Genomic DNA, 142672 nt, shown 5'->3' with positions numbered 1-142672 from the left:
GCAATCTGGGATAGTTCTTAAAAGTGCTGTATATGGGTGAGTAGCAAGTCTCCCTAGAGGTTCGTCTGCTTCTGAGATGATGGACAGGTGGTTTAATACCTCTGAGTCTAGAATGTATTTACCTCATGTTTTATGGTTTTAATGTGTTTACTGGTATTTTTAGTGCTTGTGTGTATTTGGCCATAATGAAAACTACATTCCAGTCTTGAAGGAAATGGTGTACCTTGGAAGAAGATGATCTCCTTTGATATGTTTGTTAACTGTTTCCCATGACATCCTCATAACAGAGCTGAGGAAGTGTGGGATAGGTGAGTGGACAGTGAGGTGGGTTGAGAACTGGCTGACTGGCAGAGCACAGAGGGTCGTTGTTGGTGGTGCAGTCTGGCTGGAGACCTGTAACCAGTGGTGTCCCCCAGGGGTCGGTTCTGGGTCCAGTCTTGTTCAACATCTTCATCAGTGACCTTGATGAGGGGATAGTGGCCACCCTCAGCAAGTTTGCCGATGATACAAAGTTGGGAGGATTGGCTGACATGCCTGAAGGCCGTGCTGCCATTCAGTGAGACCTGGACAGGTTGGAGAGCTGGGCAGTAAGAAACTGGATGAGGTTCAACAAAAGCAAGTGTAGAGACTTACACCTAGGGAGGAATAATTGCATGCACCAATACAGGCTGGGGGATGAGCTGCTGGAGAGGAGCTCTGCAGAGAGGGACCTGGGTGTCCTGGTGGACAACAGGTTGGCCATGAGCCAGCAGTGTGCCCTCATGGCCAAAAAGGCCAATGGCTTACTGGGGTGCATTAAAAAGAGCGTGGCCAGCAGGTCGAGGGAGGTGATCCTCCCCCTCTACTCTGCCCTGGTGAGGCCTCATCTGGAGTACTGTGTCCAGTTCTGGGCTCCCCAGTACAAAAAGGACAGGGATCTCTTGGAAAGAGTCCAGCAGAGGGCCATAAAACTGGTGAAGGGCCTGGAGCATCTCTCTTATGAGGAAAGGCTGAGTGAACTGGGTCTGTTCAGCCTTGAGAAAAGACGACTGAGAGGGGATCTAATCCAGGTTTATAAATATCTGAGGTGTGGGGGCCACAGTGGTGAGGCCAGTCTCTTTTCAGTGGTATGTGGAGACGGGACAAGGGGAAACGGACACAAGCTGCAGCATAGGAAGTTCCTCACGAATGTGCACAAGAACTTCTTTACAGTGAGGTGACGGAGTACTGGAACAGGCTGCCCAGGGAGGTGGTGGAGTCTCCTTCTCTGGAGATGTTCAAGACCTGCCTGGATGCCTACCTGTGTGACCTGGTGTAGGGAACCTGCTTTGGCAGGGGGGTTGGACTCGATGATCTCTGGAGGTCCCTTCCAACCCCTACAATTCTGTGATTCTGTGATTTTCTTGACCACTGTACTAGTGAGCCTCTCACACAGTAGCTGCAGCTTCTATGGTGTGGTGCTAAACGTAGATATGATATCCAGTCATATTGCTGTATAATGGCAAGCTGCTGGAAGTTGGGTTAATCACTAGAAGCCATGGAGAAATGTTGTTCTGCTGAAGAATATTCAGATTAACTGTTGGAAACAGGAATGATGCTTCAAATATTCTTTGGCAGTGAAAGTGATGCTTTACCTACTTAGCTACTGACTTCAGTACTGTGTTGAAAATAAAGTGGATGACACTTTATCTTCTTTTTTAACACCAGAAATAGAAAGGTAATTGATGGCAACTTCTTTTTGACAAAAGCTATCGTTTCATTATGTGCATGGACTACTCTAATTCTTAATCAAGCATCGAGGGAAGGACAGTATGGTGATTTTGCTATAAGGATAATTTTCTGTACTTTAATATGTATGTAGTTGTTCGGTTAGCTATTTACTATGAGCAATTGTTCACATCTGTTTAAAGCATTTGATAAATGTTGTAGGATTATGTAGAATGATAGAAGAGAGTTTTGGGACTGGTGCTCTTTAACATATTGATTAATGATATCAGTGGGGGAATTGAATGCACCCTCAGCAAGTTTGCTGATGACACCAAGCTGAGTGGTGTAGTTGACGTGGTAGAAGGAAAGGATGCCATTCAGAGGGACCTCAACAGGCTAGAAAGGTGGGCCCAGGTGAACCTGATGAGGTTCAACACGGCAAAATGCAGTTTTGCACTTGGGCTGGAGGAATCCCAGGCATCCATACAGACTGGAAAGAGCAGTCCTTGGGAGCAGCCCTGCGGAGAAGGACCTGGGGGTGTTGATAGATGGAAAACTTAACGTGAGCCAGCAGTGTGCTCTTGCAGCTCAGAAGGCAAATGGTGTCCTGGGCTCCATCAAAAGAGGGGTGGCCAGCAGGGACAGGGAGGTGATTGTCCCTCTCTACTCTGCTGTTGTGAGGCCCCATCTGGAATACTGGTCTGGAGCCCCTTGTGCAAGGAAGGCAGCTGTTGGAGAGTGTTCAGAGGAGGTCCAAGAAGATGATCAGGGGACTGGAGCACTGCCCCTACGAAGACAGGCCTGAGGGAGCTGGGTTGATTCAGCTTGGAGAAAAGAAGGCTGTGGGGTGACCTCATTGCAGCCTTTCAGTACTGAAAGGGAGCCTACAAACAGGAGGGGAATCAACTCTTTGAAAGGATAGATAACAGCAGAACACGGGGAAATGGTTTGAAGTTGAGGGAGGGAAGTTTTAGGTTGGATGTCGGGGGGAAGTTCTTTACTGTGAGTGTGGTGAGGTGCTGGAACAGCTGCCCAGAGAGGTGGCGGATGCCCCATACCCGGAGATGTTCAAGGCCAGGTTGGATGGGGACCTAGGCAGCTTTGTTTATGTTAAATGTGGAGGTTGGCGACCCTGCAGAGATTGATCCTTGAGGTCCCTTCCAACCCTGACCATTCTGTGGTTCTGTATGCAGGAACTATCCTGGCAGGAATGAGTACTTCGTTCTGAGCCCAGTTTTATTAAGAGGACAAACAAACTCCTAAAGCTACTTGAATTATGTCTGTAATACGTGTTGTTGAAATGCCAAGGGTTGTTTGGAAGAAGTGGTTATTTTACTAGCTTTTCCATGCAACCCTAGCAGAAGTGAAGCTGGGTTATGTGGACAGAAGTGTGGCGGGTAATATTAACTTGTTACTCCATTGAATCATACAATTGTTTGTGTTGGAAGAGACTGTTAAAGGTTATCTAGTCCTACTCCGCTGCAAACAAGGACGCCTACACTTGATCAGGGCCTGTCCAGTCTGACCTTGAATGTCTCCAGGGTTGGGATTTTCACCACCTCTCTGGGCAACCTCTTCCAGTGTCTCACCACCCTTGTTTTCTTGTTGTTGTTGTTTTACAGCAATCAAGTCTTCACACTTCTCATTTTTGAAATCATTTCCCCTTGTCCTGTCCTAACAGACTGTGCCAAAGAGTGTCCCTTTCTTTCTTACAGCCCCCTTCAGATTCTGACAGGCCACAGTCAGGTCTCCCTGGAGCTTTCTTTTCTCCAGGCTGAATAGCTGCAGCTCTCTCAACCTGTCTTCGTAGGGAAGGTGTTTCATCCCTTGGGTCATTGTTGTGGTCTTCCTCAGGAAGTGCTCTTAACAGGGTTGCATCTCTCCTGTACATCTGGATGCAGTACCTCCAGGTGAGGTTACACCAGCACAGAGTGGGAGGACAGGATCATCTTCTTGGACCCTCTGACCCAGGATACAGTGAGCTTTGAAGGCATGTTGCTGCCTCACATCCAGCTTCCATCCCTCAGCACCCTCAAGTCCTTCTTGGCAGTGCTGTGCTCCATTCTTACATTCTCCAGCTTGTACTGATGGTGAGAGTTGACACAACTCAGGTTGAAGACGCTGCTGTTGCATTTACTGAACTTCAGGAGGTTCATCTGGGCCTTCTGTTCAAACCTGCCTAGGTCACTCTGGATTGTGTGCTATCCCTCAGGTATGTCAAGCTGCAGATAGACAGCAGGCTGATCTGGGGAGGAGGCAGTCAGGACCCCCTTCTACACAGCTCTTAAAATGTCCTGAAAAATGGAAAATGTTACATGGTAATTTCCTTGTTTCTCTGTTAAAGAGCTTCCATGTAGGAGAGTGAAGTAGATAAAATTAACTATCAGAAACCTGGGCTGAAGCACAGCAGAAGCAGTTCAGGTACCTTCTTTAACCTTCTTTAATCAAGTAGTTGAAACACCATATTGTCTTGTTACTTTTTTCCATGCCCTGGTCTTATTTCCTGGTTAAATCTAGTACAGAAGCTGTTCTGGCAAAATTTGCAAATCACCAGAGTTCTGCAAATGATCAGCTGCAGTCAGGGACTCCCCTTCCTGTGTACCCATCTTGCAGGATTACCTCAAGGTAGGCAGGCTCCTTGAACCTTGCGGGGATGTTGGGGCCATCAGGGTCATAAATAAGCTGGGGCCTCACCAGCAGGTCAGTTACTGCACTGCCTGCTCAGCAGAGGGGCAGATCCTCTGCCTGCCAGCTGTGCTATACAACCAGAGCTGTTCCCTGAGCCTTTGTGTGTACAGCTTGCTGATCTTGATGTCCTAGGCTTGTCCTTGCGGCAGATGAGGACAGCAGTATTAGCAAGACTATATCATCTGCATGTAATTGTAACAGGGAAGAAGTTTACAAAAATAAGGAGCCATACGTTTGTGCAGAAAATGCAGTAATCCCCACCAAACAAAGCATTTGGCCCAGGAGGACCCATGGTATCCTGGCTTGTATCAGGGATGGTGTGGTGAGCAGGACTATGGAAATCATCCTGCCTTTATACTTGGCCTTGGTGAGGCCTCATCTCAAGTACTGTGTTCAGTTTTGGGCACCTCAATGCAGAAAAGACATTTCTCTGAGACATTTCTCATTCAGAGATGCTGGAGCAGGTCCAAAGAAGGGCAACAAGACTTGTGAAGATGGGCTTGGAGAATAAGGCCTATGGCGAGAGAAAGAAGGAACTGGGGTTGTCCGGTCTGGGGAAAAGTCTGAGGGGAGATCTTACTGCTCTTATCCAGTATTGGAAAGGTGCTTACAGCAAGAGTGGAGTTGGTCCTTTCTCACTGGTGACAGGACGAGGGGAAATGGCCCCAAGTTGCACCAGGGTAAGTTCAGGTTGGATATCAGCAAACACTTCTTTACAGAAAGGGTTGTTAAGCACTGGAGTAGGCTCCACAGGGAGGTGGTTGAACCATCCCTGGATGTGTTTAAAAACAGTTTGGACATGGTGCTCAGCAGAGGGTTGTTAGGGTAGTATGGTTAAGTGGTGGCTGAACTTGATTATCTTCAAGATTTGTTCCAACCTGAGTGATTCTGCGCACATGAATATGAGCACTGTGTTTGTTTCAGAGCAGGTGGAGACAAAACTACTTCCTCCATGGTAATCACTTGTGAGTTGAAAGCAACCATTAAAAATAAATCTACCAATGAATCTGGGTACTGGCTGAATCTAAGACAAAATTAGTTGAAAATTCATTAGTTTAGAAAAATGGGAAAATGGCTGCATTTTTTAATTCTGCAAATTGAGTCAGGTGGGTGTCAACCTGTGAATGTGGGAAATACAAACGTTTTGCATAAAGGCACAGCTTTGCCTACAGTGCTATTAGGAGTTTTGTGGAACTTCCATGAGGTGTCCAACAGCACACAATATACTAGTTAAATTTTCTTCTCCTCAGACTAATGCAATAAAACTGTAACTTACTGTTACAGTTTTGGACTAAATTGGCCAGAGTTGACTTTGTTCCTTGGCAGCAAAGGGCTTCTGCATCCTCATACAAAAGCTGTACACTGTAGCTCTTCAGACCACGTATTACTTACGACTGTGAGGGACAGCAGACAATGTGTTCTCTTCTACCACAGATTATTTACACTGGGATTACTATCACTATGAATTTGAATATTGAAGAAAATTGTTCATATTTTTGGCATTGAGAGTTGTTTACAGCCCTTGGTATGGCAGAGAAATTGTACACTTTAGGATCTGTAGAGATTTTTCAAGTCCTGTTTGCCTGAAGGTTTACGTATCGTTATTTCTATCTTGAAAACTTACAGGAGGAGAAAGGAACCACAACGCTGCTTTTAGATAGAGCGTGGCTAAGGCCATTTTTCTGTTGTGTTTTTCTCCCTTTTAAAAGCAGCTGTTTAGTAACTGTTGGGTGCAGCTACTCAAAAAGAAAAATCTCAGCTCTCCAGATACTCTACAGTTTTCAATCCTATGTCCTTTATTTACAGATCTGGGACAGATGATGTTTCTTTTTCAGAACCTTGGACCCAACAGATTTTTTTTTTTTGTAATTAAAGGTTTCAACAGAACAAATAGGGAGAGTGTGTTCAGTGTCCAACTGACAAAGGGCAGGAGTTGTGATAGCTTGGAGGCTTTTAAAATTAGGAAGTGCAGAGAAAAAGAAAGCTAGGTCAATGTGTTTCTCCTTTTCAAAGCATGCACTATACTGGAGAAGCCTGCAAAGTCTTTTTCTTAAATAACAGATATCAGATGGGGAAGGGGGGGAATGAGCATAGAGAAAATGAATAGAGGAATCTATCCACATTATTTCAAAAATTCTTGCTGCATCACAGTCCAGTTCTATATTGTGCTGATAACAGGTAAGGCTTCAGAAGTGAGCAGGAAATCTCAATATCTGTTAGCATGTTGTTATTTTTTTTTCTGAAGTTTGCATATTCTTGTGGAAGTGAAGTGTCATATTGTTAAGTAATCAGGTATGACCAGGAGACAATTTAGATGGCATTCAGGTTGGGGAAGCGTATCAGCAATCTTCATTAAGAAAATTTTCACCTATTTTTATTTTTTCCTGATGAGTTTCATCTCTGCACACTGTATGTACTGGGATCACAGCACATCCTTACTTTGTACTGTTGTAAGTACATTGCTGTTCAGAGCTCTACCACATTTAGTAGCCACACTCTACTGATTTACTGATTAATTTGAAAGTGCCTATTGAAAGAAATTGCAATTATGTGAATGCAGAATGCAGAGAGGCAGCTGGAACGTAAACGCCTGGTCTGCTCCAAATGTGGCTGCTTTAGAATGTTTTAGTTTTAAATAGTTTCCTGTTGTTCCTCCACAGCTTGTTTGTTTATTTTTGTGAGAGTTTTCTTTCTAAGTATGTTGCTATTCTTTATCAGAAAGATTTGACACAAAAGAGCATTGAGAAAACTACTGAGTTTAATCTCGTGACTCCAATTACAGCAGAAACACCAGAAGTACCCAATAGCTGTGTGTTATGTAGAGGTCAGCGTTCCGTATCTCTGCAGTAGTTCTGGCACCCTTCTTAGTCAGAGATTCTCACAGAAGCAGTCACATCCTCACTTGGGCTGAGGCATAGACCAGGGAGCATGGGCAGAAGCTCAGGGCAGGAATTGCCTGCCTCCAACATCTTCCACCGAGACAAGTGGTCAGCTAAACACTGGGACCTGAAGCTGCAGTAGTTATGACAAGACTGATTAAAAAATGAACGGATTTATGAGGCTGCACCAGCAGGATTTGAGTGCGGTGCTGCCTTCCTGCTGTACTGCTCAGATGTTGCCCTAAAGAAATGTGATGTTAATTTGCTTGGTAGCGGCTTCCCAGCAAGCCTAGTTGCACAGAGGCTGAGAAGTATTGTTCCTACAGTGGTATCCCTTTTGCGAAGGGGCAGGAGATGATGTGGTTACCGTTTCCCTTCCAGAGCTGTATATATGTTTTTCCCAGGAGGTTATTATTAAGTGTTACTAAACTGTGGCTGCAGAGGTTTTTTCCGATTGTTCAAGAACGGGGCAAAAGTTCAGACTGCAGTTTGTGCAGGGATGTTTTAGTATCATCCAGAACTGTGCTTTGTATGTCTTTCTGCCTAACAATTGCTGGGTTATTTGACCTTGCGGAGCCTCTTGGAGATGCTGATTACTGGGATTGGGCAGATGGAGATGGAGTCTGTACAGGCAAGAGGTAACGGCCAGGAGGAGAATCAGAAGAGAAAAAGAGGAAATTAACAGCCTGAAATACAACTCAGGGAGACAGGAAACTGCTGCAAATTGCCCCTGAAGCAGAAAATACTTAGTTCTGATAGATATTTGTTTGATTTTGTGAATCTCTTCTGCAAGTCATTCTATAGTCTGTCATCTGTTCAATGCTTACCTATTCCAATTATGTTTACTCTCAGAAAAGTAGTGTTTTCACTGCAAAATGTATTTCCTTTCACCTTTTTGTTGTAAACTTCTTTGTTACTGATCTTTAAAAAGTAGAAGCAGGCACTAAGCTTCTAAGTTTCCTTTAAACAACAGCAACAAGGGGAAAAACGAGCTCCTCAACCTTTCAGTGTTGTTTTCTGTTAGCAGAAGCACAGTAATGCTCCTCGGGAACTTCTCTGGGGACACTGTGTTGCTGTGAAGCTGTTCCGTGTGAAATCCTGACTCTTCAAAAATCACTGACAAAGCCCAGTCTGACTTTACACCCCGGAGACACAAAGAACACACAGCAAGTACTGAATTCTTCCATGCTGTTTTAAACAGATAGGTTCCAGCTGCTTATGTTAAGGAGAAGTTACTTACGCTGACTGAAGCCCTTGAGGTAAATAAGATGTAGGTGTAAGGAAGATACCACAGCTCTGGGAATGTGCTGCTCAGCACTTCTGGAGGTTGCAGGTTTCTCAGATGTTTTGAACATCTGCCATGGAAAGAAGCCTTCCCACCTTCAAGCTTGCATCCTCTGCTTGTTTCTGCTCTCACATCACTGCCAGCTGTGTGCTGGCTCAAGCTTCTCTTGCCCTGCACTGAGCTAGACCAGGAGAAGAAATCTGGCTTTCAACTATCCCGGATGATATACAAATGCATGAAGGTGGTCACTGAGCTGCAGCCAAATTCCACTGAGAACGACAGAGGACTCTGCTTCAAGAGCTTATTGTGTGCTCAGGTGACCATGTTCCCATGCTAAGCATGCGAAATCCCACTCCTTTCTCATGGTGACACAGAGCCTCTCCCCTGTGCTGCTGTAGACCCAGGGCATCTGTGTGAGGGGACAACCCAGCACTGCAGCAAAGCCCAGCTGCCTTTGTACCCTCTTCTACCTTAACTGCACTAACAGGGAAGAGAAATTTCATACAGAGCAGCAGCTTGTAACTCAAGGCAGATTCTTTCATGCTGTCACAGCATTAAACTGCTGAGAGGGAGTCTTTGCTTAGCTTCTAAAACAAAATGAGCTAAAGAATTAGGAGGTTTCAAACAGGTAATGAAGTATCTATTGTATTGGAGTTGTGGACTTTGTCCTCTACTGACCTACGCCACTCCATCTGTGTTGTTAAGAATTAAGTTTATCTTGTAAGAACAGCCGTAAGTTTGTCTAATTTCTTCATGAGAGTGGGTTTTAGAAAACAAGGTACTATCCCGAAAAACAAGTTCTGTTGCATATTGTTCAAAATGCCTTGCTTATACTTCCAATTCCTCAATTTATGAAAAAGCACAGACTCTAAATTACCTTAATAAAAACTGAAATAAGAAAATAATAATGAAAACTTAACAGTTTATGCTGTTCATGCCTCAACTTGTATCTGTTTGTAATGCTACTTCGTTTATTATATTTCAGATTCAGTACTGTGCTCAAAGCTTCAGCTTCCTTGGCCATTTTATTTCCTTGAGTAACCAAAGGAGCTCTCATTTCTGCCCCAAGCTAGCAGCACAAACAAAGAAAGCCATCACAATTATCTGAGATGTTGTCCCTTTCATTTTTAGCACCGCTTCAGAAATACTAAAGGAAAGAGCAACCACATAGTCCTGCGGTTTGTTACTCGAAGGCAGTATGCAATTTTATCCCAAGTGGAATGCTTCTGCACTCAAAGGTTTTGTTCAGGTTAAGTTTCCTCTGTCCTTAGAGTATCTTATGGCTGTGGGTTCTCTTGCTTTGAGCTCTGCTTCTATTAAGGAAAAGATGTGGGGGGATGAGAGATCTGTCACAGTCCTCCTACTTTGGCACTTTGAAAATTCAGCTAAATTTCTCGAGGTTCAGCGGATTCATGATAATTACGCTAAATAATACTTCCCGGGATGAAAGGCAACCATCTCCTAGGATCAGAGGCCTGACTTAGAAGGTAGGAGAAATTGCCACCTTCTGGGGGAGACAGACCAAGATGATCAAGATGGCAAAGATGTGCAAGCACCACTTTGCCCTGATTTAGTCTCCAGTTCTTATTTTTCACAGACTGGCTGACTGCAGATTGCTGTTTCCCATGCAACTTAAAAATCATCAGATGTAAATTCCCACAAGTATGAACAAATGTAAAAAGGAGCACATACACTGTCAGTACAAAGAGACTATTTAAAACCCAAAATATCCTATGCTGAAAAGAGCCCTTTTTCATTTGCCATAGAGGAAAGGAAAGCTGGATTTCTGAGAACTATCACATATGGTAGGAAAGGAAAGTTTGCATTGCTTTCTCCATCAGTATGTTATTTCTGGACTGCTAACGGCAAGCTGACTGGGGATACAGAAAAAGAAAGTTTAGCTGCCAGTGTGTGAAATCTACTAGCTGATCTCAAGGACTGAATAGAAAGAAAAACTTATTTGCAAAATAAAAAGCCACTTCTAAATCAGCAGGTTTAGTTCAACCTAGAAAGCCACCCTGGACATGCATCACTAAAAGTCACCTGGATGCAATAAATGAAACATTTCCATTTAACCAGCAAAGAATGTTCCAAAAACATTCCAACTTTAAACAATGCACTGTAAGTAGAACTAGTTACAAACTATTTCAAGATGGACTGCAGCATACAAATGGTGGAGGCTTCCTGCAGCGCTTCTCAGCTTAGTCAGACAACAAGCCAGTTACATAGTGAAGGCAAATTGTCCAGTAGAGCTGGCAATAGCCCTGCAAAAATATCTTATGCTATGTATATACCACAGCTGGGCTTGAGATCTCAACTTAAAAGTAGCCATCAGGTCAAATAGGAGCAATTCAGACAGCTGCCCACCTGCAACAAAAAATATTCCTAAGTTGTAAGGCAGTTTCTCAAACTACCTACAATTGTGTGATGTACACTACAGAAATTCAACACCAAATGAATATATTTTAAGCAGATTATAGGCTTAACTCTTTGTAAGTCAATCAAGAACAAATCTGTGGAGACTCACAGATACCTGCCCTCGTTGCAAGGAACAGCAGAGGGGAAGAGACAAAATAAGAGACCAATGCCTAAAAGCTTCAAAAGAAGAGAAACTCTGTGCATGACAAAGTGCTGTTGGTTTTCCCATAGCACTGTAATTTGGGGCTCTCGAGCTTCATTTGCTCTGCAAGCTGCTGCTTCTTTACACAGAACATTCGCGCTCTCCATCTGACTATTCTGGTGCTCTTTTCAGCAGCACGCTCACAGCACCTTTCCTCTCACTGAGTGCTCATCCCAACGAGCATAGAGGAGTGCAGCCTCTCAGTTAAACAGGGTGATGAGTGACCAAAGCGTTCCAAAGTTATTTGGGTGGGGAGAAGAGGGAGACGCGCACAGACGAATTCAACAAAGTTTCACTTCTCTGAATGGAACCAATGTAGAAATCAGTTTTCTTTCTTTTTATCTAACTCCCTACGAAGCAGTCATACCAAGCCAGAGGCTGTTGTGCCTCACACTGCACAGGGCTGCCTGCAGCACCAGCACGATCATCTGCTACTGCATGGGGACCAGAGTCCCATCTCAAGGCCCAGCTGAACTGTGCTCACACGAACATCAAGGTGTTCAGCCAGAACTAACCCAAAACCATGATGAGTGTCTTGTTATTTTGAATAGGTTTATAGGGGACACTGCTCCCAGAGCAGAGTTCTTCTCGGGATGCAGCGTAGGAAACGTATGGGACCTCAGCCCATTTGCAGGAAATAACTGTCAGGTCTGCAGTCCTCCAGTTGATCATCACAGGAACGAAAACCAAAATAGTGATCTTCAGAAAAGGAAAAACATTGCAGAGAAGAAAAGGGTCTCCAAAGGAAGATACAGATTGCATCTGGGAATCATTGTGTTTTGATTTTCTTTCAATGCCTGCATGGAATCAAGCTCCTATCTGTAGTACTTGTAATCAACGAGCAAGTTGCCCGTGCACAATCAAAGACCTGCCAGGAATAGCAAACTTCTGTTCTCAAAGCATGCAAACCTTTCCCATGCAGAAACACCTGCATAGTGATCGAACCAACTGCCATAGCCTCAAAGGATTTATAAGTGTTCGCTTGGTGCTGGACGGCCATCATCAGACACAGACCTACAGCCTGTTAGATGTGCCCAGTATCATTCACCAAGAAAACAGAATTGGGCCATGGAAGTAGGTTGCTTCCATTGTGGAACCTAATCCCTATAGTAGTTTTTTTATTTAAGATCCAAGAGCTACTGAAAAAAACCCACACATCTTGACCAATACAAACTTAGTTTCAATCTAAATAAAATTTAAAAAAGAAACAGAAACTCAGAAAACAAAATCTTCTAATGAGGCATTTGTTAAAAATTTTTCTCCATAGGGAAAGAGAAAATCTGCTCACTTAATAGTAGAGATCGGGTGAATTTTCTTAATAGTTTACTTAAATAATCACTTTAATTGTCATTTTCTTTCAAGTTTCAGAATAGCTGTAGGCTCTGATCTATAGAATTTATTAAGAACAAAAGCAGCAGGATCCCACAGCAGTGATTTCGGAATCTTTAGGTATTATTATTTCTCAAGAAATTAGAAGAACAAAGAATTTCAGAGTAAACATTCAATTTAAAGTAATAAATTAAAAGCTACTAAATGAAACCCAGTCAACATTAATCATTTGTTAAGTGGAATCTGAGAGGTACAAAGCAGCCTTTTTTTAATCCCATGTTCATTTTCCAAATTCATTTTGACTATTCATTAGTGAGATCACACTGCAAAGGAAGAAATGTGAACCAGGCCGTTGTGCCAGTTTGCTAATCCTGCATTTACAGCTTGTTCAAACTACCAAGAAGGTGCTCACAAAGAAAGAGCAGCATGAAATGAGGGAAATGTATATTTAAAGAGAGGCAGCTAGGTTGTTAGACATTTGTGGAAAAACCTTAATCAGAAATGCAGAAGTACTCTGTAGGAAGGAACAGTCACTGGAGAGAAGCAGGCCTTTCTGGTGCTTTTCCATAGAAAAACTCTTAAGGGGGCAAAAGTCTGTGCCTTTTGGCATTTCACTGATGGAGACTGGATAAATCTTAAAAGCAGATGCTGGGAGTTCAATTTTGTTCACATTTACAGCTTTGAGTCTAAATTGCAAACCAAAAGCCAGCTAATAAAGTGACAATTCTTTCCCTTTCCTGCCATTTGGAGAACAAAATGTCTGTCGTTTTGGGTTGAGTGTTCTGAAGAAATAAGATTTGTCAATCCAATGTGATTTTTTGCTCATCTCACGAGTCCCTCATGAAAGAAACAGAAACCAACCAAACACATGAAACAGCTGTGTTTGCATTTAAACAAACATCAATTGATTAAAGTAATGAGTAACTAAAACACGCTTCAGAAAGCTCATATTTGTAGACCACTAGAATTTAACTACTTAATCATTTATGTACTATCTTCTATTACGAGGGGAATGAACTCTTTGGTGCATCATTTGGACATCTGAAGATAATGGACTGAAATAGAAAAAGATAGCAGGTGAGTGCAACGCTTTGAAAAATTGTCTTTACAGTAAATCTACCTTCAGCCCAAGTTACCAGCTGTCATAGTTCAGTGCTGCTTTTGCTCTTTCACTCTTTCAAGATAGATAAAAGAAAGGAAAAATTATTGTAGAAATAACCTGGCAGCTCTGCCTCCGGTTTGTCACATTACTTCTCCTACAAGCATACTGATATGTTCTACACACACACACACACACACACGTATCAAGCAGATGTCAGTTTTTATAGCATACTGTCTTTAAAGAGACATGCTAAATGCTAAGCAACATCTCAGACAAGATGAACAGTTACTGCTGGGAGGGCCAAGACAGCTTGGGAAGGAACCATAGCACCTGCTATTGATAGAATATTATCCTATAGCTGGGCTCCACTGTAGGAAATTATGAGATAAAAGGAAAGGGAGAACACTCTCAACCCTGAGTGACAGAGCTTTGAGGGAATTTGATGTATTAATGATATATTCCATAGAACAAGACAATAATTTTATACCATATCCTCTAACAAGTGTCATTCTTGGGAGGACAGACATATTTTACTGATCACTTGTTCCATTCAACTCTTCCAATAGCATGCATTGTGACAATCATGAAAACAACTGGCCAACTAAAAAGAAAAAATGTGACTTTGGGGGCTATTTGGTTTTTAATTCATCTACTTTTCTGAATATCTTAACCTGAGGAAGTTAGTAGGAAACACGATTCTGTTGATATACCTTACATTTCATACCAAAATTAATTTACATTCCCACAATAATCGAGCAATTTCTTTCTGACTTTCTTCAGTGGAAATTGTAATTTATGTAAAAGGATCCTTTAAACGCTCCATCAATACAATTCAGAGTCCTACTCTGTAGCAAAGAACCTACTCCTTTTCAGTGCTTTCTCTTGTCTGCAGTTTAAGCACTAATTCCCAATTGTTTGCTGACATGAGAAATCAGGGAAAACCTCTAAATTACACCAATGCACCCAGACACCTGAGAGCTAATTGGCAGCTAAGTCCAAAACATCTCTCATTAATCAATAGCATGCTTCTGGACTGTTCATTTATTTATTGAATAAGTTTATTTAGAAAACAAAGCAGGCAATCTAAACCAGATGTTGTACACAGAGCATTGATAATTTGTTTGGGTTTATCTTTGGGTTAATTTTTTAAAATTTCCCTGAAGGAAATATTATCATTTAAAAGGGTTAAAAGAAACCCTAATCAAACGTAGTATGCAATTATGGTAGTTTAGCACACTAAATATTCTTGCAAATCAAGCCTTGGTGGTAGGAAAGAAGGCAGAAATTTCATGTCAAAGAAGTAGTGGGTATTCTTACTGAGCTTTGGCTTTCAAAGGACACAAGTTGAAGAGATACCAAAAGATTAAGTCTATTAAGTTTAATGACATTCTTCATTTTCCCAAAGACCCGACCTCCCAGCTTTACAAAAAAATTAAATTAAATTAAATTAAAAGTAGAGGAGCTTCCTTGGACAGGAATTCAGCTAGTCGAGCACACATCCATCTATAACATTAAGATAATCCCAGTGGAGCCCATGAGGTCAACCTCACGTAAAAGTTCAGCAGACATTACCCTTCTGCTGAAAAAAGGCATCACCTGAAGAAACATGTACATAATCTTTCTAGCTTCAGGACTGCGGTCTATAAGAACATCTCATGGTAATTAAGAAGGTAATTATATTTTTACGTTGTATTTCCTAAGGCTGCATGGCTTAAAAGAATGTACAGCTTTGAAGTAAAAGTGCTATCAATAGGCACTTTTCCACATTTTCCATCATAAATATACCCTTCTGTTTCTATGCATATGGAACATTTCATGACGTGATAGCATCTAAAGGCAGTTACCCTACTCAATAAAAGTCAGATTACCTCATGTTCCTGGGCTGCACTGTCTCCTAATGACACCGGTGTTATCAAACGCATTTGTGCAGCACAAGCGCTTATCTGCTGCAGTAGTTCCTGAACAAGGAAACCCCAAACGTCCAACTGAAAGAGAGGGCTCGTATTCGTGTGTCTAGCACCCACCAGCTCAAACATGAGCTTGCCACCAAAAAGATAAGGACTCTTGCTGCATGGCAGAGAAATCATATATGGTTTGATATCGCCTTCCTGCACCATCAGGGAAGCTGGCACGTGTCATTAGGCAGTGACATTGGAGAACAGCTTAATATTTTGTAGTTTTTAGTTTCTCATGCATGATTCTAAAATAGATACTTTGCCATGTGAAATAACTTGACTTACAGTAAATAAAAGCTGAAGAACATGCTAAACTTTGCCTAACTCCCAAGAGCACATTCCCCAAATCAAAATAAGTTGATTTTTACCCCTTAACAGTTGATTCAGACATGTCTGGTCTTTGAACCGGTCACAAGTAAGAGCATTTCTCTCCTGCTCTCAGCACCTAAACCGATGACAGAGCTGACAGAGCAAAACTGTTGTGGATTGGATGGTTTACAGAAGTGGATCTTTCATGCTTAGTAATCCCCACAGTTGTGCAGAGAAAAGCCAGTCTGACTAACCACAAAAAACAACTCTTGAGTAATGCACTGTCTTCTGGTAGCACTCTCATTACTTCCAGTTTATAATGACTTTCAGCTTAACCTTTACATTTTCATGTACCACTTATTTATTTTAAGTATCCTGACAAAGAACAAACCACCCAGGAGACAAAGGAAGCAAGCTGTGGTCTCAGTCCCACTGGAACACATCCCCACAAGGACCTGTATGGCCACGGAAGCCATCCTGACTTCCTCCAAGGCATACCTTGCCACATGTACCGCATTCGTGGCCACATATGTGGCCTCATTCAGCTGAATCATCGTCTATACTGTCTCAAAATGAAGCTTTCAGCCTAGATAACAAGTATTTTTAGAAAAGAACTACAAAATAGCTGAGATGCAGAAAGCTTGAAATATATCTCTTGCTCTGAGTGCTTTTATTTCTGATCTACAGCAAACTGTATGACTGGAAGAAAAATAGACTATTTATCCTTTTAATAACATATCTATGCTGAGGATTTTATCCCATGTTCAACTCCCAAAGAGGAAAGATTATCAGATATTAGCAACACACGCATCTCTTTTTGTACCAACAAACCGCTGCTCAGTTGGATTAAACACAAAGGGAGCTTCCTGGGCTCTGGAGCTAATTGAAACAGGAAAAGCATTTCCTTCCTCTCATTCCTGCAAGCTGACTTCCTTCATGAGATCGCATGTATTTCATACAAAAGCAGAGGCAGCTTTCCTGCAATACAACACACCGTCCCCACTGAAAACACAGTGTGAAAAGTAGGGGAAAAAAAGGTAAAATATGTAAATTCATCCAGCTTGCAGCTTAAGAGAGCAGTGAAACCCATTAAGCTCTGGTAGCTAGCAAAAAAAATAATAATTTTCAAGCCTTTTCTGGCATCTTACAATACAAATCAGCCTTGGGATCTTGCTAACAGAGGCACGAAGAGCTAAGGAGTTCGGTGTGAGGAAGACAGAGTCAGCATCAGGGTTAGCAGAGTTCATGTTATTCCCCTTGGGTCTGACTTCAGCAAGTTTGGCAGTCTGAAAGCAGGGAGAGATGTCTGAGGGCAACCGAAGAAGTAAGAAGAAAGCACTGTGTTAAAACCGGCTTCGAGTTTTATTTCTTTTTCCAAGACTTCTATCTAAGGCTGGCCCAGAAGGAAATGCATCTTGCTGGAGAACTTGAGTGTTTGCAATTAGAAAAAGGAAAACATGGAGATTTAAAATCAAAATATAAAGTAGAGGTCTTAATGGCACTGTAGTCAAGCACTAAGACGATACATTTCGTTTTTATTTCCTAAAGGATTCTGCTTGAGATGGAGGTTTTGTGCTGGGGGTTGAGGTTTCCTTCTGGGCATAGCAGAACCAGGAAGAAAGGGCATTTATCCTCAGTACTGCACATCTCTGCTGCTGCTAGCTTCACTCCTTTGAAATCTAGTTTGAATTAGAAGCAACCTAAAACTTTGATGCAAAGCACGTAATTGTCCTGCCCACAAGACAAGTTTTTTGGTTGTTTTTTTTTTCCACTTTGAAGATGAATGGCAATAAGGAGCGGGAAGTCACAAATAATTTCCATGGGAAACATATGACTCCACAGTACCCCATCACTACTCAGACACCTCCTGCTGTGTCTTCTGATTACTCTGTAGAAGGATGTGAAACCTCAGAAGTACTGGTTCTTGTATATTTGTACACATCAGGAGCACAATGAACATGATTGCTCCCAGCAGCAGATCTCAGAGCATGCTTCTTGCTAGAATCACAATGCACTGAATGCAGATTTTGATCTATAGCTTAAGGTCCATTTTGAAGAAACTTGCCCTTCTGAAGTCTTTTTTTTTTTTTTTTTTTCACATTTAGAGCTTCACATTACATGTATGCTTCTACAAGGATGTGCTGTTATGCATCATGCACATACAATGGATTTGGTACTGATAATTTTATCTAGGATGTGAAAGATACAGGGAAGCAATTTTTCTGTTGGATTGTTTCAACCAAATAGCAAAAGCTGATGCTGCATAGCCTGTTTTTCCCTTGAACATATAACAGAATGAACCATACAAAGTTGGTAAAAAAAAACAATTCTCCCTAGCCAAGCCCAGGTATTTTCAGGACTCAAAAAGAGCAATTGTATTTCTAAAGATATAGTAAAAAAAGAAACAACATTGAATGAAAATTAACTTTCCTTCACCAAAGGGTAGAAACATGCAGGTGACATGAGAAGATGTGTTCTCAGTCACAGCTGTATGGATAGCATACAAGCTTTCACATCCATTGCTGGATTTTTTCCAGTGCTAGTTTAGCTTTCTCCATGCACCTCTCAATATGCCTGCACGGCTTTGCTCAGCATCTCTTGGCAGTTCACAGTCATTTCTCAGCTGCTGCCTCTCATCCTTGCATTTCTGGCAAGTGCCTCTCTGATATGACCGATAGCTTTCAGCCCCATATCAATTCCTGCAAAACTCACTTTCTAATTAAAATGTTATTTAATAATCCATTCTTATCCTATCAGTTATTGAAACTAACACTATACACATATTTATTATTCATAAAATATTTATGTTAAAATAAAAAAACAACTCTGAAAGAATACAAATAGGAGCTACAGAGATTCACTGCAGACCACAAGCAAGGCTAAAGAAGCACATTAGCTCTTTTCAAGACAAAAATAAAGGTCATGTGAGCGATGTGCCAACTTTCCATAGATAACCAATAGACAACAATTTGACTTCCTAATTGCATTTCTGCTTTTCCAAGGACACAGGAAAGAGAAGATTTTCGAGGAAATGAAACTCCTCATGATTGCATTTGCTACATGTTTTGAGAAACGTGACTTTTTACTTCTAAGTACAGAAGTGATAGCAAACATTCTAACAAGTGATCCTTGTTAAGGTAGGAAGCATCACATGAAGTCTCTGGATCCCACAGACATAATGTTTCAGAGTCGACAGCCCCCTGTACTAAATGTCATGGCAAACTCTCCTGAAGTTGAACACTGGAGTAGGCTGTTCAGCAGCTAGAGCATTTGTACCATTCAAAGTTTATGGACAAGCAGAGTAATCTGTTCTCCAGTACTCATTTCTTCCGTATCAGTGGCAGCATGAAAGACAGTTACATATGTTCCATGGTTGAGGTTTACTGGATTAAATTAAGCATAGGCATGGTATGGCACTTAAAAATTTCTGGTAACAGATGCACTGTGAGAGGGCTGTGACGTAAAAAGGGAGCCCAAAAGGCCACTCGGTGGCCCTAGCCATCAGACTCAAGGGAAGAACAAGCCGAAGTGAGGACATCACCCTAAGGTGCCCCACAGGTCTGAATGGCAGGGCAGCAGCACTCTGCTCTCAGGGCGTTGGTTATCACAGAGAACCTGGCAGTTACTTGTGCCCGCTCCTGTATCCCAGCTGGTCAGTAGGACCTAGGTCACTTTGGAAAACATCTTACATGCACATTTCTCACTTGTAGACTCCCAGTTTCAATTGCATTTCTGCTTAACACACGAAGTAAAATCAACAGCAAGCGCTATCGCAGGCCAAGGAAGAAATAATCATTAGCACTGGAGTATCACCAAGTTTAGAAAGATAAAATCCTTTTGTTGATTGGTCCCCACCCATCCTTGTATGTTAAGCATAACTAAGAAGAGAAACTTGAACCTTCCAAAAAATGTAAGCCTCCTAACAAATGGATTAAGATTTTACCTCAAAGCAATACGTGGTTTCTTACCTAATGAGCTATGTTGCCATTTTGGGCAATAGCTGTTTTGTAAACTGATGATCAGAACTCAAACTTGGGATTTAGTGCAATTCAGAATACACACTTGTAGTTATGAACTTGTCTTAGAGGAGATTCTGTCCAACTCCTGGCTGTTTGAACAGATCTTCGGTTTGTGTCAGTAGAGAATCAGTATTTGCAGCTGGAGAGATGGCCTGTTATTCTGTGACCAGCTGCAACCGTCATTCTGATTATGCTTTCTTATCAAGAAAAGCAATATTTTTTAGCTCCTCCTCATTCTGAACAGCAGTAATCAACACAGGGAATCCATGCAGGTTTGTGTAAAGCGCATCCAAACTTTGTATCTTCTTACTCACTAAAAAACTTTTAAGAATCTGAAATAGGTGGTGGGTAGTAAAGATTATATTGTTTCATCTTTTAAAGGGTGGAGGCCCTTGTTCATCTCTCTTTGTTTTCATTAATAGTATTGTGTGGGCAAACAGATTTCAAAGCCTGATCTCAGAAGGCATTTAGTTTTCCAGGCCAGTTTTCCAGGAGCCACTCACATGTACAGCTCAATCAGCACGATGCGTTGGGTAGAAGGATGAATTACAGCATGTAAGTAATATCTCCATTCAGCAAATCAAAGCGTGTTGGCAAAGAACTTTCCTTCTTGGTGAAAAATCAGAAAGAAAACTTTCACTCTCAGGGAATCTCACGAGCACCTTCCTAAAGGAATGTCAGCTAGGGACAAGGCATTTAAAATTGTCACCTCTACCAGTGCCCAGGATTATCATGGATTTCTGTTTACCAGAACTGCTTGTTTGCATTGCTGTTTGGAACTACTCCATATCATTTCAGAACTTAAGCCATTTCTTAGGGAATTAACCCACCATTTCCAGCCCCGTCCCAGCAGGTACAGGTAACAATGCTCAGTGAGTCCATCAGCTGCTTGGAGACGATCATGGGGAGAGGTTTGGAGCAGCATGGCAAGTTTCCAGCAGTGGTGAGAGGGAAGGAAGCTCTGCTGTGCCTGCCAGCTAACCCAGCGACAGCGTGCAGAAAGCTGAACGTTGCCTTACATAGAGCCTGACAGCCTGAGCTCTTCTGGCTTTCAGATCCTCATCAGGCTCTACTCGCATACAACAGTATCAGCTCTGAGGGAATCCAGTGGAAAGAAAGCTTCCATTTTAAGGTACCAATCCATACTGTGTTAAGCTTGTAGTCATAGGTCAGCTTTTGTAATAATATGCAGCCCCTGCAGATTTCTTATAATATACATCTTCTCATAAACACCTTTTTTTCCCTCTTACAATGACTGATAATTGGCTTTATTCATCAGGCTCCTGCTTTGCCAGAAATAGCGTGGAGAAAAACTCACAGAATGTGACTCACGTTCTGTATTTTCCTGCCAAAACGTTTCATCTTGCCCATGCACAGCTGAGTGAACACAGAAGCTCCAGAACATCCAGTGGTGATTCTCCTGCTGCTATCTATGCAATGGACAATGGGTCTGTTCTTGGAGGGCTTTGTTTTCTTCACTTGTTGGTTTGTTGCTAACCCAGGGCTGTGATGCCACAGGGCATTAATTCTTACCATTCCATCTGCACACATCACAACCTCCCCCCCCCCCCTCCCCAGCCCAAAATACAAATCACTAGGCTGAGATGACCACAAGAAAATTCTGTTGTGAATTGGAGAGAAAAAAGAAAGCAACAAAAAAACCCACTGAACTGCTTCAACTAAAATAAACAGATTTTCCTCTTGACTTAAAGAAATGTTTTGGGTTTGACATTTAAAAGCATTTCAAATGTTCTACTTTGCAGTTACTTATGTTTAGACAATGATGTTTTATAAGTCACATTTTGGAGAAGGCTCAGTACTTTGGCTTTCCCAACATACATTGTAGTGTGCACGTTCTTTCGTTATTTTTTGTTGGTTCTGCCAAGAGCAATCAGGTTTTTGATGCTGATCAAGATCCATTCTTTTTCTTGCTTCAATAATTCCTTTTTCCCCGTCTCACTCACTGAACCACTATCTAGTTTTACTGCCCAGCTGGAAAACTCACAGTTCAAGATCGCATATTGACATTGCAAAGGCATTTAGGTACTGACTCCCACAGAAACAGAAGAAGCCACATGAATTCTCACTAACTGTCCCACAAACTGTACTGATCACACTCTGTTTTCCCAGTAGCCACTGCTATCAGGTCAAATTCTTTCCTGCTCGTTTCCTGCCCCTCCCAGCAAAAGAAATACCAAGAAATTTTTCTTCAGAGGAACACAGATCCTCTGAAGGATCTGATTCAATTACACAGATGCTGGAGGTTGCTCCACACTTTCCCAGCAACCTAAATGCCCCACAGAAAACAAATCTGCTGAGCAGTCCCTGGTAGGGTTGCTTCTACAGAAAGCTCCATAGACAATTCTTGGGCCCACGGCTACCTCACAACTCAATGGGCCATAGCAGTTTCCAGAGAATGCTTAATACACAAGCTTTTCTTCTCTCTGCAAGCACTAAGGTGGATGCATGCAGGAGCATCTAATGCACCGCACTCTATTTTCTGTTTGAAAACTGAGAGGGGACTGTGAAAGCTCAGCTTAGAGGCCAGGTGGGCCGCTGGTGCAGGGAGCTCCAAATAGCAGCCCACAGGAGAGCACCACATCAGGACTTCCTGGCAAAGCTGGTGGAGGAGATGCTCCTGCACGTGATGTCAGCCCAAAGAGATGACAGGGAAAGGGGATAAGAGCAAGGCGTTCTTGTGTGAATAAGGAAAGGGGATTTACAAACTGCTGAACCATCCACCACGTGAGTTTTGTTTCCTTTTTAATTCTAATCACAATTTTTATTGCACAGGCAGCAGCAACATTGCTTGTTGCTCGTGATGCTGGGTTTCTGCTACACAGAATGAACCCTCAACAGCTACCTACAGTGATACTTACAGTAACACACACCCGACTGTAATTAAACAACAAAAGTATCCTTCGACACACATCCTGCATTTCAAGATAGCCAAATCCTACTTTTTTGATTGTGTTTCTGCCTCCTCATTTCAAGTTTCCAGTCTTACAGATGACATCTAATTATTGAATTGTGCAGTTGCTCTCCTACCTGTGAACAAAGTGACATAAAGCTATATGGTGCAACACAAATGAGGTCTCTGTGCTTGTGTGTTGTATTTCATGGGAGTGGAGTATCTTTAGCTCAAATATAGTTTTCTTACAAGAACTGAAGTATCAGAAAGAGTGTCAAAGATAATTATGTTCAATAAGAATACCTTTAGTGACAACTGAATCCTCTCATTATTTTGCATAGCCTCACGTGCTCTCATACTTCTGACGGGTGATACATTAATGGAGTTACCATACAATCACAGATAAACTAAAATGGGAAAGCTGCAGCTAAGAAACATGTGACAGCAAACCTTAAAATACTCTGGAACAGGTCTGAACTATTTGCTGGCTAGGAAACTGCTGAATCATTCCCATTGAGTCATACCGAAAATAGCATTTGCTTTGGCAAAGCACTTGTAAGCTACTAACATTCCCTATTGTTTAATGTCTCCTGAACAGCTGCTGATCAGTAAGGACAAGAAAGCATTCTCCTATCTTTGCTATCTTCTTGAGAAGAGAAGAATGGCAAGCATGTCACCTCCTATAGTAATTTTTCCTTTTACAACATTAGCTTTTAAACAGGGAAAAGGTCTCCTAAATATTTTCAAACCATTCTGAGTTTTCTGAGCTTGAGACACCTCAGAACAAATCTCGCTTACCTTTTCATACACGCAGAGGTAGCAAATACTGCTCACCTCTTAGTTACAGTTCTCTCTGGTGAGGCTAATACTTTCTATGCAGAGCGTATTATTTCTTAGACTCAAAGGAAAAAAGAACTCAGTATCAATTAAAGATTGAATTAATATGAGGGAAGTGATGCTCTCCGAGGCCTTTGAAAAGGTGATTGCTTAATGCCTTTAACGAGAGGTGAGAGGTTTTTAAAAGTCGAGTTCAAAAGTTCCAGCTGGAGTTAATTATGTTCTCTAATAGGCTTTGTAATGACTGTTCCCCTACCGCTGGCGTCCCACAGGCGGAGGGAAAGACAAGAACTGCCCTGTGAGTTTATCTCTGGATTTGTAGTGACCTTCTCCCTTATTCCTTCTGCCCTGGCATGATGGAGCCCCAGGCTGAAGTCCTGGGTTTATCAGCATAAAGAGTGCTGTGTGGGCTGCTGGCATGAACTTGGCAAAGTCCATTTAAGACAGGCTGATGTTCCTCTTCCACAGCCCGAGATTCATTTCCTCTTCGTCCTCTGGCCCCCACGGTGGTGTGCTTGATGCCAGCAGGGATGCTGCTGGCCTCACCTGGGTGCCTTAGTCTTGCTGGAGGGAAAGGTTGTGCAGAGCAGCTCCTTCATTAGAGCTGCAAGGGGACAAGCATCAAGAAATTGTAAGGAAGGAAGATGGCTGCAGTTTTCTCTGCTCAGTCTGGGAGCACCACTCCCTGCATGCGTCCTGACCTGACCTCCGTACAGTGGCTGACCAGCACTGAACCCTCCAAGTGTGCTCACACCAGGGCATCATCTGCTTCTGCTGAGCCTGTGCTGATTCTCTGAAAACAGTGCAATCAGACATGAGGATTGATAGTGAGATAAGTATTCTACTGACCATTCAAAATCTGACCATTTAAAACACACCGGTGTCTTCTAATAGAACAGAAAGTATACCACCCCTTAACCATTTGCCTTGTAAGTAAGAGTCTGAGTATCACACAATGAAAAGTTCCCACGAATTTCATGTTACTGAAATGGAAAGTAAAATGTCTGTGGTGACACAGCAATGTGAAAATGAAGCTCTTGCATCTTTTGCCTGTAACTTAAAGATAATTGTTTAATTTTTCTGGCACATGAAATCCACCTTAGTAAAATAGGAAAGTTTTCCAGGCAGGAAGCGTGGGCAGCCCCATGTCTCAGTCTCCAGGGAGGGTCGTTTACTCAGAAAGCAGGGAATGGTGCTTCTGGTGTTTCCTTTACAAAGCTTCAGACTGTGGTAGGTTGGACACCTGGGGGCTGTTGAAGAGACTTGCTGAGTTAGTTTGCTGTTTTAGCAGTGCTGCCCAGCACAGGCCATCTGCAGCGCCCACAGCGCACAAGAGATTATAGTTACTATACTTGCCTTGTTAGCTTTTCCACTTGCACTACATAGGTCTCAGAACTTCCGCACAGTTGCATTTAGGCAATTCTTCTTGGCCTCTTTTTTCCCCAGAAATTCAGACCTTTTTAGATTTTAACAACAAATGACTGAGACTATCGAAGTCTACAAATAGCGTTTCCCTGCAGCCACCAAGCCCAAGAGAAGTAACCTGTGTTAACCAACCCTCAGTCAGCACCATGAGGATCACTCTAGATGAGTTCAGAAGCAAGAAAGCAAGAGTAAAGCCTGTGGAGAGGGAGCAGGGAAGGATGGTGCTCCCCAAAACCTTAGTTAGAAGTACCTTCTCTGTTTCTAACCAGGGGTTGTGCTTAAGGCTTCCAGAATGCATTCATTTTCCCCATTCCATTGCTTTATGATTTTAACTAGACTTCTGGCACACTTATCCAGCATGATGTAAGACAAGAGTTGCTGACTCATCCTCAAGTACATCCAATAATGCCTTGTATCGCTTCCTCTGAGAGGCCTTGCAAAACTGTTAGTTCTGTTTTTGTTTTTTTTTTTGAGCAGTGTTACTCATAGATAAGAGCAGTTAGCTGCATAAGGACACACTGTAAGAAACGTATGCAGTCCACCTGAACTGAATAATTTGTATCTACGTTATTCCTTAAATGTTTAGTTGGTAACACTGTGAGGCATCAATATATCACCATTACATTGTTTGTAATTTGACTAATAAGAAGCAGGATAACACACTGATGTCTTGCAAGGTTAGTGAGAATGATTAGAAATGCATTTTTTTGTTAACAGGCCTTTTAATGAAGAGAATTAGAAGACCAAAATGGTCACCAAGAAATCTTTGTCTGAAGATGTCTTTATTAATTCAGTACAACATTTGCTTGCTGTTTTTTCCAGAGATGAAGGTCACTGGAATTTATAATAGCAGTGCACGGCTTCAAGAAATGTTCACACATTCAGAAGCTACAAAAACAAAATTTGCAGCTGCTCTCAACATCTTGTTTGGCACTAGGCCCCACATACAGTCTGCACCTTGAAACTCAGTCCATGAAAGCTCCTGATAACCCTGATAACATGCTGCTGGGAGGGTAGCTCCTCCAGATCCCTCTTTTCTGATGTCAAATTTGTTTGTGAATACAATATTACCCTCAGCCAGTAAGTGATACGTTGAAAATGCACGTAGCCAGAAGACACAGGCAGTGTTCTGTGGTTTGGAGCTGTGTGGATGTGGAGGTGCATGGCCAGTGGAAAGAAGAACGTGGATCTGTATTTCAATTTCTTTATCACATTTAAAAGCATTTACACTTGCCAGAAAATGCAGTGTTTATTCATATCATCTTCTGGTGCTTCAGTTTCCAAGCTCTGTTACTTACCTGACCTATGTCCTCAGCATCTGAATGGGGAATGTCAACCAGACAGCAGGTGGAACGTCAGAAAGAAATATGAAACCAGTTTGAAGTTACAGCTTTCTGCTGAAGAGCCAATTATTGGCCCGGGTCTCTTCCGTTTAGATAAGAAAAACATTTAGATTTTACCTCAGCTAAACAGATGAAACGAAACCTTACATTCCTTTATAACCCTGAATTTGAATCGGTTCCCTAAGTTAACGCCCAAGCAATTTAAGTCAAGTTATCATTTCATTACTGAAAACAATCTCAGCGAGCAAAGCAGAACTGGATAAGAACTCGTTATCAGTGGAGAGAGAAGAAACCTATGTATTCCTCTTCAAACAAGTCTTGCTCTTATCAGCTTGATCAGGCTGCACTTGCTGTGATTCCAAAGGGACTGGTTCCTCTGTTCTCTGAAATCCTCGGTTCAGAAAATGTATTCCTCCATCTGTCCACATAGCCCCACTGAATTAAAGAAACAGTGGGAGCACAAATTTCTTTTTTGCCTCTTAGGACAAAACAAGAACAATTGACTGGGAATCAGGGCAAGGATCTAAAGGTGCTGAGATGTGATTCATTCTTCTGTAGATGCAGTGGTTCTGCATTGAGATTTGTGCTATCTGCCAAGTTCAGGCACTAATGAAAGCACAGAAAATAGCTGAAAACAAAGGAGCTAAACATGACTACTTCTAAGACAATTGAAAATCTCTGGAAAGGCCATCATGGCACAGAAAAGGAATAAAAGCGCAGTGAAGGTCGTGAACTCTGTGTGACAAAAAACAGCAATTTCTTTTTTGTAAGACCATTTTTCGGACTGCAACTCTGCACAAAATGAAGAGAAATTGTAACCTAAAACCAAAAAAATTAATACATTTCCTGATCATATTAATATAAAGATTCTACATTATTTCAGATGAGGAAGGAACTTTTCAGAAGACATTTAGGAGGCTTTTTTTCTACCAAACTTCTTTCCTGGGAGGAGTATTTATTTTTTTTCTTGTTGTTTTCATATTTCCTTCCATGGAGATATGTTACTTGTGGTGCTATTCTGTGTGTTTCTCTCCAGACACCGGCTGTGTTCCCACTGCCTCACGATATGCAGGGGCCATGGGGGAGTTTGTTCCCAGTGCCATCCCCTCAGTCCTCCAAAATCCTGAGCTTAAGCTACCAGAATTTGCAGTGGGTTTTTGCAGAGCAGTTCTGCCAGCTCAATCACAACCTCTTGAAAGAAAATGTTGCGTGAAGCTGCCCTGCTCTTAGGCCTTCAGCAAGGAAATTCTGCAGTCCAGCGTGGCTGTTTAAGGTTTCTCTGGTCCCCAGCTGTGTCACAGTTTGCTCCTTTTGGGCATGACTGAGCAATGCCAAGTCACCATAAGCTGACATGGAACAAGTACTTTGCAGCCAAGCAAACAAAAATATCCGTGCTCATCAAGTTTCAGTTGACTTATTTTTATTTCTCTGAAACTTTCGTCAAAACCATCCCAAATAACGGGTTATCTTGTTTTGTTATCTTTAGAATAAAAGTGGACTGCAGCACACTTCATACTGTAAACAGTGACTTTGGCTGGCCTTACTCCAGCAGCAGCTGAACAAATATTTCTAATATGGACAACTCCTCTTTCTCAGATGGACAGACCGCGTATTTTTATAACTCCCTGTCAGTTCTCATGTCTAATGTGGTCAGCCTGCGGGGGAAGCTCCCAGAAAGGAAAGAATTCAAACACCACAGCTACCTTTTCAGTAGCCTTAACCAGAATGTACCTTCCTAGGAGCATCCCCAGAGGACCCATTCTGAACTCTCCAAGTTAAGGTCAATAGGCTGCCGGCAGCTAAGGGAGCTTCAAGAAGCAGACTGTACAGGAGATGAACACACACGTCAGCAGGCTCTGCATAGGGTTATTGAGGCACGTGAGCCTTTTGGAAAACAGCTTGGGTAAGACTGCTTAATAAAATAGGTTTGTTTGCACTGTTGTACCAAAATAATGTGAGGGAAAATCTAATACTCGTAATTGTCATGCTGAATAATTATAGTTGAACATTTCAGAATTACCTGCTGAAATAATATGAACATTAATAAAGAGGCATTGTTTTGATTCCTTTGTTCAAGATAAAATATCTGAAATAGTTGAACTGTATTAAAAGTGCTAACATAAGGAATGTATGTTATCCTTGCTTTAGGTGTCCTAGTTAAAGGGATCCTTAGATGAAAAGGCGTTGAGGCCGTGTTACTTTCTAAACATAAAGAGGATTTTCACACTTAGTATTTTGTTCTTTCAGTAACGTGTTTAAGAATTCTGCCTTCTGAATTCAGCTGGATCACTTGACAGACCTGCTGAATTGCTGTTCTGTGAGAGCTGACTGGCGTGGAGCTTTGACTGAGCATCCACCAAAAACGCTTTAATTCTCATAGAAGCTGCCTGAAGATTTTAACAACCCTGCAGAGCAGCTCGTGACACTGAATTCAGAGATTGCTCATAAACAGAAAGCCAACATTCAGTCATTAAACAAAAAGATACACCTTCTGATGGGTGAGCTATCCACTGAAGAGGTCTGAAGGAGGGCAATTAACTGGCAATTGCTTGGTGATAGAAGTCTGTGTGCACTTGTCTACTATCTCAGTTGTGCTCCAATGGAAATACTGAAGTGAACCAACTGTTACACATACACTATGTGTAATGGGAGAAGAGCTGAGCTGGAAAAACAGTACATGCACCTGAAAGATAGTCGGTAAAAAAAGAACACAGCTCCCAGAGTTGTAAGCACAGTGTGAGCTGTCTTGTTAATGTCTTATCTTCTCAAGCAAAATTACTTATTCTTCCCATTCCCCTTTACATACTCAGATATTGTTAAACACACCACCTCTCAGTATTTAAATGACCACAATTATTTCACTCCCATCTTGCTTTGTAGAGCTCTAATTGCAACTTCTGCACTCCCCTGGTTCCTCCTCAGTTAGCACTGCTGCTAATAAAGAAATGAAGGAAAAATGGGCTGCTGTACTCCAGTCTTTCAGATCCAAAGAGCCTCTATGGTTCACTTCACAAATAAAATGCATCTGTTCTCACTGCTCTTTTCATGTTATGGAGCTGACTTATATTTAGCCTCGTTACTATAAACATGCAATTCATTTCTACAAAAACAGACAGGTGTTCTCTGTCCAGTATTTGAGCAGTCTGTTGTTGCAGCCTAACTGTAATGTTTTGCACTTGCCTGCACTGATTTCATCGCAGTTCTCTTTCAGTTCACTTTATCCATTTGTTAGGATGTGCTGTTGACAACAGCCTAATTAAAGCCATATCACACAGCCCATTAAAAGCATATTGTGTTTTTAAACATTTTCTAAGGATGTGGGACTTACACAGTCACACTCCTCTACCACTTCCTAACAAACATCTCTTGGACCAATCGGATAATTTCAATTACATGGGATGAAAGATACCCAAACCCGTTAGCAGTTTTGTGAGAATCAGTGGCTGAGGAGGGAGTGGGTATGGGACATTTCCCTTCCCAGAGAGGCACAAGCACAGGACTCTGCCCTGTTTGTGTTGGCTGCTGGCTAATCAGCCCACAAGCACTTGTGTGTCCGTTGCAGGCACAACGCTCCCAAATGAGGGATGAGTGTGTGCCCTGCTTGGCCCTGCTGATAGCACGGGGCCCAGGGGAGCACCGTGAGAGCTGGGGGAAGAGCAGGGATTGCACAACACGGGCTAACAGCTACAGCTACTGCCTAGGACAAGCAGACATAGAAAGCCACGTTTTGTTAGTTTGACTGCTCAAGGAAAACTCGTTTCCAGGCTCTGACATGGTCTCATGGGGATGCTGATATGCTATAAATTGTACTGTGGACCAACAGCTTGCTGTGTTTTCTGAACCAAACCATGCATCTTTAAAAAGCATTTTGCTGTTATTTGGAGAGATTGCTTATTTTGTCTAAAGGAGTGATGCATAGTTTTCTGCAGAAGCCCTACCGACATCTACTGTACATTCCCCTTCCTTCATCTGCCCAAGGAGTAAAATTGATTATCTAAATGTAAGTCAAGTAACTTTCTGAACATTTACAAAGGAGTAAGAACTCAAACTCTGTGTGAAAACAGATTGCTCCATCACTCTCTACCCAGAATAAGAGTGGAAGGCACGTGGTTGCATGCTTATGACCAAACGCAATAAAAGTTTAACTAGAAAGAAATATTGACCCACACAAGGACAGGACGAGCCAAAGTATTTGAAAAAGCATTACTGAATAGTTTGCACTTTGTCCACACACTTTGCAAGTCTTTAAGCAAACATCTTTGTCCAGTTTTTTCTGCTCCTTGGCATTACAAAATTTAAAGCAGAAGCTCAAGGCAGAGCCTTACTCTGGGAGCAAAATCCTCTTACTTAAACCTACAGTGCTTACCACAGCACCAGCACAGAGGAAAAAGAACATGAATACAGGGGGTAAGAGAGTACTAAGGACCAGCACACTAACACGAACCACTAGATTTTCCAGGATTAAGTGCCAGAGAAATGTACGGACAAATACAGGTGCTGCAGAACATGAAAAGCAGCTGACTTTAAAGCAGATAGAAAAACAGTATCATGTCCACAGAACCAGTTTCAGAAAAGTTGTCTGTTTCAATCCATTAGTTGCATTTTTCCTCAGAAGAAATAAGTCTTTACTTTCAAGTACTTCAGGTTTTCCTGTAATCTTGTGCTGTTTCAGACTTGCTATGAGCCGATGACTTGGCACTGACTCAGTAATACCTGCTAGTTTTTAATGCTGAACAGCAGTATAAGTTATTTGAAATGAACTGAAATTGGCTGTGCATTTCTGTTACAAATTGCTCGGTTTCTTTAGGAAGATTTATCTGCAAATGGTGATCTTTTGCAGACCAAGTTTAAAAACTACACATTGCAACACTAGCAAAGCAGGGCTCTGAAAGAATCCTCTGCTCAGTACGAAGGGAACATAACACTACATGAAAATATGTGGTCTTTGAGAACAACAGGAAATGAACACTTGGCCAATTTAAGCAAGTGAGTTAGCTCATTTAAACTGCAGGGATGGAATCCACTCTGATTGTCATACTGTATTAAGGTTTAATTTTCAGTCTCTGAAACATCAGTGCTAGGTTTGAAAAAACTATTTTAAAAATAAAACCAATTAAATATTCCAAGGCAAAATAATGAAGTATGCAGTATGCAATATACTTGGCCTTCCATGGGCATGGCTTGCAGCTCCACTACCTAGTGAGCAAAGCAGCATCCAAACAAGCGGAGCAGCACGTATCTTCAATCATCCTACCTTTGGCTGCTGAGCACTCGTTTCCACAGAGCCTTGAAAAACTCCATTTTTCCAAAGCAAACATCTAAAACATGAAAAACACTGACACCATCAGATGAAAAATCAAGGGCTTTTTTCAGCCAAGATGTTACTAATCCACAAAATATATTAAACAATACCATTAGAATTCCTGTGTCATACCTGCAGGGTACTCCTGCAACAGAGTACTACAGAGCATTCTAACACTTACCTAAGTTTCCCAGTGACAGTGAAGATGAGCAATCCTTGAAATGGAAGTTAGTATCTCAACTTGAGCACTGACATTTTGCAGCTCCTACTACCAAGCGACAAGTCACTTAGCCTACCACTACCAAGGCTGATACTTGCAAAGCCTGTAGTTTTAATCCCCTACGTTCTGATTTCCACATAGGAGTAACTAAGTATTCTAATACTAAATAACTAATAATTCTAATTTTCCCAGTGGAATAACATAACTGAGGACAAACAAAGATATCTTTCTAGACAACTCTGTAGGGTAAAATGGAATTGGTTCAGGAAAATCCTATTAAACAAGTGCAGTATCCATCCCATGGCTGACTACAAGCAATCACACACCTTCTGTGGCAAGCACAAGTCCTGCACAAAATACTCAGCTGAAATATTTTTCCAAGATTAAAAGCAAAACTTTCTGTTTCCTTACTCCTCAGTGCTATTTGTTGGTGTTTCCATCCCATCCCTATGGAAAACCTTCATCTACAGGAAGAGCAATAGATGTAGCACACGGAGATGAACACAAACTGAATCATACAGGACAAATATTCTTTAATGCAAATTTATTCATTAGCTTTAACAAGATTAATACATAAATCAATACTATGTCCAGCATAAGGTTGTATAACAAAATAGGCTATTTTGGAAATATTGATTTTTAGTGTGTACATTTTAAGGGCAGTTTTCATCCAAATTGGACAAATTTTAAAAAAATAAATAAATACAAGGCCAAAAATGCTTACTTAATGAAAGTCTTGCTAAGTAAGACTTCAGGCTCCACATTGCTTCAAAGCACTAATCAGTACAGGTGTCTGTGTACATTTTTAAGACATACAGATTGTTGTGCCCAAGCAGCATTCGTTTCTTCAACATCTCATTCCCGATTCGGTCCAAAGCATACTACATTTCCAATTTGGACCTCATTACTCCTCACAAAACCTAGCATCCATATTTCTATTCGGTCTTTTAAGATTGTCTTGCCTTCCAGCCATATACCTGCACATACAAATCCTAGGAACAGTATGTATACAAAATATGAAGGACCAGCCCCCTCCCAATACTACTTCTTTGGTTTGAGATCCAGGCGACAATACCTGGTGGGACTACTTGTGAAGCAAACCACTGTTCTACCGAAATAAGGCCACAGTGATCTTAACAACGAAAACACCACTTAGACAAGAGGTAAGAAGCCCCCAGGTCAATTTCCCTGTGTACTCCTGGGGGGCAGCCCCCGAGAAACAGCATTTCTACCTTTGTTTCCCTGCAGGACAGCTAGTCCATACATATGCTGGCATTTACATTTTCCTCCAAGTACAGTACAGAGACACCCAGGCTACCTTTGTTTACTTCAAGCAATATAAAAAATTGATCCAAATTTGTATTATATAAACAGGACAACAAATTTGGAAAATCAGACATTTTCTACTAGGAAATTCCTTACTGGTTCAACCCTACTCTTCTACCACACACTGTAAAGTTAATTCTTTGGGCATCTGTATTCTATAAATCTAGATAAGCTTGTTTTATTTTACTCCTGACTCAAGCTCTGCTGACAGCAAAGTTCCCTTTTACCTCAAGAATTTACATACAGGATTGAGTCACAAATTTTAAAGCTCTTCTAATTTACACATTTTACCTTTATTACATTAGAAGAAAATCCAAAAGCTTGGTCAAAATATAAACAATTATAAACTAGTGAAAATATCCCTGAGAACATTTCAGTGACATATCAGTAATGATTGGTTTTGGTCCATTAGAAGAGAAAATTCACTACTTTACAGTTCTAGAACTCCGAGCGCTACAAGTGGGTTTTATATTGGATTCCCATTCATTCATTTTCATTCCCCTTGCAGAACACCGTGAGACAAAAGCCACTGGAGGTTCTTTCACATTCCATTTAGGCAATTGTTACAAGTTTTGAGATGGCCCAGATACAGCCCGACGTAACGCCTTGAACGGTAACGGAGTTTGCAGTCTTACATCCCAGGGTTGAGGTTTGGCAACACAGGTGACTGTGTTAAGGACGGTACCTAAAATAAAAACCTTAAAAGTGATGCCACCTAGAAGACGCGTCAGCAACACGTGAAAAATACCCTTCGTGGTTTTGCATATTTCTTGTAACTTGGCAAAGGAACATTTCCCAAAGATTTACATTTAGAGTCATACTGTCCTACCATAGGAAAACTCAGAACACTAGAAGGTTCAACTGTACTGAAAAAGTGCTTAGAATTGTTTTCACAAAAGTGCACAACTGGCTAGTGACTCTAAAAGCACTGTGTAAGTACACACGTAGGGTCAACTAACACCAGAACTTCTAAATCAGAGGGATGAATCATTCTCTGTTTCTCTTATGCTGCTTTAGAGGGCCACACAATCCAACATCTCACCAGTTTGTTCAAAACAAGTCAAAGCCCACATAAATGTAAAACAGATAAATGCAAGCAATCCATCTCTTCTGCCTGGAATACACATTATTTTCCAATACCTAACACTTGAATAGGGTTTCTGAATACAATAGCTTTTGAAATAAACTAAAGCTGCTTGTACTCTGAGGCGAAGGCCAAATTAGCCCAGACTTCAGCTTTTCTGTACCAGTACTCCTGACCTTAGTACTCTCTGCTACATCAAACCTGAGCAGATCTGTCATCCGCAACTAGAAGGCAAAAAAAAAAAAAAAAGCCATGCTTTATAATGTTACAGTATATTAGTAGCTTCTGCTAAAATGAGGTTATGTTCTACTTTATGAAGTGCAACACTGTAATACAATATCTTGTACCTATAGTTACTCTAACTTTGAGGAAACATGCAAAAAAAAACAAAAACCAAACCTACACAGGTGTTTCTGTAGAGTTAAGCCACAAGAAATACATTACTAGACATCTCTTCTGGGAAAGCATCAGAACAAATGGATCCGTTCAGGAAACCAAGGACATTTTAAGCCTTTTGAGAAGGCAGAGGGGCAATATATGGAACAGGAGATGCTAACGGAAAGGGGAAGAACAGAAAACAGACATGGCACATCAAGGTTTTCTAAGGAAAGCAACTAAAAAGTCTTTTTTGCTCAATGAGCGTGGAATTCATGGAAAAGTACCTATGTTTAACTGCTAATTGGTATCACGAGGGGCAGGGCAGAAGAACAGACTCAGTGTTATCTCACAATCAAATAGTGCCTATGACATCCAGCTTTCCTTTGAAACACCAGACGTCAAGATGCAATGGAGTTTTCCCTGGCCAAAAATGAAGACACTTGCATAGGCTCCTTTTAGAACAACGAGTTCTCTTGGGAAGGTTTCCTTGCATGTTTAAGTTACGCATTCAACTCTACAGAAACACCTTAGGCACGGTCAGAAAAGGCAATGTGTGCTTAACCATGATACTAATGTGGGAAGTTAGTATGAGAAGTGGATCCTTTCAGACAGTAGAGGTATTACCAGGCAGTGAACTATCAGAAACTGCTTCGGGATCAGGAGTGCAACAAGCAAGAAGTTGTTTTCCCAAGCTTTTCTGAGCAAATCTGAAGTACATTATGTGGCCCATCGCAACAAAAGACACAGAAATAAGCACCAATAAACCAAAAGCTTCTGGATTGGGGGCCAAGATGACCATGATGAAGTGCAGCAGATCAAGAAGATAATTCATGGAGTTTTGGACACCGTTTATAATGCCTCTTTCAGATTCTGCCACATTTTCTTGGAGCAACTGTGTGACAGTCAAATCAAAGGACCAAAGGCCTATGGAAGAAAAACACAGTTATCCATCTAACAGAGCTTCTCAAGGTAAGCTTTCATTAATGATACAACCTAATTCATGCTTAGAAACAATCACTACTGCTAAAAATACACAAGTCAGGTCAAACTAACCTCCCTTTGGAGTAGAATGGATTTCACACCGGCACGGCTATGAGCCATTTATTTTCCTTCAGTAACGCCTCCTGAACTAGCACTAACAGCTCGACACATCAACCTTCCTGTCACATCTTGCTTCATCACATCTATCAACAACGCTGTGCTCAGCAGTAATAGCTATTTTACAGGAAGTTTACCTTGCAAAACAATTCCTACACGTGACTCAAGTATTTTCCTCCTGCAAAACTAACCAAAAGCCACAGAAATTCGTACAGGGTTCTACAATACTAATACTAGATTACCTGTCAATTAATTCAATTTAAAAAAATAAAAGTTATGTTATTTTTTTAAAAAAGCTATCATTCAAATCAGAGCTTCCTCTTCTGAACTCTTTTGTTGGCCAAAGTTTAAAGATTAGACCATTTATTCAGTGGACTAATTTGGTAAACTGTGAAAATTGAAGGTATTGGTTGCACAGATGTTTGGATCCATTTCCTATCAACAAATAATTTCAATTGATTGGGAAGAAAAGAAGATCTTTTAGGAGGTGAGTTTTCAAAAATAAAAAGTCACCTCCAAGTGTGACATTTCTTCACATCAGAGCAGAATGATACACAAGAAGGTAGACCTACAACCTCTGCACCAGCAACGCTAACAGAAGATAGTTAAACATAATGAATTTGTCTTAGATTTGTAATGCAGAACTTCCACTGTAGCCTACAGTTCTAAACTCAGACTTGCATTCTGTTGACAGTTTTTGTAGGTTCCAAATTAAAAGCATTCAGTATGTCAGATGTCAACAGCGACATAATACTCACCAACTCTAGCAGCAATGACTCCTGCAAATAGGAGACTAACAGAGATTAAAGGCACGGGCTCAGGACTCATCTCTGGGTCAGTGTTAGCAGGAGTAGTAGACCCGTTTAACAAGCTGGGCATTCCAGTTGCAGAAGCCACTTCAGGCTCACCTCCTGGAGATGCAATAGTAGGTAACGGCTCACTTTCAAACAGCCTGGCACTGATGTCAGCAAATGGGGAAACAGTCAAATCCAGGGGACTTCCAGGCATGAATACAGAGACGACACATAAAACCAGACAGGAAAACTGGGCAATTCCAGAAATAAGGCCTGTACGGATCAGGCCACATTTGCGACGAAGCCAGGTGAAAGCCACTGTTCCCATGATTCCAGTGATTGCTGAGGCACCCATCAGGAGGCTTAGCACAGAACCACTCAAACCCTGAGTGTATGCATAGCCTGTAGTAATGCAATCAAAGCCCAGAACAGTCATATACAGAAATGCAAGACCCATGCCCGCAAGAAACACAGGCTGGTTGTAGTATGCAACCCATCCATCACGAAATGTGATGAAAGGTTCAGCAATTCGGGCAGCACAGCTGACTTCCTTTTCCTGTTGGGGCTCAAAGCCAGTTACATCTTTCTCAGCAATTAACTGCACTCCTTCAGCAGGTTTCATGTCATTCTCTGCAAACAGAAATGGAACCGTTAGATACATTCCTGCCCAAAACTGCAGAGCATGAACTGCAAGACAAGTGTTTGCAGTAAGTTCACCGTTTCAGAGGTGCATCAGTTAGATTTGGTAATCAGTATTCCCCTATTAGATACGGGTCTTAAACCTGACCCATATAATATGATGAAGCCAAGTTTATTCATCAGTTTACATTTCTGCTTCTACAGTGCAACACTGCTAAGAACGAAGCACATTGAAGAATGCTTCAACTAACAAACTTGCTACTGAATGCTGTTTCCGTAAGGAATGGATTCACTTCATACATTTCAGCTAGCATTAGATGGTATTTTAATACAGTTTTGTAAACTTAAATGCACTAACCAGATAAAGTAGGAAATACTTAAACATCAGTGAATATCACGTTAAGGTAGCATAGCACTGAATGGCATAGCGAGAGAGTGTGGATTTGAACAGTTACACTTGTACTTTCGATACCTTTCTTTACATTCAGTTGTTTCAGTTCTGATTCTTCAACTTTTGAACACTTGAGAGCCAGAGTGGGAGTTTTCTGATAAACTTTCCATAGCAGCAGGTATTCCACGCACATCGACATCAGGTTCCAGCCAGAAATGAATCCACAGCCAATCATTGGGGAGCCAAATGTCATTATCTGACCAACTGCCATCGGGGCCAAGATATTGGTCAGCTGATCAATTCTTCGTATTGTGGCATTCATATCTGTCAGAACGATTGTATGAGTTGCTGAACATTTATCACAAAATATTCACTGACATATTTAAGAATTACACATATACATACATCCAGCTAAAAAGCCTTGACTTGGTTTCAAGTGATTTCAGTGAGAATAGAAATTTGCTAGAGACTCCTTTCAAGTGTTCCAGCATCTGAATTAACACTGAGACCAATCGAGGTGTTCCTGAGCCAGACCTCTCTGCTTTCAGTTTTGCCCAAGTCCACGTTCAGGATTCTGGGTTTAGAGCGGAAGCATTTTCTTGCAGCTAAATGAGCATTTCACAAGACCTCCAGCTAGCCTTACATTCAAGCGACACTATGAAATCCTGAGTCTCTATAACATGCAAACACAATATACGCATCTCCAGAAACCACACTCTGTAGAATTCATCCCTGAAAAAATAATTTGAGAAACTACAGTCTCCCTCCATTTATTTCCAATAACTGGTGACTGCAGCACCCAACATGATAGCAGCAGACCTTTGAAATGGCTTTCAATTTTCTTATCGAGTTACATTGCTAGATGGCAGCTGTACACTTATTAAGAACTTACTGAGCAAAGTCCTCCCTGCCTTCTGTTCCACATTTGGATGTCTGTGATCAAAACAAGTAGTGTGTTCTTAGCATGAATACATCTTACATTTGGCTGGGAAGGATGAGATATTTGCCCACACATCAGCTTCAGCCATCACACCCTCTAAGTTGCTTCAGACTTCCAGTGAATGGTGCCACTGCTCTGCCCTTAAGAGCTGCTAAGGCTCTATGCTTTCTTGCACACTGGGGCTTTGGGCTGCTTAGAAGTACATAAACTGATTTTAGAGTCCTATTATGAAAATAAAGTTATGAAGGGAAGATGAAATTAACAATACAAAGCTGCTTTACTAAATCTGTCAAGAATTGTTCCTTGTCATTCAAATAAACCGTTAGGTTATTCAAGATTCAATTCAAAGTCCATTCAATACTAACAATTTCACTGATATTTAAGTAAGATGAACAAGTTAGAGTCTTGCAAACTATTTGACTTCAAAAGCTCCAATAACAAAGCTTTCTTTCATTTGGATAAAGTTAGTACTTCCAAACTCAGGAGAGCTACAAAGTAACCTGGGTGAATGAAAAAAATAATGAGGAAGAAGCAGAAGGGGCAGCCAAGGGGCAATTAATGCTTGCCTCTTTTACTGAATTTTTTAACTAGGACTGTTGTTTGAGGAAACCTAACAGTGCAGAGGTGAACAACAACACCTTCAGCAAAGTCAACACTGGCACTTATTTATTTCAATTAAATGTAATTTGAAGATCCCTTATGATTCGAGATAAAACAACCCTATCCAGCCTGAGAGAAACTTGCTTTTAAACACATTTGGTGAACCAAGGTGCTTAGCTTAGTTTTTGCTTTCTTATATTGTTTTTTAAATTGAGTTGCAAGAGAATTTCCAGTAACATCCTGCCTGAATTTTCAGTACAGAACGTAGTGGTCATGAAACTGAAGCTACGAAGTAACAGAGAGGCAGGAGTGCCTCCTATGCAGCAGTTCTCTGCAGGCGTGGCCTGTACCTTATCTCATGTGCAGGCATAGAGGGTTTGGAGACGTCATTTGCTGAATAAGAATTAACACAGGAAGAAAGGTTAATGAGAACCAATGGAACTTCGAAGCTCCTAAGGACAGATCAGATTTTTCTGTTTGTGATTCACACGCATACAGGAGGTTAACAGTACTGCTGCTCTGCAAAATGCATGAGCTAGGAAGGCACTGCAAGATCAATATAAGACTTCAGTGGAGAACCTGTCTCCCTTTCATTTCAAAGTATACACTTCATGCACCTAAGGGCTGATCTCTCCTGGATGCTTTGGTAAGGTAAAATTCCTTCCTTAGAGATATAACAGAGATTTATTCTTTATGAGGAATTTAGGCAGCTTGCGACAAAATTAAAATCCAGAAGCTGAAATGTTGCCAAGCTTAGAGGCGTCCAAGCTCCAGAAGCATCTCAGACTTGGAACTTTCAGTTCCCTTGTTACCTCAAGGAGCTATAAATGCCTTAGCAGGTCAAGCTGCTCTATGCCTCGCTGGCACTTCAGTATCAGTTCCTCTCTCTGGGAAGGCTTTTGCCTCTGAATTGGAAAAATTCAGAGCACACCCAAGTTCACCACAAAAGGCTTATGTTATTTATCAGAGCAGCAGCACAGCGTAATGAACGTCAAACTGCAGCAGAATTTGCAGAGGAACTCTTTTGCTCCCCTAATACTGCCATACTACTGTGCAAGAAAGGGGGAAAAAAAGGAAAAATATTTACAATGCCAAAAAAAGATGAAGTCCAGACTCCCAGTATCAGATACCAAAGGAATACTGAGTATTCAGATACAACTGAAGAAGTTTTCTTAGGGTGTTCAACACTGAGTGCTGGAGAAACATGAGTTTTCAGATGGAGCTGTATGCACAGTAACTCTTATCTGCAGCTTCCTGATCCGTGTATTTGACTGTTCTGGACTTCATTCCTATATCTCTCTCTTTGATCCCTATGTAAGGAGCCCAGTTACACAACACAGTTTATTCCAGGGACCTAAAAATAAAGTATTGCAACACTTGGCTTTCAGTTCTGAAAGTTAAATAGCTTTCCTATTAAACACTGGATATTTGACTTAAGAGTGCGGTGCATGTTTATTTAGTCAACAACAAGAAAGATTTCCTCTGACAAAGCTGCAGTTGGACTAAAACAAGGACAAAAGAAGTTGAGGGCTTCCTAACTGTTGTAATCACAACAGCAACTTCTGCTCTCTGTAAAAATAGTTCAGAGCAGGGGGTGAAATAAAGGCTGCCCTTTTTTTACTTGCTGTTTTCTCATAGTAACCGGAACTCAAAGATGCTCTATCCTCCATAAAATTCTAGTCTGAAGTCAATCTTGGAAAGTAAGACAATTTAAAGTATTAGAAAGGCAATGCATTTCACCTGCCAGTTTGCTTCTGTCTTCCCCTGCAACCACAACAATCCAGTCCCTCTGAATTGTGATCGCTGTGGCAGTGCTGGCCAAATTAGCAATATTTGCTATCGTGATAACCAGGATATAGCACATCGTCTAGAGAAACGGGGGGAAAAGTCAGAAGGTGAGAAAAGTGATAAAGGGATCTTCACTCCTAGCTTGTCAAACCAGAAAAGGCTTTTACATTTGAATCACATATTCCACTCTTACTGTTCTACTGTTAGGCTTCAGACATGATCAAGCCTGCATTATAGTTCTAAAAGAAAACAGTCATTTGTTTCCTTAACTAGCTGCAAATTTTACTTGTCACTTACAGCTCGAAGGAACAAAACAGACAGAGCAGAAAAATAAAAAGTCAGTCTTCCCATACTCCAATAAAGTTCTTCATACATTATTTCCTTATTAACAAATTTGAGCACTCACAAGAAGCCATCCATGGTATAAGGTCAGAAGCTGTGTCTTAAATAAGAAGATAATCATCAGGATAATACCACACAGGATGACAGATGCATTCTGAACAACCAAGGATGTCTGGGCCACTGTTTTAAATCAAAACAGAGAATAACAATCATTAACATAAAAATTAAACTTAGAGAACTTCTAAGAAACATTTAAAGATTCTTTAGGCATTTCTAGCTTCCTATTCTGCTCACTCAAATATGAGATACAAATGTACTACATTCTTGATTTCGAATTTTCAATTGTCTTAGAAAATCAGCTTATGCCTGATGCAACTTCACAGCTAAAGCAGTATCCAATTAAGCCTTCCCAGCCAAAAAGAAAACAAAGCAAGAAACAACTATTTAGGTGCTGACACTATTTTAAGGGGATAAAAGGCTTAACTTAAGCTTCTATAGTTTACCTTCAGCGTAGCATGGAAGTGATTCTATCGTGTAAACCCTTGGCAAGTGCCAGCACGTATGAAGAACTTGCCATTACACTCTAGTCTAGTTGAAAAACATACTTACACCTAAGTGAAAACACAGTGCATTTGCATTAAGTGGAAGATGTTTTTATCTAGATAGAAGGCACATAACACATGCCATGCTAGCACTAGACTGTAAAGCTGTAGTGTTTACTTTAACCCATGGCTTCTATCCCTTATATTTCTGTAACTGTACATACTGTACAAACTTCCCTAAATAGCAAATACCACAATCAAAACCACCCACCTCCTGTCTCTGAAACTTTTTATGATTATTACCACTCTCAATCACTATCCCCAATAAGCTGAGCAAGCCCAGTTCTCATGCTTAATTTCAGAAGTTAACTCTAACAGCTTTGCCTTTTGACACTAATTGAGCCTGTCCTTAAGTCAATAGCCTTCTTTGGACATCTAACCTTTGAGCCTCGAGTTCTTGTCCACCCAGTCTCCAATAATGGCTCCCAGGAGAAGAACTGATCCCGCCACAACCAGTCCATAGACTGCAGTCAGGAGCAAGCTGTTTCCATACAGTTCAACCAGGAACACAGACACAGCAAAATGCCACATACGATCTCCCTTTAAGAGCAACAGAAAGTACACACACAGCATTAATATTCGTACTTGTCAAGCACACTAGTTGAATATTTTATTAATGCCCTGAAAAACATCTGTACAAAAAGTATCAGGTACCTTACTCACACATGGAGGGGCTTTTTTGATAAATGCATCCTGTTACCATCGATTTTATCCCAGCATCAGTAAGATCATCTGTCCTAATCAAATGCAGCACAAGCTCAAATATAAAAATTTCTGTATATTTGGAATTCTTGATAATACAGAACTATGTCTGCGACCAGCCACACCTAACTAGACACAAAACTTGCACAAAGCCTCCAGCAGAGCTCACATCACCAACAGTTTCAATGGTTATCAACACAAGGTAATACTTGATAATACTCATTCAATGCTTTTTTAAACAACAACAGCAAGTCAAGTCAAAGCAGGTCACAAATTAAGGGTTCAGTGTTGACCTCAACATCCCTAAAAGTTAACTTCAGTTTTTTCAGCCATGGCCAACACTGCCGTATTACTAAGAACTCAAATACCAGAGCTTGTTTGGCCTACTGCAGTACTTTTGCTTATCTAAAAGAAGCAATGCTATGCAAAATAGCAAATAATATAAATGTGTAAGAACCTCGAGTAGTGTCATAGAATCATTTAGGTCAGAAAAGACCTCTAAGATCATCGAGTCCAATTGTCCACCCACCACCAATATTTCCCCACCAAACCACGTCCATTTGTATAACATCTAAATGTTTCTTAAACACCTGCAGAGACGGTGACTCCATTACCTCCCCAGACAGCCTATTCCAGTGCCTGACCTCTCTTTTAAAGAAGCAGCTTTTCCTAAAACCCAACCCAAACCTCCCTTGCACAACCTGAGACTATTCCCTGCCGTCTTATCGCTGCTACCTGGGAGCAGAGGCCAACCCCCACCTCACCACAACTTCCTTCCAGGTTGCTGCAGATGGCAATAAAGTCTCCCCTGAGCCTCCTGTTTCCAGACTAAAAAGCTAAAAGGTTATTCTAAAGGGTTGGCGAAGAAGATGCAATAGAAAACTGCCTACAAAGCAGAAGTCTGACACATCTAACTATCAAGTAATGCAGCAATAAAGAGATATAAGATATATGCTATTTGAAGGGTCAAAATAATTGCAGATAGTTTGATTAAAGTCTTCAGTGTAGCACAGAGACATGCAAATACTTTGGCTTGTAATGTTAACGAAGTGATCTGAAACAGGTTCCTTCAAACTGTGTAAACACATTTCTTTAGCCATAGGCAGAAAAAGAACTGTACCCCAATTACACGAGAACCAAATTTCACGCAGTTTTGATTAGCATGATTACCTCTTCCTTAAGCTGGAAGAAAGAGTCAAAATAACACGTTTACATTCAAATTTCATAATAGAAGTTGCTGTTTTTTCTTTACTCAGAGATGTTCCTGTTGATGAATTTTGAAGAGAAAGTAACTTAACAAGCACTGAAGCGCATGAAAGGTAGCAGCACGGCCATTGCTCTCAGAAGGAGAAACCCAATTTCATGCTGTATTCGTAGGAAGATTGCCCCGATCCCAGTGACATCATGGTTCTGCACCACAACTCATTTACAGTCTATGAACTCTCTTCATCCCTAACCAACACTTACCCAGACCAATGTGGCCAGGCCAGCCACAGTGCAAACTTCTGATATCCCTACTATCCCTACTTGGGAACACAAGTTTTCTTCAGGAACTAAAAGGCTTAAAGAGCAAGTAAGATAAGTCAGCATTGCAGAAGAATAGTATTAGCAAGTTACAGAGATTTTAAGCTGGGATGCAATTTCAAGGTAAAACTTATTTTCAACAGTAAGAACTGCCTTCAGAAACTATTAAAACCTTAAATAAATCCTACTTCCCATAATGTGAATATTTCAACTCTAATATAACTACGGCTGTTCAGCTTCACCAGCCTCTCAAAGACATGTCTTGCTCTTCTGTTGTTAGAATTCTGTTATCCAGCCAGATGGAATGTCTGTAACACTCCCAGACCTGAAGACAAGCAGCAGCAGGCGGCTGCCTGCTGACAAGGCTCCTGAGGCCAGCAGAGCCATGGACTGTGCTCAGGAGTCACCACAAAACTCTTGACAAGCGTGAGGCCCAGCATCACCCAGCAGAGACAGTTTGATTCTGCTCCTTTAGTCCTGAGCAACAGACAGGAATGAGTTAAGTACCTAAAGGCAGCAGTAGGAGGTCTGGAGGTCTCAGACACCAGTTCAGCAAAGCCAAGCACACATTCAAACGTTTTACTTACAAGAGCCAAAAAGATATGCAATGGTTTGCTCAAATTTGAAGAGGTGACATTTAATCATTTACAGCTTCTCTGTATTTGGGAATGGCTTATTAACAAGGAAACCAAATAAGCTCTCTCAATCACAGCAAAACAACATTTCCACTTGGGGACATAGTTTAGAACAAAGATACACAGTAGTTTAAGTTCTGAAGAGAAAGGTGCTTACTTGCTCTACCTGTTAATACTATTACACTAAAGTTTAGAAGATACAGAAGGTGCAGTCCTGCAACAGTGCTGCCAAAACAAGCCATGTTTTTGTTGTTTAGGCAGGGTCTCTCTCTCTCTCTTTTTTTTTTTTTTTGTGGTTGTGGTGTTTAAGTAAAGGTTTTCAGCACAAAGGAAAATACACAGGAATAAGGAGTATACTGCTAACACTGCTAACCAGCTGAACAGCCACCCTGCTGCCCATATCTGTCAGGACACATACCACTGCTTCCCAGCTCCCCTCTGTCACATCTCCTGCACACTGGGAGTAGCCTCACTGCCCAGCTCAAGCAGGCTTCCAGCACTTCCAGCTAAGCAACTTGCTGGTATTACCAACAAGCTGATGCAGATAACAGCCCTGGACTCTACAGAAGAGCAAACCAATCAAACACCGTCACATTGCTTCTTCAATAGCATTAATAATTGCTAAGATACTGTCCTTATTTTAAAAAGCATCCAATTCTGCTCCAAGCAGAAAAATCCTCCCATTAACAGAAGTTGATCCGTCGAGCTAGTGCAAGCATGGTGCTACCAACGGGGCACACAGTAGTACAGCTATGCAGCAGAGAGCACATCACCATCCAGCCCTTAGCCAGGGCTAGAAAGAGAGCAGGAAATGATAGGGGAAATCGCCCACTGCTTGAATCAATCCAAGTGAAGCAGACTTAGGATTATACTACAAGGTTATGTGGATTCTTGATTTTATTATATAGAATCAGATTCTCTATTTTTTATTTGTAGTTTAAGATTATTGAACTGTAACCTCAAGTTAGTAAGAACTGGCACAGTAAGCTGCTGCAGTACACAAAGAAAGCATTTCAGCAGGTGAGTGTTTTGACAGAGCAAACTGGCACTCCACAGGTTTGCTACTTAAACAAAGTGTTTCCTATCAATAGGTGCAGGCAGTAGGAGCCCTCTGAGTCCAAGCACAGTGGGCTGCCATTCGCATCCAACACTGGACCATACCTCATGCCTCAGACTCTGAACTTACACCACAAGGAACCTGGCTGGTTCTGCAGTTATTTAAAGCATAAAAGAAAGAAGAACTCTGCAGATACCGCATCGGGCCCTCATAAAACTGCGAGTACTGCTCTTCCGCGCTACTAGAAGCTGAGCATACAGCTGCGTATCTTATAAGGACTACAAAAGCTTTCGACGACAAAGTGCAGTAGCAAATCCTCTGTCTCGGAGGCGTAGCGCTGTTCCGCGACCCTTTCTCGCTAAGTGCCGAAAACGCGCAGGTAAGTCAGAGCCGGATCAGCAGCACCCCACCTCCGGCAGGCCGGCGTCCCACTTACCCAAGTGGACAGCGCATGTCCAAGGTAAAGCAGAAATTTGGCAGACGTGAAATAGCCAACCAAGGCTCCTAAACGAGAAAGAGACAGAGGCTGAGGCCGGCCGGCAGCGGCTCCCCGCCCTCGCCGCTCGGGACCCGCCGCGGCTCCTCGCCCGCCCTCAGCCCCTCCGCGCCCGGCAGCCGAGCGGGGCCGCCGCCGCGCACTGACCGCAGCGCCGCTGCTCGCCCGCCGGCCCGGCTTCCCGCGCCATGCCGGCCCGCTCCGCCGGTGCGCGACGCCGGGAGGAAAAAAGGGGGGACGCGCGGCTTCTCTCCGTGTTGCCTTCCCCGACTTAGCTAGCACTGTAGCTGAAGTCGGAAAGCGCTAGCCTTATGCGCCGCCGCCGGCGGGACCCTGCGGCGCGGAGAAGCCCAGCGCCGGCCCGGGGGGCTCGACGCGGCTCTGCCGGAAGCGCAAAGGCTGGGGGCTCGGAGCCGCGCCGCGCTTTGTAGGCGGCGGCAGCGAGCACCGCCCCGTTCCGCACCGCCCCGTTCCGCACAGCACCGCCCCGGGGCGGCCCCGCTCACTGCTCCGCGGCGGGCCGGGCAGCCGCAGCAGCCGTGGCTCGCGGCGTTGTCGTTTGCTTCGCTCGTTCTTTGTCCCCTTTTCCTGACATCTTTCAAAACGGCAGATCATCAAACATTCGAACGCTTCACGAAGCTGAAGTTGTAAGAGAAGCACCGAGTATCACAAGGCTACGCCTGTAAATGACAGCGCTCCCAATTGTTTGCTTTCAAAAGGCAAAATAAACTAACAAAGTCTATTTCACTGAAAGAAGCTGCTTTTCTAATGAGGATGGTGAATCCGTTCGTTTGACGCTAGCTTAGATCAAGTAGCCTATTTCCTACCCTGAGATCCCTCTCCTCTCCTCTCCTCTCCTCTCCTCTCCTCTCCTCTCCTCTCCTCTCCTCTCCTCTCCTCTCCTCTCCTCTCCTCCCTCCACCAGCAAAAATAGCATCTTTATAGACTTAGAAAATAGTCAAAGATAGTCAGAACATGAGGATCCTCAGAAAATATTTGAGGAGTATCTGTTCTGTCCTTCTGAAAACTTTGTGACTGCTCCTGCTTGCCAGGGCTGAAATATATTTTTCACTGTGTAGTACTGCAAAGTTCCTTCCTTCACGTGTGAAATCTTTTCTCTCCTTTTCCCCTACTATATAGGCCGCCAAATGCCTTACATAATACCAATAGTCTGTTCTGGTTTTGCCACTCTTGTGACCATGTTCAAAGTATTCGTTGTATTAATTAGATGACTTTCTATGCATGAATCACAGTTTATCCTTTGCATAAAGGGGAATTATCTTGGTAAAAAATAACACAAATAAAAACTCATAAACAGAGGAAGCCTGAAATTACTATTTTCATGGGACTGGCCATCCTAGACAAGTTAAGTGCTTCTTCCCATGGAGTTCTCCTTAGAAAAAGCACAACACCTTTTCTCACATCGGCTTAAAAAACGTTCCTGATTGCTTGTCTCATATAGTCATAGTGCTTAAACTGTATTCTCCTTTACTAGCAGATAAAAAAATTCCTACAACCTCTCCTAAGATTTTCCTAAAAGTTCACATTTTAATCTCCGGTACTAGATAAGTAATTTAGAGAATATCAGAATCACCCGATACTGAGCTAGTGTCACGTCCAGTTCTCAACTGCTGCCCTTGCACCTTTGCCGGCAGTTCAGGTGTGTCTGCAAGCAGAAGCACTGAATGAGCTCTGCATTCTTCTGGCATCTAAGTGCCTTGTGCCTCGAGCAGTGAGCTCTGTGGCAGCACTGAGAGACGCCTGTGTGATCCCCACACAGGGCAACACAGCTGACTGCACCTTTTCTATCCCTGTACCCGGTGGCATTTCTGGATGCTGATACAATTTAGAAACTGAATGAGATGGATCTGGACTCTTACCTTGCCTGCCTGCTGCTGTACCTAACACAGCAGCAGCAGAACTGGATTCTGAAGAGATTTACCCTCTGTACAGTAACAACAGAATGCAGACCAGAAAACCACTGCTGGTTATACCTTTCTTAGCTACTAGAGAACAACTGGAATGAATTCAAATTCAAATAAGCATTTCTGGTGGAACGCTCACTGTCCTTTACACACGTCCATCAGAATCTGTAGCTGCAATCACAGTTCTCCTGAGTTTGCCCCTACTTTGCTACATGATCTTTCCCAGGTGCTCATTACACTGTCTGTGCCCAGGTTTTTTTTCCATAAGATGGGGAATCACACAACATTCCTTACAATGCTGACCTCAGACATGAGCTTAAGCCCTTTGATTTTTACATCTAAAAAGTTGCTAAATCCCAAAGATATTGGACTTACATCTCCAATAACTCCAAAAGTTATTTCATTTCTTTGTGAGTATTTTCAAATGAATCTGTGACTATTTAAAGAGGCAGGTCTTGCTACTGGAGGACTGGCTCTCAGGAGTTTTGCACCACAGCATTTACAGATTTCAGATGCATTTAGGGAGGTGTTTTGTAGCTGGAAGCCGTGCAAGAGGAGTTACCTGTTTTACTTGGTATAGTCCAGACTCAGCATTCTTACAGCAGTAATTTACATAATTGGAAAGCAGTGGATTTGAGCCCAGGCCTGACTAATTGTCACTGACAGAGTGGAATGGGAGACCCAAAAAAAGTGAGATTTGGAGACAAAAGGCCTTTCCTTTGTGCTGACTTTAGATACAGAAAGTCTGCAAATAAGAGTTTCTCAGTTTCCAGAGGTTATAAACAGTGGGGTTCAAATTTTCCTTTACAACAAGGGCAACCAGTATGTGTAAAACCATGGATTATGTTTGCACGGGTTGACCAAAACTATAGGATAACCTTGCTATGCAGATAATGCTGGCTTTCCACCATTCACTGGAATGTACACGTTTGTGGGCAACCCAGTAGCCTCTTCTATTGCAAGGCCAACCCCAGCCTGCTTATTAACTTACCTACATCTCTGCCTTTCCCTAGGAAGATGTAATTACTTATTTCATGACTGCCTTTTCCAGATTATTAGACAGCCCAAAAATAATTTATCTTCGATTTGTGTGTTCTTCAAGTGAGGAAAACCCTTTCAGAATTTCTATTAGTGTGATTGTAGCTATTACAAAGGCATTTAATTCTTAATAGAAATCTCTCAATTCTTTACAGCCTCCCTCTGGAGATGCGCATGAACCAACAAAACCTGTGTTGATGTTATAGCCTTCCCAGTCAAGTTTCTTCAGGGGATAAAAAGATCTTTAATTCCTTCCGCTTTCTTCAGAATATGATAGATGTTGTCTCTCTAGTTACGAAGAACAAAGAAATGTAACTGCTGGAACAGGTAACATTTTTATACTTCAGATTAAATCTACCAAGATTTTAATACACAGAATGGCCCGGGTTGGAAGGGACCTCAAGGATCGTGAATCTCCAACCCCCCTGCCACATGCAGGGCCACCAACCTCCCCATTTCATGCTAGACCAGGCTGCCCAGGGCCCCATCCAACCTGGCCTTGAACACCTCCAGGGACGGGGCATCCACAGCCTCTCTGGGCAGCCTGTTCCAGCACCTCACCATTCTCTCTGTCAAGAACTTCCCCCTGACATCCAACCTAAATCTTCCCTCCCTAATTCAGAAGACACAAATATTCTTCAAAATGTTTCTAATGGGACGTCTGCCCATAAGTAAGAAAGTCATCTTATGTTTAACCTGCCTGGCAGAAAGGACAACTCAGCTACAAGACGTCAACAACAGAAAAGGTTTTAGCAGCAGCTAAGCGCATGACAATGATGCAAAGAATGTTCAAAGATACACTTCCAGGAAAGACACGTCTTGAAAAATAAGAAATAATATGTTTGGCATTAAACCACTGCCCACATCAGTGGCAGCTGGTTTCTGTTCTTGCAATAGAACTTCCAAATCTAGAGCAACAGCAATTTTACAAAATACTTCCAACAAATGTCATCTTGGATTCAACCAAAGAGGTGTGAATAATATTGAAAGAACTCATGTAAGCTCAGATATTACACTCAGCTGAGAGGTTTCATGTTTAATTATTGTGATGCTACCATTCTTCATAAAGTCTCCACTCTTAGTGTGCAAAGTGGTTTTTTACTCATTCATTTACACAAGAAGGTTTTTTAGAGGGTGAAGCACAGAACCCTTGACCAAGCTGGTCCCTGCTGTGACTCAGGAGTGGAGCACGGTGGCTCTCTTGCTTACAAGCCCATCCATCCAGCTCTCAGAACTAACATCTCTGTACCAGCTGACACTCAGAGTCCAGAGCTTGCACAACATTTGCACAGAGAACCAGGTGGGGATGAGCTGGAGAAAAATCTCTTAAGTTTCTTAGGTTTTATGCTCCCATTCAGAGAGAGAGCTTTTGGCTCAAAAACCATTATCTTCACTGATATTTAGGTAACCTGAATATCTACACATACCTACATTAAGGAAATGTCTAATCCCTCCCACCTTTCTCTAAGACTCATGGTGTTATGTGTCTACTGGTACCTCACTACCAGTGATGGATGCCTGTGACAAACCCTTGTCAGGGAACCTTTTAGAGGCTCTAGCAAACTCAGAATGTAGCAGTTTATTTGGGGGGGTTATGATTGATGTAGCTTATATAAAATTCCCAATCAGAAGGCTGAACCAGCTCTCTGATCACATGCTAAATCCAAGACATCTGTAATGGAAGTGAGACATCTGCAATGGAAGTGATAGCCTAGCTAGCGAACAAAACACTTGTTTAAAATGTAACAACGTGTTTCAGAGACTCCTTTTGTCAGATCATTTTCAGCCATAAGGAAACACTGTACCCAAAACACAAATAATGACTGCATCTTTGACCAACTGAGAAAAAAAAGAAGTCAAAATAAAGGAAAGCACCTGATCTACTGATAATGAGTGCATGTTTCACACTGAAATGATAGCAGTGAGATTTCTGCAGACTCCTTCTAACGTACTGAGCATTAATTCTCGAGAGTGCAAAATTACTGACTTGAATTTGAACACTTTGTACTGAGCAGGAGTCTGAAATGACTCTCACTAGTGAGATAACGGCCTATTTGCAAGCCAGGTTCATTTGGTTTAGTTTTCTTCATTATACCTTGCTGCAATCTGTCACCTCCAGGGTGTCACTGTTCTGTTACTGAACAATACAATGATGTGAAAGAAACAGCATTTGGTTTCCTGTCCATATTTCAGTAGGCAATATGAAAACATTTAGATTTGTTATTTTCCCTACAGCCTTCTAACACCTATGAGTTTTGGTTTTAGCTTTTAGTTCAGGAATTTTGACACATGCAATTAAATCAAATGTGAAAGTAAGTCAGGAAGTATTGGCATCTCTTCAAAACACCCTGTTGTAAGTAGAAGGTATTCTTCTCTTGTGCAACTGCCATGGAAGATCACACTTCACATCCTTAAGATAGTCAGATTTTTGATATCCTTGTTCACCTCTCTGTAATATTATATTCTGATTCCGTGCCAAGAAAAATACCCACACTTTTAAATTCTGGCCTGTATTTAACGTCCACTGGCTTCAAGAAAACAAAAAAAATCCTAGATTTAAGACAATGTTTGAAAGACTTTTCAGAACAGAAGTGAACTGGAGAATAAAAGCTTCTTATGACCTGCATTAGTTGGAACTGAACTGTCTGTGATCCCAAGCAGAAAAAAAGAAATCCTTCAGAAGAGCATCTTCTGTGACACCCACATGCACTATCAATTTCAGTTTCTGGGTGTGCTGCCCATCCTTACATAAACATGTTCAGTTTTTGGAGCTGATATTCACTTATATCTAAATTAGCCATAGTTTTAAACTAATTTTTTGGAAGGCAAAGCATAAAGTACGAGCAACAGTTTGAATTAAATGAGAAAATAAGATTATGCCTGGAAATGAAATAATCTGCTCTGCAATTATAAAACTACCATCAACCTCAAAAGCCATCAGTTTTGTCAGCACCACTGTTGCAGGTGGACAAAGATGAGTGAGGCCCATATGGAGTACCCTGTGTGAGCGGGACTGCAGTGGGACACAATACTTAGCCAAATATATCTTCAGCAAAAACTGCACAGAAGATTCCTGTGTGCATTTATAGGTATGAGAGAAAGACTTGTACTAGCACCTGAGTGTTCTTGATGTTAGACCGTGATTAACTAAGCTGCTGTATCTTATTAGGAATTAATAAGTCAGCCTTTTCCCACTTGGCAATATAATCCCTTGGAGCTAGTGCTACACTGATTATCATAATAACCCACCTATTAATTAACTATCATTCTACAATTACTTAGCTTTCAACTCTAACAAATTCGAGCCATAGCTTTTGAAACAGTAGTTTTACTCTCCAGGCCCCATCTGATACCTTCTTGTCACCTGGTAGATGACTTCATTAACACTAGTAATGGCCAGCTATTGTTTCAGTTGTTCCTGTAGAAAGCTCTGCCCATTCTCAGGATTTTTTGTTGAAATGTATTTATCATTATAAGCATTGGAAAAAATGAAATAGAAAGCCTGAGAAAGTAAATTTGTTCTACAATTTCTTTTATAGTGGCTCTAACTAGAATATACACGCAAATAGTTATTTTTCTGATTTATCTGAGAAGTTAAAGGAATGAAGTACCAGGGAAAGCACTCACTCTCTGTTCCCTTACCAACACCAATGGTTTCAATCATAATACAGAGAAGCTACCTGGAAGACCCCTGCTAATATTCAAAGCTGTCTGCAGAGTCTGTTGGCACCACATAGTATAGCAGCTGTGCTCAGTGACAAGGGAAAATTCTCACTGCCTCAGGATGTTTTGTAGCTTCTGGTCAGAATGGTGGTCTTAGCTCTCACTTTCTGCTTTCTGCAGGCACTCCTCCATCAGAGCAGAAAATGTGGCTTGCAGTATTTGCACAGCTTTTTTCAATCAGTATCTTAAGCACAAATTTACTCATTAGCTGAAATAGAGCTAAGAAAAAAACATAAATATGGCTGATAGCTTGCTGCTATCTTACTATAGTACTTCTCCACCATATTATTATGGCCAGCTCTCCCAAACGGATGGCATTATCCTAACCCAGATAACTGGCTAAAGTACTTTTTTTTTTTTCATGGAACCATTATGCTCAGTGGCATAAGTTGTGCTGCACTCAAATGATTAGTTATGGAAATCAAGTCTCAGCAAAAGAGCCCACTTATAAAATGAAAAATGTGCAGTGAACATTTCTAAAAAAAGTCAAGCAGAAGCAAACACAAAGTCTTACATTTGGGAGGGAATGTCTCCATTCAACAGCTCAGGCTGGGGGACAGTTGGCTAGGCTGTAGTGCTGATGAAATGGAGTGTGGGGGACATGGTAGACAAGAAGCTGAACATGAAGCAACTGAGCATGAAGCAGCACATCACTGCAGCAAAAAAGGCCATTTCCATCCTGGGTTGTGATAATGAGAGTGTAGCCAGCAGGCCCAGAAAAGTGATTATTTACTTTTATTTGGCTCTTGTGAGACTGCATCTGGAGTACTGTGATTGGTTTTTGTCTGCTCCAGAGAAGAAAGACACTGAGATACAGGAGAGAGTCCAGCAAAGGGCCACCAAGATGGTCACAAAGCTACAGCACACAACATAAAAGGAAAGGCTGAGGGAGCAAGGCCTGCTGAGCCTGGAGAAATGAAAACTGAGAGGAGACCTCAATGTTTTCAGAGGAGACAGAGAAAACAGAACCTGACTCTTCTAGATGCACAGTAATGGGAGAAGAGAAAATAGAAGTAGGAACATGAGAAATTCTAATAACCACAATTTTTTTTTTTTAGCACAAAGGTGATCAAAGCCTGGAATACATCAGGCAGAGAGCCAGTGGAATTCCCATCGTTAAGGTATTCAATGCACAGAATGGACTAACCTGCTCTGGGACCTGCTTTGAACACAGAGTTGGGTAGATGGCATCCAGAGTTCCTTCCAACTTAAGTTATTCTATAATCACCGACATTTTACCATCTCAAAAGTTAATTTTCTCAAAGTGCAGGCTGTGAACCACTCTTCTGGAGGAAATTTAAATAATCCCATTACGGCTCCACCAAGTAGCATCAGTATGTGTAAAGAAGAAACGGTCAGAAATATATTCTGTCTGTTTGAATAAGCACTGTTGATTTGATTTTGAGGGAAAGGTTCTAAATGACTAGATCTTATAGACAAACTGCTCATGAAAAATAAATCTATATTCAGTGCTCATGAGTCAACTCCATTTAAACCAAGTGTAATAGTACAAATAATGCTAGCGTAATAATAAACAGAATCAGATCCTTAAGATTTTGCACATCAGTAGATCAATCAACTAAGGGAACTGATTTGAACAGTTGGTAATGCCAGGGGGGTTTTGGTCTAAATATATATGTAGCCTGGCAAGAAAGTCAAGCACGAATTGGCAAGACTCCCTTCCTACAGTACTCACGTCAGAAAAGAAGATCAAATATTTCCAAACAGTGAGAAGAAAAGAATATCATGATGTCTAGATATCTCTGATACTGTGAAGGGCAGTTGTTTATTAGCTGTATTCTCCAGCTACACTGCATTGGTTTGCAGTCAGAAAAGTAAAACAACAGCAGGACCAGTGGATTACAAATTGCCTCTTAAAAATGGTATGTTGATTTTTTTTTTCTGGCTTCAATTGCAGCTGAGGCAGGACTCTTGCTTCACTGCATCAAAGACTGGCTTAAGTTGCTTCTCATGGTAAATTTCAAGTAAGTAGTCTTTTAACAACTAGCTGCTCCCTAATAAAGTCTTCTGTCCTACAAAAACATGTAATTGTCCATTACTTTATTCAGTACAAATAGCCAGGTATTTATTATGCACGTGCTTCCAAGTGCTTTATGGATGAGTCCATAACAAATCATAACAAAGTGGTTGGGAAATTCCACAGCATAAACAAGCAGAGGATATTTCTTAAGTGAATCTGTAACCCTAGATGTCAGACATGGTCAGGAGTGCTGTTGTGATGTAGTTAACCTTGTGAACAAACAAAAGAGTTGATGTAACATATAATTATTGAAGAAAACATTGACACAATTAAACCTCTAAGTTCAATGCCTATTTGCACAATATTTACACCCATCCTGAGGAGCATAGGTTTTTTGTTTGTGAATTCCTTTCTTCTGTGGTCTCTCTGTTTTGATCACATTCTTATTGTTAGCAATCAATTTCATACCTCCCATTGCAAAACAACTGTTTTGTTTATGCCCTTTTACATCACCAGTTTAAAAATGGTGATTAATTTAGCTGAAAAACAGAAGTGACTACATGCTACGTAGGCCCAAATTAGGCTGCCTAAATATAGGCACTTAGTTTGAGACACTCCTGTGTGCCCGAAACACCAAAATGGCAAATACACAATAGGTTCTATAAGAAATCTGTGCCCTTCTGGAGTACGAACTGCATGGCAGATGTCTGAATTTAGAAAACCAGTTCAAACCCTCCCTCATCACAGACCTTACTAGGGCTATTGGAGACATACAAAATCTTTAGTTTGGACATAAGTAACTTCCTCCAGGATGACTGCTTCGAGCCATCAGAACCTTGGATGCAGCCTTAATGGGGAACTTGTCCTGATTTATTTTAAGAAGGAGAACTGAAAGGAGAGAAAGAGGATTCCAAAACACACGATCTTGGGCTGTTACAAGGCAGGAATTGCTTATCAGGATGGAGAGAATCATTTCAAAGTGGGCAGGGGAATATGTCTGTCTTCACAATTATTGTTTTCTAGTTAATTAAATGCATGCAATTAAATGCATGGGCTTTGGGAATCATTGTTCAGAATAAAGCTGCTACATTTCTTGAGATTTTAACCAGATAGAGGTTTAAAGGAAGCCATATTAAAAAGTATTTCATTAACTAATTCAAGACATGAGATTCATTCCTGTGATTAAGTTTTGCTACATCCTGACATTTAATTAGTAAAATATACATCATTATGTTTTGATATATCAAATTAACAAATGCAAGATACATTCAGTTAAGTTTATTACCTTCTCTAAATTGCAGAGACCAAAGACAGCACCTAAAAGAACAGGAAGACCAGCCATTTACTAAATCAGGAACTGATGAGGAAAAAAATAAAATTCAACACGGTACTTTGCAATGTGGACGTGATCTGTCCTCCCAGCATGGCCTGGGAGAAGTAGAAGGCACATGGGAAGAGAGCAAGGAAAAACAGTAAGGCTTTGGCACACAAGAAGACAAAACAGAAAGAGGCTGCATCCAGTGAGTGACAGGCTGGGTGCCAGGCAATTCTGGATCTGATCTCAAATTCATCACTGAGTCACCATGTGGCTGTGAACAAATGACTCCACCTTAATGCCTCAGTTTCTCATAAACGCAGTGGTATTTATCTACCAATCTCACGGAGTGTTGTAAAGATTAATTAATAAATGTTTGGAAAGCGCTTGGAAGATAATAAGCCAAACTTGCAGTAAAGGCCAGGAGACAATGAATTAACTTGCTTACTCCTTTTGGGCAAAAATAGCCTATTCTTACAGAGAGAACTCAAAACATTCTATTATTGCAATCTACTCTGTCCTCTACTTATTTTCTCCATGATTACTCTCTGTATTTAGCTAATGTTTGATTCAAGAAAATCATACATGCACATCTATTTATCAGCTAAAGCTATTCACATGCCCAACTGATTGTCAGATTAGAATCTCTGCTGTAAGTGGCGTGTGGGTAAAGTGATTATCTTTTATCATATATCTACAGGAAAATCTGATCAATACTTTTTCAAACACAAATAATAGCTTACTAAGCGATTTTCCGGGTCTCAGCTGGGATAGAGTTAATTTTCCTCCTAGTAGCTGATTTGCTGCTGTGTTGTGGATTTAGGATGAGAATAATACCAATAACACAGCGATGTGTCAGTCCCTGCTGAACAGTGCTTACAGAGATCCAAGGACATTTCAGTTTCTCCTATGGCACTGCCAGCAAGGAGCTCCTAAGGAGCTGGGAAAGGACAGAACCAGAACATCTGCCTGCAGCTGATACAATTGTTCTGCAAAACAAAATAGCAGACAACTTAAAAATAAACATGGGCTGTATCTCTGAACACAAATAAACACAATCTCTAACATTTGAGAGCACCACACATAACACAGCTCAAGAAACTTCTTATAGTGACATTAGATCTAAACTTTTACATCTGAATATGAAAAAAGAAAAAAATACCCATGCGTGTGCCTTAACTAAAAAATTGGATGAGACTGTGTGCTCTCTCCTTACTGATGCCAAAGCAGGACAGTACAGTGCCTTGCTACTCAGGAAGTTGAATCCATCCTCTCCAGCTTTTTTAGTAACACAGGGTGCACCTTCCCTGCAGTATCTAAAATCAATCCAGTTACGGTAGCAGAGCTCAGCAAAGCTACACAGTCTACATAGGAAATGGGGCATGTGCTCAGATGCTTTGTCCATGCCAAGCTTTAAGCAGCACACCTACTGGTACTCATACTAACCTAATCCTGCAAGTGCTATGAATTCCAGGCAGAACACATCAGTAGCATGTCCCATTTTCCTTCATGCTTTGTCAGCAGTTTGATAGCAGTACTGTGACAATCCACTAGTGAGAGACTAGTTTTGTTCTTATTACATGTACTCCTAAACAAGGGCATATTTTGTCTTCATGCCCCATGCCGTGAAAAACGAGTTATTTGCAGTCTTTCAAAATTTGCAGATGAATAGTATCCTACACAGTAAATTCAGATGCTGCCACATACAGTCATGTTTAGTTTATAACTTCCAGTTCCCTCATTTGTAAAATGGCAATTACTACCTGTGTTATAATTAATGGGTCACTAAGAGGTTAATTCATGTATGCAGTTAAGTATTCAGAAAACATAAAAAGGGAGGCAATATTCAAAGAATATTATTATTACTTTCACCACATGCATATTGCATAAAGAGTAATTCTGCAGAGAGGCCATGGAACAGGAGTCAGAGAACAGTGGTGTTATTGTGCCCTGACTGATGTTAGAACAATGGCCATTTTAAGCCAATTATACTCAATTAACTGAGTGAAACAACAGCTGAGGCTTAGCACCCAGTACTCTACTAGTTGTGACATTATAAATTAGAGAGTTCATAAAAAGGAGGTCAATTCTCAGAGTTAATTGTGTTTGAGAATTGTTTACGTAGGAAAAAAATGTGTAGCTCAGTTTACAGATCTACTGTGCTACAGATGAGAAATTCAAATGAGTCAAAACTCAGCTGAGCTCCTTCTCTCGCAATATCCCCCAGGTTCCTGTTACAGATTCCTACAGCAGGATATCAAGGACTTTTAAAATCCCAGGGGAATGTGCACTGTTAACAGAATTCACAAGCCATAATTAGTTCTCTGGGAGGAAAAGTCACATTCATATCTAAAACACATGTGTGCTCTGTCCTAGGTTCTCCTCAGGGCACCTCCCTTGAGTGTCTTCAGAGCCACCTCCTCACATAACACCTTTCCCATGTGCTTATCTGCTTTCCCATTTGATACAGCTTTTTGATGACCAGGCTGAATTAGAAATGTGGGATCACCTAAAATGACTTGAAGATTGAGTGTGCAGTAGTACAGAAAAGAGATCAGGCGCAGGAACAAACAGCACATATCTACTGAATGGAAGAGACAGTAGGGAAAGTGGAATTAACATAAGTATGAAATAAAAGGTGTGATTCATTTATTGAAAGTGTTTGAGTAAACACAAGGATTAAAGAATGGCCAGATTAAGAGGCTGAAAGAGGCTTGACTGGGCAGGTCAAAAAGGCTATTCTATCAAAAGCAATGAAAAAAAGCATAAAAATTAGGAAAACAGGGTAACCAATCACATACAGTATTATTATCAGCATGAAAAAGGCAAGGAAATTAGCCTCAGCATATGAGCACATCAAAGGAAACAGCAAGACTTCCTGAAAATATAATGTGGAACACATTGTTCCTGTTCACTTCTCTCCCCAGGAAAACTTTGTGGAAGTTTGTGAATGGTCTTGGGGAGAATTCATCAGTACGATCTTTGTACTGGAGTGTAGGGGCAGGTCATTGGATTTGAGAAATGCATTTTGAGAAACTGACTGACAGCAACTCATTTGAGAAACAGGCTGAGAGGGTTCTGAGAAATGGGCTGATGGGAACTCACTGAAGTTCAGCAAGAAGCCTAAGTCCTGCATCTGAGAAGGAACAACCCTATGCACAAGTATATGCTGGGGGCCACTCAGCTGGAAAGCTGCCAGGTAGAAAAGACCTGGAGGTCCTGGTGGAAACAAAGTTGCAAAGGAGCCAGCAAGCTCTCACCACCAAGAATGTAAATGATATCTTGGGCTACAGTAGCTCAAGTATTACCAGCAGCTCAAGGGAGCTGATTCTCAGTGCTGGCAAGGCCACACCTAGAGTGCTGAGTCTACTTCTGAGCTGCTTAGAACTAGAGAGACATAGACATACTGGAGAAATCCCAACAAAAGGTCACAAATCTTACAAAGGGAGTGGAGCACATCTCCTACGAGAAAAGGCTGAAAGGGCTAGGACTGCTCAGTGGGGAAAAAAGGAGGTGCAGGGATGTCAATGGTTTACAGGCTGGTTCAGCCCGGCTCCGTGACCAGTGGGGCAGAGGGACCTGTGCCTCCAGAAAAGGGAAACTGGGGACTCCAAAATAATTGGAAACAGCAGCAACGATCTGAGGTGAAACAAACTAATTTACTAAATACAGTATCAGCAAAAAATGAGAGTGTCTGAAAGGTGGATAGGCCTCACCACAACGCTGAGGAGAGAAGTGCAGTCCAGTTGAGCCGATGAAGAAGAGCAGACAGAGAAGAGCAGAAGGAGAAGCGCACATCAGGTGACCTTGCCAGGAGTTCTATCTTCTCACTGACTGCAAAGCCCCCTGGGGAAATGTAGCTCTTCTCCTCTGGACAGGCACCCAGAACTTCAGCATCAGCAGCCAAACTCCCAGTGCATTACATGATGTTATGATGTGGAATACTGACAACCAAACATAAAACCATGACAAGGGAGAACTCGGCGATGTCCATGAATACCTGAAGGAAGAGCAGAAAAAGGGTAAGGCCAGGCTCTTTTCAGTGGTGCAGAGAGACGGGACAGGAGACCATGAGCACAAACTGAGGCACAGCAGGTTCTACCCACACATCAGAAAATACTTATTGCACTGTGGAGGTGATGGAGCAATGATACAGGTTGCCCAGAAACACTGCAGAGTCTCTCTCCTTCAAAAACCTGCCTGGACATGCTCCTGGGCGACCTGCTCTAGGTGGCCCTGCTAGAGAAGAAGGGGTGGACAAGATTTGGACAACTTCGGTCATTCTGTAATTCTTGTAGATAGCACCCCACACAAACACAGGTCAACTCACAGAAAAAGCAGATGGAAGCAGTCTGACTAGAAAGAAGGGCAAAGAAACGAAGAGGATGCAGGTAAACAGCAGGCCAGATTGTGGCAGGTCTTATCAGCCCTGTGTTAGATGCCTTTAAGCTTTTCTTGAACTCACAGATTTGAATAACAGGATAATTTGGGTTTGAAGAGACCTCAGGTCTCTCGTTTCATCTCCTGCTCCAAGCAAAGTCAGCTCTGAGAACAGGTTAATTGGAACTTTATCCAGGCTGATCTTGAAAACCTCTAAAGATTCAAGACTAAAAAAACCTCTCCAGCGAACTTGTTCCACTGCTTGACTGTCCTCATCTGCATCTTCTTTTGTCTCACCTGAGGAATGAATTAGTGTTTCCAGTCGCAAAACATCTCCTGCATCTGTTCCTGTTTCATTTTCATTCCTATTGACAGGTCAGAATTGCTTTTACTCTGCTAATAAGGCATAACTAAGAGAAATTATTTTCTGCAGAGTTCATATATTAGAGCAGTGGCAATGTGATGAGAACAAAATGGAAGGGAGATGACATTGCATTAAGAAAATCCACTCCTGTTCAGGAGGTTGTAGTGCATTAGCAGGTAGTGCTGCCATGTGATGAACAGTTTCATGATTGTCGTACCTACAAGCTATAAGGTAAGAGGTGTCAGCACAGGGATTTTAGGAGTTCCATCAGTATAGGCTAAAAATAAGTCATCAGAACAAGGATTTCAGTCCCCAGTGATGCTCTATGATTAAAAAAAAAAAAAGCAGCTGTGCAAGCATTCCTGCCAAAACAATGCAGAAAACATCAACAGCAACTGGAGTGAGAGCTTGTATATTTTCTACCCTGAGAACCACAAGTAATCAGAGTGAGATCAACAGCTGTGCATGAAGTAGTTACAGAAAGAATCAAGGTCAGCAACCTGCTCCATGATACAGATTTTTATGTTTGTGTGTGCCTTCTGAAACAGGGGCCAACCACCTCAAAAGTAAAAAAATCAACAGTGCCATTTGTGTCTCAGACAAGCAATGATAAATGCCCTTCCCATACATGTGTGGGGAGGGAAGGCACTCCTGACTTTCATCAGGTCTTTATTGCCATGCAGGAAAGCTGGTATCCGTCAAATGCTTGACAGCCTCGTCACAGTAAGAGCTTTCACAAATGCACACTCTGAACTCGTCAGGGCAACCCAGGAAATTTCCTCAAAATAGTAATCCTTCCTTTTTGAAGATTGTTTCTTTTTTTTTTTTTTGGGGGGGGGGGGGGGGGGAAGGTTAAGCTGTAGAGCGTGCAGAGAATTCAAGAACAGAGTGTAGGACTCATTACTCCACTTTCTCCTCTCATACAAAGTTTTCAGTCCGGATGTTGCAGCTGTTTCACTGTGCACAGCAGAAGCATGCAGTGATTTTGGCCAGGAAATGGGGATTGCTTCACACTGATGCAGAGCTAGGTTATGGTTTTTAAAAATTCCCAGAGGTGAAGTTCCACTTCACACCAGAACGATAAGGAAATAGATAAAGCGATGGCACCAAAGTTAAGCAGGACACATGCTTAGCTATTTTAAAGTTAGAAGGACTAAAATATGGTCTAACATAAAATAATAGTGACACATGGAACAAAAAAAAAAAAAAATTAAGCCTATTCACTTTAGCTGCTGAATTTAACAAAAACACTCTGTCCAGTACTGAACTGTACACAACTGTTCCTGTCACGGTTCTATGTGGAACTGTCATGGTTCCATAAGCAGTAAGAAGAATTTAATTCAAGCACATACCATTTTCTGTCAAGAATTAAATAATAAAATGCTGCACAATCATTTTTCCAGGCAGGAAGTAAGAACAATTCCACAGCAACTGCCACCTATTCTGTTGAGCAGAAATTGAGAGATGTATGAGAAACACTTGCACAAAAGACCTGTTCACTGCCTGCAGTTAGATGATGAAGTCTTACTTCTGAAGATGAACTAGTTGGAAAGTAACTTAAATGTATCACAGAAGTGTCTAAGCAGAATTTCCTTTTGTTATCTCTCTTAATAAAAGTGGTAACAAACACTTCACAAAAAGAGCATGCTAATGTTCAGATGGAAATGCAAGGAATTTAACTTGAATCAAGACATTTTTAATTACTCTAAATATTAAAAACAATAGCATAGAAAAGAATAGTACTGAACCTGATAACTGAAAGTTAGGATTGCCTACTGCCTACCTTTGCATGCAAGGCAACAAGTCAGACTATACCAGCATTTGTGAAATTGTTTTACTTATAGTACTTGATAACTAGCAGTAGTTAGGAATAGGAGTCTGCACCATTTTGGTGCTGTTGTTGATTTCTTAAAAGGAAAAATTGGTATTGGAGCATAAAAAAATCTATTACAATCTAAGTGTCTGACCAACAGCCAGTGCTGTCGAGGCAGATTTCAGCAGAACCAGATGTGCAATGTACTGCTGCATTTGCACTCACCAATGCAGAAGGATACTTAAGGGCTTAAAAAAATCCTTATACCCTGAAGCATGATATACAGTTACCGTTATCCTACTGCACACCACTACAAAAAATGCTGATAGTGCTCATAAAATTAGTCCCTTTAAAAAGCCAGCATTTTTAACTTAGAATTCCTGTGGCATTTCACCCACCACATGCAACACGAACATTTCCAGTCTGCAATTACTTCTCTACTGTCCATAGGTTCTATTTGTTATTTAGTTAAATCTAGAAGAGGTGGCCGTCCAATTCTGCATGTCACATTCTTCAACTTTTCAGTCCTAATACGATTGTAAATGAATTCTCCCACACATCAATCACATAATACCAGTGAGGCATGAGATCAGAAACATAATTCATGTCAACACTGTTACTGGTTATGTTGCCAGTCACCTAGCAAGTATTTCCTCATTGCTGTTCTGTGTACGGCCAGATATTTGGGCAGAACGGGTGGTGCAAGCTGTCATTAGAAACACTGCCGGGAAGGGGCTGAATGCCACGAGTCTTCTCCTCCCTTCACTCCTCCAGGTCACTTCCCTATCTGTGCATTAGTACAGAAAATCTTCTCACCAGCTTTGTTCTCAGCATCAGCATATGAAACACGACTGCAGTGGTGCAATGGCTAGAAAAGAAATCACCCAGTAACTAAAGATAAGTCTTCAGCTACCCCATCAGCTCAGGACATAACACAGCCATGTGTTCTACCTTTGGTTTTGAAAAATCTAAATGCAGCTCGAATAATTCTAAATATCAAGATAAACAGTAATGGATTCTGTGTGCTACTGGAATGGAGTAGCGCCTAGAAGAAAGAAGTAAACTGGTGTTAGATGCACATTCAGTTGTGATTCATTACGTGTGATGTGCAAACTGCTCACTTTCCTGCTTCGTTTCTATTGATGTGCAATTTCACCTGATTTTGGCTTTTAATGGTTTTGACAAACTTGAAAAAAATAATTAGCTGACATGACATTTAAGAAGCCGTTTCAAAACAGGATCTGGCATCCTCAAGAAATGAAGCCTGCAAGAAAAATGTTACCACTATGCAAGGCAGGTTGAAGAAGAATAAGAACAGCATCTATTAAGATACAAAAATCATTTTCCATTTTTCTATTTTCCTTCACTTTTTGAAGAACAATTGAGCAGCCCCTAACTTCCTTCTGAAACCTCTAATGGATTTTTAATTGTCTTAAAAAAATGTTGGTTGACTAAGAAAGCCAGACTCTCCCCATGAGTATCTTCTCAGTTCTTCATCCTGGAAACAGATATTCCTTACTTCAATACCTGCCACTTCACCCTGAAATGAGTTCATCTAGGTTGTTTAGCCTTGTCACCCTACTCAACACCAATTACTCTAATGTACTCCACTGCCCATACAATATTTTCCAAATAATTCACATTAGATATGCTATTTAAACATGATGTATCAACATCATCTGATCAAGTTCAAACTTAATTCTCAAACTGGGTTTCTATAGAAGACCTTGCACAAACATGTGGTCTCTTTTCCACTGATTCCTAGTGATTTACACTTTGACCTCACCAAAAATCCATGTGAATCTAAAACTACCTAAGTGGAAATGCTGTTTCACAGATTCAGCACCCGTATTATATAATCATCTCCATTTTGGTTTCTAAAGACTCTTCTTTTTAACATGTTATTTTACTACACAGTTCTCATCTCCCAAACTGTTTTCTTTAAGTTAATTCAGTCCTTGCCAATGTTGTACATTTTCATATTTCATTTTCACTAACAATTTCTTAAGGTTCTCTGTGTAGACTTAAAATATTTTAATCTTTCTTTGCTTCACTCTTTCCTACACATGACATAAACTTGGAAATGATTTTTTTTAGAATTTCACTACCTTTATTTGGTGTCATACATATCTAAGCATTATAGAATTCTGCAATAGAAAGAAATGTTATTAATAGAGTTACTAGAATATCTAGGATAATTATTACCTAATACAGTATGTTTATGTACACACACACACGAACTTCTCTCTCTTAACTCACAAGCTAACTCAAAGTTCCATTTAGGCCAATGGGAAAAGCAAGGCTTGCAAGATTGTGTTCCTTATATTCCCATAAAAGTCATGAAAATGCCTGTGATTTCAGGTTTTAATTAGTCTGAAAACTAATCTGGTAGAAGTCTACTTAAGAAAACAATGAAGACAAAAGAGCAAGTACTTCAGAGACCCTTGACAGTTACTGGTGAAGCTTGAAAGCTTAAGTTCCCAGCAGGACTTAAAAGCTACCTTCAGCATGTCTTCTTACGTGGCAGTCACAGCTCTGATAGCCAAAGAGCAAAGATACCTTTCACTCTCCAAGGTGTTAGCTTGCATTGCAAAAATAAAAGTAGAGGAGGAAACACAATGTGCAGGAGTCTTTTCAAGTGTGTGACTAGAAAGAAGCATGGCAACCTCCTGGCAAGGTTGTGTAAAGATCAATAAACAAATAAATGCAAGCTACATGCACAGTAACTGAAAGAGAGAGCCTTCCCTTCTTATCCAAAAATACTCTGAGTTGTTCTGTGTAGTGTAAAGGAGCTGTCACCTGCCTTTCAGTTAGCATACAAACTGTGTAAGAGTGTATTTAGTGGACTTGTTTAATGGATGATTAAAAGTCAGTTAAAAATCTCAGATAAAAATTAAGTAAACTACAAAAAAAAAAAAAGAATTATTTCATCTCAGTCTGACTTTTAAGATGATCATGATATTCTCCTAGTTAATAGCATTTTTTTACATGTCATCATTATCATCTTAACATAATTTCTACCATAGCTGTCTAACTAATGGAGCAAATCTGATACTTCCCAGTCCCAGTTATTGTCTCATTTTTTAAAAATGCCTTTGGGAAGATATTAGTCAAATCAGTCCAATTTGCTCCTTAATCATATTGAATACAGTGTAAATTATTTAGCAGTGGAGACAAACGTATCATTTCAATGCTGTTCTCCAACATGCCAGGCACAGGCTGTAACTCTGCTGTTCAGGGTAGGTTTCTTTTTCCCTGGGACAGATGTCACAGGGATCCGTGGAATCCAGCTGCCTCTCTAAATATCAGGTGAAAAGCTTTTTCTTTTGAGATATCAGCAACCCAACCATGCTGAGCTGTATGTCCGAGGATGCTTTAAAGTCTGATTTTTTATTTTATTTTATTTTGAGTTTCAAACTGAATCAGTAAGAGGATTTTGATTAATTTGCAGATAAATCCTCATGGAGAAGTAGCACAGCCTTGTGTTCTGCATGTTAACAAACCAAATGCCCAATTATAATCCTAGCTTTGACACAAACAAGGAGAATGAAGCAAATCAACTTATCACTGTCCCCTATTCAGCTATGTAGTAGGGTCTTCAGCAGCCATTTTGGGGACTAATTACTTGCCATTTAGTACTTTCATGATAAACACAGGATTACACATACTTCTAACATCTACAAAGAGGTTTCTGCAATGTAACTTCTTTCAGAAATTGTTAATGAGAGAAAATGTATCTTTCTTTTCCTTTGGGCCACGCACTTGTGCTATAAAACTATAGTTCTCCTAGTCTAACACATTAAAAGCAAAGAAAAAACCCTTAAGAATTCCTCTCAAACATTTAGCTGCCTACCTGTAACAACTGACAAGAACCCATGAGAGCTTTTATACACATTCTGTATCCTGAGAAAGCGCACATCTGACTCTTTGTTAGCCAGCAGTAGGAAACAGCAGGAAAATCCACTTCAACTCATTAAAGAAGGAAGTTCTACTTGAAAAATGAGAGAATTTCTGCCATACAGCTAACCTTTATAGTGTAATCAGCACTGGAAAGAAATTAGTTGTTCTTGTTGTATCACTTTGTATATCCTTTCCTGGGCGTCAGCTGTTGTACGCAGACAGGGACAGCCTACAGACCCAGAAGGACCTTTGACCTGACTCCATGCGTCCTACCTTGGGCTCGCGCTCACCTTTTCCACTGAGTATTACCGTGTATCAGTAGCAGCACAATTGCCATTGTATCAATTCAGTACAGTAGTTCAGATACAAGCAGACTGAAGTAGTTTTATGACTAAGATAATACTGTTAACTATTTTCAATGCATTATAAGGAAGAGCCATTTCTATGCAACACAGACATAGCCCACACTAAAAAAAGGCTACCACATTCCCCAATACCACTTTTGAACTTCTGTATTTAAGACTGAAAATCAGCATCTCCCTGATAACAATTTTCCAGTTTTCCATCTTCCCAGTAAAACATCTGAGAAAGCTCAGAAGATACAAAGAGTGTGAAAAATACTTGCCAATTTTCTGTTTTTGACAAAACTTCCATCCTTCTAGATGGATGTAATTCTTAGAATTTCGGTTCTTCCATTACAACTTACTGTCATTGGTTTTCTCTGTTCTAACCCAGGGAGAATCAAACGTAGACACATGTTGCTCAGGCTGCTTGTAATCGTGCCAAAGCGTAGCTCCATCGTTTACATTATGTTCCTACTGTTAGGACACTGTGAATTTTCCCTCTTTATGCCTGTGTGATCTGACCATGGATCCTACTGCCATTTTCACCTTATCAAGGCTGCAAGCAGAATCTGACCAAGATTGTTTATTTATTCTAAATTTGCAGGTTTTATTACTGATTCACCATGAAGAAGGATCACTACTTGTGAGGGTATGAAGTTACACTGATACTCTCAGATTATCCTTTTTAACAGGTTGTGAAAGCCTTCTCTAACAACATAAACTGAACTCACAATGTGTGCTGGCTGAGATTCTAACTTACAGGAGCTTTTAGCTTATTCTCCAGATGCTACCTTAATGTCTTGATTTCAGAAGTGCTAAACACTAGGAACTTTCATTGAACAAATGCTTGATTGCTTATAGAAATTACACATTAATGTTCAATGTTGTAAAATAGCATTATTTGTCTAGGTTACCTTCATCACATGTGCTAATGTATCTCACTGGCAGAAAGAGCTCCTTAAAGCCTTCTGTTCTCTCATCTACTCTTAAAACTCTGTTGCCATCGTTACTGTTTTGCTAAATATCCACCAGTTAAAATACATATCAGAAATTACATAGCAATGCCTCCCCTTCTCTGGTGGTTATTTTTGCTCCAAACAATGAACCATCATATTCAAAATTCAGTACTGCAAATACTAGAAATTAGGTCAACATTACTACATTTCATGTAACTGTAGCAGCAACAAACAATAACTGTAAACATTTGCCCTGTCTGCTCAGCAGCAAGCATGAAGTCCAAATGTTTGTTACAAAAAGAGCAAAAGGACAAAAAGCACTCATGAGCAACATACTCAATAAATCAGTCTAGGCAAAATCCTAATACACCTGGGCGCCTGAGAGCAGCCTTACCTTTATTCTTGCCTCACAAAGCTTAGCACAGATATTAAGCATTTCCCTCTCTCTCCAACCTACTCAGAATGTTTCGGTTTGCTCAAGTTCACATTTATGCAGGGTCATTTTATGTCAAGGGAACATAACTTACAGGACTGACTGTAACTAATGGAAATAGATTGCCTTCTGAAACAATGTTTCTGATTCTAGAAGACCTATATCATAACATTACAAGCAGACTGCTACTTCTGTACCTTCAGCCCATACTGCTTGGGTCTGCCTAATCCTTCCAAACCATCTAATCTGTGTTTTATCTTCAATAAAATACCAGCTGTACATAATATTTTAAACACAGTACTTACCAACAGAGAGGCACTCCCAACAGGAAATAGAAACAAGCACATAATTTACTCCCTAATCTCCTCCAGGCTTCCTAGCTCAACTTGCGAAAGAACAGAGTACTGGTCAGGTTGCCTCATCACTCGGTGTGTGTTTGGTGCAGGTCTCTTTTCCTTTTTTGATTAGATGGACACATTGGCAGTAATCTGACTTTGCATCAAGATGTCCCAGCCCAGGGTAATGTGAAGGAGGCACAGCTGTATCTGGTGCCACAAGCAGTTCCAAGCCGCTCATATTCCTGCTTCTAACTGCATCGGAAGTAGGGCACCCAGCTTCCAGACACCAAACTTCCAGCTTCATACTGCAAACAAAATGATTGTTGTTATAAGACACAGCACTAGATATCTTGTTTAAGAGACCTAGACATTCACTGCTAATCACAGAAGTATGAAGACTTTAAAAGTAAACCTGCGTTACTCAACATATTTGAGGAATAACTGCCATATCAGTTTATTAAGTCTGTAAAACTAACACGACTAACAAGTCTTTTTCCTCCACTTTTCTAAGTCCAACTACAACTCTCACCAACTTCTCAACAGTGTACAACAAGGTATTCTGTGCTAAGGAAGGAAAGATTATGAGAACTGAAATTCAGACTGTATTTTCAGCTTCAGTGGCATAAGACCTGGAGTAAGGCCCTTGTAGTCATTAGGCGCCTTAATTTTATACCAGAGAACACAGAGTGGACATTTTTAAATCATCAGATGAAACACTATGGTGGGAATATCTTCATATTTACTGATAGACCAATGCTATGCAACTTCTTAGCTATTTTTCACAACAGCCTAAAACTATTTCATGTGCAACTGATGAAAACCTGCTTTTAATTAGAAAATTAAGAACTGTGTGCATCTGACCTACATAGAATTTTTGTGCAAAGAAGTTCTGATTGCCTTCAAAGTTCATCAGAAGTAAAAACTGAAAAGACCTGACTGTACTACAAGCTCACAACATGCTCAGTTCTTGTTTTGTTTGTAGCAATAGGACATTTAAAACAGAATGATTAGAGGGTTTGCAAGGTGTCTTGTGCAATTAACAATCCAGATACTTAACCTACGGAGACAAACCACAGATTTACATAGATTCAGGTACAAAGACCCAGATTCCTGGTTGTGTAAACTAACCTAACTCTCTTCATATCCCAGTGCCTCAATCAAGTTAGTAGAAGCATTATTATAAAGCAAAACTGATTCATTTCAGCAATTTGAATGTTCTTGGTGAGAGTTAGTAAGCTATTAAGATATAGATTTAACAGGTAAATTAATGTAGAAATCATCGTTGTATCAGAATTTACTCAAACGGATTTTGAAGATGCAACACCTACATACAAAATAACCCAGGATCACAGTGGAAACTATTCCAAACAAGGCAAACACAAATACCCTCAGACAACTTTCTCCCCTCTTCTAGAGACCCCACCTAGCCATCTTACATCCAAGTCCGCATTCTTTCTCGGAGCAGCGCTGGATTTGCTGAGCAGCCAGCACAATTCCAGCTTGCTCTCTTGTGGCCAACATTAGAGTTACAATAGCCCTGGTAGTCTTCAGTTCCAATTATTTTTAAGAGCCAAAGCAGCAAATTAAACATAACCGCTAGTAGATACCAGCATTTCCAAGACAGAAAATAAATGGTTTCATCCTGTCTAACTCAGCTGTGCAGAAGAGTAAAATTCCTTCTAATTGCCCTGCCCGTTCAGTTCTTGCAACCTATGCAGACTGCAGTTTCTATTCTTTCACTTGTGAAAGAGCATGCTGAGTAGGCAGTGTAATCGGTGGGGTAGAAAGAAAGCTAAGGGAAAATACATGCAAAGGCTGCCTTGGCTGCTGCCTATCTGCAACAAACCGAGTCGTTTCCTAGGCTCCTCACCTCTAAGAGCAAGAGAGAAGCATTAATTAACTCTCATGTTTAGTTATTTCTCAAGGCTGCTGTTGAGATAAAATAACTACCTACAGTACCCTCCTCAAAAATTTCAGTGCAAGCACATAGTAAACTGAGCTGCAGCAGCCCTGAAGCAAAGTTGATTTAAAGCCTCACAGACTTGCACAAGGAGAGGAAAGGTGAAGACCTTTTCCTTCACTGAAAACAGTTTTAAACACAGCTACTGTTATTGTGGGTACGAATGTGAGCGAGTTCAGGAGTGACCACATAGCAGGAGTCCACTTGTTTATTCAACTGTCTCATCAAAAGTACATCCCCTGAGTGCGTATCCACAGTCCGTAGTAAGATGAGAATTGCAGAACATCGCACATTCATTAAGAATGCCTCAAACTCACTGCTGTCACTCTCATGAAACAACCAATGAAACCATCTCAGAAACGTGGTGGGGGATTTTTGATTAATAAACATTAACCGTTTTTATTACTGAACAGTAAAAGGATCATAATTACAGAAACCATATTCTGACTACTGGGTTACTTAATCATCAACCTTTGTAACATAGTAGCAAATAAAACACTCAGGAGGCAGATTGCTGAGAGGTGCTCAGATTAACCGAATTGCTCCAAAGAACAAGAGTGACAAACTACCAAGTGCACTAAGCAATAACATCCCAACTCTTATCCAGATGCGGGTATTTCTTCTAGAATTGGAAGGATAAGGCCCTGAACTCCTCCAACCCTTAGACAACAGTTCTGCAGCTCTTCAGTTAACCCACTTGTGGGCTGCTCAGATGAACAAGCGCTCAGCTGGCCGAACTCACACCACTACACAGTGCCACAAAGAGCTACATTGATACAAGGGTAGGAGGCAGCAGCAGGGCTGAAAGCAGAGGGAGGAACAGGACTCACTCCTTATGAAACTCTACCCTGCTCCTCTTTCCCTTGAAGGCAGATCTAGGCTTGTGAATTACTATACTGATAATTCTTACATCCTAACTGTCTCTTTACATAACTCTGCTAAGGAACAAGAATCCTTATTCTTCTACCGCTGCCAAAAACTCCAGTCAACGTCAATGAAGCTCATGGACACCATCATAACAAGGTTGCTCAGAAGCTGAAAGTGTTCTTATAATATCTGTTGTTTAAAAACATACACGATTACACAAGACATAAATTATTAAGCAGCAAAAGTCAATAATCCTATGTATTAAGTAACAAATGTTTCAGACAATTCACAGAGATATGCACTGTGTTTGCAGTGCAGTCAGTAGCAAAAAGACTTGGGAGATTTCATGACATTTCTAAAGGAACTGAGCTATAAGTAGCTAAGCTTGGAATGGCTTTTGAGTCTTTGAAATGATGTACAAGATTTAAAAAGAGAAAGAGGGATAAAATGAGACAAAGAAAAACACTATGATATTCCCACTTCAATCTTCTTACTGAATTCTTACCCAAATTCCTCAACAATGCCCACTAATACACAGATAAATATATGTGCTATTTTCCATGGAAATCAGAAAATTTCTTTTTGGATTCATTCACCAACCAATTACGAGATCAGAACTTAATGTTGATTTCATAACTAAATCAAATTCTGTCTTAAATTTGATACTTAAAAAGAGGTGCATTTAAAATACATTTTCAAATCCTTCTTTTTTTAGCAATTTGGCTCTTTTTTCATTTCTCAGCTTACATTTGTTTATGATATTAAATCATTTTGGTATTATTTGTCCTCATCCTATTTCATCCCACCACTTAAACAACTCTCTCCTTCCATGATGCATCACAAAAACAGGAGGACATACATCACTGCAGTAAGTCTATACTAGAATTAAAAAGACAGAGCATTAAGATCACAGAACCAGAGAGTAAGTTATATAATCTTACAATCCATAAGTGTGATATAATTCATGTCTCCTTTGAATACCTTCAAGTGCACTTGTAGGCTCACAAGGAAGCATTTATCTGTTCTCCCTTTTTAACTTCTCAATGTAAACAATTGCTTTTCCTACAGCAAAGATGTTACATTATCATAAGCAAGAATGTCTTCAGCTGTCTCAATATTAAATTCAAACGAAAAAGATTTGGTCAATCCAGGCTAATCTCAGACCTATCTTAGGAAATAATCACCATTGAGAAGATAGACATCTTTTTACATTGTTAACAATTTCCTGGAAGCAAGATATCAATACATCAACTTCCTGAAGTATTTGTCTTGAATTTTGCCTCTCCAGATCTTTCTTAGACGACAATTCGTAACTGTTAGATTGTCAAAGGATGCTGAACTACTTGCAATCCAACTTATTGAAGTATTTCAAGTAAGTATCCTTATGATGCTAGTCTCACTTGTACTTCTCTTATACGTAACAGGAACGACAAGAGATTACCTACAGCAATTCATTGAAAAGAACAAGAATAGCATCAGAGCCAATAAGTTACAGAAACTGAAGATAAATACATCATGTCCTCTACAAATTACATCATCACTTGTAAATCTCAAATCAGATCACTGATAAAACAATGTTCATTCAGAAGTATCCAGACTAAAAAAACTACAGCCAAGCTGAATTCTTTCTGTCTTAGATATTATGATAACAATTATGTGACTGAAGTTAAGTATCAGACTTGATGACTGAAGCAAGATGGATTGATCGCTCCCTCACTGCTCATATTCCCTGCATCATGCTAAGAGAATCACAGGTGAACAAGAACTACTTTGGCTGTCAAACAAAAAATATGGCAGATAATGTATTTTTCCTTGGAAGCAATAATGCTGTACGTCAACTGATCAGCAGTCTGGTAAAATATAAGATGGACTGCATGAAGAGACTGCCCAACTTGTGGTAAACTTTTATCTATTTTAGCAACAACTAATTGAGACTGACACTGCAGAAATTCATAAAAAGTATGTGAGCTACAATCTGGTTTTTCTCTTATCCTAGATACTGTATAGCATAATCTACCTGCTTTATGGGTTTCGTTGTCTCTATCATGACATTTTGCTCTACGTGTTTGCTAATATTATTAGCCCTTACTAGAATGTTACTTTAGGTAACCTCACAGGTGTTAGGGAAAAGGAACTAAGGATGGTAGCAAGGGTGAACAGGGGTCATGGCCTCGGCAATAAGGATGCTGTCCCACAGTATACACGCATGGCAAGCAGGGCAGACCCAGCAGCAGCCACCAGGTTTGATGCAGAGTCCAATTCACTTGACAACTTCACAGTGATGAGGCAGGTCCAAGGTAAAAATGAGAAGGTAAGTCATCAACAAGTCAGGGTCAAGTCTGGACAGAGTAACCAGGGCCTGCAAGTCCCAGTAACAAGGTGAGGGGGGGCAGCTAGGAAACAAGTCAGTGGGTCAGGGTCCAAGTCCAAATGTACATCCTGCCTACGCAGCCCCACAACTACAACAGGGGCTCAGGTGAAAGGCAAACACAAGAGGCTCTGTTTGAAAGCAACAAGGAAAGAACTACATTTCTCAAGAGGAGGTGCAGGCCCTAATTCAGGCTTCCTAGGACACCTAGTTGGGGATGTCCTGCTAAAGCTTCTTCCAGCTTTTACTCAGAGCTCCAAGTTTGCTGCTGTCTCTCAAACAGCTTTTCCTTAATAGAGAACTAGCACTCCCAAAATAGGCAAGAACAGTGTGCTCAGGGGCCCCATAAAGTCTAATACTATAGTAACATGCAACACACCAAAGAGTTGGATTCTAGTCATCACAGATATAAAACTGGAATAGTTCAACTGAGCTACTGAACACAGCACCTCTGACAATTCCACAGACTTAAGCAACCCCAACACAAGCATATAGTCAACAAATATAAAGATGTTATAATAATGAAATAAACAAGAGAGTTTGGCAAAGCAAGTTACAATAACAACAAGAGAATAGAAAGCTTACCCACACCCTAGGCTCACTACAAAACTCCAGAGAATGGATCTCCAGAAAAAATTGTTTCCCACTGCAGTCAGCTCTTAAAAGGGTCTAGGAGAGGTGCAGCCAGGCTCCACCCCTTCCGGCAGCACAGGTGAATTGCCCTCATCTGTGCTCCTGTGGCTGACTCATGGCTCACCTCAGGTGATCAATCAGAGGTTCAGGCCGTGACTCACCAGATCCCATACAACAAGTAATTTAGGAGCCTCTTTCCTGCCAGCAAAGCATGAGCTCAGGTCAGACAAAGGTCTCCAGTGTGAGTGATTACACAGTTTTATTGTATGTATGCTCAGAACGATGAACTTACCTCACTGATTTTTGGTTACAAAGACTACAATCAGAAAAAATAAAAATAAGAAAAGATTGCTATGAACACAAAACATTTTCGTATTCCTAAGTTCTGCCACATCACCCACATGGCACCGCCTGTACCAGAGATCTCTTACACCCCTATCTGCTACTACCTATCGTAGTGTCTCAAACTCTTACTGTACACTTACCAATTTCACTTCAGCATGAAGAGATAGGAAGTGGGACGATGCCCTGTATGCTCTCCACACCATTGCAGTCAGTGGCTTTGCAGCAGCCTGCTTCTCTCACTGCTGATGTGAGGTACTTCTCTGTTCTACTCATGATGCCAACACTCAGGCTGGGTGGTCTTAACTCACTGGTTCTGCTTCCAAGCCAGCTTCAAGAAGACACTCTGCTACTTCTCCAGTATCTAACTTGCACCATAAACCAACGCACCAACACAGTTTCAAAGACAGCACAGAACAAGAAAGCATTCACTCCGCATCTTTGGTTACTGTAACATGTCATGTGATGAAGATTCCAAAACCTGGCTTGTTTTGCAATCACCACGCAGATCAACTAAATTCTGCCACCCAGTTCCACTGCAGGGCCAGCACTGCACTACTTCAGAGGGAAGCACTTCATTTTCTGCTTTGTTACTTGTCGGAAAACCATTTTTCAGCTCTTATTGCAAATATTCTACTGGGCCCCCACAGAACAGATGGCGGATAGCAACAAGCACGGGACTAGCACCAAGTCCTTCTTTGTGCCAGGACGCTGCCAGCGATCCAACCGGACAGCAGCCAGCACCGGGAGAAGCTGCCCCTCACCGCCCTCACAGCCGCAGCGACGGCAGCTCCACCTCAGCCGCACGCGCCAAACGGCTGCGGCGCGCGACACGCTAACGGCTGCTCCCCACCGCGCATGCGCACCCGCTGCGGCTGCATTGGTGGCGCTTGCGCTGTAGTAGCAGGAAGCTGTGTGCCGGGAGGCGCAGGCATTGTGCGTGTGGTGGCGTGCTGCGGTCCGGTTAGGGAAGCGGCGTTATGTCGCGACGGGAGGAGGAGGAAAGCGCCGAGCTGCGCCATAAAGAGGAGCTGAGTCGGAAGGTGAGCTCGGAGTAGACCTAGGCGTTGTTTTGGGGCTTCTCGCGGCTCGGAAGGGAGGGTAAAGCGCAGCCTGTTGGGTTAGCGTGGAGGAGAGGAGGGCCTACCTGAGGCTGCGTTGTGCCTCGGCTGGGACCCTCTCTCCTGGGGGAGCCTGGTCCCTGTGAGCCCTACTAGCAAACTGCCCTTTTCGTAGTAACAAATGCTACGTGCTCGTGTAGCTGCTGGTGGAGCAGCCTTTTCTGTGTGCTTCGTTCAGTTTGGCTAATCCGGCCTTGTAGTTGTTACTTCTAGCTGTGCCAGTTCCAGGAGGCAGAAAGGAGCAGAGCAAGCTGTGTGATTGGTGCTTACACATAACAGCGAGTGCTGAACCACTTTCAGCTTTTTTGGAGGGCTCTTGCTTGCTCTTTGTCGTTGGTGGCTGTTGTCCAGGAAAACAGGAGCACCGGGCTGTCTCTGCCAGTGCAGCTGAACTGATGGTGGTAGATCCAGCATAAGAACTTTGTGCTGAAACTCCAGTATAGTACAATTGTTCACAATTCTCTTAAGGTGTTGGGTTTTTTTTTTGGGGGGGATTTTTGGTTTTGTAGGGGGTTTTTGTTTGTTTCTGTTACTGTTCTAGTTTTGAAGCTGGAAAATATAAGATTATAAAGCATTGTGGAGGTAAGTTCTGTTTCTCAAAATTGCTTGATGTTTTTGTTAGTAGTTATTTACATGTTTGCTTGGTTCCTTCTGAGAAGGTTGGGAGGGAAGTAATCTCAGATTCTGAACAGTTAGGGGTACTCTGGCTTCTCAGTAATGACTGCTTTTGGGGGATGGGAGCAATGCCAACCCATGCAAGATAACCCCCTTCCAAAGCAGTTACTTAGACTGCTTCACTGGCTTATTGTTGACTTGGTAACTTAGATTTCAAAAGAAGCATGCTAACTGTAATTCAGTTATGTAGTCTGAAGAGTTGTAGTGTGCTTGGAATAATGGCTAATCGAATACCTTTTTCGTTTTTATGTCCACTTTCACTTTAGAGGTCTGTTCAGGGAACAGTGGCATAGATTCTTCTAGCTGTCTTTAAAGTATGGGTGAAGGTTTTCATCTTTGGGATTGCAACACAGTAATTTGTTGTTAATAATTACATTGATACGTGTCTTTTGTCTTTCAGATTAAAGAACAGAAGGTTGTAGTTGATGAGCTTTCTAATTTAAAGAAGAACAGGGTAAGTAATTATGAAATTTCTTTTGGCTACTTCATTTTAGCATCAGATGTATTTGTATAGAGGCAAGGGGGCCAAAAAATCAAATGTAAATATGTTATCTTTAATTGTCGCACTAAAGATTTTAATGCAGATGTGGCCTAGTACCAAAATGTTTTGTTCTCCACACCACTTGAGGGTGTATTTACACTTGTGCAGTGTAACATGGTGTGGTGTTGGAAGATTTTATTTGTTTTAGCTGAATTTTTGCATGATTATGTTTGAGTAGGTCAGATTATGTTAAAATCTTCCTAATTTTAGTGTGTGTATGATGTAACATAAAATATGATCCCCCAACTATGAGGGAAGGGAAAATGCAGAATGGTTGTGAGTCGATCCTGAAATGTTTTGGTGCAACATGAGGGTGTTGCTCATGGCAGAGTAGAAAGTAGCCTTCTGACATGAAAAGGAAGGGTATCTCAGTGGTCTTACATGGATTTGTGCTGCAGTGTGGTTGCAGCCTGTGTTGTTCTTACTTAATGCAGCATTGTTTTTGTTTTACAGAAAGTTTATAGGCAGCAACCCAATAGCAACATATTCTTCCTTGTAGACCGAACAGAAACACTGTCTCAGTGCAAAAGTAAGTTTGCAATGCAAAAGGTAATAGTTGAACTGTTTAAAAGCTTTCTCTGTAGCTGTTAAGGATTTCAAAGTTGTAGTCAAGTGGAAGAGCTGGCAACTGCATGTTAGATACCAAGTGGACTTGATGTGCCTGCTTTTCTGGGTTGGGTAAATGTGGTTTCAGCTTGATTTGCACGAGTGGTAAAACAGCAAGTGCTGAAGATACAGGAGAGAGTCCTCCCACAGAGGAATCACTATTCTCAGCACCCTTTGGGAAGCTGTACATGCTCAGTTCTCCTCCTTTTTTTTTATTTGTTAACCCTTAAAATTTCATGGGATGAGCACAAAATATGAGTATGGAACTAGAAGTAAAGCTAGAAGTCTAGAGGTCTTTAGGTGCTTGAGAGAATGAGTTTTTGGGATTATCAAGATAAGGGAATGGAAGATAGAGATGTGATAATTGAACAAAGGTGTTAGAAATCAATTCAAAAGTATAAAATTACTTCCTGGATTGAACAGTTGTCAATATCTTTTTTGGTTGGAGTTTACTATGTTGACATGGTGTGTATTCACTTTTCTTACTACAAATGTGTAAATCATATTGATTATGTAGGCGATGATAGGCTTTTTCTTTACATTATTAAACTTGTAGTATGGATTTCCTTGAGGGGAAAAAGATGTTTGTATTATTGAAGGCAAATAGACTGCAGTGAGGTATGGTTGTGATAGATGAATACTGTAACACATGTTTCTTACTTTTGTTTTCCTGTCTTTAATTGTACAGCTGACACTCATTTCTTAGGTATGAATTCATTTACTCTTTACTCTGGTATTTTCATCACACAGATACATTAGATCAATTAAAGAAAGCACATCAAGAGTTGGAAAATTCAGAGAAGACTAAAGTCAAGAAATAGTCCATCTGAATTTCAAGTCGCCATGTGCGGTATTTGTTGTGTTGTTGCCTTGTCTAGTCAGCATACCATTTGTGATGGCTTTAATGAGGATCTGTACTGCCGTCTTAGAAGAAGAGGACCAGACAGCAGCCAACAGTTGATAAAGACTGTGTCCCAGCCATCCTACAAGTGTCTTTTTTCTGGCCATGTGCTTCACCTTAGGGGACTGATGACTCCTCAGCCTCTTGAAGATGTCAGTAACAATATTTTGCTTTGGAATGGAGAAATTTTTAATGGAGTGCACGTAGGAGATTCAGAGAACGACACTGAAGTTATGTTTCGTCATCTTGCACTATGCAGTAGTGACGCTGACTTCTTATCACTCTTCTCATCGCTTCGGGGTCCGTGGTCTTTTATTTATTATCAAGCATCTGGACACAGCTTATGGTTTGGTAGAGATTATTTTGGTCGTCGTAGTTTGCTTTGGCAGTTCAGTGATGTGAGTGATAGTGTTTTCTGTCTCACATCTGTAAGTGTGAATTTGGAATCTTGCAACCGATGTCAAGAAGTCCCAGCGTCTGGAATTTTCAAAATTGATCTCAAGGGCTGTGTGACAACTAAATCATTGTCTTTAACGTTGTTTCCATGGAAGTACAGTTGCACAGAGAAAATTGAAGAAGAAATATTCATTGATATTCTGGATCAAATTTCCAAAGACTTACCAGATCACATCACTGTTGTGATGAATGAGTCAAAACTATGTCTCAGCACACCAGTAACGCCCTTCAACAGAACCATTTCTGAAGCCTCAGCTGAGTGTGCAACCACTGATAGTAGCAACACGAGCCACGTGGTTTCCATAGAAACTCTTCAGGGATATCTTGCAGAGGAGCACAAGAGAAAACTAGTCCATCAGTTCATTGATGTTTTAGATGAGGCAGTAAGGAGACGAGTTTTATTACTAGTTAGAGGTGAAGATCAGAGAACAAGAGAAGTTGAGGGTGTCTTTCCCGGGAAGGCTCATGTTGCAGTGCTCTTTTCTGGTGGCGTTGATTCTATGGTTATTGCAGCCCTTGCTGATCGACACGTTCCTTTGGAGGAACCAATTGATCTTCTCAACGTAGCTTTCATGCCAAAAGAACAAACTAAGCAAACAGGTACCCCTAAAAACTGTATTGGCCAGGAAATGCAGCTTGATTTGCATCGTGTTCAAGAAAATCATGAAGATCTTGATGCTAAAACTGGTGATCGTTTATCTTGCTTTGATGTTCCTGATAGAATTACTGGTAGGGCGGGACTGAAAGAATTAGAAGCCCTTAACCCTTCAAGAACCTGGAACTTTGTGGAAATTAATGTCACACTAAAGGAATTGCAAGAAATGAGACAACGATTCATCAATCACTTGATTTATCCTCTGGATACAGTTTTGGATGACAGCATTGGCTGTGCAATCTGGTTTGCTTCCAGAGGAGAGGGCTGTATTAATAAGCAAGGAGAAATGAAACCATACAGAAGTCCTGCAAAGGTACTGATTGTTTCTTATAGTCTTTTGTTTTCTTTCTTACACTTAATTTGTGAATGTTTCAGAAACTAGCTGGGCTCTTTAATATTCACAAGGCTTCTGAAGTTCAGTGGCAGAATACAATACCGATAATCTTTAGTAAATCTGGAATTAAAGCCTGCATTCAGTTCCTTGATTCTGTGAATAGCTTTTCTGTAAGCTTGATTAAGCAGTAGTGACTAGGAGAAAAGTCAATGCCTTAACTCATTAGTAGGCAAGTGCTATTAATCCAATTGAACAGATCCATAAACTCAGCGTGTTCCTCAGGATTAATGTGATGATTTTTGTGACAAAGTAGCTATCAGTTATGACAGACAAGATGACTGCTTGCAATCTTTTGTAATTATAGTCTGACTGTTCAAGCTACAAAGAATATTTCTTTCCTTCTTGTATGTTTTCACATGCGTAGTTCTAAGATCCATTATGTACTATTAGCCTCCCTTGGTATTAACGAAGATTTTTGTTCTTTTCCCTTAGGTTGTGCTTACAGGAATTGGAGCAGATGAACAGCTTGCTGGGTATTCCCGGCATCGTGTTTGCTTCAGAAAATGTGGCCTAGAAGGTCTGAATAAGGAGCTTGAAATGGAGTTAGGTCGCATTTCTTCTAGGAATCTTGGTAGAGATGACAGGATTATTGGTGATCATGGAAAAGAAGCCAGGTAATAGTAACATGAAACAAAGCTGGTTTTACTGGTTAGGCTCTAGTTTTATCACTCTGAGAAAAAGCTTTATTTGAAACTTGTTTGCACGTTTTTTGTCTCCAAATTCTGTTCCATTTGTATTAGGATGCACTCTCTGAGGGGGTAAAAAAGAAGGTAATCTGTAATGCCATGGCAGAGTTACTTAAGGAAGTCTAGCAACATGAACATTGGATTTCCATCTGGATGTTTTAAGAAGCAGCAACAGATGTTGGAGAAAGCAAAATCAAGTGGGTTTTATCATTAAGTGCAGCAGTCTTCTCAGCTTTGTAGTGTTCTGTTGAGGTAACTTAAGGAGTGACTCTGGAGAATGACAGCTTCCTAACACAGAGAGAGAGGCTGTGATGCACCAGCATCAAGGCTGCATATTCCTATCCATGTGATAAAAGCAAGATAGACATCCCATGCATTTCCATGTCATTAAGTCAGAATACTTAAAGAATTGGGTTTTTTGAGTTCACCTCCTCCACACTACTATTCACTGACTTGCAAAAAAGATCCCTTTAGTTGTAGTCTTAACAGCCGAGGCTGCTCAAGAGCATGAAAGGTTTTGGTGCCCAGTGGTGTCTTTCCAGGCATGTTCTTAATCACACATTTTAATTTTAGCAGGAAGCGTGTGCGGTGGCAGGTAGGTGTTAATAGTGCTTGTGAATCGATATCAATGCCTGGCATTCAGATGGTTGTGAAGATCTTTAAGATCTTTCTTGTAGACTATTTTGTTTCTAAATTATGGCGTGGCTTTATACAGCATTTTTTTTTTTTTAATGCTTTAAAGTTATCTTGGGGTGTTACTTCAAAATTTGAAAACTTCTGGGCTTCTGAGTTTAATTGTATCTTTTACCTACCTTCCTAGACAATATAGTTGCTTTGGAGACTTCCCTCAGTACCATGTCACTGATGTTTAATGCACAGTCTGTTTTCCCCATGTCTTCAGGTTTCCCTTTATTGATGAAGATGTTGTTTCGTTCCTCAACTCGCTGCCCATCTCAGAAAAAGCAGACTTGACTTTACCTCGAGGAATTGGTGAGAAGCTGATTCTGCGCCTTGGAGCCAAGGAACTTGGCCTTAAAGCTTCAAGCATTCTGCCAAAAAGGGCTGTACAGTTTGGATCTCGGATTGCAAAACTGGAGAGCAACAATGAAAAAGCACACCACACATGCAGCAGACTGAAGTTATTTTAGTAGATGAATTATAAAGCTATATCTGAAGATATTATTTATCCTATTTGTAAATTCAGTAAATCTTTGGGATTTTTTTAAAGAAGTTTGGCTTAGTTTGTTTGTTTTACACATTTGGGTATTATTACAGTCAACAGAACAATACACATAGTACATACTTGTCGTAGACACATTATGAATGCGTCCTTAGGGGAGAAGGGAATGCTGGTCTCTGTAGAGCAGAGGATAGCCAGAGATTGGCATTTCTTCTCCCCCTTCCTCAGCTAAGTGCCTACTGAATCCTCCACTCTGTCAGGTTATGGTTTTAGAAGGGAGAATGCGGTGTAGAGCTGACCTGGATTGCTAGAGCCACTGAGAGCTGAGGGTCCTGGGCCACTGCCCCCTATGCATCACACTTAACCTTTTGGTTTTCGAGGTATTAGCCTTAGGAAACTATGTGTAGTTGTCAAGCCATGACCTGAAACAGTGATGGAGCATCTGGTGGGAAGGCAGGGCAGACTTGGGGAGCTCAGGTGCATGCAATGTATCATGCAATGTATCTGAGCGAAAGGAAGAGTGGGGCCAGGATCCACCCCTTCCCAGAGCTCATTTAAGGGCTGGCAGTGGAGGTGATGGCATCTTGCTGGAGGTCCGTGCGTACCTGAGACCTTCTGAAGGTAAGCAGCTTCTTTCCCTTATTTCTTTGTGTGTTGCTGTTGGGTTTGAGCAAATCCTTGCTCGCTGCAGCCTGGGATCTTGCTGCTCTGCTGTCACTGTTGTGCTATTACTTGACACCATGCAATTTGGTTTTAGCATTTTTGCTTTCAGTTTAACCTATTACTTATAAACAATAAATTCATCATTACTCCTTAAAGTATGGTTATCACTATGATTTGCAGTTTCTTGGCCAAATGTTTGTTTCTGTAAGGGGAAAAAAAAAAAAGACTACATACCAGGGGAACCTGCAGTAATGCTTGTGTTTTTATCTTGTCCTTAGGAAATGTAGTGGTTACTTGCAAATAGTGCTGTAACTTTTTGGTTAAATAATATTCTGTTCTTGTTGTTAATAGCATCTCGAAATATTGCATTTTAAATACTGCAGAATATTCTTGAGGGATACTCAGGCCTGACAAAAGTGTTACATGGAGCTGAATGAGCTGATGAGGCAACCTAGTGGTCAAACGTGGCAGTGCAGGAAAACGCTTGTGCCTTTGCTGTGACAACAGCAAGCAGCACAACTTCACCATGTCCCCTAGTTGGCTGGCTTTAAGCAGAGACAAACTGCTACCTCACAGAGCTTCCCACTGAACTGCTGGGCCAGCTGAAAAACGAGTACGTTCCCTGACAGCATCGCTGCAAGCATTGGTGGATTCAGGTATGCCCTTCTAAGGTTAAGAAACCTGTTGGACTTTTGAGAGATGGCTGGTGGAATTTGCTGGCTAAACCTTTCAGCTGTGTAGATGTCAAATAGCACAGCACTTGTCAGCATACATGGATATAAAAGTTGGACTAATTTTCATCAGGACTCAGTATGTAGTGGAAGTGTGAGGCACGCAGATGCAAAGACAGCAACTTGATTGTTGCATTAACAACTGTACAATTCAAACATTTAACAAAGATAAAACCTAATGATGGATTTTGTGTTTACTTGATTTGTTTAACTTTAAAAGCAGAATGACTCATGAGGTGACATAAACTGATGATGTTCCATGCATTGTAACGATATCCTGAAGGTTAGCATGGGGTGAAGACAAGGCATTCCTGTTTGTGTACATGCTAGCAGTGCAGGGCTGCAAGGTATCTGCAGGTCAGCTGCCCTATGAGCTTATTTGAGATGATGAACTGTGTGCAGAGCATTACTAGCATTACTTCCTAACAGCCAGTGAATGAGGAACTTGTTCCACTCACTATCCTTACCTCTATTGTGAAAGAATAGATGGCTGGACTTAACATTTCTGTATGTTCTGTTGTTTTTAGTATGTCTATCGTTCTTCAGCTTCAATTTCTGTTCCCAAAACATGGCTAAGGCTTGTGCAATTGCCAGCAAATCATGCATTGCTCATTCTCTATTTCTTCCAATGTGAGATGCATCCTCTATACTAGAAATAGTGATGTGGTAGTGCATGTACTTGAATGCAGGCAAACATTTGCAATAAGAAAGATATTACTTATTCCTTGTAAACGTGAGAAACTAATTTGTGATTAAGAGTAACTGTCCCTTATTATAACATCCAGGCTGCAGTTAAGCATGCATCTGTCTTCACTTTTAATTGGAACAGCGATTTGCAGGATGTATTGTAAGAGGAAGAGTTTTGTTTATTCTGATGGTCTTACAATTCAGCCTCCAAATAATTTAGAAAGTAACAATTTCAGTTTAGGAGCAATAACATTATAAAATGAATATTATATAAAGTTGCAGATATTAAAATTAATATTTCTTGAATATCTACATGAATTTGTTACTTGATTAGCAAAAATGTCTTTTAAGTGGCCTAGAGCACAACTACATTTGGTTCATCTGGCGTTAGATGTCTTTTGAATTTAAAAAAAGTATCTAGCAGTCTAGTATGTTTGCAGAAGGCTCCAAAGGCATAACTGCTGTTATGGTCCAGCCACAACAGATGCATGGCTTCTAGGCCCAAGTTCAAGAAGATAATCTCCACGCTACCAGAAATGGCTCTTCAGAAAGGTATTTACAGGGTATTGTGATACAGAATTCCTGGTGTGCTGGTTGCCCATACAGCTTTTTCCATTAGTCTGCTTGTGGAGAGATTCAAGAAAGCACTTGACGTCATCACCATACAGGTTGATGGAATTATTCAATAGTTAAGTATCCATGGTATGAAGAAGTAAAATAAAAAAACTAAGACTTGCTCTGATGCAGAAAGACGATTAAGGTTTTACAAGTTAAAGTTGGGTTGAAGCATTATCTACGGCTGTTACTCCACCTCCTGGAGAGATGTGGTTCTGAGCAAGTGATGCTGAATTACCATTATAATAAAGACTTCTGCTTTTTCTTATCAGCTAGTATTGGAGGCCTATTTTCTTGCATTTGTTCTGACTTCTGTGGATGCTTTCTGTCTCTTCTCTTGATTATACTTTCATCAACTCTGTGTACATCTCTTTATCAATCTTAATTTTGTCTGTTTTTTGAATCTTGTTGCTAAAGTACCAAAAACTTGTATGAACTTAAATAATACATTTTGTTTTGATGAAATGGTTACTTGCTAAGAAAATACATTTTAAGTAAGCATAAGAACTGTATTTCTTCTATGTTTGTACAGCCCCAGCCACTGAGTGGAGCTTCCAGACTGCTCACAATCTGCTGTAAGTAGTATGCAGGAACAAAGCAGTTACCCACCTAATGAATAACTTCAGCAGAGATGGAAAAATAAACCAGAATTTTGTCAATGAATTTCAACAAGACAGACAAACATGGCAGCCTCATTTGTGGTACTGCATACTGTACTTACACAGGTGCTTTATGTAAGTTAAATATTAATGCACTCTGAAGAACATGTATAGAAAGGAAGCTTCTATTCAAGAGATGTTTTTATAAAATTGGTTTATATATAAACAGGCTTAGTGCTGTATTTATTCCAGTTAAAACCTATGTGATGAGTAATGAAATCATCTAGCACAGATTGTCAAAAGGCAAGGTGAAATAACACGAGCATCAAAACCCGGAGTTTGCATCTTAACAGCTTGTTTGTCCTCTTACCTACACTAAACTGTTATTCTTTTTACTTTAAAAAAAATAAATTAATTAGTGCTAGTGATTTAACCCCAGATCTTAATTCTAGTGAGTAGGAATTATCTTCTTTCACTAGCAGAGAAAAGTAGGTGCTGTTGAAACTCAGTTGTATTGGCACAGCTACCACGTGGGGATGTTTTTATTTCTCTGGTGGGTGTTACTTCAACACTTGTAAGCCACATAAAATCAGTACATGAAAACTGTCTCAGTGCTGTTGCAGTGAACAAGTTTTAGCTGCATTTATTGTATTACTTCTGTGCTTCACATGCTGACCATTGTATCTTCTTTAGTCTTCTTTAGTCTTGGCACTTTAATGGAATCCTCTTCAACTCTTCTTGAAATATCAATTCCAAGGGGAGCTCTAGAAAATCAAGTGACCCGTATGTTAAAAGGTAAGTAGTGCTATTGCTGTGGTAGCATGACTGTACCCTGTACTCAGATGTGCAGATTCACAGACCTTGTGTACCATCAAACTGGGAAATTCCCAATAGTATGTTTAGTAAATGCTGCCCAATTCCCAAATGCTGAGGATTGGGCAGCATTTTCACAAATTGCTCACTCGTAAGACTGTGAAAATGCTCTGAGCCTGTGCCCAAAAACATCTCTAGAATGGGGAGTTGTCTACATTTTCAGCTGTTCCTAACTCACGAAGGTCTGTGACTTCACAGCTATCTTTTGGGGATGTTATTCAGGTTCTGATTTGAGCTGATAAATAATTGTACATTCCAGTAATGAATGCAAGACACATCAGAGATTGCCAGGTATTTTTCTCTGATAATTGTATGGTATATATAGTTACAGCAGAGATAACTTTTGTATTTTATTCATTGAGTTATATTTTTATGTATATATAAAAGCATTCTTTTTTGAAAACAATATTTTACCATTTCTGATGTGAAAATGGTAAAACTTACATCCTGAAACCCTCCAGTTGTGTGTTTTCATGGCCCTGGAAAAGGCACAAACTGGATAACAAGAGCTTAAGACCAGCTGGTACTTGTAACACACTGACAATTCAAAACAATACCTGGCATTTTGGTCAGTCCTAAGCCCAGGGTCTACTCGAATCCCGAAAACAAGCCATATTTAACAAGCTATTAAAAAATTGTCACACGTGAATTTTTAATGTAAAATCATCTGATGATCAGAGGGCTGTCCCTCTGGGGCTCTTCAGCCTGCAGAAGGCTCTGGGAAGACCTTACAGCAGCCTTCCAGTACCTGAAGGGGGCCTACAGGAATGCTGGGGAGGGACTTCTTGTAAGGGCAGGTAGTGACAGGAAGAGTTGGCTTTAAACTGAAAGAGGGGTAGATTTAGGCCAGCTATTAGGAAGACTTTCTTCACTGTGAAAGTGATGAGAGACAGGAACAGATTGCCCAGAGAGGCTGTGGATGCTCCCTCCCTGGAAGCATTCAAGGCCAGACTGGATGGGGCTGTGAGCAACCTGGTCCAGAGGGAGGTGCCCTTGCCTGTAGGAGGGGAGTTGGAACCAGATGATCTTAAAGGTCTCTTCCAATCCAAACCATTCTATGATTATGAAAACACAGTTTGACTCAAAGCATTTAAGTTTATGACTGCAACAACTAAGAAGCTAGGGAGAGCGTACTATTTAGCTTGCTCCTGCTTTCCACGCTACCACAGTAACAGTGAATACATAAAACTTTATGATGTATGGTGATTCAAATCTCTGACTCAAAACAAACTTAAATGCTGAAGATAATAGAATCATTGAATGGTTTGTGTTGGAAGGGACCTCAAAGAGCATGCAGTTCCAACCTTCTGCTGTGAGCAGGATTGCCAACCACTAAATTGAGCACCAGATCAGGCTGCCCAGGGCCCAGTCCAATCTGGCATCGAACACCTCCAGAGATGGGGCATTCACAGCCTCTGTGGGAACTAGTCCAGTGACTCACCACCTCTTTGAGTGAAGAATTTTCACCTAACATCTAATCTAAATTCTACCTCTTTTAGTTTAAAGCTATTCCCCCTTATCCCATCGCTAGCAGATCATGTAAAAAGCTGCTCTCCCTCCTATTAATAAGCTTCCCTGGAGTACTGGAAGAGGATGACATGTACTTAACAGCTACATAGAAAAGGAAGTGATGGTAACTTTTGAAGCTTATATGCCCTCTAGAGACATTCCTTGTCACTCTGTGCTAGTCTGTGCTTCCACTTTCACTGAGTACAGTGAATTAATGAAGACAAAGACTGAATGAACTGAGTCACTTACTTTGGTTCATAGCGGATGCCATCAGTACTGTACAAAACACCACATCCTGCGTGCAACCTTTCAATGCCATTCCTAAGCAAGAAAGCAATTATGTGTAAGTGTCATAACTCTCTGAATATATAAGCATATGGCTTAGTCACCATATACAGAAATGCCCAATTCTGATGATTTTTAAAGAATGTTACAGTAACACACAAAGAAAACCAGCCCTTACCACGCAATCATAACACCATTATCAGTGCACAGTCTTGGAGGAGGAGACAGAAAAGCAAAACCATTTGCACTTGCCAGAGTTTGCAGGCCTTTTCTGATATACTGATTACTTGCAACCCCTCCTGATACGACCTAACAGCAGTTTTAAGTAGGGGAAAAAAAAGAAAGAAGGTATTAACTCAAAAGAAAGACCTCCTAGGTGAAACTAAATTAGCATCCTATCTAAAAAACAAATACATCAGGTAAAGTTTTGAAGACTGCAATAAAAAAAAAAAAAAGTTTTTTCAAGCTAAAGCCATTTTTGAAGACTGAAACCTATCAGAAAAGAATGTGAGTGTATTATGGCTAAAAACTATTCCTGAGTGAAAGCATGCTATAAATAGAACAGCTATGAAGTACTGGGCTGCCCTAGATTAGACTGTCTGACATGAGCTGTTAGAAAAGGTCAGGTTAGTTGGTGTGAAAATCCCCTTCTAGCTTAAACCCTAACTATGAAAGATGTCATAGAAATACCTGAAATCAATATTACTTTAATCCTTGTATTCTAGCTAAGTTTCATACATACTGACATCTGTGTTATGTCAGTATGATTAGTTCTGTCACAGGGGAAAAGTACAGGGAAATCTGCATCCTGAATGACATTGCATTTAAATATGAAAAGCAACATGCAAAATGATACAAAAATGATGTGTACCCACCAGAGTTGCAGTTTTTGGTGGTAAAATGCTATTTTTTAAGCAGAAAAGCATGGCTCGGTGTGTCCGCTGGATAATATGAGCAGCCACTACATGCTGTACAGCTGCAGCAATGTCCTTAACACAGGACAGGAGTTCACCCTCTTGAATACCTACAAAAATGTATGATTAGATGGGTTTTCCTGTGTATAGCTCATGAAGTACATGGGTTGTATCTGACTTTAAAAATACCTTCTTCTTTTTCTTTCTGAATAATGGATTTGTTGACAAGGCTCTGAAGTCCAGAAAAAGAAAAATGACAGTTACGATACTGCTGCATGGGAAGTCTGAATGTGTACCTTTGCCAGTCTCCAGTTTGAGCTAGGTGCTCTATTGCCTTCCCCCCAGCCATGCCGTGGCACTCTGGGTGCTTTATTAAAGAGAGCCTTCTTGCTACCTAAGGAGAAAATAGAGAAAATAGTTACAGGAGGACTTAATGTAGTTCTCTGCATCATTTTATGCAATCAGCATACAGTTGTTTGTTTTTTGCTACAGCAATGAGAAATGCAATTCCAGAACAAGTTGAGAAGCAGGACCAGCAGATTTTGCAGGAAATGTTGATTAGACCTCAGACTCTCATACTGTATTACTAGGTAAAGGAGAGCGAAGTTGTTTTCAACTTTGAGCCATTTCCCATTCCAGCCCTCCTCTTTCAATGCATGAGCACAAATATAATTTGTTTAAAAAATATGGTTGTTGGAAAACAAAATTGGAAGTGCCTGATTTTATAGAATGCACTCAGTAACCCAAGCAGTATAGACTGTCAAAGCCAAATCGGGCTTTTCAAACTATTAAAAGAACAAATAACTACAGAACAACTAGTAGCAAATGTTTTAATGTGTATTGTTTTAGGTTTGGCAGTATCCTTTAAAATACTACTATTGATCTTATCAAGTTAATACAACTCATTTGTATAGCGGTTCTCATCAAACCTTCCATTACCAGCTTTGGTTATGTTATCTATTTGCTAAAAATACAATTAATTAGCTAGTTAGTGCTGGTACTACCAAGGAGCATAGATGTCTAATAGCCTCTTGCGTCTTAAATTTATGGTATTTCGAAACAGACAAAAGAAAACATAATGTAAAGCTCCTGTCACGTTATACTGCTGTACTCAGGCTAATGCTAAGACTGTGCTTAAGTAGCTTAACTGCAATAGAAGGAAAACAAGTAGATTCACATGTGCGTTGAAATATTACCTTATCCAGCATGTCACCTGGTGCTATATCTATGGTCTGTCCAAGCAGAAGGAAATCTGAAACTCCTCGTGCTACTGCCAAGATGCAGTGACCTCCGGAGAGTAAAAGAACTAAGAAGGGAAATTCCACTTGCTCTGTCAGTCTGATGGTAAGTGCGTGAGCCTCCATGTGATGAATGGGTATGAAAGGCTTCTGGTACCTGTCCACCAGCTGTAAGCTGTACTGCAGTCCCACCTCCAGGCTCAGCGCAAGTCCTGGTTTCACTGTAGTTGCAATAGCAGCAAGTTCATCTACAGAAACTCCGCTGGCACTAAGCGCTTCCTTTACTACTTGCTGGATGTTTTCTCTGTGAAGCTGTTGTGCTACATGAGGAATTATTCCACCTGCTCTAGTTAGAAACAAGTAATTGTAATATGTTAGCATTTCATAACACAATCACAACAATAGCTTTTTCAACATCTTGTAAACTTGCTCCACCCAGTCTTTTTTTTTTTTTTTTTTTTAGCATGTTTTCAAATGCCTTGTTTAGTCTAAATGACATGAACTACATCTGTGTACTGAATGGAGCATAATTATCACTGGGCCATAAGGAAAGAATCCAACTTTCCCTTGCTTGGCATGTGTTCCTCTTAAATCTACCTCTATGCCATTCCAAAGCAATGGCTGAAACTGAACACAGCCTTCCACTTTCCAGTTGATGTACTTATCAAATAATGCCTAAGTCTGATTAATTTTCACCTAACTGAAAATATTTTGTGGTTTTAGTAGTGCCACTGTAATGTTTAACCAAAATTGATGAAGAATTTGTGTACTTTTGTGGAAAGAAATTAGCACAAGAAGATGAAACTTAATAAATGCACAACATTTCTTTCCACAGCCTTGCGGAGTGAGCTGGAGACAAAGAAAGAAGGTCTTTGTATGAGAGATGATGGCCTTAAGTTGTGCCAGGAGTGGTGCAGATTGGATATTAGGAAATGCTTCTTGGCAGGAGTGGTGAGGAGCACAGGCTGTGCTGGGAGGTGGTGGGGTCACTGTCCCTGGAGGTGTTCATGGAAAGGGTGGATGTGGCACTGAGGGACAGGGTTAGTGAGCACAGTGGGCTGAGGGCTGGACTTAGAGGACTTTTGTGATTGTGTGATACCCTCTTCACATCAATTTTCCTGAGATGCTTTCATACTGAAGCTATCACAGATAACAGCGGTGTCACTACTGAGCACCTGCAGCCACAACCACGGCTGCATAAGAAGGATGCTATGAGCTGTATACACTTACTTCAGGTGCACCTCCTTTTGGCTCTGCAGCGCTTCTCCCAGCACCCTGCCCGCCTCGTCCAGCACCGCCGCACCCGTGTCATCGCAGCTGGTTTCGATGCCCAGCACAAGTCTCGGGGGCCTCGCACAGCGCGTGGAGCTGCTGCTCAGCCACGCAGCCGAGCCGTGCCTCGCAGGCTGCAGGAGGCGCGTGGCCGCGCTGCTCATTGGCAGCAGTTGGTCTCGTGGTGATGTCTGGAAAGGAGCTGTACAACTGATCGTCACAGAGGGGTTTCCAAGTACGTACTGTTACAGAACTCAAGTGAATTAGCTGATTATAAATAGAATACACCAGGTTGAGTCAACATCCCTGGATGTGCTTGAAAACCGTTTGGATGCGGTGCTCGGGGACGTGGTTTAGCAGAGGGTTGTAAGAGCTAGGGTGCTATGGTAAGGACGTGGTTGGACTCGCTGATCTTTAAGGTGTTTTCCAACCTGAGCGAGTCTACGAATTATTCTGGAATACCCCGCGGTTTTTAAGAGCTTAACAAGAACTGGCGTTGTTGTTGGAGGAGGCGGGGACCCGTGGCTGTGCTTTACCTGAGGACGATGCCTTCGGGATCTGCCCCGCCTACCGCAGCCCCGAGGAAGGGAACGCTTCGCACCGCGATCCGAGCAGCCTCGCGTCGCTGCCTCCGTAGCCCGATTCCTGCCAGCGATGAGCTTTACCTTCGAGTGTTCCTCGTGCTATTTCGCTGCCCACAGCCTGTTTTTAAGAGTCTACAAACTGTGCACGGCGCACTAACAGCTACGACGTGGGCGGGCTCAGCCCGAGGCAATTTGGCAGCCCTAACCGCAACCTTCCCGCCGTTCCCGGCCGCCATCACGGGGCGGGGCAGATCCCGGAAGTGACGCTGCGCGGTTCCGTGGCGGCGCCGCCATCTTTGTGCCGGAAGGTAGCGCGCCCCCTGCCGGCAGCACGGCTCCCCTCCGCCACCCGCGTCACCGCCACCCGTGCAACCGGGGGGTGTTTTACACAAACGCTGTAGAGCGCTGAGGTAAGCCGTGTAAGGGATGTCAGTAAAAAGGAGCCAGCTCAGGCTTCATTGCACAAAGAAGGAGTTATTTACTTCCAATAAATCAGAAAAGTCGCGCTTTTTGAACAGCATCTTCATCACACGTTGGTAAATTATCCCGGCAGGAAAACAAACATTTTTCCTTCTCTCCCCTCCCAGCAACCAGCAGACAAAGCGAGCCTTCCGCCGGCTCCGAGCTGCCCGTGTCCGGCAGCCGTGGGGCAGGCAGGCACGCAGGCACAGGAGCTCTGCACCTCCTACCGTCCGCCGCCAGGGCAGCTCACGTGGGTCACGCACCGCTGCCGTTCCCGCAGGTCTCCGTGCAAGTCCTTCCCGTGTTTTTTTGCAAACTGTACGAGGTCCGGCCGTGTCATCTGTCTCTTCACCTGCTGCTAGCACCGCTTCTGTTCTGACCTATTATCTGTGCAGAATTTCTCTTATTCCTCTCACTTGTTCTATGGTGTAGCTGCTTCTCCTTGGTGCAGGGCTCAGCAAGTCCCAATTACAGATAGAAAAGTCAATGTTCTGTTAGCAAACTGAAATAAACACAACAGTGGCAGCTTGCAAAAGCATACCTAAACTGAGCTATCGAGTGCACGTAGCAATCCCTGAGCCAACAGTTATGGACTTTCTCCAGTCTCTGTGACAAAAATGACAAGGACAGATAAGGCATGAATCATACCATCCCTTTTTACCAACTGTCACGGTATTTACTGAGACAATCTTGCATAATGCAGTAACAAACACACCCGTTTACAATCCACAGAGCAGGAACCAGCTACTTTCACCTATCTACAAAGTGTTGCCGGTCCTTTGAATGGAGGCTGCTGGATTTATACAGTAAGTTACCATTTGCGTCACGGCTGCCTGGCGCTGGTGAAACATCACTCCCCATTTCAGCAGTTATTCACACCTCCCTTACCTGCCTCAGCCAGACCTACATCTACTTGTAGTGCTGATCACACTGTAGAGCTGGGCCTGCCTTCAACTTCAGGAAATCTTCCATCTATAAGTTTCCTATCCACATTTCGGTATTTGAAGGCATCTTAGAAACTCAACTTTCGCCCCAGACAGTGCTGCAAGGAAGTAGTAATTGTATCTCAGATGTAAATGCATCTCTCATTGAATACAATTAGATAACAGCAGATTATTCGTTTCCTTTGCCCAAGAAGCGGAGTCTGTGTCAGGATCAGTCAGCATCACACCTTCTGTCTAGTATTTATTGATGCCAAAGATTCGAACACCGTGCAATTGTGGCAGCTTGGGGATAAGCACTGTCAGAAGAGAGGTGGTGTTGAAGATAAAGTGTGTCGGATCATACTTTGTGTAGAAACTCGCCAGGAAGTACCTGCAGGAGAAAAGGGAGCAAGCTTAATTGCTGACAGCCTTATCCACAAACACACCAACAAAGCATGGCTGGAAAAAGATGCTACAGTGATCAGCTTAATTTTACCCATTAACCATGGATGTGTTCTTGTATTAAATACCTCATCTTAGGTTCTAGGATGTTATACAACAGTATTATAGACTAAGTATCTTCTTCCAATACTCCTCAAAGTGCTAAAAAAACAACTCTACAGAAATGTCACAGCAGTGTGTTGTTTTCCCTACAGCAAACAGGAAACATTTATTCAGCTTCTTAGGTGTGTGAAGAGTTGTGTGCAAGTGCTGTAATACAGCATTCCTACAGGAAACTATCTTTGAAGAAAGAGGATTTTTTTTTTGAGCAGTTGCACGTTTTTATTCCCATTTCTTTCCGACGTAAGACAACTTCCTATGCAGAATACTGTGTCTCTCACCCCTCAGCCCTGCCAAGCAAGCAGACAACTTCCTTTTAGGAAAAACAGAATGATTTTTTAGAACTGGATATTAAATACGTATCAGATTTCTCTCTGTTACACAACCATACTTTTGTCAACAGAATCAGGTGGTGCAGAATTTCCAATCAGTCTATTTACATAACTAGTGTAAACAGAAGGCAATCTGTAATAGCCTGGATCCCCTTCGTGAGGACTGCCGCATTCCTCGCAAATGACAAGTTACAGAACGGTTAGCAATTACTGCAAAGTAATGGACATGCACTAACAGACAATTAGCTTAGCTTTTCAATATTTACGACTTCACAGTCTTCTTCTAAAGAACTTCAAGAGTTGATAGGTTTTCTCACAAGGTTTCTGATATTTAAAACCCATTCCATTAATAACCATTTACAAACTTCAACTCCAGTACTTTGAATTAGTGTTGAAAACTGCAGGAAGATTGTTGTCTATGCGGCCTGTAAATAAGTACTCCCTAGATACAAGCAAAAAAAAAGAAAAGTAAATTGCAACTCATTTAATGGAGGCTTTTGAAGCCATGGTTTTGTGACTCACTTCATTCATGATATAGTTTAGAACTCACAGAATTATAGGAGAGATTGTGAAGAATTTTCTTGAAGATGTAAATTGTACTCCATAATCCAGTTGTTCCCAGTGTGTCAGGAGCCTCGCTTTCCCCTGATCAGGTGTTTCAAAAGGAGTCCCCTTTACTGAATGCAAGAAGACATACGTTCCCTGGAGGAAAATAAATGAGTACATTGGTACTTTTAGCTATTATGTAATTGCTACATTGTTCAATGCATTGCAAAACAGACAAACAAACAAAACAAAGAAAAAAGAGTAAATGAATTATCTAAAAGAGCTGCTAACCTGAAATAACAAATTATAGCAAAGCAAAGAAGAGCCAAGAAGTGCTTTGCTTGAAGTTACAGTCAGTGGCACATTTGGCATTAAAGCCAAAGTCTATGTGAGGCACAACGCAATGCTTCCTCGTCTACATTAGATGGCAAAGATCACATGAAGCCAACAGAATTTACACAAGCACTGTAGCAAGTTCTGGGCTGATGATTTATGTTACTGCTTTCCTAGCACAGCCTGAAATTGAGTTATGAGGCAGAGTTTGCACAAAGTAGAAATCTACAGCTGGTGAATACTGGCAATATTACAAGAACTTCCGAAAGCTTCCTCAACTTCCCACTAGCTTCAGATGCTTGGAAGCTGAATACCAGCAACCTACAGAATACCATCTGTCCCTCTCCTTAACCGTGTTGGTTTCTTTGTTACTGTCTGATGGAAAGATGCCATGGCTAGGCTGTTCTGAAAGATGAAGTAGCAGCTGTCAATTCCAGATAGGAGAGCCCAGTTTCAACAAATGAGCAAAGCTTCCGATTTTAACAATCATTTGTCTTTTATCTGCCAACTCCAAGCAAGAGTCTCTACCAGAAAATATCAAAGAGTTCAGCATTCTTCCAGGTGCATTCACTTCTCATGCACAGAGATGGAAAGCTTTATCCAGAAACAAAATCTCGCTTTGCTGAAGTCTTATGAAGGAGGTGAAAGCTGACCAAGCATCTGTTTTTGAAACAGCCTCTTGTCTGGAGGTCTACTGGAGCATTATTTTGCTTAATTAATTATCTGATTCATGCTTTTGCCAGCACCTCAATTTTAATAACAACAAAGGCACTTTCAGGACATCCAAATGCTTACTCCACATTTCATTTTGCACTGATACGTGCAGAAAGAACCCAACCTAAACCCTAAAATTGCTCTTAATGTCAGCTAAAAGTTTTCTACATTCAAAGATAAACACATAATTTTAAACAAAAAGTGTCATTTAAATGCTTCAATACCCAAAGCGCAGTTTAAATCTATCTTCTGCATTCCACTAGAAAACAACTTGGCAAGTGCATGCTATCATCCCTGCTGTCATTATAGCAACCTACGTGAATAGCACCATGGGGAGAAGTGAGAGAGAGATTTTCAAGATCTTCTGTAAGCAAAAGCCTCTGGAAGCTAAAGTCATAATTCATATCACAACCCACTAAATAAGAAATGGTTTCAGGTTGACCCAATGTGATCGAGATCTTCCCAAATACGGTGTTATGGTTTTTTTCCATGTCGTGCATAGGACAGAGTTCTGCACTGAAGTCAGTCAGCTAAAATTTGTCTGGTTTGACTAGAAATCGAAGCAAGAAAATGAACACAAATGCTTTTGTCTAAGGAAAAGTATCATCTAAAGCACTGAAATCAAACATGTTGAGATACAACCAGGTTTATACAGAAACATTAACAGATAATACTCTTTTTATATATTACATTCAGTGGATTAATGAATAAGAAATATCTCAAAGCCCTTATGTTTAAATCCAAAGCGATCCTCTATCACTCCTCCTCCCCAAATGAGCCAACCCATTCAACAGCAGCTAAGCCACATACAGGCGTTTTTGGTTTCAGTATCCACACAGCCCAGCTATTCCTCTTTTCGCCTGCTTTTAAAATTAAGCATTTGTGAACAACTCTTTCAACAAGAGCGGGTACTCACCAGGTTGTGAATCACATTTGTTAAAGTCCATGCGACAGGGACACTAAAGAAAGGAATGCTGAGCAGGACGATGTGAAGCAGGCCGATTCCAAGCGTGTACGTCAGCCACATCCCACGGCTGCTCATCACCCGCGTGTTTGGATTCACCTCGCTGTGGGCAACTCCGACATTCATTTTTACCCTACAGAACAGAACTGTTCCTAAAATGAGACTACTGTGTTGTAGAGGTATCTAATACACGCAGCTCCAAACTAGGAAAGAGGCTGGTTTAAAGAAGTAGGTCTGGAATGAACGCTAAGGCACACCTCAAGAGCTTCAAGTGAAGTACGACTTACAAAGAAATCAAGACAAAAGGGCTGTTGGGGCTGTTTGTTCACAAAGAAACAACCAAGCAAATGCAAACACCACCAGGTCTGCTACAACAGGGATGATGTGGGATTAGTGAACTGTGCTGTCACAAGGGCAAGGTGTAAACCAGCAAGGACACCAATCTTTGTAACTTTTATCCCTTCAGTTCCTTTCTTCTGCCACTGATGTCAACTGTTCTTTCCCAGTTCTCATCAAACAGTTTTCCCTCATCTCACTCACGTTAAGGCTATTTGGGAATTTTGCATATACTGCCTGCCTGGCAACCTGTTGCTAGGAAGACTGAATTTATTCCTACTTTTTTCGTAGCATGAGATCAGATCTCAGATTTCCATCCCCTGCAGGTTTTGGAACTCTTACCCTGCTGTTTTTATCTGATGATAGCCAAAGGCTCAGAAGGTTTCCACTTGACAGACGTACGCAAACACACACAAGGCAATTTCTAACCGCAATTTTCTTTAGGAGATCAGCCTGGTGAACTACAATTTGTATTAAGTACTAGAAAAAAGTTTGCTTCATTTCATGAAACATAAATAGTCATTTCAACATAGTCATTTTATGACTATAAACGTTTACGGACTGCGATGGAGAATTGTTAACTGCCTCCTGAATCAGTTGACAGGAACATTAACTAGCAAAAATAATTGGCTTATTTTTTTGTTAAGTAAGTTTGTTTCTAGTATTTATTCAGTATTGCAGAGCACCGTCATATCTGTAACACCACAGATTAATGCACTATGATGTGTGTATTGTGCGTGTAAAACATGTATTAACAGTAGTTGGTAACATGAAAACAGACGAGAGGAGCCTGAAATTGAACTGTGGCGATGCCAATTATAATCTCCCTTTGTTGCAAAGCATTTCATAGTTAGTCAGTATTGTATTTTGATATGATGAACCTATTTTTTCCTCAGCATCTCTCAGTTAATCAGCTGGACATGTTCTTCATCTACTGCATTCCTGTGTTTTCTTTCCTACTGCCAGAAACGCAGCTGTATTTTGGCTTAAGAAATTGGAACCAACTTCTCTACTTCCACCAGACGGTCTCATTCAAGGCCCCTACAAACATATCTCTGCGTCCAAACACACCTGCACACCCAGGACTGCCACAGCACAGCTGCTTTGCAGGGCTGCAGGCTCCAGCCGCAGGGTAGGAAGCGTGTGCTGCTACGTGATGTGCGTGGAATCGGCAGAAAGGTGAGAAGGCGTGAGGCGATGCGGCCGCGCCAAACGGGGCACGAGCAGAAAGCATCTCACAGCCTGTCCTCTCACCTCACCGCGGACTTTTAGACACAGCGTGACAGAACAGCCCGGCTTGCTGCGGTGCCCCGTCCGTGGGGGTGCCCAAAGCCTGGGGCCGGTCGGGCTGCGAGCTCCCTTCCAACCCAGCCGTTCTGTCATTCCACGTCCCGCAAGTCGGGCTCTCTGGACGAAGGCCCGCAGCAAACCCGGCGTCCCGCTCTCACACGCCGACAGCGCACAGCCAAAACCCGACCTCCGATCCCGCAGGTCGGGAGCACCGCGACACGGACGGCCCCGGCTCGCCGCCCCGCCGCCCCCGCGAGCGCAGAAGTACGGCCCCGGCCCCCGGCTCCCGCCCGCCGCCACCGGCCGCGCGCAGCCGACGGCCCGCGTCCATCCCGCCCGTCCCGGGCGCCTCCCCACCTTTCCGGCGCTGCGGGAACTCCGCCGCCCGTCCTCCGACCGCGGCCGCCGAGGATGAGAAGCGCGGCAGCAGGTAGTGCCGGGCGGCCGCCCCGTGGGCAGGGCTCCGCGCGGGGAGGGGCCGGGCCGGGCCGGGCCGCGCCGCCCACGGGGCAGCGGGACGCGCAGGTACGGGGGGCTGCGGGGCCGGGAGGGGCGCGGCGGGGCAGGGCGGGCTGTGGGCCGCGGATGGGGGAAGGCGGAGGAGGAGGAGAAGAAGGAAGAAGAGAAGGGCGCTTCTCGGAGCGCGGGCGCTGCCGCCTCCTTGCCGCTGGGCCTAGGCCCGGGCCTGCAGCCGCGGGGCGGAGCGCGGTGCTGGCGGGAAGGGCCTCTGTGTGGGGCAGGGCGCGGGCTGGGGATGCGGCGGGGGTTTGCCTCTTTTCTAACACGGGCAGATGAAAATGAGCGCGAGCGTAGTGAGCTCTGCCTGTCGGAACGCAGCCTGCAGCCGGACAAACCTGGAGATTCGTCACCCCATCTTGCCCTCATGCTGCGGGCGTTCCGAGCTCGCACGTGCATATTTCTATGTTTATTTTCCTGTTTCCGATACGACGAGCCCCAGAAGTGGTACCCGAGAGGCAGCGGGCGTGGATGTGTGCTACTCACGCCCGCTGACGGCGAGGTTTGGGACCGGGAACGGGCTCAGAGCCGCTTCCTCCCTCTAAGCCCTGCATCGCGAACAGCTCATAGAGCGTTTGGCTCTGTGATCTGCGGTGTTGTTGTGCTTCTGAGAAGGCTCTCCAGGCAGAGAAGTGCTGTGTGCTTGCTGTGCCAGCAGCACAGACCCTGCAGGATAGTCCTGCTCTGGGGGCTGGCTGCAGTGCCCTGCCTGCACACCTTCCTGCTATCCTGGCTGGGTCTGCTCCATTCCTCCCCACGTGCTCATAGCCTCAGGCTGGATGCTGGTTGTGCAGTCAGAGGACCAGTCAGACTGTCCTCCACTAGGTTGCTTGAACGGATGCAACAGGAGCCCCATGTTGTGGGCTTTGTTTGCCTTTCAGTACAAACATTGGCCTTCCATGTCTTGCACTAGGGGGCTGCTGGGTACAAAAGGGAGGTATTCCTTGAAGGTCAGGGTGGTATAGTGCTCAAACCGTTCTTGAGATGCAAAGAGCTGGTCGTGCTCTTTCTGCCACCTTTCTCATATGTGTGAAAAACTGTGGTTGAGTTCTTTGTGTCATACTACAAGGATCACCAAAGACTTCAGTTGGAGATTGGTTAATTAGGCCTATGTATGTACTTAATGTTTAATACCTGCAAAAATTTGCAGATCCACTTACCATTTTCATGACAGTATTACTATGTATAACACAGCTGGAATTTTGTGGCCCTTTGTAAGTGTTTCCATTGAGAAGAGCATCTCTATTGTCTTATTATAATATGGGGCATCTTTATTTTCATGTGGAATACACAGGAATAAAGTGACCTGCCTGAGGGCATGCAGTAAGTCTGGTAAGAAAGGTAAGGTTACAATGCGGAAGATTTGGCTTTTTTTCCTCATTGCCAAGAGGTCACAATGCCAGCTAATGCATCCTTTTCTCATTGTACTATCCCCACCTTCTTCCCCAGCCCCACAGAAAGAGGGCTTCTTTTCTTCTGTTTCTTGAATTTTTGGCTGCTGAGAACTGTATGCAGAACACAGCAGAGCTGAGCTCAGAAATTTCAAAAGCAGGGAAAAAATAATGGCAGGAGTTTGGGAAAAAATAGTGAAGATTCAAAATCCTTAGATTTTGTCATCACTGCTAGAATTAGACATGGTACAGATAGATACACTGCCTGAAGATGTTTCTGGTTAGTACTGTGGGTTACCACGCAGTCTGTCTTTTCTGTTACAATCACAAGAGCATAACCGCTTGTCACAGTAGTTTAGAGGAATGGCTAAATGTGGGGTAATATTGTTTTGCTGTTTTGCTCAGTGTATCTCTGAATTCTTGAACTTTTTGGAGGGTAGAAGTTTAGTGTGCTTCAGAAAGTATTTTCTATTCTGGACTTTGGTATACTGTTCCTTCTACAAGTCAAACTGCCATTGGCTGCAGAGGAAGCACTGTCCAAATGAGTGTTTACAACATTGCCTTTCAGCCTTAATGTTATGTTTCACATATTTAGAAGTGTATATTTGTAATGTGTCTTTTCCATTCCATTTCTTGTATCTTTCTATGCAGCTTCTCTAATTCCACTATGAAGCAGCTGTCAGCAGAAACTGTTCGTCTGCTTTCGAGTTCTCAAGTGATTACATCAGTTGTCAACGTGGTGAAGGAGCTGATAGAAAACTCCTTGGATGCCTGTGCCACAACTATTGACATTAGGCTGGTAAGGCCCCTCTCCTTCTTGTGCACTCGTGTATGAAAGGAGGGGCTGGGAAAGTTGTTCCTCTGCCAGTGTATTTTTCACCACATTGCTGTGGTGTGAGAGAACTTAGTGTTCTTTATAAGTATCTGTTTTAACCTCAAACAAAAATAGTCCAAAATCAGTTCCCTGGTAAGTCAGGAGACAGGCATACAGGAGTTGACCTGCAGGTGAGGTATTCCTCAGAAGCCATTGTAGTGGCAAGGTACAGGTTGAAGTCTGGACAGGTTTGTATCCTTGCTAACTTGATTAACCAAACTCCGATGGGTGATGTTGTTGAGTGTCTCTGCCTGATGTGTCAGCCAGCTTTTACACAAGACAGGGAAACATGTGAGCTTGTAGTATAGCTTTAGATAATGTGATATTGCTTCCATTACAATATAAACCCAGTCATTTGATTAAAAATTGAACTGTGGCCAGGGCATTACGTGATATCTATTTGTTAATTTGAACCTCCACTGCGTGGCTATTAGAAAGATAAACACCCTGGAACCTGCTTTGTTAGCAGCAGGGTCAGCTACCTCAGTAGCATGACTGTGCAGTAAGCATATGGAATCATACTTTTATTCTTGATGAGATGTCCTGGGTTTGGGTGGAAGTATGCTGGAACCTGCTCCTCTTTACTAGGAGTGCAGAGACTGCACAGGCATCAGTCTTATCAATTTCCCCGACTGAGCTCTGACAACAGGAATTCATGAGAATAATCTTTAAAGTCTGATTTATACCTGCATGTTCTAATTTAATAGAGTAGATGAGCAACAGCCTTTGTTGTTATTTAGAGCAGAATTAGGAAGTAGGGATCTCAGCTACAGGTTTGTTAATGTTACTGAAGTGGCTGTTGTAAAAGGCAGACAGTTATTTCTGCTTCTCTTTCCCAGTGCAGAAAGTGGAAGCTTTAATTCTTACATCCCTCTCAGAGGAAGTTTAGCTCAGGATGAAAAGTTTCACTCAACAGCTGATCCATCTGGCTGCCTGAAAAGTGAAGACCTGAAATGACATGCTTGGCATTGCTAGGCCTTTCTGCCTTTCACGATCTGTTCATCTTGCTAATGCTGAAGACCAGTGAGAAAAGTGGATTGTTTGTGCCATTTTATCAAGCTGAATTGATCTGAATTGATTTGCAGAGAGTTGCGGTGGAGCAATGGAACAGGCTGCCCAGAGAGGTGGTGGATGCCCCGTCCCTGAAGGCATTCAAGGCCAGGCTGAACCAGTCTCTGAGCAACCCAATCTAGTGCAAATGTCCCTTTTCATTGCAGGGCAGTTGGACCAGATGACCTTGAAGGGTCCCTTCCAACTCAAATGATTTTACGGTTGTGTGATTCCGTGAGTTCTAATGGGTAGCAGAGATGGGACCATGAAGCTGTGATTAAAAGAACAGGGAGTTGCATGTCTTGGCAGCAGTGATCTCTTAACTTAAAGTAAGAGAGAAAAGAGTAACTTAAAGAGTAACTTAAAGATCTTACAGCATCATGTGGTATTTAGGCCATTTAGCATGAGAGTGGTGTTACAGAATTCAAAGTTTTAACACTGTAATATTTAAAGAAAATGTACCTGAGTATAAGTGAATAATATTGGGATTGAAATGGGAATTTGTTCAGTAACATTTTGATTCAAGTTGAAGACGATAAATCTGCTCACTCTTTTTTCCAAAGCAGACAAATGGCATGGTTGCAAAAATTAAATTGGAACACAGTCATCTGAAGTAAAATGCAGAAACCGTGCATTGTAGCATACTGCAGCAGAGTAGGAGATTTTCTTTTTCTATGTCTTGACATGATTTTATGCCCAGTTTGGGTATACTATGGTTTCCATGTTGTTTTCCAGCAGGAAGTTGGTTCAAATATTAGCAAAAACATTGTTTTTCAATCTGAACGTAATCTGAACATAGCACCATTGATTAACATGGAATGGAAAACATCTCCACATTTGTAGTACATATCAATTAAATGTTACAGTTGTCAGCCTACCTCAGAAGCTTTTGATGTCTTGTAGCACAGACTGTGTGCGAACACACATATTCTCTGTAGTTTGTTTTGCATTGCATTCATTTTTCTTTGAGAAGTAACCTGTAAGTACATTACGTTTTCCTCAACTGCCTCCAGGCTGTGTCCAGGTGGAGCAACATGGCGAGTTTGTTTAATCAGTCATCCTTTGAGATGGCCCACTGTGTGCTCTGCACAGCATCAGTGGGCTATGGAAACATGGGAACCCCTCAGTTGAGACATTTTTTGTAAGCAAACCAGTGATATGATTGCCACAACGTACCACACGCTACAGCACGCTTTTCTGGATGGTAGATCATAATCTTTTCAAAGAGCCACACATGGCTTCTGGGAAAGAAGTTGACTTAGTGATCCTGCAGTTCTGCTCACTTTCTCCTCCTGCTTGTGATTTTTTTTCTTTTTTGGATGTCATTTCTGTGTGCGGGTTGTAGTGTTGCTGGAAGGAAGCATTTGTTTGCTGTGTCTGAGTTTGAGATGTTGGAGAATCTGAAGTTCATCTTTATCTGATCTCCTAATTGCCTGGGTTGTTGGAGATTTATTTGCTTATGCAGATGTTTATTGAAATGACAAGTAATCACATATACTGAAATATTGAAAGAGAAGCATTGCTTGCAGTTCCTTTGTTTGTGCCTTAATGCATTACTTTAGCAATGAGTTACTGTTGTTTTTTTTTATATTAGGAGAATTATGGGTTTGACAAAATAGAAGTAAGAGACAATGGCAATGGCATCAAGGTTGCTGATGTTCCTGTTATGGCAGTTAAACACTACACCTCAAAAATAAACTCTTCTGAAGATCTTGAAAGGTTGACAACATATGGTTTCCGTGGGGAAGCGCTGGGATCAATTTGTAGCGTATCAGAGGTGAGTGACTGGACTGCTGTGTTGTGATTTGCCTGCATCTGTGAAAGTTTTAATAAATATCACTGCAAGGTCTTTAAACTGTTCTGGCAGCCACTGGGAACTTGTTTTTGAAACAGTCTGGTTTGTGTGTGCTGTCTTTCCCCACCCCTAAGTCATATCATAAGGGTTAGGAAGCAATATAGATTTCTTGTTAGTGTCCTGCATACTGTCATACTGGTTATACCAGTGCTGCATTTGTTTTCCTCAGCAAGAATTCATCAGAGACAGTTTGCTTAGTGTTTCCTGTCTTTTTCTGTTATATCAGCATATAGATATGTGATTCCTTGGAATGATGCTTTGCCTCCCCCTTAGTGTTATGATGTCTAACAGCTTGGCTGAGTTTGCTACTTGAACTGAGCTAACTCAGAATAAGAAGCAGCAGATGGTGGCCAGGAGATATCACTTCAGGACGCTGATGGCCCACATAGCTGCAGTTCTAGTAAGGATTTTCAGCCTTGATGTTATCTAAGTGATCAACAGTCATGGGATCTTGTTGCAGTCCATATTGTTCCTTGACATGCATGTGACTGCAGTTGCACAAACAGTTGTCTTTATGAGTAAACAGGAACCTGCTCCCTGGCCTACCTGAGTCTGATCCATATATCTGTGTTAACAGGGCTGGCATTGACAGTGTACTGATATTTAAGATTTAACTTGTAGACTAAAAGGAAGCTGGTTCAAAACCATCTGAGAGATGTGAACACGCAGCATCTGCCTGTTCCATGGTTCTCTGCCTTTCTGTCTTTGTACTGAGACAAGGTCAAGTTTGGACTTGTCTCCCAAGGATCAGATACTGCTGGAAAATACTGAGATCACTGTCTGATGGGAACTGTCAGCTCTCAAGGTCAGGAGAGGTGTCAGAGGGTGAGAGAGTCAGCCTCCTTGCTACCTTGGGCTACGTTCATGTTGCACTAAGCAGGAGTGGGTTGCGTGTTTGGATGGAGGTTTCCAAAGAGGCTTTCAGAAGTGGTGGTGTGCTGGCAGATGATGATAGATCTCAGTGGTCCTGACGAGTTGTCAGGGCAGGATGCCATCTGTACCGAGCATTTAATCAGCCTGTGTTGCATTTCATAAGATACAGGAGTAGGTCTGACTGGTCTATGAAGTACTATAGTAGGTATTTCGTTAATGTGGGGATCAGTAATTATGTTAATGAAACGCTCCTGGCGTTAATTGCATTCTGCCTACCCAAACTGCCCCCTGAAGTTTCAGTTAAGTGGTACATTACTACCAGCCCATAACTAGACCTGTAATATTGTTGTTTCCAAGTAATCAATTACTGTTTTTCTCTCCAGAGGCATGGCTGAATTCAGAATGATTCATATGAGGAAACTGAAATAAACCCAAACATCCTGAAGCTCTCTTTGAGTTACAGCCTTTATGTCTCCCGGGTGCTTAAAGCATAGCGGCACTTGGTTCAAAGTATTGATAGCTGAACTCACAGAGCTGGAACTTTGTTCAACTACTGGACTGTAACTGGTCTTACTAAAGATGATCTATGTCTTACCTTAGCAGTTTACAAAACATACAAAACATAGGGCTTCACGATTGCCAGATACACTGGGTGTGGAAGATTAATACGCTCTTTGATAGCACTTACGTTTGTGTAACCTCACCTGAATTTAAGAAGCTGTCACAGTGTGTCATCTCTTGAAGGCTGAAAATGCAAAATTATCAGTTGACTTAGTTGTTTGTTTAAGTTGTGTTTAGAGTAGAAGACAAAGAAGTATGTGTTGTAGGTATTAGGAGCAGCTTACACTGTGTAGCATTGCGATGGAAATGTGTAGCTTTTGACTGAGTGGGAAAATGAGTGATAATGCAGAATGTTTTCTGTGACTAAGAAACACCTGAAGGAGAAGAATTTTATAAACTAATTACATGTAGTTGTGGTGACTGAAATAATATGCTGTTAAGAGTGATAGCAAAGCTTATCTAAGCTCATTCTGATCTTTTTGAATCCTTCATTAACATGATTTTATTATTATTGTTCACAGGTTTTGGTCACAACAAAGACAGCTGATGATGATATCAGCACTCAGTATGTTTTGGATTGTAATGGGCATGTAACTTCTCAAAAGCCTTCCCATCTTGGCCAAGGTAGGATATTGTGTTCTACATTGTGTTGTGACAAGGATTTTGTTTCTTTGGGGCTCTGTTTGATGTCAAAAGATCTGTTCTGTATTTAGAGGCTGTGTATGAGATCTTGGCAGCTGTGAACATCTCTTGCTTATGTCTGTCAGCCAAGAATGTGTTGTTAGCATGAGAAATAACATCTCAGAAGTTGCCTTAGATAGTAATTTTAAACTAGTTTTGCCTTATCTGACTCTCCAAGCCAACAGAGTGGAAATAAAAAAGCTGTAAAAATTCTGGAGGGAGAGAGTTGCCCTACTCCTCTGTGAGGGAATACCTGGGAGCAGCATGGCCAACCCAGTAAAGTCGTGTCTCCAGAAATTTGTGTGTGTGAAAGATCAAGGTTGCTGTCACCTCACAAGTGGCCTTAGTGTTCAGACGTGGTGTGGGTTTGGGGTTGCACTGGTCTTTCTTTGTAGTCTGGTCAGCTATTTGTTGCCCCGTAAGGCCACGCTGTATCCTTGCTTTCACACTCTTAACAGACCTGTGTTCAAAGAAGAGGTGATTGCTCCTTTCTTGTGATTAAGGTGGACCTATGAGAAAGCAGTTGCTGCTCTCCTCTATCTATCAATACATCTGTTACCATCCTTAGCACATTCTGGTTGAGCCTCGGAAGCTCCTTGTCAGTATTCTGTCCCGTGATGGGTGCAGTGCCTTGTAAATGCAGAGCAAAGCCTGCCTGCCAGACCTGGCTCTTGGTCAGCTGACTGGCAGCAAGGAGCCCTTGACTCAAAAAGCTGCCTAGGGCTAGTTAATGGGCAACTCTTGTAGAAGGAGCTGAATCTACAATGTAGACAGTTAATTTTAACAAGAGAGTCTTTTTAAGATTCAGGCTGTAGTGTTTTCCACAGCTAGAGAGCCCCTTACGGAGCCTGTGAATTGCATGGCTTTGTGTTCTGTCAGGATTGTTTAATGATTGGTATTGAAAAATGAATTCCATGGCATCTCTTCAGTACTTTGCAATATCTTTGTAGGGTAAGAATTTGCATGATCATATTGGTAGATTAATACCCCTCTTCTCACCTTGTATATGCCTTGAACAGAGGTACCTGGCCTTTCAGGCATACCCTAATGGGAATGCCAGCAAAAGACCTTCATGGAGCGCAATGTTCCTTTGCTTCTAGATGCGTCTAATTGGTTTCTGAGTTTGTTAACTTTCACTAATAAAGTGGTTAACTTAATGTGCACTCAAAGACTCTTTGGCTTTAATTAATAGCCAATTCTAAGTACTCTCAGTGTGTACAAATGAATGCTTATAGCTGCAATCATAACTCTAGACAAAGGAGGGGAATCCAAGCTTACGTTGGTACTTATTTTCATGAGGTGACTGCTAATTGATATTTCTTTTCCTTAAGCTAATTTCATCTAGTGATCTGATTTGGTGTAGCTAGGTTTTATTTGCATGCAGTGGTATACAGACAGGGCTCTTCAAGGATACACGAAGTTTCCTTGCTATCCAGATGGTGGTGTGCTTTCAGTATAATGTCTGCTTGTTTTTTCGTCACCTGCCATAGGTACAACGGTAACAGTCCTCAAGCTGTTTAAGAATCTTCCTGTGAGAAAACAGTTTTACTCAACGAATAAAAAATGTAAGGAAGAACTGAAAAAAGTCCAGGACCTCCTGATAGCATATGGCATCATAAAGCCAGAACTGAGAATAACCTTTGTACATAATAAGGTAATAATTGTTATTTCTCTGTCAGCTGTGTTAAGGATCTTTTTCTGATGAATTTGTGCAATTAATATAATACGTAAAATACTTCAACCCTAGGAATTGTCTTTCATCATAGATTAGTTTGGGACTTTTGCTTCTTTCTTCATTCTGTATTTATGTGCTTCAGGATGGTTACAGATTTTTATCTTAAAAATTTCTAAGACTCAGGCTCAGATCTGCCTTTTGGTCTGCTCCAGCAGATATTGTGGATAAATGTATGAAGTATAAATGTTGTCTCTTACGCTAGTAGTTTAAGCTAATTGAGCCAGTTGTTTGCTATTGAGGGGGAGATCAAATTTGGAGGCTTCTTGGGGACTGCTTTGGCTTCATGGGCGACTGAACAGTCATTGAAACATACAGCTACAGAAATGACATGTTGGGTGATCTCCTGTACCTGGCCCTTAATTGCATATAGCTCATTTTATTGGCTGTGCTCCTACTTTTGAAACATGGGAGGAATGTTAGGCCAATGAATTCTCAAGTTGCTACAAAGTAGAGAGTGACATCTCCTGGCCAGACCCCTCAGCAATTCTTTCCCTCTTTAGACTACTTTTGTTTTTGACCCTCTTATTTTCCATATTTATTAATCCATTTTAAGCAGCTTCTCTTTACTACCAAACACTCACAGTTGAGTTCCCTCTCAGTGGAAATGATGAGTGCCGCCGTGCTTTCTTAAAAAGACAACAGGTTGTCTGCCTGTGCCTGGAGTTGTCTAACATGCTCTGATGGCATACATATATGTACTTCTACATATCTCTAAGTGTAGATATTGTGAAGAAAAAAACAAAAACAAAAAGCCAGCTTTGCAGCTACTGGATTTGTATTCCAAAGCTCAGTGACTACTTTCAGTCTTATTGCATTGAGACTACAGGAAGTTTGAAACCACAGACTGCAAGGTTTGCACTTCTTAGGTTTCGTTAAGCACTCTGACTTATCTAGCAGTGCTTCACGGAATTGGTGTTAAGTATTGGTTAAAAAAAACTAATTTTGTATGTAATTGGTGGTGTGGCTTTTTCCTCTTTGATGGGTGTGGTGAAATTTTTCTGTGGTTAAGCTGAGGCTTTTGTTTACTGTTATTGATTGCTGCAAGGTCTTAGTACAATACATCAACCTCTTTTTTCCCTGTTTGACTACAGTTTATCTTCTATCACACATCTGAAGTTTGACATGCTGTGTTGAGGAAACATCTTTTTTATTGTAGAATGTGGTTGCTCAGTTGACTTTCTTGAACTTGTATGGGAACTGCTGAGTCACAGCCTGAACCTCTGATTGATCACCTGAGGAAAACCATGAGTCAGCCACAGGAGCACAGGTGAAGGCAACTCATCTGTGCTGCAGGAAGGGGTGGAGCCTGGCTGCACCCCCTCCTAGACCTATTTAAGAGCTGGCTGCAGCGGGGAAGGATCTCTCCTGGAGATCCCTTCCTCTGGTGCTTTCTGTAGGTAAGCCTTCCATTTATTCTCCTTATTTTCCTAGTCTATTTTGCCTTACTCTCTTGTGATTATAACATCTTAATATCCATTGATTACACATTTGGCGGGCCAGGCAGGCCAAATATACTAAAATTTACATCATGTCTTTTCTTTGGAATTTGTATAAATGGGTCAAGGGGGAGAGCAATACTCCTCTAGAGAAAATGATTCCAGGGCAGATCCAATGATTTGAGGGATCCCTCTATTGTGAGTTAGCAGTTATCATTGAAAAATGGGGTCCCTTACGCGTTATGGGCGATATCTCCCCATATCGCATGGCGGACTACTTTCAAGGACTTGGCAAGGATGTGCTCATCACTAAAGAAAAACAACTGGCTGCCTCCACGGTGGCATGGCCACTATTGTGTGCCTTAAATCATGTGGATATAAGAAATAATACTTTAGAGACTGAAAATCAACTTTTGAAAGATCGCATTGAAAAACTGGAGCATGAACTTGGTGTTTTAACAGGAAAGAAACCAATTCTACATCTTCCTGTAGGCCAAGTTCGTAACATTTCAATAAACGGCCAGACTCCTGAATCAACAGACTTCGTTGATCAGGAAAATAAAATGTCTAGATTAGATCTTGAATATCCAATTCTGACTGATCCACTGGAAGTCCATCTTGTGTAACCCAGAAAACAAAAAAGTGCAGGATGGACCAGCAGGGGTGCTGCCTGATCAGTGGCCCCCTGCCCAGACTCATTTACATTTAACAGCCTGGCCATACAAGGCAACAGAATGGATGGATTTTGTACAGCGATTTCGGCAGAAGCCTAGAGAAAGTGTGCCAGCTTGGTTATAAAGACTGTGGGATTCTGGGGCAGGAAGTGTCTTGGTGAATGGCCCAGAAATAGCCAAGTTGGCCACCATGACTGTGCGTCCTGCTCTCAGGTGATCAGAGTTTCAGGCCGTGACTCAGCAGTTCCCATACAAACTACACATCTATTGCATGGTTGATACAGATTTTGTATGTTCCCAGCTGTTTGGAAATTGTTGTTGATGCGCACTGAGGTGTTTGTGCCTCTGTTCTACCAATCCATCCTATTGCTGCTAATGAAGAAAGAGTGCAGCCAATGTCTTCCAGACTGTCTTGGTTATGTTGAAGGTGGTGGTTGTGAAATGCGTTATAGGGATGTCATCAGGTTATCTCTGTACACATACAAACATTTTGTTCAGATTCTGAAAGTGGAAAGTATTTTTAACAGTTGAATTTGTTCTTTGAAGTAGAGGAGAACAGCAAGCTGAAAATGGGTATGTTTAGGAGGGAAGAATAGTGATGAGAATGTACACTGTGAGGGCCTGTGGTTGTGATCATGTAAACAAATCAATCTGTCTGTTTGCTGGGAATACACAAAATCTGCCCATCCTCTTTGCTTCAGAGGTAAATTGTTCAATTCCAAGTTTGGTAGAATGAATCAGTACAGATGCTACCTGCAGGCAGCATGTGTTCATTGTAATGGCAGAGATGTTGCACTGCTGCCCTTATGTGTGTTTAACTTATTCGCACAAAAAAAAAAAAAAGAGAGAAGCTGCTCAGATTGGTTTAAACACAAGAGGTCGCTCAGTAGCTGTTGTTGAGCTGGGAGAATCAAAGGCCCAAAACATGATATAGGAAATTTGGTTTGTCTGTGCACATGTAACTGCTTTAAAACAGTCTGAAAAGTATGAAAACCAAACAAAAACAGGGAAAAAACACCCTTTGAATATACATTCTTGTATTCCTACTGCTACTGTCCTTTCTTGCAAAATAAAACCTGCCGATCGCACCATACCTTTTCAGAAATTTGAACTGCTGTGATTTGGGTGCATAACTTTCAACAGGTTGACATGCATTTGTTTTGCCATTATATAGCATGTGAATTTTAATTCTTTTTCCTTCAGATGATAAGTGCTTTTGTCATTAGCATTATTAAGTCAAATTGGAAGGTGCTTTTCCCTTAACAGTCCTATAGGGTATGTATGCTAGGATGCACTACTGAATGGGATTGCCTGTGATTATTTTTTTTAATTATTATTTTTTGGCAGTGCCTGTTGTATTTCTGTTTGATGTGCGCTTGGAAAATGAATTGCCTTTTTCAAATAGCTTTGTTTGTCATGGAGCTCATGGGTTACATATTAGTTTTAAAAAATGTGTATGTCCAGTTATTCAAACGAGTTCCTAGAATCTCAAATTCCTGAGGCTGAGCCAATACTTTCTGCTGCATTAGAAGATGATAGACGTCAGGAGTAAGATCAGGTTCCAAGACTTAAAAGAGCAAAGAGGTAGCAGAGATATTAGGTACTGCAGAAGGAGATGAGGGAAGATGGTTTGAAGATGTAGAAAGGGGAGTACAGTACAGTGCATTTCAGAAAGCTCTTGCAATTAAGTCTCGAAGGCAGTAAGCCAGTACCTTTTAAGATAATCCTTCTTAAAATCCTGTATTTTATAGGGAATGAGAATGGAAGAAAGCATAGCTCTCATCGTACTGAGCAAGAATATATTGTGTGATGAGGAAGAAACTTTCATTAATGTATCTGAAGTTAGGCGCCTGAAAATGGTTGTGTATCAGATTCTGGATTGAATCTATTTTGGGAAGTCAGGTGTACTCTTGAGGTGCATATGCATTTTTAGCATTCCCAATACACTGACTGCATGCTGTATCTCCACTATATTGGTTTTGTGTGTATGTTGTTTTTTTTTTTAATAGCGTGTGCCTTATGCTTCTGATGACATTTGTTTTTGTTCTCTTGTGGCTGTGGCACACAGTGTGTCTGTCAGTACAAATGAAAATATTGCCATTAATTGTCCCATTTGTTTTCTGTTGAGAGTGATGCTCTTACTGCCTTAGGGTGGTTTTCTAGTACGTAAGAAAAACAGATATCCTTTTGTCAGTCCTCCGAGGGTTTATTCATTGGTGTAATTCTGTCAGTGAATTTCTGATAGGGAATAGTCAATTCCTGTTTCTGCTCAGAATGTTTTGTTTGCATTAGCAATAAATAATGAATCACTTTGCAGATCAACCCTTGAAGTACTATTGCTATTTTGACAACTTGGATTAGCTAGTGCTCCTTCTTTTTATGAAGGTTTATCCTGCCAAGACATTCTTTGAATACTGATAATGTCGATCCTCTTGCCAGTATGGTTATGTTAGAAAGGTATTTTTCTTCTTTCATCACCATGTTCCTTGAAAGCATATTGAATAATGAGACAGCCAAATGGAAATAATTTACATGAGTATTCAGCAAGTTTATTTAAAGTTAACATTATCTGAAAGCGTGCTAAGAACATTCCAAAGTCAGCTACTGCTGAAGCCATGTCAAACCCCTCGGCCCGAAATGCCACGTTTCAGCCCCGATAAGCTTGGGCTGTGTTGTACGAGCAGTGCTGCTGGGCTCTGCCTCGAGCAACTCTTCACCTCCTCCTTCCCACTTCATGTCTGTGGCCCAGTCTCAAGCTGGTGGTGTTTAGGGGATACCTTGGCATGTTGAAAGGTGGTATACTTCAACTCTGTTCTTGTTATCTGTGTTCCATGAACACCAAGAGGAGAGAGGACACCTGGCAGTTCTACCTTTTCTAACAATTTCAGACATAGAAGGCCTGAGTAAATCATGGCAACAGTTAATGCAGGTGTGCCTATCAACAGGTAACATCATGCACAAAGGATGGCTGGGCCTTAAGGCTCAATTTGTTTTCCAGTTTCTATTAAGAAAAATCTACTAAAGGGAGTGTTGTTTTTTTTCCAAGTGCTTTTCGGGCATTGAAGCCTTGGTCTAGGACTGTTTACTGTCTGCTTCTGGGGAAAAAAGAACCTTGGGATGCAGGTGGTCTGTCCTACAGCTCTCTCTTTACCTGTGGTTGGCGTTCTTTCTTAGCCAGAGCTCTTTTGTGGTAGTGGTTGGTATTGACCTAAATGATGCCACCAGGTGCTAAGTGTGTACTTTGTGAGGAAACGCTGCTGCTTCATTATCTGAATTAGTTTTATGTAAGAATTTGGACAAGTCTTGACCTCCTACAGTCTGTATCCATTAGTCCAACAACAGTTTGGTTTCTGTCTCTGAACTTTCCATAGTAACTGTGGGTTTTTCTTTCCTTCAGAGATGGAATAACCAGAATTATGCGTTAGGGTAAGTTTTCAATTTTTTGTTTAATAATGGGATCATACTTCATCTTTACTCATTCTCCTTCCAAACTCTTGTTAGCTGCATGTTGAAAAGAAATCTATGTTGAGCATTAACAGCAGCACATAAGCTCTTTTTTCAGTTGGAAAGGCTACTCTATTTAATGTAATGATGATGATTGACTCCCTCACTTGTGCTTGAAAATATAAAGGGGAATGAGCAAAAATCTGCAGTGCTCTGCAAGCAACATGCATTCAAGTTGATCTGGAATTCAGTCTTTTCTTCTGTTCACTGTTAAGTGGCTTTGCTGAGAAAGCCCAACAGAGAGTTAATTCTGATGTTTTTTGTGATGTGGCCACCTGTCCACTAGGAAATGCGCTGAGACCCTCAACTCAGCTTACATCAGCCAGAGAACAGCTGCCAGATGGTAACTACTTTTGGTCACTACCAACCTGGTTGAATTTGAACTGGTGACCTAGAGGTGAAATGCTTTATATCCTATTACTAATTCCCTGAGGTTTCCAGTTTCCCATCCATCACTTTTTTCAAATGACAGCCCAGTATATGTCTGAAATCTCAAAACAATTACTGCTTCATATAGGCAGCCTGGGCTGCAGTATCTGAGATGTGCCTCTGGCTCTTGTAAAGCTTGCGCATTTCCCTTATGGGCTTGAGACAGGTTAGTGCCAAAAGGGCATTTCCAAAGCTGCGTGGGAGCTTCCCTTCCTCCTTAGCAGTGAGCTTTGTTAGGGTTAAGTATGCCCTTTGTTACTTTTGCTAACTACTGTACAACAGAAGGCTTTTAAACTCCCTTTAATTGCTGTGATGATGTTGCATCCTCTGAAGGATAGTTTACATTTTTATTGTTTTTCTCATTCCCGTTAGAGAAATGATTTCTCTAACTGGCTGCTTGTTGACTGTGTGTGGTAAAAGCAGCCAAAAAAAACCTGAACATTCTTCTGTCTGTGTAATTCATGAAAGCTTTGAAAGATCTGTTACCAGAAGAAGGCCTGTGGCTCCCTGCAATACCTTTTGGTTCATCTCGAAACTTACCCTCCAGTCCCCAGGCCAACACTTCTGTAGTGCATGATGCTCAGGAGTGCCTCTTTGTTAGCAGGGTGCTCTCATACCAAGAGTGGGAAATTTGAGCAGGAAATACTGAAGAATTTGTAGAATCAACGGTGCAGTGGAAAATAACTACCTTTCATCAAACTCCGTTGATAGCTGTGATGTCTGATGCCTTTGGGAGAGGCTCATTGAGTGCATTTTATGATGGGGAACAACAGTGCCTCAAGTTTCTCTATTCTGTGCTTCCGGCAGTGATTGAATCGCAGTCAGTTACAAAGAGGATGAGGTAGCTGATTCCTCAGAAGCAAATGCAAAATATTTGGGGAAAACAGTTACGATTTGGTAAAGGGTTGTTTTCTTTCTAAGCTTAACTGAGAAACTGCCATAATTGCTGTTTTTAAGGGAAAAGTATGCAAGAGAATCTCAGTCATAGAGTCACTAAGGTAGGAAAAGACCTCTAAGATCATCCAATCCAACCATTCACTTATCACCAATAGTTCCCACTAAGCCATGTCCCTTAGTAAAACATCTAAAGGTTTCTTGAACACCAGAGCTCTCTCCTTAGGGTAACTTACCATGGTTTTTAAACCAATACACCAACTATGGCTTGGAGCAGATCAAACAATATTGATGCTTCAAGGCTGGGATTTTAAACTATGTGGCCAAGTCTTTGTCTTGATATGTTCTTGATCTTAGGTGATAGCTTTTCTTCCACTGCAGGAATGTGCCTCCCCTTGCAGCCAGGTGTCTGCACAGCGTGAGCAAAAGCTTTGCTTTCATGGTGATGGGTTTTTTATTTCCCTTGGACTGATTTCACACCTCTGATATTGCTGTATTGCTGCCTGGCTTGGTTCCTGTTTGTGTGCCCTCTTAAGAAATAGCTGATGTGTTTTTGGTTGTGAGGGAGCCTAATAAGCTGTTTTACATCAGGAAAGCTAAGAAAGCCACTGCCCCAAAGAGATAACTGTCTGAAGTAAGATCTCAGGTGCCAGAGGGATGGGATTTTTGGAGCACGTAAAATAAAGTTGGGCTGTGAAATGCAGCTCTTGCTAACAGAGCAAATGGATTTCAGCAGCCTGCAGATCAGTTACAGAGCTTGCACTACTTGCCTTTTACACTCTCAGACTTTTTTACAGGATAAAAAAATCACAATGATTATCACAAAATAAATGAAGAAAAAATATGGGATTTGGGTACTGAAAGTCCACATCACCTTAATTCCAGAATCTCAGTTGTGCTAAGGCAGGCTGGTTAAGTACTGCCATTGGGTAGTAGTAAGGTAAGCAGGAGGATTTCATCTCAGCATAGTAATTGTTCTGCATTACCATCACCAGCAGCAACATCCAGTCCTCAGCTCTAACTGGGATTTTTGTTTTTGTGACTGCATATTGCTGTGGCTGCTCATAGGAGATGTAGAACGTGAAAGATGGGTTGGGATGAAGAACGGCTGCAGTTGTTCCATTGTCCTTCCTTGGGGTCTTTGAGGAGACATGGCGAATAGCTGTTATTCTCCTCAGTGACAAATATTAGATATTCTGATGGGAAGAGGTTGCCTACTCTTTTTCCAGTCATTACACGTTTTTCGAAGAATCCTTCTAGGCTATGTGTAATATAAAATAGAGATTGCTGTTCCAGGCATGTGTGTGTTAATATACTGCAAAAAAAAAAAGGTGGATATCCGTGTTCTAGAGCTGGTTGGGGCCAAGGAAATACAAACGTACACATACATGTGTTTATCTTCTGTAAACGTGCAATAGACTTTCATATACATTGGGACTTTCAAAGTAAGGCCAAGATCATGTAATCTCCTTCAATGAAGCCAAGAGGAAGGTGAGATATATTTGGCTGGCTCTAACAAACCCTAAGATGGTCCGTATGTAATAATATATCTTTGAGTAGGCTGTTTTTGCAGTGTCATCATACTGAGCAGAGTCGGATTCTTCCTTGGCTCATCCTGGACACCAGGTTTATATGACCTAGAAAAAAAAAAGAGGGGGGTGTGTGGGTATGTATTTTTAGCTGAACTAAAGGGTATAATCAAGGTTAAAAGATGAGGCTGAAGCAGGAACCTCATGGAAACAGGCACTTTTTAAAATAAGTAAAATGAAGTCATCATTGTTTCTTAATGGATTACTTTTTAAAGCTCGTTGATATGTGTGGAGAGTCTAGAAAATAATTTCTTTCAAATTAACCAGCTGTTGTTACATTGTGGCTTCATAACATGCAGTTGGGGTTAAAAAACAGTGTGCAATCCATTCCATGTCCATTTTGTAGAAAAAAATACGAATAAATAAACTCTGAACTTCTTAGCAGTGTCTACTTTTAGCAAGTTTGCATTTAATAAGTTCTCAAGTTCCATGGCTTTTCTAAAAGCACTTCACCACAGTGATCTTTTTACAGTCCCATGTACCAGCGTTCAGCAGGCCAGGCAGGGTAATAGCAGCCTTGCATTAATCAGCAGCTAGGATTTATATCTGTACCTGTGGCATCACACTAGGATAACCTAAAATAAACAGCAGGGTGTTTATACTAGTCACGTAACAAGTGTCTTTCTCTGTTTGTCACAAGTGTTTAATTTAAAATGTATCCAGTAAAGAAAAAATCGTTTGGCACTCTGTGTTTCCATTTTAAGTAATCAACTTTAAAATAGCAGCAGTACAGGATATGTTTTATAAGATGAGCTCTGAGGAAGAGGACAGATTCTTTCATCACTCCCAAATGTCTCTGAGGAGATGTGCAGCAGGTGTGGAGCAGGGCGGACGAGCGCCCTGGGGCTCCATCCTCCTCCACCGCCTGCAGAGCAGCGAGCTGCAGGCATGCTGCCCTCTGCACCTCTCCTCCTTCACCCCTTTGTGTGTCCCCTGTCCTCCCTGACTTAGGTTGTCTTCTGCATTTGGGGGCTTCCAGGTGGCCATGGGTTGGTAGGGCAGCGCGCACAGTGTCAGCAGTGTGCAGAAAATGAGTTAGCTTCAGGCAGGAGGGAGTTTGGAAATAATTAGTTAAGGATTGGGGAAAAGTTTTGGGATTACCAGTCTCAAAGCTTTAAAAATCTCACCTGTTCAATAAGAGGATATTGTTTTATAGGAGTGCTGCGTTCTTCAGTGCAATTCACCCTTCGATGCCAGTGTATATCCTACAGGACAGGTGGAATTTTAAGGCTCTGTATTGCATTTCTTGAGATTGGTGCATTGCATAGTGTTTGTTTGCTCACCATGCTTTCACATAACATCCTGTGCCAGAGTACTGTGAACTTATCTTGAATTTATTGGACACCTAGCACCTATTTAAACATCTATTTTTAAACCAGCACCATAATGTCAGATTTAATGGGCGACTTCCTGCATTTTTTTCCTTTTATGTTTGAATGTTGCACACCAAAATAGACTCAGTCAGCTAATGATGACAGAAGTAGATACAAAGCCAGTATGAATCTAGAAGTTGCTCTAAAAAATTTCTGATGCAAGTTGCAGTTCATGCAGCCTTACTGCATTGGCTAATTCTTTACAAAAAATATGTATCTAATGGAGCACATGCTTCTAACTTCAGTTTTCAGTAGACGAGCAGCCACATTCCTATGGATACTTCCTTACAAACTGCTTTTCTTCCTAAAAAAAAGCCAGACTTGTAGACCTAGAGCATCCAGATGGGAGCTATGAAATACCATATGCATTACAGTGCCCAACTTCAAATGCTAACCATCATGTCAAAAAGATGTTATAATCCTTCAATCTGCGTATGCAGTGAAAGGCATGTAGCTCACTACAATATCTCTAAGAGGAGAAATAGTGTTTTCATTGATTTGTTTTTTAACAGTTAAGTGCAGAAGTCCAGGTTAGCCATGTAACATTAAAGAACGCAAACTTTCCTTAATTTTCTGATAGCTACAAGTCTAGAAAAGAAATACAACATGAGAAACCTTGCCAAAGAGTACCATATCGTGTGTGTTAAGAGAGAAAGTTGTGAACGTAGGAGCGTCAAAGTACAGAATGTTACATATACAGTATGTGTGCAGTTGCATATACATGTTCATAGACATGACTTAAGTTCAGCAAATATAAATATAATGTCAAAAATTTGACTCTGTGCCACTTGTTTCAGGCAGCTATTTGGCAGAAGAACAAGGTGTCAGATCACAAAATGGCCTGCATGTCAGTTCTGGGAACAGCCGTTATGGGCAGTATGGTACCTTTTCAACACCGCTGCGAAGATCCTGAGGTGAGTTTAAGCTTCCTTCTCCCAAATCCACTTACAGCCCGTCAATGAAGAGCTAAGTCAGTACTCAAAAAAGAGACTTTAAAATAGAGAATGTTATCTCCAGACTGACATCTGATTAATACATTTGATTCTGATACTTGCCTCTGTAAAATTAATTGGTTTGGTGATTGAAAATGCGCTCCCAGAATCATCTCGTCAGGACTCATGTGGCACTGATCAAATGGCAGTAAAAACAGTTGTGATGACAAATGCAGAATTGCTGATTGCTCAGAGCTGTCTAAGTTAGGATTCCTGGCCTGCGGGCAGGTTGTGCTCTGATTAATAACTAAGTAGCTGTATCGTTCTTATCCTGGTGGCCTCTTAGCCTTAGCTTCTAAACATTCTCTCAGTTTCAGTCAGGGTCACCAGAAGAGCAAAATAAGCACATGCTTAGAAGGCAAATTTTGTAAGATTTATAACAAGCCTGCTTTTGAAGGAAATGCTTGCCAGCTTTCAAAAAAATTAAGAGCATGAAACTCTTTTGCTGCTGTTGAAAGTGGAGGAGATGCACTTTGTCTAATATGTTCACTTTTTTAAAATTCTGCTTCTGTTTTTGTTGCAGACACTCTTACAGAGGAGAGTAGTACTCCTGCTGAGACTGCAAGGTTAACTTTCTGTATCCTGTAGTAGTGGGTCTTGCCCATAGTCATGTAGATGAGATGAATCATCTTTGGCAAAGTGAGAGTACTGAACACAAATGACTGCTGCAAGAAATTGTTTAGTCAGTCTTAAATATGGAGTTTGTAAGAATGCTTATAGTATATATAAACAAGGAATAGAGGGTTGGGGGGAAGCAAAGTTGCTTCTCATAGCTTACAAAGTTTTCATGTGTATGTCAGAACAAGCACAGATGTTCTGTTCATACCTGAGCACTCGCTGGCTGTGCCCCATATGGCAAGTGCTCTTCAGGGACGACCAGGGGGTATTTAAAAGGGACTAGCTTGAGGGAGGCACTCAGCTTCTCACATTACCTCTTTGCTATATCATGAGGCATCCGTATTCCTTGAATAGAAGTTGGAGAACATTCCATCTCTCTCTCTGTCTCTAAATAGTGTGTAAAATACCACGTGCATCATTTATAGGTGTATAAGTGATCCGTGCATGTTGTGTGTGCACAGAACATTCAGAAACTATGGATATTTCTAATTTAAGCAGGCAAACACAATGAAATGACAGAATTAAGGCTGCCTGTGTAAGCCCTTGTCTCTTTCCTTTGCGTGCAGGAATTGGGATAGCTATTTAATGACAACCTGCGTGCCACTTTTCCCTTCCCATGCAGTCTGTGTCTCATTTAGTGCACAGATGAGAGCAGCACTAATACTTAATTTCCTACTTGTCCATTGTGCAGCTTCCTAATCCTTCACTACAAAGTCGACTCTGAATACGAAATCAGTGTTGCTATAAACCTTTTCTAAGCTGTTCCTTACTAACTGCACATTGAAATGTTCTGCAACAAGTGATTCATGCATTTTGAAGACTCGCCTTCTCCAAAACTTCCCTATTACGAGCACTGCATGAAACAAGAACATAGTTCAAGTTGGCTCCAAGGCATGGAAAAGTTGGGAAGTACTCACAAAGTAGAAAGTGAACCAAAGAAAATAAAGAATGGACAGTTTGTCATGTGCAAAGCATCATCTATGCTTTTTGCATCCCCATTCTTGGAAATGGGTGGATTCAATTTGGCTGCAAAGTTTCACTCAGGAAACTTTGACAGAGAAAGGAATTCCTATGGAATTCCTAGGAATTTTCCTATATTCTGTGAGGGTTAAGTTTGGTGGGTATACAAGCTGCTGGGAACAAGGTGAGCACTGAAGAAAGGCTTACTGTCCAATCAACACAGATATATTGTGATATGTACATATATTTAATATTCTCCAGTCCCTGTAATTTTGCCTGAATTTTAAAAAAATATTTTTATACATTATAATTTTAATAATTAAGGTTAGTTTTGGAACTCATTACTAACTTCTAATGAGCATACTTGATATTCCACGTGTCTTTAAATAGTAACAGCAGTCAGCCATTTCTTAATCTGGCAGCTTCTTAAGTGACTTATTTAGAGACTTTCAGTTTTGTTTTAATGTTGTCTGTATATAAAAATACTGTTTGAAGTGAAACAGTAATACAGATGTTTGGAAACTGGAAAAGAAATTTGAAGCATAAAGAAGGGACGTTCAGAGAGGATGTGCTAAAGCTGCAGGATAACATCGAGAAGTGCTGCATGTTGTTTTTTGATAATCATCCAGCAGATATTTGACACCTCTTTAACTTGACCAGTGGTGTTTGGTTATGTGCAACATTGCTGACCAGAACACTCCAGCTTTAGCACAGAATGCTTGTTACAAGGTCAGGAGGGAATAAGGGAGCACATGGGCAGAGAGCTGCTGTGACGTAGGTGAGTGGGGAGGATAGGCCAAGTCCCAGGGATTTTAAGTCCCGTTTCAAATGCATGATGGCTTGGGTCTTAGTATGTGCAAGAGGTTCTGCCAAAAGAAAAACCAGAGAGATCTGATTTCTGTATTCTGTGATCCACCCTGCTACCAGAACGTTCTCCATACTTTCCCACGTATCCAGAATTCAGTCTTTGCTTTGCAGCAGCCCCACGCTGAGCCCTTAGCTATTTGTCTGGGCAAACTGCAGTGGAGCAGCACGTGGGTCAGTACTTGAGCTGGCTGGCACATGTCAGTGCTGGTGGATCCTGTCTTTGGAGAAGGTACGATTGCCTTTTCTGCAGAAGGGTCATTATTTCAAGGGTGTCCTGTCCAAACAGCTGTCAGTTATCACAGAAATTGTGGAGATACAGCATCTTTGGGATTTCTGCTTCTTTACCAGATATAATTGAAATCATTTTAAGGGCTCTCTAGTTGTTTGGTGGAGGAGAGGAGGAACTGATGAGGCAGGCAGCACGAGTCATTGGCCTCGTTTCAGCTGGGGAAAAAAAAACACAACAAAGCTAAAAAGGCTTAATGGAGAAGTTATAAAACTTGGTCTTAATGTTAGGTACTTGAATTGTATGATGTGTTCTGGGCTCCTTATCAGGGATGGGTGCATGCAGGTTCTGCTCGAGGCTGAAGGCAGATGATTTGCATGCTGGTGGTATAGGTAAATTTTGGTGCCCTGACTAAAGGCCTGACAACAGGCTATTTAAGATGCCCTGAGTGTGGAAAGAGAAGGAGTTCATCTTTAGATTTTCTACCTTAGGGTGAGCTCACTACCAACTTCTCCAGGCTGGACAGCAGTGTGTGCCTTCAGCTTATACCAGCCGTAGTTGGCAGCCCTGCGGTCAGCAAGTATGCACTTAGCTGGCGTTGGTTTGTTGGCTCCAACCATCTCCAACCCCAGCTGCAGACAGCAACCTGGTGAACCTGCAGTCCCAGTAGGAAATGTCTCAATGAGGGGTAATAGAGACAGAAGTATCCTTCTCAACCTCTTTTCTTATACACTTTAACACTTATATTGCTTGAATCATAGAATCACAGAACCACCAAGGTTGTGAAAGGCCTCCAAGATCATCCAGTCCAACCACCAATATTTCCTACTAAACCATCATAGCTCTGAAGAAGCAATGCACATATTCAAATGGCTGGGCCTCCTGTGTGTTTCACTGTAATTTCCCACCTCAAAAACATATTTTTGACATTGTCTTTTAAAGACCTTTGTGCTGTATTTGTTCTGTCATTACAGATAAATCTTTCTGGATTTCTCCCAAAGGCTGAGTCAGACAGCTCTTTGACAAGTCTCTCAAGCTCAGAACGGAGTTTTATTTTTATAAATGATCGTCCAGTTCATCAGAAGGAAATATTAAAGGTAACACCCTCTAGCATTTACAACCACAGACCTGAAGGCTGTAGTTACAGCTGCTTGAAAAAATAATGAATTTCAGATATACAGGAGCCCAGGATAGTTGATTATTATTGTCATTATTTTTTTTTTTACTATTAGCCTAGCAGAATTAGACCTGTGCAGTTTTTCATGCAGGAACTGTATGTGGTTTCCCACAAGACATGCTTTCTGAAATAAAAATCATAATTTTGTGTACTTCATACTGAGGGCTTACCAGGCTTTCATACACTTTCACTTTAAATCTGTGTATGCGTTGAATAAAAATGAAAGTGATAGTGCAGAAGCACTGGCTACAGCTAGGCATTGTGTAGGCAGAATTTGATACTCTTGGGTTTCTCACACTGCTGAACCTTGCAGCACCTCACTTGGAGCAGTATTGCTGTTCTAATCCTTGCACCTCCCAGAAAAGAAAATTCAACGCATGCTGAAGTATACACGTAGGGTTCAAAGTGGAGAAAATGAATTCATTTTCAGTCTATGCTCAGAGTTTTGTAGATATAAGCCCTGAACTTGTGTTTGTGTTGTAACTGACAAACAAGGCTAACCCTGTACTGCATCTCCACACAGAATTTGATATACCTGTTTCTTGCTGCAGCGTAAGGTTCAGTTTGGATCCCATAAAAGAGGCAACTTCTTAACCAGGGGCTGGACAGGGTTCAGGGCACCATAATGCCAAGTAAAAATACATTGTCCTTCATTTATGGCTGTTCTTGGAGTGTGGATTCCTTCTATTTTGACCTAAGTTCTGAAACAACTAAGGAATTTTTTGATTGTTTGTTGGGAGTTTTCAAGGGGATTATAGAGAAAGCAGTAAGGGCAAGCAAAGTTTGTGAAAAGTTGTAAATTTATAGTTGGGTTAACAGAAGGAACAGACTAATCCTGTTCTGGGAAAAGGTCAACTCTGTGGTGCAAGTGTTACTTGCTCAAACAGACTTCGGTTTGGCTGAAAGAGACAGTGATGTAGTTGCAAGCTGTGTAAGTAGATTGTCTTTAAAAAAACAAACACAGAAATAATAGCATTTGGGTTGAGTGAGGAAGTAAGCGTTAGAATTGCAGTCTTGTTTGGTCATTTTTAAGTACAAGCATATCAAGTGTGTTTTTCCAAATATGATCGATGTATTTATTCAGAAGGTCAAAGCAGCTTCCATTTGTTTCTTGGAATTTGATCTTTTTTTATTTTCATGTTTATTTAGCTGTGAATACATGGGAACCACTAGTAAGTCCCCTTCTGGTGATTATTTTGTCACACGTGTGTATTCAAATATTTTCTTAGCGTTCTGTTAATTTGGGGAAAAAATAGAGTTAGAATTTTATAACATGAAATTTTGTTCCTGTGCCTTTATTTGTATTTTGTTGCCTTTACTGACATGTCTTTACTTAATTAATCTGTAGTTAATTCGACAGTACTACAGTGTGCTGATGCAAAAGGACAGCACGCGCTTATACCCTGTGTTCTTTCTGAATATTACTGTACCTGCCTCTGCTGTGGATGTGAACTTAACACCTGATAAAACTCAAGTTCTGCTGCAATATAAGGTAACTAATGTCTTATTCTGCTGTTGAGCTGGCAACTTTTACTTATGCACAGGTAATAAGAGCTTCTGGAACTGCTGAAATGTGTGAAGGTAAACAGTGCTGCTGAAGTATTTTAAAAGGATTATTCAAAACTCATTTCCTAGTTGATTTTGAACATCATTTATGTGCTTCCACACACGTGTTTGTTTCCAGTTAGCTTTATAGTGACCAAAGCTAAATGTAATTGCGATGTGTGTCCTTAAATAAATCTCATGCTTAGATTCTCAATGCACTAAGTAATAAACATAACACTGCACACATTATGAAGGGGAAGTCGGTTTCTGCTGAATGCGCTATTTGCTGTTATGTGCTTACATAATTGTTGACATCACTTAAGTTTTGGGATATCCTGTTGATACCATCTAACTAAATAGTATGTGCCCACATTTTAGAAGTTATCTAGTGATACATATTATGTAAGTTTACTTTCACTTTTTGGTACTTCACATAAAAAGTAATGCCACAGAAATTAACAAAGCTATTCACATTGCACGCAGGCAGTCACACAGGTAAGTTTAACTTTTTCAATGTGAGTTCTTGTAGTTGTCTGTGTTAATGTTGAAAATGCATTGCCAGTGAAGCACCACTTATATCAAAAATAACATAGCATTCTCACACCCATTCTAGTTGTAAACTTTTCTTTGGTATTAGAAAGAGGGTTGGGATTTTCTTGTTTGTTCCTTATTTGCATCATTTGCTGCAGAAGTGTCTTGGCAGCACCTTCACAAGCATGCTTACATCAGTTGGAGTGGTGCTGGTGCTTCTGTCTTAGCTGTGAGCATTTGATGCTGTATGAAGTGGGAATCGCTTTACTCGATATGGTTTTCAGCAGTCAGCCCACTGTGCTATAAGGAAAGCAGTTAATCACTTCCATGATTTCAGTGTGAACCAGTGAAGAAAAACACCTATCCCAAGTATTTGAGGTGAAATTTGTCCATTTTGGAGCCTTTTTTACCATGTGTTTAAAAAAAAAAAAAAAAAAGCCATAATCTGTTCAGATTTGTTTTGAAAAATTCTGAATAAGATCACTTGGCTCTGTATTCTCAATATCTGTCAGTGGTGTATTTAGGTTTTTACTTATGCTTTCTATGTGTATTTTTTTCTGGTTGTTATTTTTATTTATTTGTTTGGTGGTTTTTTTTGTTGTTTTTTTTTCTTCTCAGGACTGTGTCTTATCTGCTATTGAAAATGTGCTGAAATCTTTGTATGGGCCACTACCTGCTACAGCCTCTGGTGAAGCTAATAAAACAGATGTTACCTCAGAAGACACGTGTGTTCATAATGCAGGACAAACAGATGTGGTTGTTAATGAAAAGGAACCATCTGGAAACAATGATCTACATGCTCATACTTCATTCCTTTCATTCAGCAGTTATGTGCAAAGTTGTCAAGCAGGAAAAAACACAGAGATCTGTTTAAACAATCAGATATTCTCTGGTGATACTGTACATAGTCGCCTAGAAAGAAAAGAGGCTTCTAAGAATGATGCCTTTCAAGAGGGTTCCTTACGTTTATTGTGTGAGGAGGAGCAGAGCAGACAAAACACAACTGGTATTTCAAGTAACAGTGCTCCTGTAGATCCTGGGTCTAAAAAAGATGGTGGACACCTTTTGAGTTCTGATAAAGCTGAAGAAGCCTTAGTCCCTGAAGACTTACCTGAAATCTCTGCTGATAATTGGAGTATGGGAAATGCATTTAAAAACTCCTCAGGAGACAACCTGGAACCTGTTAAGGTTTTAATTCCTGAAGCTGGAGGAGCAATTAATGAGCAAAGTGAGCGTAGTGATGAACAAAGCCACGATCCACAAATCCCAAATCAAACTGTAAAGAAAAGAAATGTAATAGATGAGAAAACAGGACAAGTAACAGGTTATGACTTAATTCATGGTCGAACAATAAGGAAATCAAAGTCTGCATTTGAACACTTCATCCAAGAATATCGTTCAAAATTATTTTCTGAAAATCCGAGGTGTAGCATGAAGGACATCCTATCAAAAATTGAAGAACTGTGGAAGAATTTAAATGAAGAAGAAAAGCACAAGTAAGTTTCCAGGCTTCATCTTGCTTCTAAATCTAGCAGTTAGCAATGAGCAAATGAGTCATCTGTTGTGAGTGGGAGAAAGATTCTAACTTCCCAGTTATTTATGAAAAACAGAACAGAAAATTATTTTTGTCTTTCCAAGGTCAGCGATGGTATTGTCTGACATGCACTGCTGATTTGAGTTACTTGTTTGGCCACTGTATCTGCCGTGCAGCAGTTAAGTAGGGGCAATTTCCCTGAATTGTTATTTAGAAATAACAGGCAAGAGGTGTGCTTTGTGAATCATACAAACATCAGCTTTTTAAGGGCTTGCCTGTGTCTCGTCACTCAGAAGCACTGTCAATGAAAACCAGCGCGGTGATGAATGAGGCACTGTATCGTTCCTGCAGAACTTTTTCCAACCAGCAGTTTTCTTTATATTGCTTTAAAGTGAGAATTCTCTTTTAGGATCTTTAGTGCTTGAACATTTGGAAAACTCCTTTCCCCTATATTTAGTAAGTATCCCAACCCAGTCTACCCCATTATTGTATGTATAAAACCCAGTCAAATGACACACGGAATTTCTTTCCCCCCAACAGCTATTCCAGTGCCTGTTCAGAATATAGTACAGTTCAAATGCTAGTGGGTCCTTTGTTTCACTCTAAATCAAACCTCTTTTCAGATTACAGTCTGAATATCAACATTTCCTATTCTAGACTGTTGCATCAGTCTAGAATTTTTGAAATTTCATCTGCAAGTAAGGAAAATATTTTAGCCTTCTTTAGTTTGGGTTTTCTGAGATATATATATATATATATATTTTTTTTTAGAGTGGGGATCTGGTGGTCAGTTAGCTAAAATGTATGTGGAATTTATATTGCTGGGAAAGATCAATTAGAATGACAGATTTTAAGGCATTCTAAGGCAGTTCAAAATGCGGAAGGTTCTTTTAATGTTGTGAGAGATAGAATCATACAAAGGAGAAAATAATAGTTCTTCAGCAGTTTTACATGTTTTTTGTCAACAGAGTCACTTAAGTGTTGTGAAAATGTATTTTTTTAGTGGTACAGAAGTGAAAAGAGGGGATTAAGGAAGCCAGCAGACAAAATAATGTAATTTTCACACTGCTGAGAGATTTGATGAGGAGAATGGTGGAAAAAAAAGAAGCTGTACCTGTAGAATTATTTGAGATCTCTAAGCAAGCAGGGTGTTGCAATCACAAAACCATGCATGTGAGAAATGGTGTTTTGCCCACCTCTCCTTCAGCAGGAATATTAATGTACTAATAGGAATCTACTCCAATTATATTCATGCTTTTAATGAAACAAAAGGTTCTGCCAGCTGCTTCAGAAAATTTTAATTTGCTCTGCTTTAGCTTTTGGGATTTCATGGTTGCTTTCCTGGTACAACTGTTATGTTTAAGAGCGTGCCTACAGATTATGTTAGTTCAGAAAGGAGACCTCTCTGGTAGTGGAATTTTTCTTACCTATAGAAATAAATGCAGTATGGCCCAGTAGATGTTGGAGTCAGTGAAAGATTTACCACTAGTTTTAACAGTACTTTTCAGCTTTGGTGTATCTCTGTTTCACTTTCAATCTTTTAAAATAGCCCCAGAAAATAATAACTGTAAAGAGATTGTAGTTAACTTTTCCTTCAAGGCAGCAATCCCAAAGAACTGTTCCATGTCTGCCAGAGAGCATGTCTTTGCCTACCAGACACTCTGGATGAATTGGGCCACCTAGAGGTAACAACAACTGTCTGTAGAACAGGGCAGCCAAAGGGCCGTGCTCCCACTGTGCCTCCAGGTTCAGGCAACCTTTCTGGCAAGACATCACTTTTCTGGGCTCTAGACCTCTGTCCTTCTGCCACAAAGTCCCATGTTTAGGTTACAGTAGATACGCTCGGCTTCAGCATTTCTGTTTGTGGCTTCTCTAGCAGGTCTAAATGAATTTAAATCCCTTTTTGGGAGCAGCACAACCAACAGGTGTCACATAATTACATGGAATAGTCTATTCAAAACAAGCCTGCGCTCATTACACAACCAGAATGTGAAATTTTATGGTTTTTAGGTTATAATAGAAGAGAAAGCTTCCATGCCTGTCCATATTGGCAGCATTGCCTATCCCCTTGCTTTGCAAAGCCAGAATTTAATTTCTTATACTCACTCTGCTCTTTCTTAATACAGCTTGTGCGTGTGTCTGGCCTTAATATTTCTTGTTTATCAGGCTCAAGTAGCAGTGGGAGAACTCCATGCATTAGTTAGGCAAAACCCTTGCAGTCAGGTCTTGCAAGGTTAAAGTTTTTCTGGTGGTGGCCTAAAATGAAAGCATGTAGGACTGACTTTGGAATTGTTTTGGTTCTGGATGACATTTATCAGTACTCTTGTAGTTAAATATTGTCATGTGTTCCAACTGTGTCTGTTCAAAGCAGAGTATTTATTGATCTGGTCAATAGTATGAATGTATTCTGTATTAGAAAAAGTTCTGGTCAAGTGGTTTCATCGATATATTTTAAAAGGAGCAGATGTTTTTTGTCTTAGCGTTTACTCCATAATTTCTAGGACATGATTTATTGCAAGAAACCATTTAAGCTGACTTTTTTTAGTTAACTAAATATTGGTACCATATGTGAATGCTAGCACATCATAATTAATTGCAAATGGTGACCTTTTTGTTGACCTTAATTTTCCAGCATGCATACACATAATTGAATCAAACTGTTCCAGCAAGTAGCAATAAATAAATATGACCAGTTAAAATATTTATTTCCAGTGCTTATGTATGATAGCGCTGCCTTTTATTGGAGGTCAGATTGGTATGAATAACCTGACAGAATTTAGAGTATCAAATCAGGGTGAAAGAAGGAGGTAGCACATTGCCCCTTTGTCCTTCAAAAAAGTCAGGCTCATATGTAGGAGGCGAGCATAAACCATCTATAAAGCTTTAGCTATCATCTTGATGTTTACAAGCTCATTAAGAATCCCTTCAGGTTTTAGAGCTTTGGTATGTATAGTAACATAACTATCAAGACAGCATTTAGAATGGCTCGTTACCAAGTCACTTTTTGAAAAATCTATAAGTTTATTATTTAGAGTTCTGTGATAATCATATCTACTCTGGATTTGCATGCTTTTTATTCATGGCTGATCTTATTTGAAGTCACTGTGCTTCTTTACCTTAAGTAAAGCCTGAGGCTTATGAAATTATTTAGCCTCCAAACTCCTAGTTAAATGCCAGGACTCCACTTGAAATTTGCAGAGCTGTGGAAGCTCAAGTGGCCTTGTGAATAGGATTGGATGTGCCTGTGACAAAACTTCTGAAACTATGTCTAATTGCAAATTCAAGTGAAACCTAGTTTTGGGATTGAGGTCGAGGGCAATCTGCTGTAGCTGATTGTATAATGCAGTTTATGTAGCCCCCTTCAACAGTTCAGATTTTCCTGGCTGTCATAATGAAGGAAAATTTCAAACTCATCATCCTCACTGAGTAGAGGTGTAGGGGCACAGTCCCTGATCTCTTTTCCACCCCCAGTGGAAGGTGTATCGATGTGGCTACTTGAGTGAGCCATGGGAGTTCTTACCTTGCTAGGAGTAGTTGCCTTGTCTTTTGGTTTCATGTGTTAGGTGTTGCAGTCTGTGATTTCTTGTTTAGTTGAAATAATTTCTTTTCTTTTTTAAGGTACGAAATAAAAGCTGCTAGAGACCTGGAGCGGTACAACAGAGAGGCTAGCAAAGCCATGCAGGAAGCAGCAAACAGACCTGTAAAGGAGACACAAAAACAGAAGCCCAGGCTGAAGACTCCTCCACCCAACCAGCAGAAACTTGACAAAATGGTGCATTTTCGGATTGATAAGAAACCAAAGTGTAATCAGCCTGTGAAAGTTGTTACAGTGCCTTTTTCTCTGAGTTCCTGTAGACCTCAGTTTCAGAGGCACAAGAAGAGTGATTCAGATGGACACGAGCTTTGCCTGATCCGTCGCCAGAGTCTTCCTGATATCTGGATACTTGCTACTGAAAAAAAGCTAATGTTGCTGAATCCATATAGATTGGAAGAAGCCCTGCTGTGTAAAAGGTTGCTGATGAACCATATCCTTCCAGTAGAGAAACTGGACAAGCCAGTTGTGTTATCAGACAGGTAGAGTACAAATAAGGACAAAGTTGTAGTTTTTGTTATTTATAATTATCTAGAGTAGGCTGATAAGGCCTTGTTCACAAATTCTGTGACTATTTGAATCTGTAAGGGTACAAAACATAAAAATATCCTCTTACAGATTAACAAAAGAACAAAGGATGAACAAGTCTGGTCATTTTCCAGTACAAATGAGTACGAATTGTGACCTGTTTAGAAATGTAGTGAAGACAAATTTCTTCTCCCAGAGGGGGGAAGGAAATGCTCCACATTTTCACAGCTTCACTCTAGGTAACTTTCCCCATGAATTACGGAGTGGCTGTCATAATTATTACTATTTGTCTAAACTTGGTCATTCTATAAGATATGTAAATAGTTGATATTCTGTATTTCTTCTTTAAAAAGACTGCTTTTTTCCAAAATACTTTTCAAAATCATAATTGCTCTTGATATCTGACATTTTAATGTATTTTTCTGAGCAGTTTTAATTTTAAAATGAAGGATTTTTTAACGCTTTGGGTGTTGGTTTGTGCGGTGTTGCTTTTTTTTCCTAGTCTTTTTGGTGAATCTCACTACATGGATGTTCTTCATAAAATGCAGAAGGATTACAAGACACTAAATGGATCAAGTTATTTGTCAGACCCAAGGCTTGTAGCAAATGGCTTCCAGATAAAAGTGATAGAAGGTATGATGGTTTTAATGTCTTTTAGTCTGACTGAAGCTTCTTTTCTTCTGATTTAATGATTTAAATGATGTCTATTTTGTTGTCCTACATCGCATTATCATTGAAAGCACCAAGATCCTGTTTTCTTAAACATTAAGATTCTATTACTTTGCTAGAGATGTATTCATCTATATACAATAATGATTAATGGAAACTGATAACAGAAAACATGAATAAAAAAGGAAGGGTATGTAGGGTATAACCTCCTCTTTACACATAAGCATCTCGTGACATTTTTATTTCTTTTCTCAAAATGCTGAATTGCCATTTTGGCAGAATGATTAAACTGATGAGACTTCTACAGTCAAGGCAGCTTCTTCCAAGATGAGAGTTACTTGCAGAATCTGATGTGAGTGAGTGCTTCAGCTGACTGTCCCTCTTCTGTTCAGCAGCTGAGGAGGTCCAGTAAGGAGATGGAACTGGTTACAGGTCTTCTTTCGTACCAGGATTGTAGCACAGTGCCCAAAGGGGCTGGTAAAGAGTGGGTCAGAGGATCATCATCAGCTGTTTTGATAGAGGTTGGTCTCCACTCTGAGATTCTTTCAGCTTAGCAGTAAAAATTAAGTGCTTATAGGTTTTTTTTTTTTTCTGAAGAATAATTTACAGTGATGCTGTTTGAAATCCAGAGGCAACCTGCCCAGAATCAATTCTGAGCAGCAGGATTTCTGCAGCAGAATTCCAAGAAAAGCAAACTTCCTTGGGGGCAGTACCTAGCTGTGACAGCTCAGAGGAAAGGTTCACTATAGGAGCTGTTAGAAATGCTATAGCTTCATGTGTTACAGATCCCCGCATATGTACAGTGATGACAGATCTGCTCAAACATATGGGATCTTTTAGGAGTAGGTATGAGAAAGGGATGTACAGTAACTCCTTCTGTCAGGGGCTGGCTCTTGGGCAGAACAGAGCCTAAGCTGTTTTCTTTTCTGAACCACGTACGGCAAAAACAAGGATGCTTCCTTCTGAGTGGCTAAATCCTGTGATAAATAATGAGAGCTGTCTAGAAGTGTTCATGAAAGCAATTAGATTGAATCATTAAGGGAATCAAGTACTTGTGGTAAGAGACAGCTCTTAAGAAGCTGTCAGTCAAGCAAATAAAAAACTGAGCAAATCTACAACTTGTCTCTAGACAAATATGGGAAGAAGGGATTGGAGGCCTTATTGCTTATGTACCTTCCTATTTTTTTCCATCTTTTTAAACTGGACGTGAATAAACTTTTGAAGACCGTTTTCAGTCTTGTGGAAATGGGAAAGGCAATCTACTTTTAAAATAGTTTGCTTAGTACAAGAGTGAAATTGTATGATACAATGTTATAGGACTCATGGCAGTAACCAGGAAATAACAATTGTTTTCCTGTGTCCCTAACTATATAAAATTAAGAAAATGAAGTCTTGTGAGGAACCTTGTCCTTGTTTACTGTGCAGTTGAAGGAAAGTACAAACAGTGCTCTGTTGGCTTTACGTGCACTGTACAGGTGGAGGAACTTAAGGACTTGATGGTTACTGTATAGCCAGCCTACCTGAGGAATGGAAGTCTATTTCAGTTCTTAGTTACAGTCTTATATTTTAACTACTTGAATGAGACATTAATAACATTTGAGGCTTGTCAGTCATATTTATAAGCTTCTGCTAATGATGTTATGGCAGTTACAGCCTCTGTTATAGCATGTTATTGCAGATGAAAGTAGAAATGCCAACAGAAAAAATGGAATTTCACCCAGCCATTTTTTCCAACTGACCTCTGGATTTTTACTTAATGCTTCATCAGTTCCTTTTATTTTTTTTCTTCCTTTCCTTATTATTTTGCCTTAAACTTAGCTCTGAAATGCACTATTATCTACTTCTGTTACAAACACTTTATTGAAGTTATTTTTCAGAAACATGAGTATTAATTATCAACGCTCCTTAATTGTCTGTTCTAGAAAATTTCTGTGTAGTTTGAGGTTCTTTAATTTAAATATCCTTGTATAATCTTGATGTAAAGCTTACACCTGAATATTCTGTGGGACTTGTTAACTTTGGGAACAAGTTCATTTCATTAAATATTCTACAGTGTCCTTTGTTTTGTCTTGTGGTTCTTGTGGTTTGGTTTCTGTTTTCTGTTTTAGTTTTTTAAACTCAGACACAGCCTATAAACAGGACATTTACTCAGTTGTTTTTGAACTTGTAGTTGCCTCAGGTTTTGTTTCTTGAGTATGTATTAATAGACGGAAATTCTCTTTTTTTTATAAGCAGAGGTTTTCCTTTCTTTATCTTTGCATTTGAATGTGACAGTTGTATCCCTACTAATACTTTCTTGCAAAGAAACAAGTAGTTGAATTAATATTTCTGATTAAGTCTGTGATGCCATCAGTTGGTCCTTAACCCTTCTACTGTCCAATTTGTCAGCTCTCATAGATCTTCTTTTAATTGCTGTTTCTTAATGTAGACTTGATTCAACTCCTGTGATAACTTCATACCCTTGTTCTTCCTAACAAGGACTCTGTGTATGATTTTGTTCTACCATTTTATTGGGAAATCTTTGAACTTGTGGCAACATTTTCTTCTTTCAAGAGTCCAGCCTTTGGACAGTAGTTTCTCCAAGAGTGCAGGAGTTCCAGACCATGCTTGGGTATGGTTTCTTCTAAGGCTACGTCTGTCCTTTGAATATTCTCTTGCTGTAAAATGAGAATGTAGTTTACCTTTGGTTTGAGTGATTGCAACCAAAGCTGTTTTAAGTGCTCTAGATGTTGAATATGCCATGTTGTCTTGTTTGGTAGACCAATATTTTTGTTTCCTTGTCTCTCTATATTGATTGCTCAGCACTCCAAAGAGTTTTTAACTAGATTTTTCTCTGGATAGCTGACAGTGAAAAACATGTTGTGAAATAACTCAGGAAAGTTTCTTGGCATAAATGTCACTTAGGCAAAATCAATGGTTTCTTTGTGGAACATGCCAATTGTGATCCTCATAAGTGGTGACGCTGAGCTCCGGTCCTCCTTCACCACCCTCCCATCCACTCAGTGTTCTGGCCTTGCTGAGACTTCAAGTGATGCTGCCTTTGAGAGAGTGCTCTTATTGCTTTTACTTCTGGGTTCCTCCTGGCATTTGTTTGCTGAGTATAGCTTGCAGTGATCGCTATGCGCAGAGAACCATTTCAGGAAGTAAGGATTACTTTCCATCCAGTTCTTATCATATTTATGATATACAGATGTTCACAACAAATCCGTTTCCTCTGGGAAAACTTGAGATGGGTGTAAATGCTTGGGTGGAAATGAACTGAGAACTGTCTTACCCTTTTTTTTAATCTATGTGACTTGAACTAAGGCAAAATGTTAGAGTCGAGCTGTAATCTTAATAGAATACACATATCCAAACTACATGTATACAAAGACTGTGTTGATAAGGTTTCAAAGAGCAGTAACACACAACCAACCTGCTTCCTTTGGTAATACAAGCTGCTGCTTGTAAACAACCGGTGGAAAATCATGCTGCTGCTTTACTTCAGTTTGATTTTGATCGAAGTCTGTAAGCTAGGTAGTCTTACAGTGTCACCTAATCTAGGTGGCAGCTGGAAGAGAACAGATTTTCCTGGCCGTCGAAAAGGAATTATCCAAAGGTGATTGTGAATGTTTTGTTTGGACAGACAAAGGGGAAATTTTTAGCAATGAGAAATCCACATTTTTAGTCAGTTGAAAACTAGTTTATTTGTTCATTGAAATATTTTCCTTGGAAGTTGGAAAGCATTTCACAGAATTCACTATGGAAACTGCTTGAAGACTGCTGTTTGAGTACTCAAAAATTTTAACGTATATTTTGTCAAAAATTTACAAGTATATTGAGGTTTGGACATCTGCTTATATCATCAAACGTTGCCAATGTCTGAATTCCTGCAAAGACTTGCAGATAAATATATGTTAGTCAGCATGCAGTGCACTGCTTTTCAGTCTGAAGAACGTAAGCAGAAAGGGAGAAATAGAAGTTACCAGAGAAGGAGACTTCAGATGTTGTATTGTTTGTTCTTATGGTGTGCTCTCAAGTCTGATTTGACCCATAAATAAATGAACAGTATTGTGAAGTTAAATCTGACTGTCAAAATTTGCATATGGAGAAATTGTTATTGGTAAAACCCCTGAGTTTCAAGCAGTCTCATTAGGAAGCGTGTCTGACTGGTTTACTGCACTTGCAAAAATTTGCTTTGCAAGTCCAGAATCTTACTGTCGTGAAATTTTAAGGGTAGCTGTGAGGATTCAAACTTTTCAACTGGAAATCTTAAATGTAAGGAAGTTCTGTGTCCTGCATTTGGTAGCCTATGTTGCAAATTATTGAAAAGCTGTCAGGTAGGATGTGCTGTTATTGTAGAAAGAGGAGCATAAGCAAGTGTTCTGAATCAGCAACACGAGGTTAGTCTTACTTCAAAGCAAAAATGGCGTAAAAATGAAGAGAAGTGGTGAAGGAGATTAAGAATGGATTATCTTTGCTGCAGTCTCTTGCAGCCTTTCTTATGGAGAAATACTGGCATTGTTTGTGATCCTACCTCATCTTTAATAACTGGTGAACCTGGTTGCTTTCAGCTGGTTCTGATTGCAGGCTCACAGCAGTACGTAAAAATGTTGGGCTTTATTAGCTGAGACTGGGATTCTAAGGGAAAGACAGCCTGAGGAAGAGGCTGACAACAATGCTGAATGAAAAAGGAAGTAAAATTCCAAATTTCAAGTGGTGCTAAATATGTTGCTGGGATGAGATTATGTGATTCTTAGTTCCTTGCATCAAATTCCCATTCTAATCAAAATATCTCTTGCCCAAAGCCTGAAAAACTCCATCAGCATGATTTACCTTTATGACATACCCATATTTAGACAACACTTTTCAACCTGTACAGTCCTTATGTTCATCTACAGTCTCATTTAATTACTGTCAAATTAACAATGACCAGTCGTGGATAATAATGATCTAATTGCAATAGCTAATACATTGTCTTGTCTTACATTGTATGTATATTTTTGTCTAATCTCTAAAATCTTCAGATACTTCTAGTGCTATAGCTTGTGTATTATTAGGAATATGAACGACCCCTTGTTGCAGTTCTTTAATTTAATCCAGTTTATACCAGTCTGTTTGTTTCCTCTTTTGATTTCACAAAGTCATTCATGATCCAGGCTGAATGTATGCGATTCTCCCACCTTAGGCCAAAACTAAGGGAGGATTTAATCTCGTTTTAAATTGTGGTGGTGTCACGTGAGCGTGTATGAAGTCTGTCATCGAGATTTTTAGATATGCAGGCTTCAGATCTTTCTCTGCAGTGCTGGGAGAAATAACTGCTTTTTGGTTTGGTGGAAGTCGAATTTGTTACGATGGAAGTTGAACTGTACAGATGTTTAAACCAGTTAGTTAGAAAATAGGGCCAGCATTGTTTTAATTATTTTCAAATTAAATTGTATTTTATTATAAGCTTCTAATTTGACTTAACATATGTTTTAATCAAAGCTGTAGAAGCTTTAATTAAAGCTATGCTCAAGGCTGGAAATGCTGCAGAAGGTTTTAAGCATTTCAGCAGCACCAGCTAGGATTTGAATTAAATTGAACCGGTAGGCTTGTGATGTCAATATGGACAAATCATCATTTTGAAACCTTGAACAAAGAAACACGTTTCAGAGGAGGAGTAAAAAAGGTTTCCTAATTGCATTGAATTCATTGTACTAATCTATTAAGTGATTTTAGATTTGTTTAACTTTCTCTGAATTGCTCCAGGGTAGAAATCAAAGCAGTGCATAAATTGCTGTTTTATTTTTTGTGTTTTCAGGTGCTTCAGCTACAGAAAGCCATATGGAAATAGAAGGAATGGCTAATTGTCTGTCCTATTATGGTGTTTCTGATTTGAAAGAAATTCTGAATGCAGTAGTTAATAGAAATGCAAAGGAAGTATATGAATGCAGACCTCTCAAAGTGATAAACTACTTGGAGGTAAGGCATAACAATTTACTTGTAAAGATTGGCTAGCTGAGCTCGTAGCAAGTCTTTAAAATCTTGAAGGTTGAGATTTTTTTTTTCAATTTTCCATTGTAAGTAATGTAATTCTTGTCTGAACAGAAGTTACTTTTGAAAAGGAGAGTGCCAGATCGTCTCTGAGGTGTACGGGCTGTGCATTGCTTACAAAATACTTCCATCAGACATGCCACAAAACAGTCATCCATTGTGATCTAATACATGCTGAGAGTTTATGCTCACAGGGGTTTTTCTGGGTATGCAGTTTTCAGAACGGAAAGGCATTTCTCCTTGTCAGAATACAGAAAAGTCATAAAATAGCTTTCCAGCTCTTCAATGCAGTTGAATCCAGAACAGTAATCAAGCTTTTATTCCCTCCTAAGTAGATCTGTGAAGGAATAACAAAATGATTTAAGTTATTAGTTTATGAAAAGTAGGAATTAACAGAAACTTAACTCTTGTGTGAACCTCAGAGTTGCATGTCCTGAAAAGCAGAAAGTGCACCATTTCCATTTGACGAAGAAAAATTCCTATGATTCATTCCAAAAGGGGATAAGAGACAAAGAGAATTTTCTTTGCCAGAAAAGCAAGCTGTCACTGAAATTAAGACATAGAAGTGAAAGAAATGAAGTCTCACATGTAGTGAAACCCATATGCTTCTGCAAATGCTTGTATTTAGTTAGCATCAGTAACTTCTGAAGTTAAGGGCAGCACATGCTGACAACTGACAGTCTCAGAAGTCCACTCTACTCAAGGCACTAGTGACTAAGTTTTGCAGGAAACCATGTGTTCTTTACCAGCAGCCAGCACTATTCACAAGCAGCCAGAGAAACGGTGCTTTAGTAGAAGAATCTTTAAGCTGTTTTCTTTCAGATGTTGTTATGCAACAGTTGGAACCAGAATTAGTTGTTTTTTTTTAATGTTTGATATGCAGTAGATAAAATTGTCTGCCCAGAGACAATAATAGGCATGAATTCACAGAGATGGCTAATAAACATGGTACTAGTAAGAGCTGGAATAACTAAAAGAAGTAGTTTTCCATAATTTATTGTCTTATTTCTAGATAGTTTACTAATGCCATCTTAAGCCACAGTTCTTGAGATAGCTGTTCAAAAGAATACCAAGATATATGTTAAGCTTGGTTTTTATACAAGCTCTTGCCTGTGTGTTTTTCTGAATTAGGGTACATAGTGTGGCCCAGACATTTACATGGAATATATATAGAATATAATATAATGTTTTATAATATAATGTAATAATGTAATTATATTATATAATGTAAATATATATCAACCTTTTGAACATTCATTATACAAATCTTTTGCTGCTTTTTGGGGTCAGTAAATTTACAGCTGCCTTTGCTGTTGTCATGCACTCTTAAGGAAAGAGTCAGTTAAACACTGAGACTGTATGAATGTAACCTCATTTGGAGGTAGAGGCTTTAAGTTCTCTACTTACAAATACCTGTCTTTTGGATTGGGATGGAGTTGATTTGTGTGTTTAAAAGGAGAGAGTGTGTATATAAGAAGGTACAGTAAACTGTATGTCAAGAGACTAGCAAAGCATTATTAAAAGCTGTTGGCGATCTTGTGAGGAACAGTTCAAAAGAATGTTGAGCAGTAGTAGGAGCTGGAAAATGCATATTCCCTGGAAAGTGTATGGCTTGCATTTGTGAAAAAGATAAATTTTAAAAGTAAGCACTGGATTTTTATTTATTTTTTTTTTTTTTACTATTTGTGTTCAAAGATGCAATTTCTGTCCTAAGTTGGAGTAATCAGCATATCTTCTTTGGCTATCTTCTGGTAAACCCAGAAGCAAAAATAGAGAGCTGGTCAAAGTAAAAGCCTGCCTGAGTAGAGAATGGTCTACAGTGATCATTTTTCCATTTGGAAGAGTGGGCTGGGGGAAAATGGCTGAAAAGATTGATATTAAAAGATGATAAATGTTGGTTTCATGCCTTGTGAAGGCATGACAGCCTAAGATAACAGCAGGAAACAAATTAATTTTGAAGCTACTGATTCTTTGAGGGTGTTTGCTAGTAGTGCAGTGTTTAGCTGTCACTTTTGATTTCTAGTACTGTGAGACAATAGCATAAAGTATATATTTAATACAGCATGGACCTAAAATTTCACAATAGTATTTTTAATACTCTGTTTAACTATTTGTTTAATTTATACCAGTTCACAATTTTGTGGTGTAGAATGCATCTTGTGAACTGGTAAATCTTTTCAGGCAACACTGTCACCAACAGAGAAATTGAGCTGTTCAGAAACACAGGGACCCTAACAGAAAAAGTGCCAACATAACCAGTAGACTGTGACTGTCACAGAAGAGCATGAAATGACCAGTATGATATGTTTAGAGTTTAATTTGTGTTTCTGGGATTCAGACTATATAAAAGTGAAAGAAAACAGTGACCTTTCCCCAGTGAGTGCTTCATTCATGCTTTCTGATAGCCCCAGGTTAACATATTACAAAGCAGAACTTTAAAACTGTTGGGTTTTTTGTTTTGTTTTTCCTTTCCACAGGGAGAAGCAGTGCGTTTAGCTCGGCAGCTGCCCTTACATTTGTCAAAAGAAGATGTAGAAAACACAATTTACAGGATGAAGCAACAGCTTGGAAGGGAAAATAAAGGCTGTGTTCATGGTCGTCCTTTTTTTCATCACTTAACAGATATTCCAGAAGTTAACAAGCCATAACTCCAAGGAAATTATTCAGTAAATGGAACATTTTGTTTGGGATCAGATTTCTCTTGCTTAATTTTGATCGTTATTCTGTAACCTCAGCACGTTTTGTGTGAAGCTTTTGTATAGTTAGTTTTCATTATCAAAGTTCACCTTCTTGATATTTTTTTTAAATTTAAATTCAAATGCTACTTGAGAAATGGAAATAAATTAATATTGTAGAGAAAAGCTCCACTATTTTTTAAAAATTTATTAAAGAAATATTCTCAACTAGTTTGATGCTTTTCTCACTACTGCAGATTTAGAAAATATCAGTATGTCAAAATGTTTTAGATATGGTTATAAGCTGCTCTCAACAGAGCGTGGCAAAATTTATTGCACTATGACAAGATATGTTAATTTTTAAAGGAAGCCAGATAGCAGTTATTTAAGCATTTAATTATGGCCCTACCATATGTGGTTGTTATTGGCACATATTTATGTTGTTGGATTTCTATCTGTAAACTGTTAAATTTTGTGAAGTCCTAGAGTTCAATCTCTGAAAAGCTTTTCTATTAACTGTGCAAATCACTCCAATTATTTCTAACCTTCAGGTGCAAAGCTGTGATTCTTAAAAGTTCAGTACAATGCTAAAACTTAAGATTAATGAAAACCAGCTTATTATTTAAAAGATGAATGGATCAGAGTCATGAGAGTACAGGTTAGCACTAGAAGCAGATGTCAACACACCTGCGATAGTGCAGTGCTATACTTGAACCACTTGCCATTTGGAAGCAGACAGTCCTCAGTCAAAAAGAGCATGGCATAATTAGGGAGAAATCTGCTATATAAAGAGCTGCTGATGGTGGTAAACTTGTTCATTTTGTTTCTACCATAATTTTACTAGATTATGCCTTCTGTGCAACACGTCTCTGGAAGTGTATGTTTAAAAGTTTCAAACAAGATGACCTGTAAATTTGTGTATGTCCCTAATTGTTTTGTCACAGCACACTTCAGTACTCTGTAAGTATGGGAGTTAGCCTAACTTTGCAGTGTTTCTGTGGCTGCTAGGTAAGTGGTTAAAAGGTTGCTGAAAAGCCTGAATCTAAGCTGCTTTGTGGGCAAGAATATCAGAGTATCGAGGAAATGCATAGTGTGAAAATGCAGATTACTGATATACTGCTCCGTACCAAACAGCAGTGAGCTAATGAACGATGCAACAGCAAGTAGTATTTATTACCTCTCCTGACATGTGGAAGGATAGTGCTGCAGCAGAAGTGCAATAGCAAACAAGGTGCTCCCTTCCTCTTGCCTTGAGCACAAGGAATATGTGAGTTCCTCTTCTGCTGTTCCCTACCTCTTGTGTGCACCTGTCATATGTCAGACTGAGAACAGCTGAAATACTAGGCAGTGAGAGCCTTCAGGAGTAGTAATTAAGTGTAAAGGGGGAAGCAGTAGTCTCTTTCTGGAGAAGGTTTGATATCTGCTGTTACTCTGAGGGAGTCCTAAGATATAGCTGTGAATATCCTGGCCATGAGAGACCTGCAGAAGGCATGGGGTTGATGTGTTTGACTGAAAAACCAGCAAGAGGATCATGCATCCAAAGCCTGGGTGATCAAGCAGCTGCCACCTTTCTTTTGGATTGGCATTATGTTTCCCAGCTGTGAAAGATCTTAACAGGTTTTGTTGGGATGACTTTAAAGAGAGTGTTAGGAGCCTCATCAGAGGCCTAGCAGTACACTGCAGAACTGGTTATATACTCACACTGACAGCAAACCCCGTGGGCAGGAAGGAGTCATTAGAGAAGGAGTCATTGGAGAAGGAGGGGTCAGCAGCACAGGGACAGGGGGAGGAGAACAGAGCAGGGACCAAGAGAGTGCACAAGGAAGGTATCTTAATTTGTAATGAGAGCATGAGTGGAAAACTAGGTTCACGTTGTCTGTAAATGCCACTCACTGCAGAAGATGGGAATTTTCAGAGTGAAAGCAAGGAGGGGTATGGAGGCACAGGAATGAGATGTGACTTTGGGCTCTGAGGGGAAAACAGGATCCTGGTGTGGCAGTGGATGTGGGAGGTTATAGTTTATTTTTACTCTTGGATGCAAACTGTTAAGAGTTGAAAGAGCAGCCCTAGCCATGAGAAATGCCAAAGTCAATACGGAGAATGGATCACCAAGTGAAGAAATTAAATGATAACGTGCTCTGATTTCAATTGGTTAGGAAGAGTAGTTAGTTGTATGCGTGTTAATCTCAGTAAGTGCTACATACATATATATATATATATATATATATATATATATATATATAACAATCTCAATTAGCCTATGTAGCAGTTCCTGAGTTTAACGGTTGTTCACTCAAAGGTACACAGGTGAGGTGGGTGGTAAATTGATACAGCCAGCATCTGCACAGGTGCTGAGCTGGGCTCCGTTGCCATGACAACTAATGAGCAGCAGGCATTTCTGTGGGGCAGGTGTGCTTCCCTCCAGCCTTCCTGCCCAGGCTGGTTGTTCTGTGCTCCGGAGGTACCTCGAGATATCTCCTTCAGGTAGGTGAGCGTAGAGTTGTTTCGGTCTCAATTTAGGCTTCTTTTAGTCTTTGTGAGGTGCTGAGGCTGGGGGCTGGCAGCGAGTGCTGCAGGACGGCGCTGTGGGGACGAGGCTGTACCTCACCTCAGCAATGGCGGCTGCGGCACTGTGAGTTAAAATTGGGACTTGTTCTGATGCTATGCTGAGGGGAA

The 142672-nt window shown here is 40.9% G+C and overlaps 5 protein-coding genes across 7 annotated transcripts; 2 read left to right on the top strand and 3 right to left on the bottom strand.

The window, feature by feature from the left end:
- Nucleotides 1-32437: 32437 nt before the first annotated feature.
- SLC40A1 (solute carrier family 40 member 1) lies at nt 32438-46716 on the bottom strand. Its single transcript, XM_048952818.1, has 8 exons — nt 46454-46716; nt 46247-46314; nt 42273-42432; nt 41355-41470; nt 40901-41027; nt 37702-37944; nt 36555-37220; nt 32438-35622 (listed from the first exon to the last, which is right to left on the bottom strand). Exons 1-8 carry the CDS (start codon nt 46494-46496, stop codon nt 35303-35305), a joined length of 1743 nt encoding a protein of 580 aa, XP_048808775.1. The 5' UTR covers nt 46497-46716; the 3' UTR covers nt 32438-35302.
- Nucleotides 46717-76043: 29327 nt separating this feature from the next.
- ASNSD1 (asparagine synthetase domain containing 1) lies at nt 76044-82245 on the top strand. The gene is made up of 6 exons (XM_048952619.1): nt 76044-76689; nt 77183-77236; nt 77777-77852; nt 78680-80254; nt 80768-80949; nt 81923-82245. Exons 4-6 carry the CDS (start codon nt 78773-78775, stop codon nt 82167-82169), a joined length of 1911 nt encoding a protein of 636 aa, XP_048808576.1. The 5' UTR covers nt 76044-76689; nt 77183-77236; nt 77777-77852; nt 78680-78772; the 3' UTR covers nt 82170-82245.
- Nucleotides 82246-82355: 110 nt separating this feature from the next.
- On the bottom strand, nt 82356-92424 carry OSGEPL1 (O-sialoglycoprotein endopeptidase like 1). The gene is made up of 8 exons (XM_048952620.1): nt 92124-92424; nt 91546-91789; nt 90274-90661; nt 89267-89471; nt 89039-89187; nt 88342-88472; nt 88128-88199; nt 82356-86260 (listed from the first exon to the last, which is right to left on the bottom strand). The coding sequence occupies exons 2-8, from the start codon at nt 91749-91751 to the stop codon at nt 86161-86163; spliced, it is 1251 nt and encodes a 416-aa protein (XP_048808577.1). The 5' UTR covers nt 91752-91789; nt 92124-92424; the 3' UTR covers nt 82356-86160.
- A 111-nt stretch (nt 92425-92535) lies between these two features.
- Nucleotides 92536-99094, bottom strand: ORMDL1 (ORMDL sphingolipid biosynthesis regulator 1). Of its 2 annotated transcripts, none has more exons than XM_048952621.1 (4): nt 98990-99094; nt 96959-97152; nt 95000-95151; nt 92536-93947 (listed from the first exon to the last, which is right to left on the bottom strand). In XM_048952621.1, the coding sequence occupies exons 2-4, from the start codon at nt 97130-97132 to the stop codon at nt 93812-93814; spliced, it is 462 nt and encodes a 153-aa protein (XP_048808578.1). In that variant the 5' UTR covers nt 97133-97152; nt 98990-99094; the 3' UTR covers nt 92536-93811. The 2 variants fall into 2 exon arrangements, with proteins under 2 accessions (XP_048808578.1, XP_048808579.1); XM_048952622.1 differs by having other exon boundaries at nt 96959-97139; nt 98990-99080.
- PMS1 (PMS1 homolog 1, mismatch repair system component) lies at nt 99094-142180 on the top strand. 2 transcript variants are annotated; one of them, XM_048952618.1, is made up of 13 exons: nt 99094-99157; nt 101191-101338; nt 104058-104240; nt 106274-106376; nt 107924-108087; nt 118865-118981; nt 122705-122827; nt 124256-124399; nt 125602-126479; nt 130136-130591; nt 131140-131270; nt 137089-137249; nt 139799-142180. In XM_048952618.1, exons 2-13 carry the CDS (start codon nt 101207-101209, stop codon nt 139967-139969), a joined length of 2763 nt encoding a protein of 920 aa, XP_048808575.1. In that variant the 5' UTR covers nt 99094-99157; nt 101191-101206; the 3' UTR covers nt 139970-142180. The 2 variants fall into 2 exon arrangements, with proteins under 2 accessions (XP_048808575.1, XP_048808574.1); XM_048952617.1 differs by lacking the exon at nt 99094-99157 and adding an exon at nt 99518-99541.
- The last annotated feature ends 492 nt before the right edge of the window (nt 142181-142672 follow it).

This window comes from Lagopus muta, chromosome 8, assembly GCF_023343835.1.
Source record: "Lagopus muta isolate bLagMut1 chromosome 8, bLagMut1 primary, whole genome shotgun sequence".
Taxonomy (NCBI): Eukaryota; Metazoa; Chordata; class Aves; order Galliformes; family Phasianidae; genus Lagopus; species Lagopus muta.
Note: the sequence above shows the minus strand (reverse complement) of the source record. Positions and strands in the feature narration are given on the sequence as shown.

Excerpts from the sequence above, each read along its gene's own strand:
- SLC40A1 (XM_048952818.1), bottom strand. The coding sequence starts at position 46,496 with ATGGCGCGGGAAGCCGGGCCGGCGGGCGAGCAGCGGCGCTGCG. Across the intron at positions 41,028-41,354 it reads TATACCATGGATGGCTTCTT|ACGATGTGCTATATCCTGGT; the intron begins GTGAGTGCTCAA and ends CCGTTTCTCTAG. Across the intron at positions 35,623-36,554 it reads AGTCATTGCTGCTAGAGTTG|GCCTTTGGTCCTTTGATTTG; the intron begins GTGAGTATTATG and ends TTTCTTCCATAG.
- ASNSD1 (XM_048952619.1), top strand. The coding sequence starts at position 78,773 with ATGTGCGGTATTTGTTGTGTTGTTGCCTTGTCTAGTCAGCATACCATT. Across the intron at positions 80,255-80,767 it reads CATACAGAAGTCCTGCAAAG|GTTGTGCTTACAGGAATTGG; the intron begins GTACTGATTGTT and ends CTTTTCCCTTAG. Across the intron at positions 80,950-81,922 it reads GATCATGGAAAAGAAGCCAG|GTTTCCCTTTATTGATGAAG; the intron begins GTAATAGTAACA and ends CCATGTCTTCAG.
- OSGEPL1 (XM_048952620.1), bottom strand. The coding sequence starts at position 91,751 with ATGAGCAGCGCGGCCACGCGCCTCCTGCAGCCTGCGAGGCACGGCTCG. Across the intron at positions 89,188-89,266 it reads TCAGAAAGAAAAAGAAGAAG|GTATTCAAGAGGGTGAACTC; the intron begins GTATTTTTAAAG and ends ACATTTTTGTAG. Across the intron at positions 88,200-88,341 it reads AATGGTGTTATGATTGCGTG|GAATGGCATTGAAAGGTTGC; the intron begins GTAAGGGCTGGT and ends TTTCTTGCTTAG.
- ORMDL1 (XM_048952621.1), bottom strand. The coding sequence starts at position 97,132 with ATGAATGTCGGAGTTGCCCACAGCGAGGTGAATCCAAACACGCGGGTG. Across the intron at positions 95,152-96,958 it reads CAAATGTGATTCACAACCTG|GGAACGTATGTCTTCTTGCA; the intron begins GTGAGTACCCGC and ends ATTTTCCTCCAG. Across the intron at positions 93,948-94,999 it reads ACAATCTCTCCTATAATTCT|GTACTTCCTGGCGAGTTTCT; the intron begins GTGAGTTCTAAA and ends TTTCTCCTGCAG.
- PMS1 (XM_048952618.1), top strand. The coding sequence starts at position 101,207 with ATGAAGCAGCTGTCAGCAGAAACTGTTCGTCTGCTTTCGAGTTCTCAA. Across the intron at positions 106,377-107,923 it reads GCCTTCCCATCTTGGCCAAG|GTACAACGGTAACAGTCCTC; the intron begins GTAGGATATTGT and ends CACCTGCCATAG. Across the intron at positions 126,480-130,135 it reads AATGAAGAAGAAAAGCACAA|GTACGAAATAAAAGCTGCTA; the intron begins GTAAGTTTCCAG and ends TTCTTTTTTAAG.